The 136,517-nt window shown below is 46.2% G+C and overlaps 1 protein-coding gene and 1 pseudogene across 1 annotated transcript; both read right to left on the bottom strand.

Annotated features, from left to right (window-relative positions):
- Nucleotides 1–23,324: 23,324 nt before the first annotated feature.
- Nucleotides 23,325–95,555, bottom strand: TAPT1 (transmembrane anterior posterior transformation 1). The gene is made up of 14 exons (XM_062212651.1): nt 95,351–95,555; nt 75,316–75,446; nt 60,583–60,701; nt 48,749–48,911; nt 46,336–46,471; nt 44,737–44,834; nt 44,142–44,211; nt 38,503–38,583; nt 35,692–35,801; nt 33,931–33,990; nt 33,481–33,549; nt 31,058–31,134; nt 27,453–27,613; nt 23,325–25,478 (listed from the first exon to the last, which is right to left on the bottom strand). The coding sequence occupies exons 1-14, from the start codon at nt 95,553–95,555 to the stop codon at nt 25,249–25,251; spliced, it is 1,710 nt and encodes a 569-aa protein (XP_062068635.1). The 3' UTR covers nt 23,325–25,248.
- Nucleotides 95,556–131,405: 35,850 nt separating this feature from the next.
- The window catches only part of LOC133775105 (lipopolysaccharide-induced tumor necrosis factor-alpha factor homolog), a 5,471-nt pseudogene continuing 359 nt past the window's right edge, over nt 131,406–136,517 (bottom strand).

The following is a 136,517-nucleotide window of genomic DNA, read 5'->3' as shown; positions in this document are numbered from 1 at the left end:
GCTTGCACCAGGGAGCCAGGGGTGTATTTAAATTAGGAAGATCTTAGTGTAAATATATCTATAAATCAGAAAACATGTTTTGTCATGGGGCTGGCATCGTGGTGCAACGGGGTAAGCCACCACGCAGGACATCCATGTCCCATATTGAGGGGCCCAGCCAAGTCCTGGCTACTCTGTTTCCAAGCCGGCTCTCTGCTACTGTGCTTGGGAAGCTGGAGGTGTTGCCTCAGGGACTTGACTACGTGCTCCCCATGTGAGAGACCCGGATGGAGCCCCTGGCTGCTGGCTTCAGCCTGGCCCGGCCACAGCTCTTGCAGGCGTTCGGCTAATGAACCAGCTGATGGACACACTGACTTCCCACGTGGCTGATGCGGTGTGCTGCCGGTCCCTACCCTGCATCACACATAGTCTCTGACATAACCCCAGGGAAAACAAAGACACTTGGTCGGGCAGGACATCCCGAGTCAGCTCCCCAGTGGGAGTCAGGGTGGAAGCCACGCCTTTCCTCACACTGATCCCACCTCTCCAGCTGTCGCATCGGTTCCTGTCGCAGGAGCCTCTTCCAAGTGCAGGGCTGCCTGGACCCTCTCCGTCCCTCCTGAGGGGGGCACAGTGGAGGCTCTGACCCGTATCTCCCGAACTTGCCCGGAGTCACACAGGTTCTTCCCGTGCTCGTGGGTATCCTGGGATCTGACCCAACGTCTCTGTGCCCACCCAGCTGCCAGGGCCATAATGAGTCACTGGAAAGGTCAACACATTGAGGCCAGGGGAACTTCAAGTCAGATGTTTGGGGATCCGGATTCTCTTTGAAAAAACCCACATAAGCCAGAGTTGGTCCTCTAACCACATCCTCAGGAGAACACAGAGACAGCTTTTGTGGATAAATAAAACTTCCTGCAGTTTCACAAGTGTCCCCAAATAGCCTGCCCGTCCCTGTGTTGGGGAAGCCAGCCAGACTTCCCAGCAAACGTGGTGTAGCCAGGAGGTATTCCTACACCCTTGGAATGGAAACAAACCGTCAGTACGGGCAGCGGACATCCCCCAGCAGCTGACCTGCACCCTGACCCGGAAGTAAAAGTCCTTTGTGATGTGCGAGCCTTGTCTCCCAGCCAGGGGACAACGCCCCCCCAACCCTCTCTGCAGCTGGTCCCTTCTGCCACTGGGAGCTCTGGGAGACAGACGATTGCCAAGGTAACCATGAGGGCTGAAGGGTGAGCAGACACAGACACAGAGCAGCTGCTACTGCCGGGCATGCGGCCTGTGCTCTGCTCTGGGGGGCCCTGGGGGCCCTCTGCCAGCTGATGCCTCAGCCTGGAGAGAGCCTTCTTGGTGTTCCTGTTAGACCTTGGAAAGGCTCCCCCGGCCAGGCTGTTGTAGTAAATAATACTATTATTATTACAACAACAGAAATTCATTCTCATACAGGTCCAGAGCCCGGAAGTCCAAAACCAGCACGTCGACAGGGCTGTGCTCCCTCCAAGTTCACGGTGCAGGAGCCTCGCTGGCCTCTTGCAGCTCCTGCGGCTCCAGGGGTTCCTTGGCTGGTGGCTGCCTCATTCCAAACTCTGCCCCCCTCACCATGTGGCCTTCTCTGGGCCCCCTCCCCTTCCCGTCTCTCGCGAGGACACTAGTTGTTGGCTTTAGCACCCACCTTATTCAGGGTGACCTCAGGTCAGGATTCTTAATCACGTCCACAAAGATCCTTTTTCCCAAATCCGGTCACACACACAGGTTCTGACAGACGTATCTTTAGGGACTTGGGAGAGACCACTCAACCCACTGTGCTCACCACGTGCCAACCACACGTTTCAACAGGAAACATGCCAGACGGGGGGCCAGCGCTGGCGAGGGTCCTGTGCCAGTGGGGGAGGAGTCAGCCAACAAATCAGAATTCAATGAACTTCCAGGGAGTGAAGACAGCACTGAAGAACAGGAAGGGCAAAGGTTGACTGGGCGAGGGGTGGGTGGCTCTTTGGAAAAAGCCATCGGCAAAGCCTTCTTGGAGGATACCATTGAATAGCAGGGGGTCTGGGTCAGCTCATGTCACTCACAGATGCACAAATTCCCTTCTACCCAAGTGCAGGAGTCTGGCAGGCAACAGTACAGTGCCCTGCAAACAGCAGAAAGTTTGCTGTGTGTCTTTTATCCCGCGGGCACTGCAGAAGCACCGTGCTTCCTGGAGCCCTTGTGGCCACGAGTCGGCCGGGGGCGTGCATAAAAGGCCACGGTGCTGCAGCACCGGGACCACAGCTGTTGCCACCTGCACGTTCAAGGCTGGCACACTGAGGGCTTCCTGCGAGCCTTTTGTCCCTTAACCGGGAAGCTGAGTGGGACTTGATGCTGTGATTTCCCGAGTCCCCAGAACTGAAGACAAGTGGTTTCTCCCACACGTTCTCACACGAGGTGTCAGACATGTGTGCAAAATCCGGGCTCAGCAGCCCTGCAGAGAGGAGAGAGTCAGAGGACGGCAGTGGCAGAAGGCCAACCCTGGAAAGGGACTCACGGATCCGGGGCTGAAATGAAAAGAAGGAAGGGCGGGGAGGGAAGCCCGGGAGTGCGGCCTCATTGCTGCTGCCCTCTGAGCTGCCGAGCACCAGCAGACCAGAGCAGAGCGCAGTGGCTGGGCTGCACGGCGGCGGCACCTCCTGAACTGTGGCAGCCACAGCACTGTCACAAGTGCTGCCCACTGGCCGGTGCCACCCAGCAGGCACAGCGAGGAGGAGCCACTAGGGCAGCGCGGGGAGCAGGCTGCTGTTGAAGGCACTCCGAGAACAGAGGTGGGAGTGACGCTGCCACAAGCCAAGGAAAGCTTTGATCCACCGGGAGCTGGAAGAGGCCAGGAGGGCTCCTCCCCTAGAGGTGTCCCAGGGGGACCGGCTCTGCCAGTGCCCTGATCTGGAAGCCCTCCTGCTCCCAGAGCTGTAAGAGAACGGTTGGCCTAAGCCACCCAGTTCGTGTTGCTTCTGTAGGGCAACCCGAGCCCACTAACACAGGGACCACCATCTGGGCACCTGCCACGAGCCACGAGCCATGGCAGACTCTCCAGTGAGGGTCAGGCAAGACGGCCACATCTTCACACGTTTCCCTGCAGCTCCCTCTTTCTGCAAGCTCCAGAGGATCCAGACGCAGTGAGGTATATGGGATATGCGATAGGAAAAAAGAGAAAGAGGGGTGGGCGTGCTGTTTCCCATGCCACTTGGGACTCCTGCGTCCCCTGTTGGAGAGCCTGGGTTTGATTCCCAGCTCCATTTGTAATTCTGCTTCCTGGTGACACATACTCTGAGAAGCAGCAGGTGACGGCTCAAGTGCTTGGGCCCCGCAACCCATGTGGGAGACCCAGATTGAGTTTCCAGCTCCTGACTTTGGCCCAGCAGGAAGCCAGGAGCTTCTAACAGGTCTCCCACGTGGGTGCAGGGGCCCAAGCACTTGGGTCCTCCTCCAGTGCTTTCCCAGGCCATTAGCAGGGAGCTGGATCAGAAGAGGAACAGCCAGGACTCAAACTTGCGCCCTATGGGATGCCAGTGCCTCAGGAGGAGGCTTAGCCTACTATGCCACAGAGCCGGCCCCAGCCTTGTTGGACATTCTTACCACCTAAAATGACAGAACAAGCCCTGAGTTCTCCCAGCAGTGCGGGATGTCGCCTCAAAGAGCCAAGAGTGAGAAAGGATCCACAGGAAACAGCCAAAAGAAACATCCAACAGACGCTGACCCCGCAGTCTCCACCAAGCCCCACAGGAAGCCAGAGCAGCTCTCTGAAGATGCAGGGGGCAGGAGGGTGCTTTTTCTGTCCATCCCGTAGGTTTTTCTGTCAAAGGAGAGAAGTCTCCCTTCTAGTGACTGCAGCTGGTCCCTAAGGGAAACGATGCAGACCTCAAGGAAGTTCAAACCCCTCCCTGGAGGCTGTCCAGGGCAGCACTCTGGGTTTCCGGAAATGCTCTCACAAGAGGGGCAAACCTTTGTGACCAAAGATTGGAGTAAGATGCCGGTGCCAACAGTGCAAGACTTCCTGGCTGAGTCTGGGGGCTCAAGGTGGACAGAGCAGGTTTTTGTTCCTGGCCACCCATGCAGTCGGCTAACTTACGTTACCATCAAGGCCGCTGCAGGAAACAGGACAAGCTGGGGGGTTTTAGACGAAAAAAAGAAAAAGAAAAAGACTGAATCCAGGGTCCTGAGAGCTTCCAAGAGTCACCAGAAGGCTATGGGGACTGGGGACTCCAGACTGGGTCCCCAGGAGTGCTCAAGGGCAGCCAGGATGGTTTGCACCAGGTAAGGAGACACAGGGGAGTGACAGGAAGGGAAGGCGCGCCATGTGGAGCCACACAGAGAGGGGCCAGGCCAGGGAGGAGGAAGAGGGAGCGAGGGGAAGGTGGAGGCAGAGCCCTCACTGCAGTCTCCACAAGGACTGAGTGAGGCGGGGTGAGCGAGCTGGGGACTGGTGGACGTTCGGTTATGTCAGCGGGTTCTGGGACAGAGAAGCTGTCTCCACGTGTCTGGTCCAGGGCCCTGGGGCCATGAGGGCAGGTGGTGGGGCCCGGAGTCTGAGGCCGGCAGAAGGGCGCGGGTGGTTTGTGTAGAGCAGGCCAGACGTTTGCCGTCCCTAGGAATTAGCAAGGCCTGGGAGGGGCGGTCCCTCCAGGGCTAGCAAAGCCAGGGAGTCAAAGCGTCAAAATCCCAGAGCAGAAAGGTGTGAGTCCCACCAGGGCTGACGTTGTCATCTCTGTGGGACTGCGCTGTGCAGGCGGTGCTTCTGCCGAGCTCAGGAAAGGGAGGAAGCTGCTGCCTGCGGGGCTAAGACAATGCACGGAGAGCCCACCTGGAGAGTGGAAGGCATCCACTCCCAGCTCCCAGCAACTGCACATCCTGGGGCTTGTTTATTCCTGAGCCCCTGCTACACACACAATGAGCTTCTCATCAGGTCTGCACTTTCAAGGAAAAACAGCCCTGGGGACTGGAGCCACCCAACAATACGGAGCTGGGGTTGATGACACCGGGACCCTGGCAACGCTCTGGTGCCACCTAGAGGAAAGGGAGTGTCTGGGATAAGGGAGTGGGTCTGCTCTTTACCTCCTCACGAGGGACTGGGCCTTGCCAGCAGTGAGACTGGCTCTAACAGGAGGTCTAATAAAGTCCCAATGCCTTGTCAGCCACTTTCAGGAATATCTTCCACATGTGTGGTGCCACCTGCTACCCACCAGCCAAGGAGCACCATGAAGCAAGACCCACACCCAGGGCATCCAGCAATGGTGACTACGATGCTGCTTGGGATGCCTGCTTCCCATATTGGAGTGCCTGGGTTTCTGTCCACCCTCTGCTTCCAATCCAGCTTCCGGCTATGCTTTGGCAGCTGGTGATGGCTCAAAGTACTTGGGTTCCTGCCACCCCCATGGAAGACTCAGATGTGAGTATTTGAGGAATGAACCAGAAGATGGAAGATATCTCTGTGTCTCTGTCTTTCTCTCTGTGCTGCTTTCTTTCAAATAAAATAAACAAACATGTAACTTTATTTTAAAAAGACCCAAACCTGGGGCAGACCTCAACTCTAGCCAGGGAGGGCCAACTCCACATGGCCAGAGCAGCAGAGAGGAAGGAGGTGCAGGGAAGACAGCAGGGAACTTCCTCTCCTGAGCACCTGAGATGGCCATTTTGCATTGAACCCTTGGCAATGCTGTGAGATCAAGATTTATTTCCGCTGTGCAGGGAACGCCAAAGCTCCAAGGTTGGCAGAAGTCCGACAGCAGCACTCACATCCTGGGCTGCCTGGCTGTGAGGGGCAGGAGCTTCCCAACTACCACGCTCCACGCTGGGAACCAATGGTGTGGAAAACTCCCTGGAGAGGAGGCTGCACCTGCAGCAGGCAGCCAGCTGGGGGTGGGGAACCGTGGAGAGAGCCAGGGCCTTGGAGAACAGCCTCAGCGGCAGGCCACAAAGCCCCGCCCTCCCACTGACCCCCTCCCCCAGGTTCTCCCACTGGAGCCACATTTCTCTGCACTGTTGCTCGTGGAAATGCCACTCAAGGGTGTTTGGCTTTTATGTTCATTTTAATAACAGATCTCTTACCATTACTAAAGGAACGCACACTCACTGTAAAAGGGAGAAATGCACATCATGTGAAAGTTTATCGCTACACATAGTAGAAGGACTATCATAAAAGAGACAGAACACCAGTGTTGGTAATGACATGGAGTCATTGGAACTGTCATATGCTACAGTTTATGGTATAACTGCTTTGCTTTCGAAAGGCATAGTTACCATATGTCTCTGCAATTCCAGATACGCCCAAGAGAAATGAAAATCTGTGTCCCTACAAGAGCTTGTTCACAGATGTTCAATGCAGTGCCACAGGTGGCAGCAACTCTACCATCCATCGACTGGTCAATACAGAAATAACGGGGGCTGACACAGCAGGCTAAGCACAGCTTCTTGGGACACCCATAATCCATGTCAGAGTGCTGGTTGGAGTCCTGGCTGCTCCTTTTCTGATCCAGTTTCCTGGTAATGCATCCTAGGAGGTAGTGGATAATGGCTCGAGTGCTTGGACCCCTGCCACTCATGTGGGAGCCCTTGATGGAGTTCTGCATTTGGGGAGTGACATAGTGTTTGGAATCTTGCTCTCTCTCTCTCTCTCTCTCTCGCTCTCATATATGTGAAAATAAACATTCTACAATGTGCCATGTTCATACAATGAATATTATTCTGCAGTGACAAGGAATGTTGCATGCTAGGGCATGGCTAAACCTTGAGAAGAGTCTGCTAAGTAAAAGCAGCTGGTTGCCAAAGGTCGCAAGTGGTTTGATTGCACATAGACGACACGTCTGAACTAGGCAGGTCTTATTGATAGATGGCAGGTGACTCATTACCCAAGGCTAGGTGATGGGATGAGGACGGGCTGCCATTGAGCACAGGGTTTATTACACACACGTTTGAGTGCTAATGGTGGCGACGCCCCCAACTCCATGCATGTACTAGAAATCTTTGAGTTATACTCTTTTTTTTTTTGACAGGCAGAGTGGACAGTGAGAGAGAGACACAGAGAAAGGTCTTCCTTTTCCGTTGGTTCACCCCCCAATGGCCGCTGCGGCCGGCACACCGCACCGATCTGAAGCCAAGAGCCAGGTGCTTCTCCTGGTCTCCCAGGCTGGTGCAGGGCCCAAGGACTTTGGCCATCCTCCACTGCCCTCCTGGGCCACAGCAGAGGGCTGGCCTGGAAGAGGGGCAACCGGGACTAGAACGTGGTGTGCCGGCGCTGTAGGTGGAGGATTAGCCTATTGAGCCGCGGCACCGGCCATGAATTATATTCTTGAAATGAGTGAATTGTATGGTATGTGAGTATGTCTTACTGAAAAATCATAACAACTTATTTCTACCCTAAACCTGCACCTGAGTGTTTATAACAACTTTATTCATGAGGGCCAAAACCTAGGAGCAACCAAGACGTCGTTCAGTAGCTGAACGGGCAAATAAACTATGGTGCCTCCAGAATATGGAATATTATTCAGTGCTAAAAAAGTAAGCCTCCGAGCTACGAAAAGACAGGGAGGAACCTTAAATGCATATTACTATGGGAAAGAAGCCTGTTTGAAAAGGCTGCATACGCTACAATTCCGACTTTGAAAAGGCTGCAACTCCACAATTCTCAAAAGGAAAAACTTTACAGTGACAGTTAAAAGGTCAGCGATTGCCAGGAATGAGTGACAGAGAGGGGAGTGAGTGAAGCACACATGATTCTTAAGGCAGTGAAACTAGTCCACATGGTACTATATTGGTGGGTGCACACCTTCACGCATTTGTCAAAACCCAAAGGTTGTACAACACCAACAGTGATCATAATATAAACTATGGACTTTGGGTGATGGCAGTGTTATCAATGCTGCTTCAGTAAGAGTAACAAATACTCCACTCCGGTGAGGGATGTAGATAGTGGGGGCAGGCTGTGCACGTGTGGTTGCAGGGGGTGGATGGAATTCTCCAGACTTTATACTCAGTGATGACATGAGCCTAAAAATGGCCTACAAGATAAAACCTAGCTTTAAGTAGATCACAACAATTAAAAAAAAATCACTTGGAATCTGACCATGCACACACACACATGATCACTCAATGTGACCAGTGTTCCTGGCGTCTTTGTAAGCACCTGAGTCCGGTCTTCCCTAAGGAAACATGTTCCATCTGTCACGTGTCCCGGACTTGATCCTGGAGGAATGAAACCCTGGGCAGGCTGAGGCTTCCCCACGGAGTTGTGGCTCTGCTTGACTCCTCCAGCCACAGCGAGAGCTGGCCACGGCGCCCTCTCCCTCATCCTGCCCCAACCTGGACTTTCTTTTCTCTGGTCCTCATGCCGCCGCCCTGCAGTCTACCATAGGGGAGCAGTCTTTGGCACCTGTAAGCTGGGTTCAGGGTGCACCTCCACTTTCTGCTTGTAGGGTGTGAGGGCTTCACGTGGCCTTCCCGGACCTCAGACCCCTCGGCGATGACCCTGAGACAAGACTGTCGTCCCTGTGAGGATTAGGACAGTACATGGCAGGTACTCAGTGCACGCCGGGCAGTGTGGGCCACGCGTAGACATGGTGCCCACACCATGTGGAGGGACCTCTGGACGGGACATGTTGCCACCCTCCACTTCTCCACTGCTCTTTTCTGTTTTGGGGAGCAGACTGTGATCCAACGGGTAAACGTGGCTCGTGACACTGTGGGAAGGCTGCAGAGGGAGCAGATTGCCTGGGTTTGACTCACGCCTCTTCTACTTACCGTGTTACTGTGAACGTGCCACTTCCGTGTAAACTCAGAGTCTCGTCTATGAAGAGCTGGGTATTAGGACTGTGCCTAGGCCACAAGGTCTATGTGCAGGGTGCCTGACCTAAGGCACCTACAGTCCGTTAGCCAAATCAGAACACGGAAAACGCAGCCCACGAACAGAAACTAGCTTTGTCTGTTTTAACCTCACGGGCTGCCCTGAACACCCAATGAGATCACAGAAGCCCAAGGAAGTGGTGAGCCAGAAGCGGCTATTTAAAAACAGAAGTCTGCTGTTGATCAGCAGAGGGAAAGCGGCCCCTGGAGGAAGAAACCAGCTTCTGGAGGCTGCCTTTGTGAGGCTTAGCTGAGTTCATGGATACTTAGAAGACTCTGATCCCCCACTGGGCCACTACTTCCGAGATGAGGCACCGCCTCCGTGTTTCAAATGGGGTCAGCGACTTAGGAGGATTATTTTTGTGACCTAATTCAATAGTTGAATGTAATAGGATTTTTTGCGAAGTAGAGGAATGACAGAGATGATTACTGCTATTTCAACTTGCAGCAGCAGTAAGGTGCTAACCCAGGGAGCATCGTAGCATGAACTCGGAGCAGTAGCTTGGAGACCTGTACCCAGGGGCATCTTAGGAGTGTGTGAAGTGTGACCTAGGGCAAGACCTTGCCAAGTCTGGTTCTGGAAAATGAAGATAATTAAACTTATTTTATCTGTTAAATAAGAGAATCAGTGAGAACAGAGTCCAGAGAGGATTTGGCCCTACCACACTGCAAGGATCTATCATCCTATCTTGGTCATTTCTCTCAGCTCTCAGCAGTCCAGGGGAGCCCTACCTTACCAGAGAATGGAGGTCTTGTTCCCTTTCTCATTAGTTATCTACCACTGTTTTCCAACAAGGATCCTAGGTAACATACAAGAACATAGGTTATACCACATCATTGCAATACCCACCTTAAGGAGTTGAAGATGGTGGTGCAAGGCAGCATCAGTGAACCCCTGGGGCCCTTCCAACCTTGTATGCTGAGCCAATGAATGGGAGATAACAAGTGGGGGTTTTCTTTAACTAAGAACCCCTTCAGGCCTTAAAGAGTACAGACTTTCACAGCATCCAGATAACTTGTTAGACAATCCCTCCCTTGTCAGCACAGTCAAGTCAACAAGGGGCTCTGATCTCTTTCTATCACTAACCACCCCTTTGTGACAAAGGAAGCTCATACCAATCTGGCAGGTGCCAGTGCTAGGACTTTCATTAAAATAATCCTCAGGATGTGACTTGATCAAAGATTTGGGGCAGCCTGCCTCCAAGGCAATAGAAGATAACCACCGCTAATGAAAAAGACAGCTAATTTCTGAACCCAAGAGAGATTGAGAAAGTCCTCTTTGGTGGGGATGGGGGTGGGGGTGGGGAGAGTGGCGGCTTTTGTGTCCAACTTTGGTAGGACGGGGAGCATCTACACCCAATTGCTGTGTCCTCAGCCTATTGGGGCCACAGGGATGGAGGGAAATGAGAAAATGCTGTTTGCTGTTTCCCAGGGCTTGGGTTCAATTTGTTGTATGGTGTTATGGCTTGGGTAATAGCTTGGATGTTTCCTAAAGACCCACGGTTAAATGATTGGTCTCTAAAGTCTTATGTCAATGGATAATGGATTGTCAATGGTTGATGAATTAAGCATGGAGGCTAGATCCAATTATGACACCTGGGAGGTGAGTCCCGAGGCAGGTCCTTAGGTCATTGAGGGCATGCCCTCACAAATTAGCTCACACTAGAACGTTGATTATATAAGCTGAGTTGGGTCTGGTTACTCTCTCTTCTTCCTGGTCCACCTCGTGTTCAAAATTCTATTACACTCCATCACCAACAGCCTCTACTCTCATAAGACGTCAGACTCGTTGTGTCATCCAGCCTTGGACTGTGAACCTCCAAAATTGGGAGCCAAAATAAACCTTCTTACTTAAGTAGCTTCTTCAGGCATTTTATTTGTGGTTATGAAAAGTTGACCAATGCAAAAAATTTGGGTTATTAACTATATCTGAAAGTTTATAGGAGCTTTTGGAATTGAGAATGGGGAAAGGTTCAGAGAACCAGGCTACAGACTGGACTGTTATAAAAAGAACACTATTCTGTTCTATTCTATTCTATTCTATTCTATTCTATTCTATTCTTTTTGGTGATTCTGGTGAGGGCTTAGGAGACCAGAATGTTGATAGGATGGTAAACAGTGAAGACCTATGATGATGAGGTTGATTAAAATGAGGGTCTGTTGGGAGCTGAACTAAAGACCACACTTGATAAGCCATTGTGAAGGGCTTGGATGTATTGGGTTCATGTTCTGAGACTTTGTGGAAGGCTGAACTTGAAGATGGTGGGTCAGCTTGTTTGGCAAGAGACATCAAGGCAACAAAGCATTCAAGCTACCAGATGGGTGTTGTGGGATGGATATGAGTCTTTGGAAATCAAGATGGGTTGTTATGGTTTGGATAATAATTCAGGTGTCCCCCAAAGTCTTATGTGTTAAAGGCTTGATCTCCAGAGTCTTATGTTAATTGATAATGATTAATGCTTATGGATAATGGATTAATGTTACTGGTTGATGGGTTAAGGTGGAGACTCAATCCAATGATGATGTCTGGGAGGGGAGCCCAGAGGGAGGTCTTTAGGTCACTGGGGACTTGCCCTTGGAATGTAGTTCTCACAAGAAGGTTGGTTCAATATAAGCTGAGTGGGGCCTAGCTTCCCTCTCCTTCCTGGCTGACCTCCACACACTCCATCATTGTCAACCCCCACCCCCCATCAGAGCCAGATAAATGGGGCTACCCAATCTGCGACTGTGAACCTCCAAAACTGTAAGCTGAAACAAACTGTCGACCTTCCTCAGTAGCTTCTCTCAGGTATTTATGTTGAAGTAATGAAAAGCTGATAAATACAAATGTGCTATACACTGGCTCGAATGATGTGGGTTGCACTGAAAATGACTCATGGTGTGCATGACACAGTTGTCCAAAGCCATTTGAGGAAACATCTGGGTTTTGAGTTTGGACAGAGCCTTGGGGGTCACTGGCGATGATCATGTCCTTGAAAAGACATTAGGACAGTTTATCCAACAGGAGAAGGCAAAGTGCTAAAAAACAGAACTATGCAAGGGCCTGATGAAGAGTCCTGTGATGCAACGGCCTGTGGTCAGAGAAAGGAGCCCCGGGAAGAAAGGCTGCAGAGGTCCTGAGATCTTCTGTCCCGGGCTAACTCTCCCCAAAGGGGCTCTCTTGCAGCCCAGCAGCCAAGGCCTTGGGTAGCAGGCAGTGCCCAAGAGTGTTTCTAGCCCCTCCTCCTTCCAGATGCCCCAGAGCCTGGCTGAACTGGCCCTGGGTGCTCAGACACTTCCCCATTTCACTCTCACTGCTCCCCTTTACACAAACCTGCCCATCTTTAAAGGTTTGATGTTGGCGCCACTCTGTGCCTATTCAACGCCCACCTCCCTTAGAGTGTTTGCTCAGGGCCAGGATGCTACAGGCAGGCAATTCACCAGACTCAGTCTAAGTTAATGTTTCCCAAATTATAGGACACAATTCATCACCAGGATGTGAAAGGGATTTAGTGTGGTCTCAGTGAATTTTAAAAAAGACAAACAGAAAAATATTCAAATAAATCAGAGTAAAGTTTAGTATTGCTTTGTCAAATTTCACTTTTTGGTTAAATATGTGTGGGTACAAATATGGGTACAGTGGGTTTCAGTGTATAATGTACTTCTTGCTCTGGGTTGCAGTCAACAACCTTGAACCACGTTGACATTGGTCAATCAGGGGCTCCTTTGTCCTCATTGTGCAGCCCCTTGGGCAGCTGGGTGTGGCCACAGGACCTACTTCCAGCCTCCATAGCCAATGTTTCTGGCTGCAGGTGAAAGGGGCCTGGGAAGATATTCCCTCTTTGATTAAAGAGCTGACGTGGTGGGCACAGGTCATCTGCTTCTTCCCTGCTTTCTGTCTTTAACACAGCTTGTGATGCTTGGAAGTGCAGCTGCCATTTTGTGTCCAAAGGAAAAGATGGACTTGACAATGTCCCATCACTAACCAGTGCTGTCCAATGACCAGCTCCTGGCTTCCTGCTATGTGAGATGGACGGGCAGCCACTCGCATAGCTGCTGCAGTTGGGTTTCCTGCCACTGTGGCTGAATCTTGTCTAGCCAGGAGAAGTGCAGTTCAAATGTCTGCTTTCCCACAAAGCCGAGCATAGCCTCTCCCTCCTCTCACACTTGCTAGCACTGTTCTCTGTATACCCAGTGGTTCTTAGTATTCTTATTCTGTACTAGTGGTCTTTAGAAAGCTCATGGAGATGCACATTAAGAAGAAGCAATGCATGGTTTTCAAATTTTTTTGCAGAACAATAAGTTATTGAAACGTTATCTTTTAAATTTGTTTTCTTGGTTATTTATTGCATTTGAAGACAGAGAGAGCTAGAGACAAAGAGTCCCATCCAGTGTTCACTCCCCTAAATACTTGCAATAGCCAGGGCTGGGCCAGGTTGAAGCCTGGGGCCTGGAACTCAGTCTAAGTCTCCCACACAGGTAGTAGAGACCCAACCGCTTGAGACATCACTTGCTGCCTCTCAGGGTGTGTATTAGCAGCAATTTGGAATCCGTAGTAGAACTGGAATTCAAACCCAGACACCTGAAATGGGCTGTGCTCATCACAAGAGGAATCAAATGCCCACCCCTAAACTTATCTTTCAATTCCACTTTTCTATGAGTTTTTTTTTTAATTTATTTTTTATTTGAAAGGCAGAGAGAAGGAGAGCTCTTCCATCTGCTGGATCACTCCCCAAATGGGAGAGGCTGAAGCCAGCAGCCTGGAACGCCATCTGGTTCTCCCATGCGGGTGGCACGGACCCAAGCACTTGGCCATCTTCTATTGCCTTCCCAGGCACTTTAGCAGGGAGCTGGATTGGAAGAAGAGCAGCTGCACTCAAAATGATGCCCACAGGGATGCTGGCATTGCAGGTAGCAGCTTAACTTCCTGTGCCATAATGCTGGCTAGTCCCAATGAGCTTTTTTTCTTTTTAAAGAAAGCTTTATTTTCATTTTTTTGAAAAGGTGACAGGGAGAGAGAGAGGGAATGCTTCTATCTGCTGGTTCACTCTCCAAATGCCTGCAACAGGGGGGCCAAACCAAAGCCAGGATCCCAGGACTTCATCTTGGTCTCCCCTGTGAGTGGCAGAAACCCAAGTATGTGGGCCATCATCCCCCCAGAGTGTGCATTAGCAGGAAGCTGAATCAGAAGTGGAGGCAGGGGGCTGCCGCTGTGATGTGCTGGGTAAGGCTACCTACCACCTGCGGCACTGGCATCCCATATTGGCACAAGTTCAAGTCCCGGCTGCTCCACTTCCCATCCAGTTCCCTGCTAATGCACCTGGGAAAGCAGTGGCAGATGGCCCAAGTTCTTGGGCCCTTGCCCCCATGTGGGAGACCTGGAAGAAGCTTCTGGCTCCTGGCTTTGGTCTGACCCAGCCCCAAACCTGTGGCTACTTGGGGAGTGAACCAGGGGATGGAAGATGTCTCTCTCCCTCTAACTCTGCCTTTCAAATAAAATAAATAATCCTTAAAAAAAAAAAAAAAGACATGGAGGCAGGACTTGATCCCAGGCACTCTGATATGGAATACATGTGTCCCAGGTGGCAACTTTATTCACTTTGCCACACGGCCACGCTCTGTGAGCTTTTGTAGTACCCTCAGGGACACACTTGATTCACCTGCGTCATTGCCCTTGGTAATGCAGGTAAATGTTGGGTAAATTTGACAAAATGGCCAAAACTTGTGGCCATTTACTCCCTGACCTGGGAAGTGGGAAGAAAGGCAGCCTCTCTCGCTGAGATGCTGCACATCCATTATCTCCCTCCCACATGCAGCCACCTGCCAAGGCTCTATCACGCTGGAGGCTGAGAGAGCCCCAGGGGGCTGGATCATCTGGACTGGGGGGAGACAAGATGCCTCTTCTCAGATCCAGGTCTTCCTGACTCCAAAGCCCACATTCACTGCCCTCTGCCAGGAAAAGAGGCTGTTTTTGAGATAAGGATACTGAGCTTCCCACCATCTGGGCTGCTCCTTAGAAAACAGATGTCTGAAATTTCTGCATGGAACATGAATTAGAGGACGACTGTCCCGCAGCTCTGCACACTCAGTGTCTCTCGGGACAGAGTCCGAGAATGGTCCACAGGACCCTCAGGCACCAGGGGGTCAGCTAACCTTTGTGTTCAGGGAAGCTACAACGCCATTTCTTATTGCACCTCTTCTAAAACATCTGCCCACAGAAAGTCTTGCTTCTTTGCGTTTCTTGGCCTGACTCCTAAGACAGAAGAATGCAGGAGATACCTCAAAGGCCCCAAGTCTAGCACTTCTGCAACTGGCCAGAGAGCTTATTAAATGGAAGAGCAAGGAAAGAGCAAGTAGGGTGTATGCTACCCCAGAATGATGGCATGGGGCGCCTCGAGGTGAACGGATGCGTGAATGCGTCCAAGCATCTTCTCTTTGTAGAAGCAGAGACAGCAGAAGGGGAGGCTTCCAATACATCACAGGGGGGCTGCTCTGGGATCCAATTCTTCCGAGCCCTAACCCAGAGCCCTTGTGTGTGATTTGCTATGTTTCTATCCCTGGCAGCCTTGTCACATAGCTACGCCACATCGGTGATGTTTCATGTATCCCCCTTTGGGCTGCTTACCAAAGGCCTGCACGTGTTAAACGAAGCCAGTGTTTCCTCTCGTCCCTCCTGTTTGCTGTTCGCGAATCCCAAGAGGGAAAATTGATTTCCGAGTCCCTCTAAGGGCTTTCCCTAATTTGGGTGGGGCGAGGAATTCTCACCGTTTTTACAGATTCATTTGGATCACCTAAAAGACTGGTTGAAGCTTGATTCACTAATTTTTTTTAAATCATCAAGAAAAATATTGAAATTAAGAGAAAAATGAATATAAGCATGTCACTCAAAAAGAAATAAAAATATCTAATATATTCAAATATTTCATCATACTCCTAAAACTAGGTAGCCTTTTTTTAAAAAAAAATTACTTATTTATTTGAAAAGCAGTGAAAGAGATAGAGGGAGAGAAACAGAAAGAGAGAGACCATCCCCCCAGTGGTTCGTGCCCCAGATAGCCACAACAACCAGGTCTGGGCCAGGCCAAAGTCAGTGAGCGGCTAGCAATTCCATCTGGATCTCCCACAGGAGTGCCAGGGGCCCAACCATTTGGGCCATCCTCTGCTACTTTCCCAGGTGCATCAGCAAGGAGCTAGATTTGAAGTGGAGCACCATACTGGCATTCCACCATGGGATGCCAGTGTCTGCGGCAAGCGGTGGCTTAACTGCTGTGCCACATCGCTGGCCTCTGGTAACATTTCATAAACTCCTGTAAGGTAACCAGAGCTGGAGGACCCTCATCCCATCCAGGGCAGGTGGGGGTATGGGGCTCTGGGCACGCTCAGATATCAGGAGCCTCTGGAAGACAATTGGGCAACACATTGAAAGCCACTTGGGGACTTTGGCCAGGAAATGCCAGTTGTAGAACTGCATGCAAAGTACATAACCAGACCAATGCCCACCATAGAGGAGCTGAGCAGAGATGTCATGTGTGGCCACACATGGGAGTCTACGTCGCCAGTGAAAACAGTTCAGATTATTGACGTGGAAGAATGCTCACTACATGTAAAGGAGATGCTAGAAGCCAGCGTGCATGGTAGAGTCTTATTGAAACACGCTTACATGTGGATTCCAATATCTTCATATGTATTCCCAGAAACACTAGTAGCAGCTTTTAAAATGTCTGGTATTAACACTCTGGCCTCAGAATCAGCCCTTAAGGCATTCGGATCTGGCTGAAGAGCCCATGAGAGTACTGTAGGCATGGAAAGCCAATATACCATGGAAAAGAAAAAAAGAAGAAGACCTAAATGAAAGATCTCTGTGAGTGAGATCCCAGTGGAAAGAACGGGGCCATCAAAGAAGGAGGTACCTTTCTCTGAAGGGAGGAGAGAACTTCCACTTTGACTGTGACCCTATCGGAATAAGATCAAAGTCAGCGAACCCTAAAGGCTTCCATAGCCCTGGCAACTCATGACTAGAGCCTAGGGAGATTACTGACGCCATGAACAGGAGTGTCAAATTGTTAAGTCAGCAACAGGAGTCACTGTGTACTTACATCCCATGTGGGATCTGTCCTTAATGTGTTGTCTAATGTGCAGTGATGCTATAACTAGTACTGAAACAGTATTTTTACACTTTGTGTTTCTGCGTGGGTACAAACTGATGAGATCTTTACTAATTATATATTGAATCGATCTTCTGTATATAAAGATAATTGGAAATGAAAAAAAAAAACCCTGGTGTTAAATTGGAAATGGCATATAAAATTAATTAATTTTTAAAAAAATATTATGTAGGATCTCTGCCTTTAATGTGCTGTACACTCTTATTTAATGCTATAACTAGTACTCCAACAGTATTTTTTTTTTTCACATTGTGTTGCTATATGGGGGCAAACTGTTGAATTCGTTACCTAATTTAATCTTTTGTATATAAAGAGAATTGAAAATGAATCATGATGTGATTGGAAGGGGAGAGGCAGCGGGAAAGGGGAGGGTTGTGGGTGGAGGGAAGTTTTGGGAGGGGGAAGCCATTGTAACCCATAAGCTGTACTTTGGAAATTTATATTCATTAAATAAAAGTTTAATAAAAAAAAATGTCTGGTATTTGCCATTGTTTGAGCTGGGACAGTCACTCCCCCATGATGCATGGGGACACAGCACGAGGCACATTCTGCTACTGAACTGGATATGCCGACCTACACTACACCCAAACTTGGAAAACCAGGGTCTTGGTTTTGTGGTTGGCACCTGGATGCCACCACCCCGACTGTGCTAGCCCTTCAGGGTTGATCAGAAGTTGAGGGGAGATTATTTGAAAAGTGCCAGGCATCACATAAATCCACACTGCTGTGCTCGAACACTGTCACGGTGCTTCACGGAGAAAAACAGTGACTCAGCACTATAAGCGGGGTAACCAGAACAATCCATTCTAATCCTGTTCTACAAATAGCACGCGGCAAAGGCAGTCCATGGAGAATTAGACTCCTTTGAAATTCTGGAAAACGTGAGCCCAAAAGGCGGCAAAAGCAATGGAAAAGCTATTGACTGTGCTTGCTTTCGTTAAAACAATGCAAGAAAAGTCATGTTGCTGTTGCTAAGAGCTCTTGTGCAGGTGTGCAGACTGCACAGCGGTTACGGACTCACGCTCTGGGCTCAGATGGACCAGGGTTGACATTCTGACCTTGTCACGCCCCAGCTGAGTGACTGTTGGGAAAAGAGCCTCCTGAGCCTTGGTTTCCATGTCTGCAAAATTGGGACTTTGCTTATGCGAACTTGTGGGTCTCCTGAGCGGGGTTCTCCTCCAAGGTCAGGTCAAGTTCAGAGGGCATCTCGACCACCCAGGTTCAGGGAAGCACCAGGTGCTTATTGCACGGCTGATTACCTCTTAGCACAGCTCAGGCTCTGAAATACTCCGCCATTCACACACCTGTCATCCATGTCCTCTCCATGGAGTGTCGGCTTCCAGACGGGCCCTGCCTGCTTCTATGTCCCTGGTCCTGGAGTGGAAAATGCTCAGGGAAGAGAGAGCGATTCCCCCACCTGCTGAATTGGTGTGGAATCACATCCCTCAGTGGACAGAGTGCACTTTCCCCTTCCTCTGCTCTTGGTGACCAAAGCTCTGCAGTATCTGATTTCTGCACAGTTCATCTGAAAGGCCCTCCTGCCAGGGGATGGGACCGGAGCCCTGACGGGCAGCAGAGGCAGCAGCAGGGTTTGAGGAAGAACTAGACCCTGAACCTGGGGCCATCTGCAATGCCGGCATCCCACACGGGCACCAAGTCTGCTCCACTTCTGACCCAGCGCCCTGCTAATGCACCTGGAGACACAGCAGAGGACGGCCCAAGTACTTGGATCCCTGCCTCCCATGTGGGAGTCCTGAAGTTCCAAAGCCCTGCTTTGGCCTGGCCCAGCCTTGACATCACCACTTGGGGACTGAACCAGCAAACGGGAGATCTCTCTCTCTCCTCCCCCCCAACCCTCGGGTCACTTTGCTTTTCAAATAAAATAAATCTTTAAGATAAATGTGTAAATAGAAGCCCCTGGTCCTAACCTGCTCTGCCTCTGTGGAGCTGCTTGGCCTTGAGCGAGTGACAGCAATGAGATGTAGATTTTAGAGGACAAGTAGGCATCTGATACAGAACTTCTGGTCCCCAAATCCAAGCTTAGTCTCACTGATCTTTGCCTTGAGTAGCAAAGACAGTGTCAAGTGCTTAGACTCATCCCAGATCCCTAAGGGAGGACTCCAGGCCAGGGTTCTCATACTTGACCAGGCACCAGACTCACCTAAAGCCCTGTTCTAAGAAACAGGTGGGCCCCCTGCTGACAGGTTCTGACTCAGCAGGTGTGGACAGGGCCCGGGAATCTGCATTTCTAACCTTCTCCAGGAGGTGTGATGCAGCTGTTCTGGATACTACGCTGCAGACCACGGCTATACGCGGGGCAGCAGGCAGGGACAGACTGCGCTTGTCACTCACATGCTGACCTGAGAGGTTTGGATAGTCACACTGAGGGAGTCTCTGCTTCACACTGTCAGCGGCCCTTACTGGGCTTCTCCCTGCACAGTTCACCAACGTCTTCACTGTGAGGTCAGCACCAGCAGGGTCTGGGTTCCATGCCCAGCCTCAGCTCCCGACTCCGGCTGTGATGGCTCTAGTAATTGGGCTCCTCCTACCTCCTGCAGGAGGTCTGGATTGAATGCCTGGCTCCCAGCTCTGGCCCCAGCCCTGGCTGTTGCAGCCTTCTAAGATGCAAACCAGCTGATGTGAACTTTCTTTTTCTCCAATTAAGACAGTTTTTCTGCTTATAAACTGGAACTACTACTTCTGCTAGTTCAGAAATAGGTTAGATGTGAGAACATTGGGCATGAGTTTTGCATAGTGCTTTCACACTAAAACAACCACAGCCATGAGCTAATAATCCTAAGGCCCCTGGTCTGTCTTCTGGAATACTGATCTGATTGTAGCATTTGAGAGCTTGCAAAGCAGCTTTTTCCACGTACCTGCTTCGACAGTTACAACAAGCCAACTAACAATTCCTCTCCAGCCCCTGGCTCCCCTGCAAGATCAAGTCCAGGACTCTTGCTTGGCAAGGTGGTACAGCTCTCGGAACTCCAGCCCTGCCTCTGCCTGCAGTTTCCAACGGACGCTCCCCTCCTATTCTCTGCATGATGCTTGCATTTCATTGGCACCAGTGCGCACTTGAGACCTTGTGCTGCGACCACACTACATAGTCTTTCCTCCTGGTTCACACCTGTCTTTCCCTTCTTATTCATTTAAATCCTACCCTTTCCCAAGGCATCCCAAGTGCACACCCTCCACTATGGTTTCCATGTTTTATTTACCCAATGAGTCTTTCATTTTTTAAAGATTGTTTAAATTAGTATTCCCAGCACTGTGGCATAGTGGGTAAAGCCACTGCTTGCAGTGCTGCCACCTCATATGGATGCCAGTTCGAGGTCCAGCTGCTCCACTTCCAATTCAGTTCCCCGCTGATGGGCCTGGGAAAGTGGCAGATGATGGTCCAAGTGCTTGGATCCTGGCACCCATGTGGGAGACCCAGAAGAAGCTCCTGGCTCCTGGCTTCTGATCTGCCCAGCTCCGGCTGTTGCGGCCATTTGGGGAGTGAACCAGTGGATGGAAGATCTCCTCTGTCTGTCTCTCCCTCTCTGTAACTCTGCCTTTCAAATAAGTGAATGAATCTGTTAAAAAAAAAAGATTCATTTATTTATTTGAAAAGCTGTTATATATAGAGAGGTAGACACAGAGATAGTCTAGCCTCTGGTTCACTCCCCAGGTGACAATGGCCAGGGCTGGGCCAGGTCAAAGCCAAGATCCAGGAGTGCCTTCCAGGTCTCCCCCATGAGTGGCAGGGGCCCAAATACTTGGGCCATCTTCTGCCGCTTTCCCAAGTACATCAGCAGGGAGCTGGACTGGAAGTGGAGCAGCCGGGACACAAACCGGCACTCACATGGGATGCTGGCGTCACAGGCGGTGGTTTCATCTACTAAGCCACAGCACCAAGCCTCAATACATCCTGATTGGCCACCTCCATGTGCCAGGAAGTGTACAGGGTTTGAGGGCTGTAGCAGCAAGAGTGGCAGAACCTGGGTATGTTCTGTGCCACCAGTGCCCATGCTGATGGTGGCACACACCACACCGGGCTGTGTGCAGCCTGTTAAATAACGTCTCATAGCATATTCATACATTTTCCCATTTTGCCCATTTCACTTGCCTGGCTAAGCCTGACATTGTATGAGCAGCTACTTACGTTCTTATGTCAGTGTATCTAAAATGAAAGAATGTGCTTACTGAAAATAACTGGCGTTTCCAAGCCAACTACCCACTTTGACAGCTGCTCACCCTGCAAGAGCTTATGTGTGCAGCAGTTCCTGAACTAATCCCTTAAACAGATTCTCCTTGATTTCCCCCATGCGGAAAACAGCCGTAGGTGAGGCGCTAACTATGGGGGTACTCCACAAAGTTCGTGGGAATGGGGTTAGGAGGGAAGCTTGCTTTGGTGCACAAGTTTTTCTCATAATGGGCATTTCCATGAACTGCTGATACCCACCGTTCTTTTTCACTACTTTAAATATCAAACAACCTCAAACACCACTCTACTGTCTTACGTCAAAATGTGTCTTTTGCCAACTTGCCAAGGTTTGCTCTCCCCCTCCTGATATTTCAAACAGCAGGTCTGGTTTTGCGCAGCAACTTTCAGATCACTCAACCCCATCAGAGTGCTGACTTCTCAGGAACGTCTCCTCTCCATGTTCCCCCTCCTCCCTAATCACAGGAAACCAGCGCCAAGGCTGCCGGCGCTCCCTGAACTCCTACCCAGGGACGGTCCCGTCCCCTGCACGGCACTGTGGACTCACACGTTCTTACTACTCAATGAATTAACTCCTTTTGCTGCCACTCCTCCTCGCTCTTGACTCTCCCATTGCACACACTTTCCCCAGAGATAAGGCCCAGGAGACATCTGTTCGTGAACAAATAAGGTGTGGCTATTGATAAGCTGGTTTAAAGTCTGAAGTCGGCCCAGGGCGCAGGGAGTCGTCTTCAAAAAGAGGGAGCAGAGTAACCTTTATCTTTCCTTACAAACCATGGTAGACAGCAACCATGAGCATCCGAAGAGAGCGGCTTCAGAAGGCCTTGTTTTAGAGTTGGGTCTCAGCCCTCGCTCCGCACATCAGGATCTCTCACCAGTGCCTTTCAGATTCCCTCGTGGGCTCACCTGCATCACCTCCCAGCTTCACTGGCTCAGAGGCAAAGGCATTTCATGAGTTTATTTCCCTCCCAGGTTCAGTCTAGGCTGTTTTCCAAGTTTACCGGCGACTCTGCTCTGTAGAGGTACGTGGGGACTGAGGTTCCATCTCTTGAGGGGCTCTGTGCCTTTCTCTCTATGACTGTGCCAAGGTCACCACCTGGGCTGACTTCCAGCTGGTGGGAAGCGAACAGACAAGGTGAAAGCCATCCACCACCTGTCTTGGGCGTTTGACACAATTATGGGAAACACCTCTTTGATTTTTATGTAACTAACAGTAAGAGGGCCTGGGCAAGGCAGTCCCTGTGCAGTGGCTCCACACCCAGCTACAGCCCTCTGCTCCCAGGACACCATAGCATAGCATGAATAGCCTAGTACAAATCTTATTTCCGTTTTCTAGAGGTGCTATAAAACTGCTCTCAATTACTCCATTCAAAACCAGTCCAATAGGACATACAAATGGTAAAGAACTATGCCTGTACTTATTTTAAAATGGAAACAAACCTGGGCGGTCAGTGGGTCCCCGGGAACCTGTGGTCAGCAGACGTGAGGCACGGCCTTGTCACCTCAGCCTTCCCAGGAAGGGCAGGGGCTTGGTCTGCAGCTTGGCTGAGCCTCCAGCAGAGCAGTTCCTGACACAAGTCTTTGTTGAAAAATAAGCGGAGTGGAGGCGCTTCTAAACGCGCTGCCTTCCAACCGTTTTATGAAGTCCTCTCTTCCTCTGCTGAATTACCTGGAGTGGAGCTAGTGAGAGCAAGTGTGACTGCTGCAATGAACGCATCTGAGCCCTAGCCCTGGTCCACAGGCAGTGTGGACAAGCTCAAACGACACGGGGAATGCACACCTCGATTCCAAAGGGAAAGAAGAGGGTCCAACAGGCCCTGGGGCGTGCCTTGGATTTTTTTTCTTTTTAAACCACAACACTGCCTTGCACTTCACCCCCAGACATGAAAAGCACATTGTATGACATCCAAAACACCTGCAAAATGCAACCACCTTCACTTGCTGATGTTAAGTGATCTATGACCAAAGCCCAGCCTACATGTTTCAAAGAGATAATTAAGCATTCACCACCATCTAGGACAAAGGGAAAATTCAAATGAAAATGTAAACGAGATGTGAACTCACTACAGAGTGGGAAATGCATTCCACCAAGTACAGCACGAGGCACTGTTCAAATAAATTCAATGACCTTTTTAAAAAAGATTACAAAATTGAATTTATTGAGTTTCACACAAGATGCACTTATAAAATTAGTACTGAATGCCATTATAACAGAAGTGAACATCATCCCGATCTCCCAACAGCATTTGCGAAGGAAAGGGAACCCTCCCCAATGACCGCACACTAACGGCATCACTCGGGCCTGGAAGTGACCCGGACCCGTGCTCCAGCCCTCACCAGCGGCCTCGTTTGGCAGAGGTTTCCCCAACCACTCCGACTCACCACGGGCTTCTCTGGTGAAAGGCAGATGGAAAGCAGAACAATAATTTACGAATGGGGCCCCCGGAAACATAGGCAAAGCATTAAAGTTTCCATTTTTAACTTGAAAAATACTTTGTGGCTTCACAAAGGCATGTCGGTACGCTTTCCTCAACGCCAATCTTCAGGTCTCCTGAGTTAATGCAACGCTGAACTCGCTTTTCTAGGTCAAATGAACAAGCCAAACATGGAAGCTTGCTTTCACAGGAAGTGGTGAAACCCCTAGAGTTTGCCTCCTGTGCCTGGACACCAGTGTGAGAACTGAACTTCAACATGGCAAAGGAAGTGACAGTTACGAGAACCATTTTCTGAACAGCTGGAATTATAAGATGTTTATACAAACATGGGAAGGACGGCGAAGGTACAGTGGGGTGCAGAGTAACCCTTCCTGCGATGCGGGCCACAGACGGGTAACCGGGCGGAAATGGACACCTTGATCTTGCACAAAACCAAAAAGCACCTTTGGTTGCTGTTCCCAACATCCACACATAAACGGCTCCGCACATCCTGCCAGCCAGCCCAGGCCCCAAACAGCCCATCTCCATGCACACAGCTGCTCCCCGACATGGGCCTCCCAGCCCAGCCCAGGCAGGCCCAGCAATCACAGCCCGTCTCGGAGCCCGGCCAGGGTCACCCACAGGGCACCCAGACAGGACGGGTGCCTTTTGAAAGCCCGGGAGAGAGGCTGTTGCCCATCACACTTGGGAGATTTGTTTTACAACTCTTACTGAGAAACATCCAGTTAAAATCAACAGCTTTGAATTTTGCACACTGACAGATTTTTAACCTATCCAACACCAGATTTCTGCAGCTGTAATCATTTCTGAAATAAGCGGGTTTAAAATGAAACCAGTTAACTGTACATAAAGTTAACAGGGCTCTGCACTCCCAGTACAAAAAGTGCTTTTGTCGTCAGCAAATTTCTGTCCCATCCACTGCAGTTACACGACACACATCTCCTATTTAGTTTGAAAGAATGAACTGAAAAAGTATGGAACATTTCCTTACTAAGGCATAACCTTCATTTAAATTTTTTTCTTTTAAATAAATGAACTGCCTTAGGGTTCGTTTTTTTGTTTTCTATAAAATGCTACTATTCATTATGTCTTACTTAAGGTAGCCTTTTATTCTGATTAATTCAGATATGTCTTCGAGGATTATTCTGGTGGTAAGAACGTGTATCTTGACTTATGTTTAATAATTTTTTTAATGCTTTGGCAGATGAAGTACAGTTTGGAAACTGTTTGTGAAAACAGTGAGACTGGAAAGGTAAAAGCTTCACAGTTTCCAGGTTTTTCCTTATACTGGAGAGGCCTTGAGGCAAAATGCAACATTCTGGAAGGTCAGACTGACAAAGCCAAAGAGCCTGGGATGCTGCTTCGGCCTCTCGGGCCCAGAAGTGCTGCTGCGTGCCCGAGCAGGCTGGGTCTCCTGGAGCGCAGGCCGGGGACTGCCGCGGCTCCCTGATCCGGCCCGCGGCCAGAGCACGCCACCGGAGGAAAGACTAAGATCTGCTTGCCAGCAATAACTTAAGTTTTTAAATAAATATTTAAGTGCCATCTCAGCCTCTGTCCGAGCCGGCGGCTCAGCGTCCGCTGCCCCGGGCCCGGCATCGTCAGCACAGGGAGTCGCAGTTCAGTCGATGCGGTTTCCGCAGATCGTGAACCTGTCAATCTCTAGCAAATCTTTCTTTGAGGATCTGTGTTTCAACTCAGAACTGTCCTGCGTTATGTCCTTCTCGTCACCGTCCGGCGTTGTCAGAAACTGATCTGAACTGCTGGTCACTAGTAGTGGTATGATGTCCTCCTTCGGCCGTGTAGGCTGGCTGGTGACCGAGGCAGACAGGTTTTCTTCCGTGGAAAGGCCTGTGGGAAACAGATCCACCGCGTTAGAAGATGGTCCCGGTCCTCACCAACTGGAGATCCCGGAGAAAGCGTCCACTGTCCTCTCTTACATAACCCAAACGACAACCAAACAGAATGCGTATACGCAGCCACGATCGGCAGTGAACCTTCAGGGCTACACCGTCTCTGCTGGTTCAGCACAGTGGCACCACACTCAGTTTTGGAAAGCCCAGGACTCCTATGTTACGGCCTCTGCCTACACAACCTGGTCCTCATATGCTGTTGTTGGGCTCCTCCACTCAAGTCCGTGGTCAGCCTGCACCGGGACACTCCACCTCTTACGTGCAGTCACATTAGCATCGGCCCCTCCAGAAGCACAAACCAGAGGTAAAACCAACCAGCTCTCCGAAGTTTATTCCAGGACACAGGGATCCTGGAACCGGGCCCTGGGAACAGCCAGGCTGAGGCCTGGAGCCACCAACCTCAGTGAATACATTCACTCCTGGTAAGAACAGCTACCCTGATGCAAAATGATGTAAACTGTACTTGTCCAGGATCTGACGCACGACGCTGCCCTGAGAGTCCACTCCTCTGTTCACCTCACTGTAATCCTCACAACGGTCTCCACCCCATGGTTTCCTGGCCTGCAAGACGTCCCCCGCAGGCTCTGTCACGTGACCTGCGATCCGCCGGCCGTGGACTGCAGAATGTATGTTAAGGGTTGTGCCCCCATGAGTGGGGGCCCTCCCAACCCGTCACTAATTTCTTAGCAATCTTAATTTTTTAAAAGAACAGAGAACACACAGACCCACCATGAGCCAGTTTGCCTGACCACGTGCAATCCGCATAAAACCAGCAGTGCTTACACGCTGCTCCTCATGATGAAAAAGTCATTTGCAAGGGACTCTACGCGTTTTTATTTTACTTTACTTTAGCTCCTTGTAAGGCACATGTGAGGGGCACGGCCCTCCCGTCAGACCGGACTCTGCTGCAGCCGAGGCTCCTGTGTGCCCCTCTCCCCAGCAAGCCCTGCACTCACAGCGACACCGAGCAGCCCGCAGCTCCGGCTGGCCCCGTCCCTGGAGCGGCCTTCCAATGCTCTTCACCGGCCTTTCTTCTCCTCCTCCATGCATTTAGGCATGGTCACGTTCAGGAGCGGTGCTCTGCTGCCCACAGACCCTGCGCTGGCTCCCCTGTTGGTACGCGAGGCCCTGAAGGGCATCACCGGTATCGCCTGGCACATAGCTGTTCCATTAATTTAAAAACAGACCACTTCAACTAGAAGGAACTGCCATCTCACAGCAAACATTCAGTCAGTGGCCCAGTTCCTCCTCCAAACCGTCCACGCAACCATCTTCACTCCTCTAAACGACGCGCTCCTCCGTCAGCCCTCCAGGCAGACCTTCTAGATCTCCCCCTGCCTGCCTCGCCACTGCCCTGAGCCCTGAGCTCTGAGCCCTGAGCAGGCAGCCTCCTGGCCCGTGCCTCTGGACTCACTCTTCTGGAATTTCCCACCAAGCTGAGGAGCGATACTTAGCTGTGTCCACAACTGGTCTGTTGGAGCCACGCAGCAGTCAGGTCAGGGTGTGTGTGTGTGTGTGTGTGTGCGTGCGCTCCCCACTCCCCCAACCCGCTCTCCTTGCCTCCTGCAAGCCCGCCATGGTTTCTCCAGGGCTCACAGCCACTGCCTCAGGCGTGCGTATTTCTCTTCCCTGCTCCCCGGAGCGTGCACGCTGCCTTCACCCTCTGCTGCATCTCCTGGCCCTGCCGTGTGACAGGTGCGCAGCATCCACTGAACAAGCACTGGACACCGTGTCGTGTGCATCAGTGGTGAGATCTAAAAACAGAACCACTACAGAACTGACAACCAAGCACAGTGGAACCAAACCTCCAAAGCTCTAAATGCTGACTGAACAGGGGTTTGCACTTGGCAGAGCCGAGACAATGCAGTCTTTCAATGTGATTCAGGGAAGTCGTGGAAAGAGCCGGACCTACCTGGGGAAGCTCTGCGTTTGCTCTGAGATTTGCTGGACGGCTGGCCGGGCGCGCTGGCTGGGGGGCGGTTAAACAGCTTCTCTTCCATCCGGGCCTCCTTGACGTACTGGCACGCCTTCCCCAGGAGCACGATGCTGTTCAGGACTTTCAGGGATACCAGCCTAAAGCCAGAAACAGACAAGTAACCGGGTGGAATTCATCTTAACCACCTACTGCCCTGGCTATGGTGCTGGAGGGGCAGGGTGGGAAGGGGCGGGCCAGGAGTCAGAGTCCAGGTTGGAGGTGTACAGTTGCCAGAGCTTCGGGACTTTCACCACGAGGCACAACTTCTGGTAAATCCCTTACTTCTCATGATAAAAAATTACAGCAGCTAGAAACTTTCCTACTACTGAATAATTTAGCATTTTATGCTTCCTACAAAGCAAACACATTCAGTATATACAGATGAAAAGTAAAGTAAAATAGCACAGAGACACTGTGGCATCTGGTATCTTTACCTTATCTCTCAGTCGTCTGCATCTACGCTCACTTCTTCTCTACATAGAAATAAGGTCTACTTAGAAGGCAGAGAGGACTGGTAGGGGTAGGGGTAGGGGACAAGGCACAGACTCTGGGGTCCAGTGTCTACAGAGGCCTGTGTGGACCTGGGCAAGCCACTCAGCCAGCGAATCCAGCTGGGCAAGGTGTTTTGGATGGTGCAGAGAGTGGAGCAAATCTGTGATTTTTATTGTCTTCACTCATGTAACAATATATCACAATATATCACAGATATTTCCCAAGCCAGTTAAAGTCCCTCAGTGAAATTACTTTCAAAGATCTTAAGATATCTCACTCTATGGGTTATCATATAACAAAGCCCAAAGAAGTCATTTTGACTAGATTTTGAGATTATTTACTATATTTTGCTTCAATTAAAAAGATTTAGGCTAAGAAAACTTATATATTAAATGTGTATTTCCTAGATACTTATAATTACAGAAGTGAAACTTCTGGATCAAAAGATAAATCCAAATTTGAGCATTTCAAGTAAGCCTGGCAAAGGTCTGGAAAACAAGTCTTACACTGGTGTCTTCTCACACACATGGACCTGAAGTGACCTAGAGCCCAGGACCCAGTGCTGAGCAGGGAGGGGGAGGTGGGCTGTGTTTCCGTGCCTGAGGAGAGACCCTGGCAAGCCCATGAGATGAGAGGGAGGTTAGTTACAGGGGGGCCGGAAGTGGGACAAGCGAGAAGCAAACCAGGGCTCCGCAAGGTCCCAGCCTGCCCAGTCCACAGCTGAGACAGCAAACCTCCAAGACCCACACAGTGTGAGAGCTTGGCAGCTGCTCTCACGTGGCTGTGCCTCCCTCGTGCTCAGGACCCTGGCCTTATTCCCAGCCGCAGCTTCCCTCAGCCCCACACTCGCCCGCTCTGCTGCTTCCGCGACTCTCACTGGGGTTGTCTAATAGTCACTCCACGCCTACCAAGTCCACACCTCGGCCCATGACAGCATTCCCCACTCCTGAAACTGCTGTTCTCGCGCAGGTTTCCCCACCACAGTAAGCGGCAGTTCCATTATCCCAACGCTTTGGGACTCACACTCAATTCTTCATCCCCAGGCCTGATGTGCAATCAGCTCACCAGCCTCACCCACACTCTCACAGCTCCACCTCCACGTGACTCCCGCGGTCCCAGCGCAGGCACCTGCCTCTGGGGGCAGGCTGACGGCCTCCTCACTGGACTGACCGCAGCTTCTCCAATCTCCCCACGGCTGCACCCCTGTGCAGTGTTCCCTGCCGCGCGCTTGGAGAACTGCCTGGTGGCAGCTGCTCCTTTGGGCAGCCCTTCTGCTGGCCTTCCTGCCCAGCGCCATCTCCTCACACCACCACGTTCTTCCTGACACAGAACACCACTGCTCACCCTGGACTGGCTGTCCATCTGTCCACCCCACAGGCACTTGTCCAGCTGAGCCAGCAGCTGCTCTCTGAAGAGTGCGGACTGGACCAGGAAGGACAGCAGCCAGTGAGTCTCCCGTCACAGTGCGACAAATGCACAGCATTCGATGATAGGAGATCCAAGGGATCCTATCTGTTCTTGGATGGGAGACCATCCGGGCTGGGTGGAGTTAGTGATAAAGGAGGCTTCCTGGGCACAGCGGTTTTCAGAATTCCAGGAGAGGACGACCTGAGTGTGACCCTGCCATGAGGAGTTAGAAAGATCAGCAGAGTGGGCCATGGATGGCTGGGGGGGGACCGTCCAGTTGGAGAAGTAGTGCTTGGGGGCAGGGGACGCGTGGCCTGAACGGTAACTGATACAGATGCACAGCCCCTTGGGTGAGTCACGCACAAGCAATTACAGCCACACAAAGGCTTGCAGGTGTAGTAGTTCTGCTTGCTGATTCATGTCAAAAACAGAACATCAGGACGATCAGCTTGTTACCACCGGAACAACCACAGCAGTATCAGCTGGTAAGTGTGGCTCCGTGTTAGCACCTCAAGGGGTGAGAAGGGAATTTGTACTGGAAAAGGAGGGTCCTGTGTGTTTCTAATGTCAAAAGCCTGAAGAGTGACCTTACTCTAGTAAAGCACTTATGTTTCCTCAAATGGAAAACGGGAACTGGCCAGCGAGCTGATGGGGATTCCAGCTTGTGGGTGTCACTGCGTGGGCCGCATCACTGAAGCTCAGCTCTGCAGGGCGAGGGCCCGGGCTGAGCACTGCCGGAGCGGACAGCGGAGGATCGCTATCTCCTCACCGCTGACAAGGGGCTGCGCTGCAGCTGCTGGGGCCGAAGCTTGCTGAGCACCGGCCACGTCGGGGCCACATGGGGGCCACGTGTCGAGCTCCGAGCAGAAAACACACTCAACACACGACGCTGCAGAATCACAGGTGTCTGGAAACCAGGCCTCGTGCAGGTGACTGCACTGCAACGTCATTCCTGCGGAGCCTGTTCTCGCCCCACGGCTGCCTCTGGAGGTCTGACCCCTCTGCATCAGTCAGATCCTCCACGGCCAGGCTGGGCTACTGCCCCCTGCACCCACGAGCTGGGGAAGCCAGCAGCGGCAGCCCCACCTCACCCTGCTGCTTTCTTCACACCACTTCTTCCCAGGCCCGACCGCTTTGCCTGTGTTTGCTGTGGCCTCCTGCAGCCAGAGCGTAAACTGCAGGAGGCCGCCACGGCTGCAGGTAAGGGCCGCCAGCCACAGGCAGAGAAACTCCACTTCTGCATTGGCTGACATGACGTAGGCCCAGAGTGCATGAGGTAATTCAACGTGGCAAACAAACTAGAAGACCAAAACATTTTTAATCCTGGAAAAATGGCCGACCGCAATGGCAGTCTTGTCTTCTCAGAAGAAAGTATGACTAAAACCTAGATTTTTAGCAAAAAAAAGAGGGCTTTACAAAAGCCTTAAGAGAGTAAAATAAAAGCTAAAGTACTATTACTACCAGTACCGCCAACAAGCAGTGTATCTAACTACGATACAATTACACTCAGAAGCACACACTGGGAAGGCAACGCCCAGCACTGAGTGGGAGTAGTACGATTTGGGTGCTATTAGCTTCCCTTACACCTTGCATTTATACTTTACTGGATAAACAAAAGTATACTCAAGAACAGTTCACCTTACCCAAAATAGAAGAGTATGACACAGGCATAAGACAGGATTCCTTGCACTTTAATTGAGCTCGTGACAACTCTGATGAGCTGGCCAGAAACAAACCAAAACACACAACCACAATTATTAGTTAATATTTAAATAAAAGACCTCACCATGCTAATGTTAACACCCATCTATGGGCTGTCTAAACCTGAGACAGCAGTTCTAGTCTTACTGATTCCTGTCAAAATCTGCCCACTGCTGACACTTGTGTGGGAGCTTTGGGTTTGTTGGGTCAAATCCAGGAAGCCTGTGGTTAATACAACAGGTCAACTGTTGCTGATTCTGACATCAAACCCGGTATCTAGTACATGAATGACACATCTACTTGTACCTAATACTATGTAAATCAGCTAATGTTTAAAATGAAAAATTATTGTAGAAAGTACAAATGAATTAATCCTAACATTTTAAAGGACCTCCCCCAATACCTTGTAGGAAGCACAGAAAAAAAGAAAACTTTAAGAGGTTTATACTAGGAACTGGCATTGTGGCATAGTAGCCTAAGCCTCCGCCTGCAGCACCAGTATCCCATTTGGGCGCCGTTTCATGTCCTGGCTGCTCCTCTTTCAATCCAGCTCTCTGCTATGGCCTGGGAAAGCAGTGGAGGATGGCGCAAGAACTTGGGCCTCTGCATCCACATGGGACACCGGGAGGAAGCTCCTGGTTCTTGGCTTTGGATCAGCCAAGCTCTGGCCATTGCAGCCATTTGGGGAGTGAACCAGTGGATGGAAGATCTTTCTCTCTGTCTCTACCTCTCCCTGCAACTCTGCCTTTCAAATAAATAAAAACTTTTTTTTTTTTTTTTAAAGAGGCTTATACTCTTTGGAAAAACTGAATACTACCGAAAAAATAATTACTTAAAGGTCAGAAAATCCCGGTCTCCTCTGCATAGTTATGGTTAAAAGATCTTTGTTTAAACTTATCTCACAGAAGTGTAGGAATAGCAGCTGCATACTTGGAAGTCTGCTAAATGCACCAGTGAGATTGGCTGAGGGAAAATGTTTCCCGCTGCACCTGCTGGGTGCTCACAGCCTGGGGTCACGAGGGACAGCCAGGAGGCCATGAAGCTGCAGGAGGAGAACTGGCTGTGGCTAGTAACATCAAGCTATCAGCTGAAGAGTCTATCAAGGCGTTTTAAGTATTGTGAGAGACTTTAAAAGACATTTTGGGAGGAAGCAAGCTAATATACAGTGGCATGGCCAACAACTTCTTTATGCTTTTCTCAGTTGATCTGCACAAGACTGCTTCTATGGGAGAACATTTTTGGCAAAAAGATGGCTGCATTTGTTCTAATATGAGAATAGGTAGTAAAGAAGGAACCTGTCAAATACAGGTACAGCCAGTAAATCTGAATTAACAATATTACATCTGATGTGGCCAGGAGCCATCTGCAAGGCTGCTCTGAGAAGTTCATTAAAATATTAAAAGTTGATAATTTTTCTTTTGGTTCATTTAATTTTTTTTATAATTTATTTTTGAATGGCATAGATATTCCATCTATTGGCTCATTCCTCAAATAGCTGCAACAGCCAAGGCTGGGCCAGGCAAAAGCCAGGAAGCCCATCTGATCTCCCACGTGGGTGACAGGGACACATGTAGTTGTGCTGCTGTCTGCCACCTTCCCAGGCACATTGGCAGGAAGCTGGATGGGAAGCAGAGCAGCTGGGACTCGAGTCTGCACTCTGAAACCGGTTGCAGGCACGGCAAGTGGTGGACTAGCCTGCTGTACTATAATGCTGGTCCCCAGTGCTGTTTTTATTTTTAAAAAATACATGATATTCTGTAAGGATAATAGAATTTTTCACGGTAAAAACTTTCTGAAAAGTAGTAATTGCTGTTTACAGACTATGTCTCTATTGGGGCAATCATAATTTATTAAGCCTATTTAAAGGTTTTCCACATTTCTGCTGCTGAAACTGCCACTGCAACGCTCAGCCTTGCCCGTAGGACCCCTGTGTGCCGTCAGCAGCAACTGTTCCCTTAGGACAAATCCCTGTAACTGGAATTACTGCAGTACAGCAGCAGTAACAGTGCTGTCAAACAGCCCTCTGGAAATGCTGAATGCCTTCCCTGCCAGCACGGCTTGTTACAGCGGCTATGCCAGTGCCCACCACAGCTTTGGCCACGAGAAAAAAAATCTGCCAAATGAATAAGCCAAGGAAGTATGCTCATTTTCATGACAACCATGTACACAGTTCCTTAATGTCATGTGTCTATTGGATGGCTTGAAATTCAAAAGAATCATGCTACAATCAGAAAACAAAATTTCTCCTGTTAATTAATTTTAGATCAAGTCCTGTTGTAATAAATTCACTGACAATACATTTATTAATATTCTATAACCACGGTTATCTCATTATAAAAAAAAAAAGAATAAAGACTGGACTTACCAAGACAGCCAGAGGGAGAGGAATAAAGCCCATCCTCCGTGCTACCGAGTCGCTGTAGTCAGTGTACGCCTGGAGGAGAGGAGAGGAGAGGAGAGGAGTCAGACTCCTGGGACACCACCCTGCATTTCACAGATACTGTTACTCAGCCCCAGCAAACGTTCTAAACGGGTGAGGCTGTGTGAGAAGTAGAAAACATGACTTCCATTATGTAATTTAGTTAAACAACGTGGAAGTCTGTTTATGAGAATTTTTATATACAAGGTTGCTTAATTTCTAATGCTACAAAAAAAAAATCACACTATTTATTGTATTATTATTCGTAGCTTGTAAACATGTGGTGTTGAGAATCCAGATAAGCAGAAGTCCACGTAGTTTTCCATAACCACTATTCCTTGCTAAACCAACCACTGTTCAGGTAATTTCAGACCACGCCTTTAATAGCATGCTCACATTTTTCTGTCGGCTGCTAACAAGGTCAAACGCAAGGCTGGCTCTATATTCACTGTAGACCTGCAGGCAGACAACAAAGAAACACTGAGTTACACAGCGCAGAACATGTGGAAAGCCTGACTCCACAGACACCTAACAACTAACGTCTGAACATTAACCATGGCAAGTGTTAATACTCAAGCAGAAATCTGGATGCGGCTTCTCTACTGTTCTCCTGCAGTAAGGGCGGAACACAGCCTCAGTTCCCTGTTCTGTCAATAGACTTTTTAAAGGTTTCTCTTCAAAGAGGAATAAATACTCAAGGATTAAGAGCCCAAGAGTTTAGAATCTGGGGAGGACTGGCTATTTTACAGGGACAGTTTGAAAAGCTAATGGAACACTGTAATTGAGAGACAACATGTACTTTCCATGCAATTTCTGAAGTACTCTCATATACAATCACTTTGATATTCAAAAGCAAATGAACAGTTTAAAAATCACAATTATTAGTGCATACTTAACCATCTTAGAAACATGAATGCTAATAAACAAGATATAAACTGAGCTAAGGAACATAGTTACAAGGGCACTTAAAATTGCCATTTTCGCTAACAATTGCACTGAATACCTGAATCAAGGCTATTAATTATCACTTCAGATGTTGTAAAACGATCCCCCACAAATGAAATCATTCTGTATTGAGGAAACTGAGAGAGAAAATGCTGAAATTACTTTGTCAATGCTTAATTAGCAAGCTGTCACAGTTGGAACAGTATTCCATTTTAAATCTTTGTCTTTTAAAATAAAATAATGTGCACCAGAGTAGTCTGTTTATTAAACTCACAGCCCAGTAATATAGAAACCTGTTGACTACCAGTCATCTGGGGACTGAGACAGAAATTAGGAACGCACCAGGAAATTCCTGTTTTACAGACGCTCCTTGATCTATGAGGGCCCGTGGTTAGTTGAAAATATCTCCAGTTCAAAATGCACTTCCTAGCCCCAATCTACCAAACATCCTAGTTAGCGCACAGCACATGGCAGAGTGTGGCTCCCTCCTCTTGTGATGGCGGGGCTGGCTGGCGGCTGCAGCTCAGACACTGCCCAGCTCCATGAGGGGACTGCACTGCCCAAGAAAACCTCAAAATTCCAAGTTCAAAGTATAGTTTCTACTGAATGCCTATCACCCTCCTTCCATTGGAAAACCAACAACCATTCATCTGTATATACATTGAGCTATAGCTACATGTTTCTGGACATTCTATGGAATATTTAGTTACATTATAAAACAAATCACCCAAAGTTTCATTAACATTTTTGCCAGAAAAATGTGACTCCTAACTTCTAGAACTTATCAGAAAACTATTTACAATCACAGAAAAGAAAAATCAATGTTTAAATATAAAATATCTTAAAACTGAGCCAGAGAGAAAGGTACTGATGTTCTCAGTTTTTAAATATCATATAGAAACAATATAATACAAGACACTTTAGGTGAACAGATTATGATAGAATTAGCAGTTTACAATGATTTTTGAGTTAGTGACACTCTGAGCTCAACTACCAGCCAATGTATATTTTCATTCGGAAGCATGGAACTAGGGCTTTTTAATACTCAATAAGTATTTTCAGTAGTGCAAAAATTTTCAGAAACTTAAAATGACAATTCTAACAGTAATCTTGTATTATCTTCATAAATGCAGTAAACCCAAACTTATCATTTTACAACTTTATAACATTAAGGTAAACTCTAAGCATTGAATTGTTTATTAAAATACATACATCTGCAGTAATGTCATTGAACTTGGTGATAAAGGCATGTTTTACAATATCCACAGCAATTTCTGATGCAATCACCATACAAACATCTGGAAATAACACCCAGAGATGATCTATAAAGAATGGGGAAAAAAATAGAGATAGTTAAATCTTTTAATATGAACAGAACCTGGATCTCCACAGGGCAAAACTCTTAGTGTTCTCAGTAAACAATGAAAGAGGCAGAACTAGCAATGAATTAACAATAACTTCAGTAAAAAAAGTCATTCAAACTACAGGATAATTCATTCACAAGTATTTTCCCAGCACTTTCAAAGTGTCAAGTGCAACTTTACATGTGGGCCACAGTGGTGGCCACGGCCCGTTTCCCTGGCGTCTCGTCAGTGCGGGGGACAGGTCAAGCAGTCCCTTAGGAAAGCTTTCTCGTCCCACAGCTGCACAGGTGACAGTAAATAGTGAGATCAACTAAGCACCCTTTCCCCCTTTAATCACTGCAGCATAGATACTGATTCGCCATCCATTTCCCTATCACACAGGTGCAAAATCGTCAGTTACCGTGCTCACCCTCACAATACTGATTAAAATGGCAATTCAGTACCAAGTACCTGAGATACACCCAGAGACAGCCTCCTAAGATCGTGAAGAAGGGAACAGGAGTGGAACAGAGAAGAACAAGATGGTCAGAAATGCTGACAAGGACCTCTGGCCACTCAGGCTTCCACTTCTGGGGAGAGCGGGACAACACAGCTGGGACTGTGAGTCCTTCTGTGAGTTAGCCTCAGGTTGAGGTTTTGGAAATCATGGGACCCCTTTCAGCAGTAACCCTGCCATTCACTGCCATTTGACCTTGGACTAGCTCCTCCTCCATGGAAATAAGGGTGATAATGATAAGCACGTCTATACTCTGAGGATCAGATGAGGTAATGGTCACAGCAATGTGCCTGCAATACTAAATGGCTCATATTAATGATCCTGAGAACTTGGGGCAAGTTTTCGTAAATGGCACTTGGTTTTTAAAAACAGGAAATTGAAAAAAACTACAAAAAGTAAAAAATGATTTCAACAAAGCAAGCTTCTTTTGCCACATGGTCTACCATAGTAGTGATAAAAGAGCCTTCAAATAGTTTGTTGAAAGTCACAGTACAAACAAGAATGTGACTTTAATCACCCAGTTGTCAGGCAGCTTAGGGTTGATTGCAATTTGGGGTAGCAGCCCTGCTGTGGGACTGCTGACCCCATGTGAACTCTGTGGGAACTGGTCACACATGCCCACTTCACTGTACAGGGACATCCCATTAGCTGACTTGGTTCTAAACAAAGGTATCCCTGAGGATCAACAGAATGCAGGCGTGCGTGTGGAGAGAGGCGCTTTCCTACCACGAGTCAGGGGGCCTTGGGATCTATTCAGATGGGAACTCAAGCCACAGTAAACACGCTGAACTTTGGTCTCATGGTTTCTGTACCAAACTAACTTCTAGAAATTTATTTCCAAGATCATATGTCTTATTTTATATCTGTTTCAGATTTTTCATAGGTATCTGGAAACAAGCAATGAATTTAAAAAATTAACAATAAATTATTATATGCCTATATGATACTGGGGGTATTAAAATGCAAAACACATTTTGTCCAAGGTTGTATAAAATGTCAGACGTGGGGCAGTGCAGAGCAGTAAAGCTATCGCTCAGGACATCTGCATTCCAAATCTGAGTGCCTGGGCTCACAGCTTGCCTTTGCTTCCAATACAGCCTCCTGCTATTGTGCATTGTGTACCCTGGGAAGCAGCAGGTGACGGCCACCCATGTGGGAGACATGGATGGAGTTCCAAGCTCCTGATCTATCTTTCTCTCTCTCTGCCTTTAAAATGAAGAAAAATAAATACACAAAACTTTTTATTTAAAAAATATACATAATTACTTGCAATTAAAAACAAGCCAGACATGAAGAAAAAACCCTTGAAATTATTTAATGTGTCTGATCAGATGATCACTTCCCACCCAGGTCATTCCAGCGTTGTAATTGCTCATTTCTCCTATTAACCTGTGAGTACTACACACATCTTAGCTCTTTTTACATTTGCCACAGTGTGAAGCCTTGGTCCTGGCACAGGGAGTGTGCTGACTGTCCGGTCAATGGATGATGAAATTTCACGGAGTCTTGAAAACTTCATCAGTCTGGACTCAGAGATGCATGTAAGGAATACACTATAATGCTTTACACTGTATTCCTGAATTTATCCCTATTCAAATACTAACTAGCAGTGAATAGGCAAAGATCAATGATAGGGGAGACACACTAGGGAGGAGCAAACGTTCTAGTCACCGCCTACAGTGAGAACCATGTGACTGGACTCAGGCTGTCACAGCACACTGCTCTGTGAAACACGCAGAGGGCGGGGCGGCAGTGCACCACCACCACGCGGGCAGCTCCAGACACGCTGAGCCTCACGGGAAATGACAGGAAACACACGAGGGACTTCAAAACGGCCATGGGAAATGCAACTGAAAGTGAAGTTATTTTGGTGCAAAAAACCCTGAAATTCATGCATCCAAAATCTTCAAAAGTTGGTTATAAAAAAAATGGACCTATTGATTTTTTTTTGCCTCAAAATACATCTACTTTTTATTTCCATTTTTTCTTGGACACTGCATGTTAATACTCAATCCATTCCACTCACTCAGCTATTTCTAATACCCAACAGTGGGACAGCTAGGGTCTTCATAAGACTTCTGCAACACTCCTTTTATCCCATATGAAATAATGACTTAGCCTGAGTATAATTGCAAGATACTGTATTTGTTAAGAGCTAGTTACCTGGATTCCAAGAAAACTGTTCCATGTTTCTTAAACACACTATTAGCAAAAGCACATAATTTGTGAATCGTTCCTTAATATCTGAAAAAAAATTCCACATGTAAGTATCACAGAGCCTAAGTAATGTAACAGCAGTGCATATTTAGTTCTTTCAGTCAGAACATGGCGACATTATCTGTATGTAAGAACAAGCGTCTGTGAAATGCGGTGTGCCTTGTACCAGGGGGCTGGTTGCAGGACGCCCTGAGGATACCAAAACCCAGATGTTCAAGTGCTTATACAAAAGGGCATAGTGGTTGCAGATAACCTGTGCACAACCTACTATATATATGCCTTACATGATCTCCACATTACTTACAATAACTAATACAGAGTAAACACTATTTAAATCACTGTTAGATTGTATTGCTTAGAAAAGTCACTCTAGGGGCTGGTTCTGTAGTATAGCAGGTTAAGGCCGCCACTTGCAGTGCTGACATCCCACGTGGGCGCCAGTTTGAGTCCTGGCTGCTATACTTCCGATCCAGCTCTTTGCTGTGGCCTAAGGAAGCAGCAGTCCTTGGACCCCTGAACCTGCGAGGGAGAAGTCTCCTGGCTCCGGATCAACTCATCTCTGGCCACTGTGGCCATCTGGTGACTGAACCAGCAGATGGAAGACCTCTCTCTCTCTCTCTCTCTCTGCCTCTAACTCTGCCTTCCAAATAAATAAATAAATTTTTTTTTTAAAAAAAAGGTCACTCTAATGTCCAGTCTTCCCTAGTAACCCACTACAAGGTATTGAACCTTACACTCTGTATTTGGCAGCTCAACTTCTGTAGGAGGAGCATTAAGAGAAGCTTAATATAATATAATATAATATAATATAATATAATACAATATAATAATAAGCTTATAACAGATGCATGAGCACCCTGCAGACTGCTCTTTGTAGCACAGCTGCTACAGAAGCCATGGGAGGCAACAGGCTCACATCCGTGCCCAAAGCAGCTCCAGGAGCTTCCTCTTTCCCCTCGGCATCTGAGTACCAGCTGCCATATTACAAGATAGCCTGGGATGGTTGTTTTTCTTACTTGAGGAAAGTTTTAAAAGCCATCTTAGTTTAATCTCTTATAAAATTTAGAGGGTACAATGCAAATTATCTTGTACTATAATATGAACTATTTTACCTACAACAAAAAGTAAACAAAAAAAAAAACCTGTTGATTACTAACCATTTTGTGTCAAAATAAAATCCTCAATTTCTTGTGACACATACCTAATCAATACACATCTTTTTGTTTTCTTCTTTTTTTTTTTAAGATTTATTTATTTATATGAAAGGCGAAGTGGCAGACAGGGAGAGGGAGAGAGAGATATGACAGATTGAAATTCCATCTGTTGGCTCATTTCCTAAATGCCCACAACAGCTGGGTCTGAGCCAGGCCAAAGCCAGGAGCAAGAAACAAGAACTCTATCCTGGTCTCCCACTTGGCACTCAGGCCAACTCCTGCTGCCTTCCCAGGCACGCTAGCAGAAAGCTGGATGGGACACAGATGTGGACCGGAGCAGACTTAAACCAGCACTCTGATATTGGATGCTGGTTTCACAGTGGCCTGTTTAACCTGATGCACCATACACTGTCTGCGGAGTATTCTTAAAACTCAAATATTGAATCCCTAATATTTCTAAAAAGAGGGTGTCATCTGGAGGACCTGTATTTAAAGGAAAAAAAAATGGAAATTAATTATATTCACCTTGCTGGTTATAAGGTCAAAAACCTCTCTTCCTTACAATTTTAAGGTTCCTGTTACACAAGCAGAAAGCCCTTAAGACCCAAGCTCTCCATGTATAGCTTAAAGCTCCAAAAGAGCACCTACACCAGGGCAGGTTGTTAATACAAATCAACAACAAAACAATGCTTTCTCGAACACATGAAATTCTTATAGTTGAACCAGTATGTTCTATGGTAACTAATGAAGCTGACAAAATTCCATAATTTGGCCTCTTCCTTCCCCTTCTCTCATACTTCAGATTCACAGTGCTTGGAAGGAAACAACATGCTGAGGCCAGAAGAACTGCCTCTCAGCTTGGGGATCTAAAGGGAATCACCACCCCACAGAGTTGTCTAGACTTCACCGTTAAAACTTTTCGTTTGTTCTTTTTGATCCTTGTCTAGGTTTCAAATTTCCTATGGCTATGAACATTTGCTTGTTTTAATATATGCATATGCTATTATTCTTTCCTGTCTATCATAGAGATAAAACAGAGTGGATTAAGTACAGTTTGATGAGCTTTGATGCATGACCCATGTCACCACTTCCCTAAATAAAATGTGGAAGAGCTTCATCACCCACCAAGTTCCTCAATCTCCAAACCCAATAAGCAGCCACTCTTCTTTCTGTCAACATAAATTAATTTTGTCAGATCATAATCATTTGTTCTAGCTTTTTTTTGTTCAATATAACACTTTTGAGATCTACATGTTGGAATATATCAGTAACGTTTATGAGGGTTCTTCAAAAAATCCATAAAGATATTTTTATGAAAAGGCAATGCACGAATTTCCAGAAGTTTTTGCATAAAAACAAGCTTGCTTTTTAATTCCATTTTCCAACAACTTTTTGAAGTACCCTTGTATAAATTCTCAGGGCTGAACTACAGGGTAGGTGAATATTTAACCATAGCTGGTTGCAAGTTTTTCAGAGGAATTTTAACATTCTGCACTCATTTTGTGCCTGGACTAGTGTCAGGCCCTCACTAACGAATCTAGCACTGTCAGGTTACAGGAGCAGCCAGCCCTCTGGTGAGTGGGCAGTGGTCTCACGTGGACATTTCTCCTAATGATGCTGAACAGTTTTTGGGCTATTGGCCATTTATCTATCTTCTTTTCTTTTCTCTTCTTTTCTTCTTTTTTTTTTTTTTTTTGACAGGCAGAGTGGACAGTGAGAGAGAGAGAGACAGAGAGAAAGGTCTTCCTTTACCGTTGGTTCACCCTCCAATGGCCACTGCGGCCAGCGCACTGTGTTGATCTCCTGGTCTCCCATGCGAGTGCAGGGCCCAAGCACTTGGGCCATCCTCCACTGCACTCCCGGGCCACAGCAGAGAGCTGGCCTGGAAGAGGGGCAACCAGGACAGAATTTGGTGCCCCGACCGGGACCCAGTGTGCCGGCGCCGCAAGCTGGAGGATTAGCCTATTGAGCCACGGCACTGGCCGTATCTTCTTTTCTAAAATATCTTTTCAAGCCCTTTTCTTATTTTAACACTAGATTGTCCTTTCATTAATGATGGATGGAATTGCTTATATGTAATATAAATCTAAAAATATTTTATCAGATAAATGCATTAAGTCTTTTCTCTTAGTAATGTGGCTTACCTGTTCATTTTCCTTAATTTTTTAAATGAACATGTTTTTAGTTTTTAATTTTGAAGAAATAAATTTTTCTTTATGGTTAGTGCTTTTCATGTGGTCCCTGAAAATGTCTGCCTAGACCAAGATTGTGAATATATTCTCCTACATTTGGTTCTAGAAGTTTTATCATCAAAGCATTTATGTTTAGCACTATGGGCCACTTAGAATTATTATTTTGGCAGGGAAGGGGGAGATCAAAGTTCTTTATTAAAAACAAAAAACAAAAAACTCTTATCCAGATGTTCAAGCACTATTTGTTGAAGTCTCCACAATTGCTGGGGGATGGTGCTGTGGCACAGTAGGTTAAACCCCAGCCTGTGGCACTGATAGCCCATATGAGTGCTGGTTCTAGTCCCGGCTGCTCCTCTTCTGATCCAGCTCTCTGCTTTTGGCCTGGGAAAGCAGTGGAGGATGGCCTAAGTGCTTGGGCTCCTTTATCCACAGGGAAGACCCGAAGAAGCTCCTAGTTCCTGGCTCCTGTCTTCAGATCAGCTCAGCTCCAGCCACTGGGGAGTGAACCAGTGGATGGAAGACCTTTCTCTCTGTCTCCCCCTCTCTTTGTAACTCTACCTCTCAAATAAAATCTTTAAAAAAAAGCAAATGCAATTGCTTTTGATAAATATGTTATATAACTAATTGTTCAAAAAACTTCCTTTAATTTTATGTAGCAAACTGTGTTAGATATAACCTGCATCATGTGCTTTGGCATCAGGATAATTTTTAAGAGTATAAAAGGGTCCCAGGACTCTGAAGTGGGACAAGTGTTCGAGACAGCCGCATGTGCTCTTAACTGAGCTCAACTCCTACTGCCTGTCTAGGACCCCTCACAACTCACCCACTCCAGGACATTATTAAGTCAGGTTCCCTCAAAAGTCCCCTCTGTCCCACACCTGCCTGAATCGCCTTTTTCACTAGTTCAGTATCAACACAGTGGAAAAGACAGATCCTGTCTCCGTCTTTTGATAACAGTTCTGTATTGGAGGACTCCCTGGAAGGGGCTCAAAGCCCCTCTTGTGGGCTCTGTGGACCCCACTCTGAGAGTCCCCTCTGCTGTGCTGCTGTGATTCTCTTACTGGGTAAGACGAAGACGTCTCCAGGGATAAATGCTGCACCTTCACACGTCTTTGGACTGGAAGGCAGGCAGGAAAATGGTTTGTTGAGTCCCCCACACGGCTTTGATCCTCAGAGTCTTTGTCAATGGATTCAGCACGGAACTGAACGCAGTTAGGGGTCAGAAGGTGGGGACTTAGTGATTACAGGCTGTTGGTGGTCTTCTTAGTGATGGCAGCTTGGCTGCTTCGTAAGAAGAGAAAACACCCGGTGGAGGGTACACTAGCTTCCTGGCTTGGTAAGTGCTCCTTGCTCTGCACATACCCAACATTCACAACCCCTATCAGACACCAGACTAATGACATTGCCAAATCTTGGACTGTGAACCTCCAAACCTGTGAGTCCCAATAAACTCCTTCCTTCCTAAATAGCTCATCTTGGGTATTTGTTATGCAGTAATCAAAAGCTGAGTGATTCTAAGGTTGACAGTCATATTTCTCCTCTTAGTAGCTATGAGAGTGACTGCAGGGCCATCAAATTACTTTTTGGGTTTCAGATTCTGCTTCTATAAAATGTAGTAGTACATTCTGCTTCAGAGAAATATCTGGATTAGTGAAAAGCTTCTAAAACTATAGTATAGTAAGACACATTTAAACTTTCTTTTTATTTTTTTTTTAATTAATTTTTTTTTTGACAGGCAGAGTTGATAGAGAGAGACAGAGAGAAAGGTCTTCCTTTTGGCCGTTGGTTCACCCCCCAATGGCCGCTGCATCGCGCTGATCCGAAGCCAGGAGCCAGGTGCTTCTCCTGGTCTCCCATGCGGGTGCAGGGCCCAAGCACTTGGGCCATCCTCCACTGCCTTCCCGGGCCATAGCAGAGAGCTGGCCTGGAAGAGGGGCAACCGGGATAGAATCCGGCGCCCCAACCGGGACTAGAACCCGGTGTGCCAGCGCCGCAAGGTGGAGGATTAGCCTGTTAAGCCACGGCGCCGGCCTTAAACTTTCTTTTTATTATCTTAACCATTCTGAAATTATAACAACCAAAGATAACAAGGAAACCTCATAAAGATGTTGATACTGTTAAAAGAAAGCACAACTAAAGTAAAAAAAACTATGGCACACAGGAAATGTGAATGAGCATTTCAGAATGAACCATAAAATAATAGTGCACAGAACTACAAGCAGCATCTAATTGTACATACCACTATTTGACATCTGGAAGAGATTGTTCTTTTCAAACTTCTTGAAAACACTTCCTTTAATTTCAACAAACTGAAAGGGTAAATAGAAATACCATCTTTACTACTATTTCAATTCTATATCAGTTTTTTTTTTTTTACATTTATTTATTTATTTGAAAAGAAGAGAGGCATACAGAAAGTGAGACTTCAAGCCACTGGGTCACCCCCCAAAAGGCTACAATGACCAGGGCTGTTCCATGCCAAAACCAGGAGCCCAAAACTCCACCCAGGTCTCCTGCATGGACGGCAGGGACCCAAACACTTGGGCCATCTTCTGCTGTTTTCCCAGGCGCATAAGCAGGGAGCTGTATTGGAAGTAGAGCAGCTGGGACCCAAATTCGTGCCCTAATATGGGATGCCAGCATTGCAGGTGCCAGCCTAGCTCACCGTGCCAAAATATCAGCCCCCACGGTATTAGTTTCAAAAATGGACTTGCTACATACAAAACTTTCTGGATAACAAATAAAACATAGAATGAATATCTGCATCTCATCCAACATATTGCTGCTAAAATATCTGTACAATTTCAAAATATAAAATAAAATCTCATACTTACATTATTAGACATCATGATAGTAAGCAGGGACTTGTTGTGTGAGTTAAAAGCGACATTGAGAGTTGTTGCTTGAACCATTATGAGAATTGCATGCAAAACTAACAGCATGTCAAGGAAAAAACTTGTTTTTACATTAACAGAAAATTCCATAAAGTTCTGAAAGTCAATATGGAGAAAAAAGAATCACAGTTCCTAAACAAAGTCTTAGTAAACATTTTATTATCAGCAAAATTTCCCTATAAGTGCTAACTGATGTTTGACAAACTGAAACAAACAAAAGTAGAAATGAACCTCTGTGTATCCATTTACTTAGACCCTGAGTCCCTAGGAACAGGTCAGCTTGCTGTTTCTGTATCTCTGGCTCTAGGCACAGTGCTTGGTAAACAGGCTCCCTGCAAAAGTTTATTAAATAAATGGAATAAATTATGGTTAACACTGAAAGAAGAGGCTTAGAAATATATATTCAAAATTATTACTATTTACACTTTAAGAAAGAACAGAACACAAAATAAAAATCAGCCTGGAGTGATTTTCTTCTCTGGTTTTTCAGGAGATGTATCTGGGATGTTAAGACAACAAGAAATGTTTGGTGACCAAGGTTCTTCATAGGTCATGCAGAATTATATACAGAGGACATACGGAATAGTTAATCCATATTTTAGAATGGTAACTGTTTTACTCCATTAAAACTGGACTGAGTTTACTCTGATAGATACCTTCTCATTTAGTGCCTTAACTTCCCAAGTACTAAACGCAGTTTGTTTCAAGTGTCCCTCTTTGAGACAGTATGAGAAAAATACAGAAAATTCCTTCACTATGACACATTCCAATGAATGAGTCCTGATTCCACATGGATTTGTGTGTAAATACCAAGGGACTTCATTAAGTTAATTATGGTAAAAAAGTTGAAATCCATAGGTATTTTTTCATAGTACACATTTTCCATGAACTTTTTAAAAAGATTCCTTGTATACATGTATGGGTATACAGACAAATGTCCACACTGTTTATATAGTAAAGTATCTACTCTCCAAAACAAAAGCGTTTAAGCCAAGGTCATAGACATAGACACACACACACACACACACACACAGCTCCCACCTCCCTCCAGCCCTCTGGTCAAGTTCCCCTAACCAAGCTCACATCCTGAAACTTTGAGATGAATTCTATACATTTTAACTCCAAGATAATAGCAAACAATTCATAGATTTAAAGATAACTTCAAGAAAAAAAATCTAATATAAGTACAAAAACCTTGTATAAATCTATGTAACTACAAATGGATCTACCTAGTTACCTAGCTCTCTATAAGGGTTATATAGACCTATAAATGTCAACTATGGATAAATACACAATCTTTTCATTATAAAATCCTTCCATACAATCAACTTTCTAATAGTTCAAAGGGTTGTGCAATAGTTCAAATAGTTCTATTTTCCAGTAGTTCAAAGGGTTGTGCACACACGAGGTTCTTTAATTTACAATTACTATCACAGTCAATTTCACAACATAAAACGTATTTCACATTAATCTTTAGGACTAAGTACAATAAAGACCACACCCTGAGTGCTAGAATTCCCATGAAGTCTGAAAGGATACAGACATAGAGAACGGCCATGAAAAAGTGAGGAATCACCCCAATATGGGCTCTTTTCCTTTCTTTGGGCTCTGTCGCCGTCCAGTAGAGAGCATCTAATATGTCTTGTCCGAATGATGAAAACAGACGATCAGCCACCTAAAAGACAGACAGTACCGGAAGCTGCTTCTCCGTCTCAGCACCCCACTTCAATGTGTAAGATTCCAGGTGCACCTCAACATCGTCTCATTTCCAAATCCTAGCAGAAGGGCAGCGGGAGAAGAGCAGGAGCCTTGGTTCACTTATTCACTCCCACTGCTTTCTTCTCCGGCATACAGTGAATGTTCAAGTACTTGTGGAATCTGGACCAGACTGTCTGATCAGCTATGTTTGTGACAGGGAAAGTCTTGCGCTGGGGGCAGAAACAGCAGGGGGTAGGCACATAAATACCGTGGGTCCCGTGGTTTCAGCTGTTTATGTTTAAGCTCAGAACTCAAATCCAAGATCTTCAGGAGAAATTCATCATTTGGCCCACTCTCCTCACCCTCATGTTTCTAAGCAGCTGCTGCACCCTGTCTACGATTTTAATATGGAGCATAGCAAGCAGAGTGACTTCCTAAAGACGTGTTCAGTGAGCAGATAAAGAGGCGTATAAAAAAGAGACAAGCAGGGCACCGCATCCCTCAGGAGTCACTGACGGGGAGTGCTACACCCCAGGACTGCCCCAGCCCAGCTCCTGTGGCTCCCAGGGTCCACGGCTGCATCACCCTGCCCTTTTCCATCAGTGTTTATACTTCCTACCATCTCCCTGTTGATTGTCTCTCATGTGTAGACCACACGCTCCGTGAGAACAGGCTTGCTCCCCTCTGAGTCTTCAGGGTCTAAGGCAGGGCTTGGCAGGCAGGAGTGCCAATTCCGTATTTGCTGAATGAGTAGAAACCACCATTTGGGGAGCTCTTACCTACCACATGGCTGCCCCGTGTTAATAACCCTTTCTGTGTACTGTCTCATGTCCTCCTCACATCCGCCCCACACCTTACAATGAAAAATTGAGACTCAGAGACACTCAGCAAGCAGTGATCATGTCCGGAATAAGCAGGTCATGACGGAAGAAGCCAGGATTGGATCAGTGGCAGTTTGTTTCTAGACGAGAGTTGGGACTCTCTCGTCTACTATGCATCAGTCTACAAAGTGAAGCAGTCTTTACACCACTTTAATCAGCTGTTCATGGACCCTTCTCCTTGGCCACTCAGGAAGCACACACATGAAGTTTGAGGGCAGGAGACACCTTGTCCCCTAAGAGAGAAAGGCAGTAAAAGAGAGTGGCAGGGCACTGACATGAGAGCAACCCTACTAACTGCAGGAGCCAAGAGGGGACAAGGTCTCAGCTCATCCTCCTCTGGGAAGGGGAACACAGCAGGCTGTCCTGATTCACAAGCTTCATTCCCATCAGCCCTTGGCAACTCACCTCGCAGAGCAAAGCAGGTACAAGGGTGGCGAGTGCATGTGGGAGGCTGGGTGTGGATCTTGATTTTAGGCATAACCAGAATGGCCAGAGCTCTGTGGCTTCTCCAAGAGATGGAAAGGCTTCATCTCCCACGGCAGCACAGCCTCAGCATCCAGGCCTGCAGCCCCCACCTCCCCCATCTGCCTACTATCTAGCAAATCTCTGTCCACAGCAAAGCCAAAAGACAGACAGAGCGTGTGTGTGTCCTTAGAAAACAGGACAGGGAAACGTAATTTGAATTTCCTAGTTTACTAAATAACTTAAGAGTAGCTTACTATTTAAGAAAGTTATTAAGAATCTGCCTGTAAAGCAAAGCACTTCTTGGTAAAGTGAATGGGTAACTGTTCACTTTATTTTTTGTATAAATGCCGGCTTTCATATGCTGAGTTAAAGTGAGATATACTGTAATAAAATTAAGTACTTAAAGAAATTGGAAAGCTTTATGTAAAAATTTCAAAGCAATCTAAAATGAGTATCAGTTATAGCAAACCTAACATTTATTTCATAATCTTTACAGTTCTTGTAAGAAAAGTACAAATGGGTTTCAAATAAATTTACAAACTGTATTTCCTAAGCATCTGACAGCTACATTCACAAAGCTGCCAGGGCAGCAGGCATCTTTCCTGAATACTTGAGGAGCACGGGGCCCTGAGGACCTGCTGGCCCCAGGGCAGCCCAGGATCCTGGCAGCCCAGGCCCAGGTAGGGGTAGACTCTTTAGCTCCACCCCGATCCACTATCAGAATCTGCACTGTGACAGGAGCCTCACGTGACTGCACACATGCAAGTTCAGAAGCCCCATCACTCGCCAGTTGACCAACATTCTTGACTCTAGGTACCTTCCGTGTCAGAAGACTTGAAGCCACAAGCCATGGCCGATAGAAGCAGTGGGCTGGACTGGCCACGTGGGGTGCTGGTGCCCCTCCTTACCTCAAGCATGTTGTAGATAATGTAGAGCTTGATGACAGACTGGCCTCTTATCAGGTGGTACATCATGGAGTAGTCAACATAGTGCATCATGAAATAGCAGAGTACCAGAATGACACCCTTCAAAATGTCACAGACTTGGGCAGGCTGGAGCAAACGTCTGTCCCTAAAATATATAAGAAGTGATAAATCTAAGTTTCACACTACATGATCTCAAAATAAACAATCTTTACTGACCATACTTTGGCATACAAGAATCAGGCTGGCCTTTTAAAAACTTCAAACTAAGGGGGTCAGACACCCACCTTTTTGAGTGCCTGGGCTCAAGTCTGGCTCTGCTCCTGATTCCAGCTTCCTGCTAGCGTGTACCCTGGAAGGAAGCAGGTGATGGCTCAAGCAGTTGGGTCCCTGCCACCCACATGAGAGACCCTAGAGTCCCTGCTTTTGGCTTTGGGAGGGCCTAGCCCTGGTTGTTGTGGTCATGTGGGGAGTGAACCAGCAGATGGGAGACCTCCATCTTTTTCTCTCTGTCTGCCTTTCAAATAAATAAAAAAACCTAAACTCTGACTTGGCTACTGTCTATTAAAATTATTCATTAAAAATAAATAATTTAAAAAACCAAACTTCAATCTAGGAAAGTTACACTAAATGACTACTCAACAGTGTAAAATATTCTGCCCAAATATAGTAAAGACATCAAATCAGAATTTTCATTAGAAGTTAGCAATCTTTTTTTTTCAGGATTTATTTATTTGAAAGGCTGAGTAACAGAAGGAGGGAGGGAGATCTTTTATCTGTTCGTTCAGCCCCCCAAATGGCAACAACATTTTGTTGTCCCAGGTCTGGGACTAGCCAAAGCCAGAGCCAGGAACTCCATTCCTGGTCTCCCAAATGGGTGACAGGGTCCAAGTATTTAGGTCATCTTCTGCTGCATTCCCAGGTACATCAGCAGGAAGCTGGATTGGAAGTGGAACAGCTGGACCTGAACTGATGCTGAAATGGGATGCCAGCATTAGGAACCACGGCTTAACTCGCTGTGCACACTGGTCTCCACAGAAGCTGGCAACCTTAACAAGCAAGGGCACAGCGCAGGATCTGCTGACCAAGGAGCTTTCAGGCGCACGACACGAGCTGTAACTTAATCGTGAAGCCCTTTTTACATGATGTTAGTATTTAGTATTCCATGCACATCATGCTGCACCTTCTACTTCTTACTTAACAGTATAAGTGATTTTTCCACATTGGTTATTATAAGGAGTCCATACTATGCCAGGGTAGTGTGTCACCACGTGGACATGCCATGATTTATTTAACACACCATCCACAGACTTCCAGTCTTTGTAGCTGACAACCAGGGGTAATGCACACATCACCTCTCCAATCTGGCTGAGCATCTGTGGGGTAAATTCCTAAAACTAGAGTTTCCTAAAACTGTAAATTTCCTAAAATTATATTTGCCAGGCATTTGGATAGAAATGCCAACGTGTCCACTGCAGGGGTTTTATTCCCATATTTGCAACATTGTGAGAAAACCTGTAGCCCATATGCATCAATACAATGTTTGATCGACGTTCAAGTCTTTGCCAATCTCACAGCATCTAGTGTCGTTTAAATGTTAATTTCTCTTTAGGAGATGGCACACCTTTTTAAAAATATACTTGAGAGTCATTTGTATTTCCTGTGAATTCTCTCCTCATATCTCTTTTGTTCAGGTTTGTAGAACACCTTTTATATTTATAGAAGTTAGTCCTCTGTGACATGAATTGAGGTAATTTTTGATAATGAGAGGAATGATCATTTCTTACATGTGAGGTCAGAGCATAACAGGTTAAACCTAATTGTGAAAAGAAACAAAATTTAATAGACAACAAAAGAATAATACATTGGAAATTTATGGTTTTGTTCACTGTACATAAAATTATAGTGAACAGGGAAGGTTGAGGCTAACTCCTCAACACAGAAACGCTCAGACCCCTCTTCTGGCAGCTTTGATGTGTAATGCAATAAATAAACGGCCTGAGGATTTCCTTTAATAGCTGCAGCTTTCTGTGTCTCCACTAACCGGGAAATATCCCGAGCATCAGTCGAAGGGCAGGCTCATTTGCTCACTGGCCACTGGCTTCCTGGACCATCTCCTTATTTGTCTTCCTCGCCTACCACGCTCTGTGGAGCTCTGTCCTAAGCCTTGCCCATGTTCAGATCAGGGGCTCTTTCCTGCCAACAAGGAATCCGCAAGTCTGTCATCTGACACTTTATGAGATGACCAAAGCCAATTCTGCGAGCAGCTGTTATGGAACCTCACTCTTGTTTTCTACAATGCAAACCAGAGTTAGGTATGGATTTAGTTGATCTGTTTATGGACAGAACATGGGATACTGCGAAAGTCCTGAAGAGCAAATCCTATGAAGTCTGTGCCTAGGACAGGCTGGAAGCAGGTGGGGAGACAAAGGGCTGACCAAGAGATCCAAGCGGGAGACAGGTCAGAAAAGGTCCAGGTCAGATCTCACATCTTGAGATGGGCACAAAGAACCGAGTGAATGATGCTCAACTGCTGAAGCTAGGACTCTGGGCAAAAGAGCAAGGGCAGAATGGATCAATCTCTGCTGCTGATTCTGTTACCTGACTTCTCCAGTGCTGCTTCTTACTCCACACAGACTTGGTTCTCTTCTGGTGGAACCCAGAGCACTCTGTCTACCATACGACACCCCAGATCACGGATGTCTGCCAAAGGCTACTGATCATCAAGGTAAGTTCTACTTTTTTTGTTTTTAAAGATAGATTTACTTTACTTGAAAGGCAGACATATGGAGAGAGAAAGGGGGGGGGGAGGGGGAGAGAGAGAGGGGGAGTGGGAAAGAGAGAGAAAGAGAGAGAGAGAGATCGATCTCCTATCCACTGGTTCATTCCCCAAATGAGTAGGGAGCTGGATCAGAAGCAGAGCAGCCAGGACTTGAACCGGTATCCAAATGGGATGCTGGCACTGCAGGTGGAGGCTTAACCTTCTATGCCACAGCGCTGGGCCCTGTCAAGGTAATTTCTGTTCCTCATTTCATCTATCAAGCATTGGATCTTGATCATTTAAACACAATTCTAATTCAAACATCAAGAAGAGTATGCACTTTGAATGTTCTTGAGCTCCTGGCTTGTGTGTGGACATCTCTGCTGGGATGGCGAGAAGCAACTGTGGGGCTTCGGCGAGGAGTCTGAACACTGCCCCCTTGCAGGCCCTGCAGCGCTCAGCACGTGCTAAAAACCACCCCCCCTAGGCACTGGCCTTTATGCCCATACTTAAGAATTGAAGATCATGTTCTATGAAAATGCTAAGAACTAAAAGTAGGGTCGTATTAACCCGCATTAATTACAAAATGATTTTGACAACTAATTATAGTAGAAAACTACATATAAAGCCTTTGGTATTAGATTGTCATTTACTTAGTTCAATGATCATAATCAAAATAATTTTAGTTAACAGAAAAGGACTCTTTTGGTTACTGTCCAATTACATTTCTCTATAAACATATTCACAACAAAGGAATGATGTGTTGGCATATGTATGGAACATTATATTTAATCTAAGACATTATTAGAAACTAGATCTACCAAACATTGGAAATATAGATCAAAATGATATAATACCATACTATTTGAACTAAGACAGGTTAAAAGAGAAAAATTAAGAGTTAAAGATTTAGGGCTGGTGTTATGGCACAGCAGGTAGAGCTGCTGCCTGTGATGCCAGCATCCCACATGGGTGCTGGTTCATGTCCCTGCTACTCTGCTTCCAACCCATTAGCCCTGCTATTGGCCTGGGAAAGGCAACAGAAGATGGTCCAAGTGTTTGGGCCCCTATTACCCACATGGGAGACCCAGATGAAGCTCCTGCTTTCAGCTTGGCCCAGCACTAGCCATTGTGGCCATCATGGGAGTGAACCATTGGATGGAAGATCTCTGTCTCTCCCTCTGTAACTCTTTCAAACAAGCATCTTTAAAAAAGAGTTCATGATTTAATTTAGTTTTATTTTAGCTAGAATTACAACAGGTTGTAAACACAAAGAAAAACTGTAAAAGTACCTTAGGTGGGTAAAAGTACCTAGCATTGTGATGTAGCGGTTTAAGCTGCTGCCTACAACACAGGCATCCCATATGGGTACCAGTTTGAACCCCAGCTGCTCCACTTTCAATCTAGCTCCCTGATAATGTGCCTGGGAAAGCAATGGAAGATGGCCCAAGTCCTTGGGCTCTTTTACCCATTCAGGAAACCTGGATGAAGCTCCTGGCTTCTGCTTGGCCCAGCCCTGGCCATTGCAGCCATTTAGGGAGTGAAACAGCAGATGGAAAATCTCGCTCTGTCTCTCCTCTCTGTAATTCTGCCCTTCGAATAAATAAATAAGCTATAAAAATGCCTTATGTTAAAATGCAGTCACTCTGTGCAGCCACTCTCCTAGGCACTTCCATATGATTCACTGTGGAGCTCACTAGCCCTGGAGGGATGTCCCATCACCCCTCAGTTCCACAGATTTGGCAGGAGGTAGTCAAGTGCATGTCCGAGGCTGCACAGTGAGTTTGTTACTCCATGGGGGAGCTGGGAGCAGAAGGCCACACCCTTACAGCCACCCACATTCTAAACTGGGTGGGCATTTGAAGCAGCTGTGAAGATGGTGCTTGGGCCACCTACATCCCACACGGGAGGGAGTTCAAGGCCAGGCTCTGCTCTCCTTCCCAGCTTCCTGCTAATGCACACCCTGGGAGGCAGCAGGTGACAGCTCAACCACGTAGATCCCTTCCACCCATGTGGGAGACCTGGACCGAGTTCCTGGCTCCTGGCTTTGGCCTGACCCAGCCCAAGCTGTTAGAGCATTGGGGGAGTGACATAGTGGATAGGAGATCTGTACCTGTTTTTCTCTTTGATTCTCTTTCAAATAAATAATAATAATAAAATTTTTTAAACTTCTAAACTTACAAACTTCTAAACTTTGTACCTCTTATCTTTCAGTAAAATTTAACACTTTATAATTTATCACTTGGAAAATTATTGTGCGACAAAACAAATGTTCCTTCCAATGCATTCTTTTATTTCTAAACAGCAGGCAAAAAATGCAGGCCTCTATGTGCCCTGCTGGACCCATGGTGCCTGGGAACTCCCTGTTCTGGTGAAATCCCCAATGAAAATACCCCTACTACAGAGTGCTCCTAGACAGGGTGATGCTCCTACAGAGATGCCTGCAAAGCTTAAAAATCAAGGAATGTTACTAAAACAAAGACAAGACTCTTGTTTTCAAATAAATGTCCCTGGTAACAGAAATGCATGGTTGTAATAAAATATGGTTTCCCAGGTGGTATCTTACAAGACATCTGTACATATTATTTATAGTTTACGAGAAGATCTAACCTCACAAATTAGTTTACCTGTTTATAACAACTTGAACCAATCAGAGTACTTGTTCTTTCTCGCCAGGGTATTTTTAGATGACAATCTGATAAGCATTTCAAATTACTTAAGAAGCTTATCCATGATCCTGCCAATCGGCCTTGAATTGGCTTTTGAACAATACTTTTAGGCTGAGTTCTTTGTTGTCAATGACTGTGAAGTGGCAGTTACTGGCAATTCACTTTGCAAATGCTGCCAATCCCCTATGTAAGCACATAAACAAGTGAGACATGCTGTGTGTCATCACAAGACTAACATATTAAAAAAGATACTCAACAGAACTTGAACATTTTCAGTTAAGACATTCAACAGAATTTGCATTTTTTGAGTTTAAGCCATTCTCATAGAAACCAAATTCTACATCTTTCTAAATTTTATCTTCAATTCTTATAAATGCTTCCATTGTATTTTTACCAACTGTAAACTTAGATCACACAATTTACCAACTAACACGTCTCCAGTTGTTTGCAAGGGCTCATGGATTTATAGGAACAGAATTATAATGCAAAGATGATCACGGTAGGCATTTTCTTCTCTTCTTTAGCAGAAGATAATATGAATATGATTAAAGTAAAAACTAGGAATAGAAAGGAAGACCAAGAAGGAAGAAGCAGCAGTAAAAAGAACAAGAGAAATGGAAGAATCGCTGCATAATTAATTTCAAATCAGTGTTGACACATGCCAGGGTATCACCATGAGTTAATACACTGTAAGAATCATAGACTGAGTCTTTCTGTCTCTCAACATGTTAGTAACTGTGGTATAATTCAAAGAGAAGAAATATAATCACTACTGGCATTTCACATTTAAAAGTGTGAAATACTTCAGGGGTGGGTGTTTGGCACAGTGGTTAAGATGCTACTTGGGACCCCTGCCTCAGCTTCAGTCCAGGCTCTTGCTCCTGTTTCCAGCTTCCCAGTGATTGCACCTTGGAAGGCAGCAGGTGCTAGCTCAAGTATTTGGGTCCCTGGAGCCCACCTGGGAGCGTTATTGGCTCCTGGCTTTTGCCTGGCCCAGCCTTGGCCCACAGGCATTTGGGGGGTGAACTAGTAGATGGGAGATCTCTTTTGTCTGTATCTCTTCCTCTGTGTGTGTGTCTCTATTTTTCAAATGCATTTTTAAAAATTTAAGAAAGATATTTAATATGGTCCATAATTTCGAAAGAGAAGTTTCTTTACAATTTTAAAGTAAATTAGAATAAAGTAGTGAGATCAATATTTTCCTTAATCTTACGTGTGACTGACATACAGTAGAAAAAAACTAAGTCTTAAACTGAATGATTAAAATCTTTCTTTGAAACTATATTATGAAAAAAGCAACTAGCTTTATAAAGCTATGTTCAGTCTTTGGAAAAAATGCAAGATAAAAACTGCTCATATGGAAGCCTCCAAACTCAGCCAACTGCTGTAGTATTGGGGATGTGGAGCACAATGTCAATCAAGTCTGCACCAACACGTGCAATTAAAGATCATTCAATAGAGTGATTTCCACGTTAGGTGATGTCATGGTCAAACCCCTCATAAATAACGCGGGCAAGGCTTTAAGATAAATAAGGGCACTATTAAGAAAAAGGATAGGGAACCACATGTTCTCCAGTGTGTTTCCACCCCCAAGTGGGCCTATCTGCCTATGCTGTTTACCTTTGCATCATACTTAGCACTTGCTTGTGAAGTCAATTTGGCCAAGAGTAGAGAAGGAAAAATCAGGGTTTACTCACCACAAGGAGTCCCTGTGCCACCACATTCCATTCTATAAAGGAAGTGAAAGTGCTCCTCCCTTCGGTCTGATTTACGAAAGAGAAAGAAAGAGAGAAGTTGTAATGATGCTACGCTGCTTAGAGCGTCATGGCGAGGAAACGGGACAATTCCTGATGTTACGAGGACTTTCTAATAAAACAAAGCTATTGCTCTCAACAAATAAGCCACATAGATCAGCAGGCATCTGTGTTTCCCCAGACAGAAATACTAAGAGCTCTCCTTCCATGTGCTGTAGTGGTGGCATTAATCACTTAGGCCAAAATCAAGGCTTAACTGTGTCTAAAAAGGGGAAAAAACATAATACTCAAATATATGTGGGCAGAACTATCTTAAAAGAGGAAGACATATGGAGAAAACCCAAAAGGTTACAAAACTCTCAGGCATTCTTCTGGAGACGACTCACCTATGGAGCAAACTCTCAAAGGAAAGAGACACTCTTGCCTCTTAAACCAAGGAAAGAGTCTATAAAGCCTCAGATAAGAGTTATGCCTAAAACTGGGGTGAGGGATCAGGAAATTTGTTTGTGTGTATTTTACTTGCTCTAAAAGCAAAAGAAAATACTCTCACATTTATTACTTAAACCTATTCAACTCACTGATTACTGTCTAAGTTGTTTCAGGAAGGTTTTTTCAACAGTAACTACCAGTTTCTGGCACCAGACTATATATTTTTCTCTACCATCTCCCTTAAACTCTAACTTACATGTGACTGGGAATTCTAAAGTACAAAGTGGCCCCAATTTTTAGCAGGAAAGAAGGTTCGTGAAAATGCCAGGTAAATTAAAAGACTCATAAAGGCAGTGATTTTATTTAAATTTCTTTTCTGAGGAAATCTGGAAAAAATATTTGATACCTCATTAGAATACAGAGCAGTGTAATTTTCTGAAAAACAAAATCCTATCATTCTAAGAAACACAGATTCCTCATATAATGAGTCACAACTTAATTCTCAATTATTAAAAAGATTATCCTAATTTAGAAAGTGTCTCAAATGTTTTTCTAAAATGACATTACTCTATGTGGGAAGGAGGGAAAAAATAAATAACTGAATCTGATTTTAAGGGATCTAGATGCATGTACTCGTTTATGTTTTTGTCCACAACAAAACACTTGGGGGAAGGTTTTTCAAGAGTGTAAACTCATCAGAAAGAGACTCGCTGAGGACAGAGGCACAGGCCTCATGGAAGCAGAGCACTCCTGCGAACACTACTGCAGACTTCAGGCCATCGGCCAACAGCTCCACTCTAATGGTCACAGGCCGGGAGAACGCTCCATGGCTGAGCAAGGGTGGCAGAGGCTGCAGGTTCATCCAGGTCCTCGGCCCTGGAGGAAGGGAGCTTACCAGGTGGTTGGTGCTGGCAAAAAACCAACGCCAACACTATTGGTAAGTTTGCAGCAGATCTAGAAATAGGCTCAAAGCCTAAATTCTGAAGCAGAACACCCCAGGGTCTACCTGCTTTTACAGCTCTCTCACAAACGCTGTACCAGACAGCACTCTAAGCAGAGGAGCAAACCACTAACCTCAAACACCCAATGAAAGCGTTCACAGCACTGTCACTGGTGCAGGCTAGAGATGTGAATACCAGAGTGCTTACGAAGGCAGCATCCTGATTAGTGTGACAAATACACTTTCCCTTCCTTTTGGGGAATAATTTCAAAGAACTGAGAGATGAGGAAGAGAGTTTTTTTTTTAATGAAACAAAGACTGACAGTGAGAAAAAAGAAAATATTAGTTAAAAATAACTTCTTTGCTGGTCTCCTTAATTTCTTCTTATCCCTTTGAAAATCATAAAGTCAGACTGAAGGAAAGAACACTTCTTGTTGGCTAAAGAAGATGGAACATGATACAAGCTGTAGGCAAGACAGATCCAATCATCTTTAAGGAAGTAGAGAGCATTGGGAGCAAAGTTACAGGAATGTAGAATTTGGCTATTTCTTAATATTTTGTAAAAATAAAATGTATGTTTATCATCCTAAAACACTAGAAAGGTCTTAGACTTAATAACAGATTTAACATAACTTTCCACATTAGTTCAAGTTGTGTGACTTTAAAAATAACGCCAAAAGAGACACTGCTTTCAAAACTCGTCAAAGAAAATAAAAATCGACACCCACATTATCATGAGTACAAACGCCTCAGCTCTGATGGTGCCCACTTAAGCTGTTAAGGACAGCAAGGCAGCACTTCGTATCCTGTGTAACCTGGCCTACCCTCCATGGAGCACTGAACGTTGCTGAGGTCCCGCTATACAATTTTAACTGCACTTCTTGCTTCATGTAGTATATAAATATTTATTAGTGACAGCATGAACCTAACTTCTCAGGATAACAAATTGTACAAGTAGTGGAGTTTTAAGTATATAGTCACAGGCTGCCCTCTAGTGTCCACTTAGCTATAAAACCTTGCAAACAGAAAGCACTTCATTTTTAAATGTTATTCAGATTAGTTTAAATTGAAAAGTATTTCAAACTAACAAAAAAGAAATCATTGTTTTGTGCTAAACCATTTTGAAATGCTTGAAAAAGGCTGGGTCTAAGGACTATCAAGTGCTCACAGGGAAGCAAATGAGAACACAGGGCAGAAGGCGGCCCAGGTCCCTGTAGCTCCTCCTACTTCAGAACGCACACTGGCAGGCTGCCCTAGTGCTGCTGAGGAGCCGGGCCTCCCCACAGGCACAGGAGCCTGTAGAGGACCCAGCAACATGGGTCTTTAAATAAGACCCAAGCAAAGAGACCTTCAGGGACACTGGTGAATCACTGCTGCCAATCAGTGGGTGTCATCCGTGTGCTAAACACAGCCAAGAAGGAAGAGAGTCCCTGGGCTCTGTGTCCTCTCAGTGCTTCGTCTCCTCATGCCAAGTTAACACAGAACACGACTGTCTTCAAAAGCCATTCCATAGAGGCACTGCTCGTCAAAGAATAATCAGAGAGCAGCTGAGCTCCTGATGCAGATGTGCCAGGCCCTACATGCTGCACGTTATTTCACATCAGGGAGTTTCATCTCATTTTGTCTCGCATTCCATGTGTCCATCCTCTTTATGCAGTCACACATGAAGACTTACATTTAGTAACATTTCCCTACGTTGTATTTTGGCCTTCTGAGGAGGTAACTAAGATGCCACACCTTTCCTGAGTTCTCAATGAAAGAGCATACTGAGGGGAGGTTCTGTTAATAAGGCACTGCATTACAAAGGTTTTTTTTTTTTTTTAAAGATTTGCTAATATGAATAAGACCTTTCTAAACATTTTCCTAAAGGAATAAAGACAGACTTGAAATGTCTTGATGCAAATCAATCAGATCGTCCATCTGACTAGCCTGTAATTAATAAAATAGTAACATATCACTCTCATTCTGTAAGACGAGTGAGGTTACAGGATGTCAACCATAACTGTTTTACTCCATGCAATCTTGCAAAGAACATTTACTCCCTTTTCACTGTAATCATCATGATCAGTAAATTATTTCCCTATACAGGGGAAGGATTTCTTCCTTAACAAAACTGAGTCAGGCTCCTTTTTGGTCTAATGGGTTACTAGATATTAAGTATATGCTCATTTGGTACTTTAGAATAAATCATTTCATGACCTTGTCTTTAGAAAACATCAACAGGTAATTCTGAATGTGAACCAAGAATTGTCTAACTCAACTTTAATGGTTAAATTATCTTATTAATTATATGCCATGGGATATTCACTAGAGTTAAAAGAAATTTTATGAATTATTGTCCATTTCAGCAATGTTTAACTTTTTCAGAATGAAATGTATTTAGAAGTGGCTCACTCAGAAATGCAGCTTGAACGGCTATGTTAAGAATGAATTAACGTCATACGGGGTGACGACACAGAGTGGGAGACAGGCTGACATTAGAGAGGAGCATCCTTCTAACCTTACGCCAGCTTGGCATTTCCACCGTACTCACCCTAGTTTAGCAGAGAAAGGGAGGAAGCAGCTCTCTGTCCTGATGCACTCAAAACAGGCCCTGTGCTGAGTAAGTTCTCACAGCCCCAGTGTTGGTGATGAAAGAGCTCCCAACGGCCCCTTTCTGCTGATGGGGAAACATGTGCAGAAGTCAGGGCGCCACCCACACCTCCCCAGCTCAGCTGAGCTGGCCGTGCTGAGCTTGCCACTGTCACTTGACAGAGGGAGTCTCAGCTGCTGGCGGTAAGGAAGGCTCCGCAGCCACTACGACAGTGCCTCTCAAATGAAACAGGAGAGGGACACTGATCAAAGCTCTGGAGGGGATGCTGGTACCACCCACCTCCCACCTCGCCAGCCTGGAGCCCCAGCCTCCTCTGCAGATGACTGCTGGGAGGCCCAGGGACTCGGAGAGAAGAAAGGCCCCATGAGCTGAAGGCTGAGGAGGTCTGTGGCTCTCAGCCCTCGCCCTTTCTTCTCTGTGACAGCCTCCTGCATTGATGTCATGTTACTAGCGGGAGCAAAGTCCTGGTTCTACACTATTCTAGAAGAAAAACGTGCACAAAAAAGTATATTCTATAAATACAAACCATCCGTTACAAAGAGAAACAGAATTTATGTCTTATGGGCTAGAATGTGAAGGAAACTGTGTATACTATCTTTAATCTGCAAAATACAAGCAGTATAAAGAATGAAATAACCGAAGCATTTAAAATCGTGAATGGTCGTAAACGTACCTCAAGCCGTAGCAAGGCAGAGCGAGCAGCCTGCAGAGCGCCAGGCAGACGCGCAGTGGCAGCAGGGTGAGCACATACAGGAAGGCGTCCAGGCACAGGAAGATCCCAAACACCATGAGCTGTGTGTGCAGGAGAGAAGAGAAGGGAAAACGGCCTTTCAATAATTAAGCGTGAAATTTCAAGCAATCAGAGAATTTCTGAATTTTATGGGAATTCTAACTTAGCTCTGAAAATAAAGAAGTAACAGTTCTACATTTGTATTTCAACCATACTTTAACGAAAACTCGTTTTCAAAGAGTAAGTTTGCACCTCTTCCAGGGTCTCTGGTTTACCACCTACTGTCAATTACTCCAACGCCGAGCCGCGGTTGGCCACAGCTGTGACCCATCTGATGTGGCTTTCCAGAGACTTCCTCAAACTTTAAACATGTTATAAAAAAAAACCTTTCAGTTAGAACCTTTTACCTCTAATCTTCCTCCTTGTAATTTTGCTATTTCCTGTTTACCAGGGTGCTTCGTTGATGGGAAAGCGTGGAATCTACTGAGTTATATACTGTGTAAATTAAAAGCATATAAACCTATGACTCATTTTAACACAACCTCACATCCACTGAAAACTGCCCTACTCTTAGCTCCGGCCTCTGTCTCCCCACTCCTGTGTACCTGCCATGCCCCTTCTCTCCTGTAACACTACATCTTTTTACCTGCTAAATTTGGAACTGTATTTCACAGGAAGGTGGAGTGTTTTGATGCCTTGGGTAAGTAGCCACGCCCAGGCAACCAAACACTGCTATTGTGAGAGAGATTTCTGTGTGTCTGACACACAAGCACTGGGAGACAATGTCCTCGTCACAACACTCCAAGTCCCAAACTCGCATGGCTACAGGCTGGACTTATCCCCTAATCAAATCCATATGCTGTAGTTTTAACTAATTTCAGTGCCACAGACTGACTGTATTTGAATACAGTTATCTTTAAAGATGATTTAAGTTAAAATGGGGTCATTAGGTGGTCCTAATGCAGCGTGACTGCGACCGATCACTGCAAGACAGGAAATCTGATCAGAGATACAGAGGAAGGCTGACTTGCAGACACAAGAAGGCAGCACCCAGAAGCCACGGGGAAAGGCTTTGGAAGAAGAATGAAAACGCCCCAGCTAACTCCCTGGTGCAGCTTCCAGCCTGGCGGGGCCTCCCTGCTGCCTCAACTGCCCCAGGTGAGAGGCTGGCTACAGCAGCCCTACCGAACTCATTCACACATTTTATTAATCAGAAATACAGTCCATATATATGCCACAATTCTTTTTTTAGAAAACTTTTATTTAATAAATATAAATTTAGAAAGTACAACTTTTGGATTATAGCAATTTTCCTCCCATAACCTCCCTCCCACCCACAAACTGTCCCACCTCCTACTCCCTCTCCTATCCCATTCTTCATTAAGATTCATTTTCAATTATCTTTATATACAGAAGATCAACTTAGTATATGCTAAGTAAAGATTTGAACAAATTGCACCCACACAGACACACAAAGTATAAAGTATTGTTTGAATACTAGTTTTATCGTTAATTCGCATAGTACAACACATTAAGGACAGAGATCCTACATGGGGAATAAGTGCACAGTGACTCCTGTTGTTGATTTAACAATTGACACTCTTATTTATGACGTCAGTAATCACCCGAGGCTCTTGTCATGAGCTGCCAAGGCTATGGAAGCCTCTTGAGTTCACAAACTCTGACCTTATTTAGACAAGGCCATAACCAAAGTGGAAGTTCTCTCCTTCATTCAGAGAAAGGTAACCTGCTACTTTGACGGCCCATTCTTTCCACTGGGATCTCATTCCCAGAGATCTTTCATTTAGGTAATTTTCTGCCACATGCTTTCCAGGCCTGAGAAACTCTCATGGGCTTTTTAGCCAGACCAGAATGCCTTAAGGGCTGATTCTGAGGCCAGAGTGCTGTTTAGGGCATTTGCCATTCTATGAGTCTGCTGTGTATCCCACTTGCCATGTTGGGTTGTTCTCTCTTTTTTAATTGTATCAATTATTATTTGACACTTAATCCTATCTTTATGATCAATCATGAACTTAAACTGATTAGTTTAACTAATAAGATGGCATTGGTACATGCAAACTTAATGGGATTTGGAGTCCCCTAGCATGTTTCTAGCTCTACCATTAGGGGTAAGTCCGAGTGAGCATGTATATGTCACAATTCTTATTTCAAATATACAGACCCTTGTAGTCTGCTTTGTTTTCAACAATTAAGACCCATCATGAATGAGTATGTAATGTAAATTACTGTCATATGCTACAGACCATACATAACTTTCTTATTTTTTAAAAAATATATTTATTTGAAAGACAGAGTGAGGGGGGTGGAGTCAGAGACAGATAGACCTTCTATCTACTGGTTCACTCCCCAAATGGCTGGTGCTGGGCCAGGCTGAAGCCAGGAGCCAGGAGCTTCTTCTAGGTCTCTTACGTGGGTACAGGGGCCCAAGCACTTGGGCTGACCTCTGCTGTTTTTCCAGGCACATTAGCAAGGAGCTAGATCAGAAGTAGAGCAGTCAGGTCTCGAACCAGTACCCATATGGGATGCTGGCATCACAAGAGGTGGCTTTTTGTGTTATGCCATAACATGGGCTCTAGTGTGTAACTTAAAGTCTTCTCTCCACTACAGTCAGAGTCAGTTATCCTGTTTCTACTGTCAGTTGGTCTTGGTTTTGCACCTGTTTTCTTGTTTTATAAACAAAGGAGTGTGGTTGAATACAGAGCCAGTTCCACCTCGGTTAATGGTCCTTACTCATCGCTCTGTCACCCACAGGCCTTCTCTACTGCTGGTGGCTGGCTGGCTGAGAACCGAGGATAGAATCAGGCGGACCTGGCAGTGTTGGCGCACGTATAAGGATATGGGAGCTAGGCAGGAGTGTGTGACGGTCTTTCTCACGAGCTTACACTGAGGATTAAGGCACTACTCACTCAGCCAACACCTATGAAGCTGCCAATAAGGGCCAAGAAACATGCTCAGCCCAGTGGCCACCAAGACAAACAGGACACTGGGGTGTGGTTCCTGTCCTCCATGAGCTTATTCACAGGTCACAGGGCACAGCAAAGTGAGCAGGGATCAGGCGGGAGGCGCTGCCCGTCTCTGTGATGAGTGCTTTGGCCATACAGAGCGCGTGGGCTGGGCAGAGGGGGCAGGGCACAGCAGGGGTGTTTTCCAGAAGGTCAAAGCTTGAGCAGGACTTCAGAGCTGCAAAGTGACAATGAGAACTAGAACTTTCTCTTAGCACAAAGATACAAAGTCCCGTTCCTCTGACCTACAGGAATCTGTGTTACATTTCAGCATCCCTTATCTGAAATACTGGAACCATAGGTGTTTTGGATTTCAGATTTTTTTGGATTTTGGAGTATCTGTATGTACATGGTGACATGTTTTGGGACAGAACCCAAGTTTAAAAACAAAATATATTTGTTTCATATACACCTTATATACACAGCCTGAGGGTAATTTATACAATACTTTTTATAATTTTCCACTTGTGGCAGCATCTGGCACTCAAACAGTGTTGGAGTTTAGACTCTTCTGGATTTCAGATTTTCAGACTGGATCAGACAGGACAGTGCACGTACCTGCCCCTCATTTAATTTCCATGGTGAGCAGCACCCTGGAGGACTGTGCACAGGTCGTGCCCTTTGCCTGCGGCGTCCCAGACATGAAGCGAGGTGCTTACTACTGAATCTGCTTCACTACTACTGAATCTGCACTACTTCTCACCCTGCTTGACACCCCAGGAAACCACAGCTGAACGCTTGCCCCAGGACATGGGTCAGAGCAAGAACTGCCTTCAGACCCTGCTCTGTCTGACCCAAGGCCCTACATTTTCCCTCGGAAGAAGTCTCAGCAAAGCTAAAAGCTCTTGCTCACTGTTTGTACAAGGCATGGGGGTTAAGGCAGTTTTCTTCCGACCAGCTGGTCTTGCCAATTTGCCTAAATAAATAACAGGCATTCAACAAATCAAACTTACAAAAGTCATAAAATTTTCACATATTTAGATTTGCTACTGGCTTTGAAAACATATCAGTAAGAATAAAAATCTTTGAGTACCTATTATTAATGAAAATAACCTGTACTTACACACCCTCTGTTAATTTGTATGGCACATGACAAAACATATTAATACTATTTCCTTTTTATTTGGACCAAATAACCATAAAGTATCCCACATCCTAAGTAACGACTAGCAAAAGTTGCTCCATACACACACAAGTTTGACTATAAAGTCATGAAATCAGTGCTGTGTATATGCCACCGTTTCCTTTCTGAGAAACAGAAATCTCCTGCCTTCCTTTAAATGTCACCTGAAATTTCAAATACAACGTTGTGGCTACAACGAAAGCAGCCCAGTGATTCTGAAATACGCCTCTTTCAGTAGCAGTGACACTGTCCCGTTAGCTGACAGCCACAGGCCTTGTGCATCAGATCCTTGTCACGCTGTCTGCCGCAGCCCCGTTCCTGCCTCATCCGCTGGTGCTGCCCCTGAAGTCTTACCCATGTGCCTTACCTGGTTTACAGACTGTGGCGTGTTAACTAGCTGTCTCTCACTTCCACTGGGAAGGCCTTATAATGACTAAGTCATCTCCTTGGACTGGCACACATACACAACAGCAAGCAGAAAACCACAAAAAGGCAAAGACCCCAAACACAGTGAAAACACTTCAATGGGAACTCATCCACTGCCGCTCTGGGTGGCTACAGCTTGGCCATTCTGTGCACACGCGCACTTTCCCGGGGGTGGACGTGACACCGCAGGAGGCCCGGCCGTTCTGCGATTTGCTCCCCAGCTCTCCTTAATCAGGCACCTGTGGAGGCAGAGGCTGCGACAGCCGCATCCACTCTGTGAGGAGGCCGAGGCTTTGCTCAGGGGCTGCCTGCCGAGGATGAGGGTTCAGACCTCAGTCTGCTTCGACTGCAGTCCACACACTCAGAGACGCCAAGAAACACGGCAAAAATAGCACCTATTCTCTATGACACACAGGCCGAAATCTCGCCAGTGCTGCATGACCCACCCGCAGGTGGTAAGTCCAGTCTGAGTCAGGTCCCTGGACAGGGAGCCAGGCTGAAGTTCTGTCCCCTTCCTGGGCAGCTGCCACAGGCAGCGAAGACCAAACTGGCCTGGGGGAGCGGAGGAGATGTGAAGAGCACCCTGGACAGATCTTCCCACACAAATGAATTACACACTGAGTTACAAGTTCCAGACATTCAATTTAAAAAATATTCTCTGAAAATTCATTCTCAGATCAGAGATTTTATCAAAATGCACATGAAAAACATAATTAATCTTTTGTTTAGTTAATGGAACAGTTCTCTCAATTCCTCTTCAGAATATTAACTCCAGATGAAAACAAAGAACAGAAATGTTCACCAGCCTCTTGGTCCTCTTGGACCGTGTCTGGAGGGTCTGAGAAGCCTTCCACAGGCTTGGGTGATGTAGGCAGAACTGGCCAGCTGCCCTGTGTGGGGCCTGCATGCCCGGCCTCATCCATCTTCACCTTCTCTCTGGCAGGCAAGCAGCACCAGCCCTGCTTCCAGTGCGACTTAGGGGCTCACTCAGGTTCCCAGCTCAGGGGCAGGGTCAGGGCCAGGGCTACAGTCTGCAGAAAACCCCAGCGCTATTTCCACTAATGACACCTGTCACTGAGCCCTCCACTCTCAGTGTCACCACTGGATTTGCTGTTAGAGATGTTTTTTTAAGTTTTTAACATCGGCTTTTCACAAATTGAACTTCAGTGTTAAGAAAATTACAAAATGGAAATGATGCTGTGACCTTGTACATCAACATTATCTAGTTATGAAAATCTGGGGCCGGCGCTGTGGCACAGTGGGTTAACGCCCTGGCCTGAAGTGCCGGCATCCCACATGGATGCCGGTTCTAGTCTTGGCTGCTCCTCTTCCAGTCCAGCTCTCTGCTACGGCCTGGGAAAACAGCAGAAGATGGCCCAATTCCTTAGGCCCCTGCACCCACATGGGAGACCCAGAAGAAGCTCCTGGCTCCTGACTTCGGATTGGCTCAGCTCTGGCCATTGTAGCCATCTGGGGAGTGAACTAGCAGATGGAAGACCTCTCTCTCTCTCTCTCTCTACCTCTCTCTGTAACTCTTTCAAATAAATAAATTTAAAAAAAAAAGAAAATATACAGTTTGCTTTTTTTCTTAAAAAAAGATTTAGTTATTTATTTGAGAGGCAGAGTTACAAAGAGACAAAGGGAGAGAGGTCTTCCATCTGCTGGATCACTCATTTAAATGGCTGCAACATCCGGAGCTGGGCCAGTCCAAAGCCAGGAGTTTCTTCCAGGTCTCCCACATGGGTACAGGGGCCCAAGCACTTGGGCCATCTTCTACTGTTTTCCCAGGCCATCATCAGGGAGCTGGATCAGAAGCGGAGCAGCCGGGACTGAAACTGGTGCCCTCACGGGATGCTAGCACTGCAGGCAGAGGCCTAACCTACTAAGCCACAGTGCCAGCCACTACCATTTGCTTTTGACTACATTTACCTTACCATTTATCTATTACCATTGCTCTTATCCACTTGAAAAATGCATTAAAAGGAATATATGAAAATTTCAGGCTCTCTCTGGGGCACACAACAGTGTTTCTTAATATTTTTTAAAAAACCCGTTTCTTTTTTGACAAAAATCTTCCACCCTCTTAAATGCCACTGGAAATTTCAAAATAAATACACATTGTAGCTAAAATGAAAAGCAGTCAGAGCCTGGGGATACAGGCCTCAGGACTGCACACATTGTCTGCTCAAGCGCTAAGTGCTGTCTCCTCTACCACCACCAAATACATATGTTTGTTGGGGATCACTTGTCGGCAGTGGAGAAACCAGAGCTCCCCTTTCCACAGAGCTGCAGGTGTACTCCTGCAAGAGCAAGACAGATCTTGCTCAGTGTGACACTGGGGGAATCAAGGCCCATTAGGAAAAACCCCTCCTATCCTATCCCAAGGAACCAAAGCCCCGTGAGCTGAGCACACTCAGTGCAGCGAGTAGTAGACACAGGAGGTGCTCAGCACACACTGGTGAAGAGATGTGTGTGTGTGTGTGTGTGTGTGTGTAGCAAGAGTCAATAAGGATCTCGCACAGGAGACAACATGCACATGCGATTTTGCCAGGCACAGGGAAGAGGAAGAGAAGCAGAGAGGACGCACAGGTGCACTGGGAGGCTCGGAGACCACCATTACGTAAGAGGGATAAACATGAGCTTTCAGTTAACTGCCAGAAGAGCTCAGGTTTTTATCCTGGTCCAGCAGTTCTCCACAAAGCCACATGCAGGGATCCACTGTCAGAAGAACTGCAAGGGGGGCTGGCTATCAATAAGAAAGTCTACAAAGGACTGAAAACAGTTACTGTAGATCCAAGATCATGCCATATAAGATCATTTTTATTCACCTGAATTCAAAAACTCATGCCCCAGAGAGTCTACACTCCAGGAAACGGCCAAAAAAGGGATTACCATGAGGCAGGTTCTTTCACGATAGACAAAGTTCTGTCACAAAGATCACCAGGGAAACAAAGCAATTTTGACAAATGGCTCCATAATTACATTCTACACCTGACATACATTTACCACAAGGGATATTCATAAAAGTAAATAAAAAAAAAATCCTCTGATGATTTCATCTGGGGAAAGACTACACACACGGAAGGACCTTGAGCTCTTCCTGCTTCTCTCCTTTCTAACCCCTACGGAATACCGCTATCTTCCACGCACTCGACTCCCTGGAACTTACTTAACTCTCGCAACAGCTCATGAAGCAGCCACTATTACTCGATGTTCTGCACGACATCCACACGGCTGTGTAGCTCCTGCCAAGAAGCTGGAATGATGGGCGGGTGGGTGTGCCCCTGGGGCTCCTGGCAGGGTGGGTGTCACTCAAGGACACGGGCCTCAGCACTGCTGCAGTGGATAGAAGGGACTGCTGCAGGCTCAGATCTGTGACTGCCGGTGAGATCTGCATGTTCCCGTGGATGGTGGGCCGAGGACAGCTAAGACAGACACTCTGAGGCACAGACTTGCAATGTCACAAAGGTTGACAAGGACAATGCGGGGATGCAGGAGAGAAATGTAAGCTCACGTGACAGAAACAAGCTACTGAAGAAAAAAGACATGCACAGCCTCACAGTGCCAAGTTTCCAAACTATCTTTTGATAGATCAGGGAGGCTGGTGCAGCAGGTTAGGTCATTATTTGGGACCCCTACATCCCATACTGGAGTGCTGGCTGGAGTCCCACTTACTCTGCTTCCAATCAGCTGGCGGCTGATGCACCTGGAAGGCAGTGACTGGTGGCTTAGGTACTTGAGTTCCCACATGGGAGACAGGGATGGAGTTCCAGGCTCCCGCTGTTGTGGCCATTTGGGAGAGTAAACCAGCAGATGGAAGATACTACTTTCTCTCTTTCTAACTCTACATTTCAAATAAAGAAAATAAATCTTATAAAACTAAACAAAAAAGATGGGGGCCGGCACTGTGGCGTGACAGGTTAAAGCCGCCACCTGCAGTGCCTGCATCCCATGTGGGCGCCAGTTTGAATTCCAGCTGCTCCATTTCTGATCCAGCTCTCTGCTATGGCCTGGGAAAGCAGTAAAAGATGGTCCAAGTCCTTGGGCCCCTACACCGGTGTGGGAAACATGGAAGAAGCTCCCAGCTTTAGATTGGCCCAGCTCTGGCCAGTGCAGCCATCTGGGGAGTGAACCAACAGATGGAAGACCTCTCTCTGCCTCTGCCTCTCTATAACTCTTTCAAAGGTAGAGTATAGTTACAGACAGTGAGAGGGAGAGACAGAGAGAAAGGTCTTCCATCTGCTGGTTCACTCCCCAAATGACTTCAATGCGTGGAGCTGCATCAATCTGAAGCCAGGAGCCAGGAGCTTCTTCTGGGTCTCCCACGCACTTGGGCCATCCTCTACTGCTTTGCTAGGTCATATCAAAGAGCTGGATTGGAAGAGGAGCAGCCAGGACTAGAACTGGCACTCATATGGGATGTGGTGCCATAGGCGGAGAATTAACCTATTGCACCACAGCACCGGCCCCAATAAATAGATTTTTACAAAAAAAAAAAAAAAAAAAAAAAGATTTATGGGAACAGCATTGTGGCGCTAACAGGTGAAATGGCAGCCTGTGACACTGGCATCTCATATGGGCAATAATTTGTGTTCCAGCTGCTCCCCTTCCAAACTAGCTCCCTACTACCAATGGCCTGGGAAAAGCAGCAGCAGATTGCCCATGTGCTTGGGCCCCTGCCACTCACGTGGGAGACTCAAATGAAGCTCTAACCATTGCAGCCAGCTCGGGAGTGAACCAGCAGACAGAAAACCTTTCTCTCTCTCTGTTTCTCCTTTTCTCTCTGTAACTCTTTCAAACAAATAAATAAATCTTAAAAAAAAAAAAAAGACTTATAAAAATTTGCTGCACTCTTCAGTTTCATTTAAGACCAACCGGTTGAATTCAATTTTTAGAAAAATGTATTTATTAGCTGTAAGTTACAAAAGCATGTAAACATAATGGGAAAAGCCACCAACGCAATGCAGGCATCCCAGATGGGTGCTGATTCACGTCTTAGCTGCTTCAGGCCCGACTGCTCCAGCTCCTTGTTAATGGCCTGGGAAAAGCAGTGGAAGATGGCCCAAGTGTTTGGGCCCCTGCCACCTAAGTGGGGGACACAGATGAAACTCCTGGCTTCAGCCTGGCCTAACCTTGGCCACTGCAGCCAACTGGGGAGTAAATCAGCAGATGGAAGATTCTCTCTCTGACTTTCAAATAAATAAATAAAATCTTAAAAAAAAAAAAAAAAAAAAAAGCAAAAGCAAAAGAACGCTCTGCACCGTCCTGTCCTGGTCCCACTTGTAGCTGGGGACAGACGTAACCCAGTGCAGCCAATAAAGACAGAAATGGAAGCATTCTGGGAAAGCTGTCGATTCCTTGTAAAAGGGACAGAAAGGTGGCCCTGCTCAGCCCACTTCCTTCCGATCAGAATGTAGGCAGCAGGCCTGAGACTGCAGCTGTCATCTATTAAAGGCAGCAGGCAAGAGGACCAAAAGCCAATTTTCCAAGGACAGAAAAACAGAAAGCTAAGGGGCCTGGTACATGCTGGCTTCATTCATTTACAGAACAACCAAGACCTCCTTCCTCTAGATTTGCCTTAAAAAAATAAAAAATACACAACTTCCTATCTGTTTAATCCACCATTAGCTAGGTTTTCTGCAACAAACAGCTAAAGGCACTCCTAACAAATTCATCCTTAAGACTCTCCTCTCAAAGCCTAGATCCTAAACTCTTCACATGATCTGGGCCTAGTCCGTCTTTCCACAGGGAATAGGTGTTTTCTTGTCCATACCCAACAATTTCCCACCTCTTGATCTTCTGAGCACACCCACTGCACCCTGGGTGCATGCACACACTGACAGTGACTGAACAGAATCCCTCATTCTCTTCACAAACCCTTTCCTGGTCCCTTCTTCAGGCCTGTTGTCCATGCAAACTTTTCCCTTTCTAAATTCATTTTTTTAAAGACTTATTTTTATTTATTTGAAAGAGTTAGAGAGGTAGAGACACAGAGAGAGGTCCATCCACTCGTTCACTTCCCAAATGGCCACAACAGCTGGAGCTGAGCAGATCTCTAGCCAAGAGCCAGAAGCTTCTCCCAGGTCTCCCGCACGGGTGCAGGGGCCTAAGGATTTGAGTCATCTTCTACTGCTTTCCCAGGCCATTAGCAGAGTGGGATGGGAAGAGGAGCAGCCGGGACTAGAACTGACGCCCATATGGGATGCCGGCTCTTCGGGCTGGGGCTTTAACTCACTGCGCCACAGCGTCGGCCCCTCTAAATTCATTTTATTGACACTATTTAATGGTATTTATCACCTTGTATGTTCTATTACAATTACCTATGCATCTGATATCTCTTACTTAGCTAAGATCTGAATCTTAATTAAGCTAATGTCTGTACTCTCACACTACAGAGGTGCCTGGAATATACTGAGTGCTCAAAACATAGATGGAGCAAATTAGCAAGTAAGTGAGTTAGTGGTCTCTCTTCATTAGCATTTACATTTATGAAGGAATTTTAGAAAACACTATGACGAGCAGTCCTTTCCAATTTGCTGCAGCTGGGAATTTATACGGATAAAAAAATGAATCCCTGGACACAAGACAACTGTGTCTCTGCAGATGCTGCAGTGTTGGGGCCGGCGCCGTGGCGCAGCAGGTTAATCCTTCACCTGCAGTGCTGGCATCCCATACGGGCACCGGTTCTAGTCTCGGCTGCTCCTCTTCCAATCCAGCTCTCTGTTGTGGCCTGGGAAAGCAGTAGAAGATGGCCCAAGTCCCTGGGCCCCTGCACCCACATGGGAGACCGGGAAGAAGCACCTGGATCCTGGCTTCGGATCGCCACAGCTCCAGGTGTGTGGCCATCTGGGGAGTGAACCAACAGACAGAAGACCTTTCTGTTTCTCCCCTTCACTGTCTGACTCTACTTCTCAAATAAATAATAATAATAATAATAATAATAATAAATGATGCTGCAGTCTTCCATGGGGTCACCATGCTGCACAAAGGCTAGCTCGTGCTCCCAACACCATAGGGGCTAACGGTGAGATCTGTCCCCAAGTCCACACAGGCCTGCCACAAAACGGAAGGTGCGAGAAATGGAACATTAACAAGCCATGTATCTCACGAGGTTGTTGAGGGGATTTAACAGGAACACATTTAAAGTGCTCAAGTCAGTGCATAGCCCCCAAATCTCATTTGACACATGCTGTTTCATTATTCACGCAGAAAATGGACACTGTGGTGGGACATAACTGGCCGAGTTCAAACAGGGCGTGCAGTGGGAAACGTCTGACCAGGAAGCTCCTCTCTAGGAAAGCAGTGCTCCCCGCCCCAAGTTCCCGGACAGCCTCTGCCCTAATCATAGGCTCCGTCAGTGCTCTGAGGCCAGACTCCAGAGGGCAGAAAATGACAGGGTGCGTTATCTCGGCACCAGCATGAGAGAGGTAAGCGTTATTCCATGAAAGCCTGGCTCAAAAAGCAGGCGGACGGCACAAGAACAGCTTTCCCTAGAGGCTCTTTCTGACTGCAGTCGGCAGCCCAAGCAGGCTGAGAGTCAAGGAAGTCCTGTTTAATGGCGAGCAGAGCAGGAAGGTTAAAAGTACGCTGTGAGAGGAAAGCCGGGCACGGGACCTTGGGAATCAGCTTTCCTCAGCCCTGCTGGGCGTGGCTCATCAGTGAGAGACATCGCTGCAGCACAACCCAGACCAGAACCTTCCAAACCCCCTCTCCTATTAAAGACTTAGAAACACTTGAAGAGGGTTTAGCAGGCAATCAGGATACAGATGAGCAGAGGAGATGGCTCAGATTCAAAGCCAGGCATCCATTCAACACTCCACTTCCAGTCCAGCTCTCGGCTATGGCCTGGGAAAGCAGTGGAAGATGGCCAACAGCGTGGGTCCTGCACCTGCATGGGATACTCAGAAGAAGCTTCTGGCTCCTGGCTCTGGATAGGCCCAGCTCTGGTTGCTGCGGCCATTTGGGGAATGAACCAACAGATACAAGATTCTCTCTCTGCCTCCCCTTCTCTTTAACTCACTTTCAAATAAACAAATAAATCTTAAAAAAAAAAAAAAAAAAAAGCTTTATGTGAAACCACACATGTACAGAGTAAAGGCCTTAAAGGTATCAGAGTAAATTCATGCTGTTATGAGATATTTACACCTGGGGTTAACCCAAAACCTAACTCTGCTTTCCTCTGTTTCACTTGGTCTTAGAAGTTAAGAAGAAATCACTCTAAACTGAAAAATAAGACACCCTTTTGTCCATTTAAGCTATACTGCTTCTTGAAGCATTGATCTAAGAGACTAAATCAACATTTCCTAAATAGCCCTATGGCCACCAGCCTGTTTCAGGGAAAACAGTGTGAAGTCAACTTTTCTGACATCACCCATTTTACATTCACATGAATGAAACCAAAGTTTCCCAGAACACTGCTTACTCCTAACGCAGGCAACACCCCTTGATGCTCTTCTATCCTTGTCTGTAAGAAAACTCCAGATGGGAACTTACTGTTTGGATTATTTGATCCATCAGTGGTCTTGCCATGGACCAGTTTTAAAACACTGGTTCCCACTTCAGTCTTCTTAACAACCGTGGGCATTTTCCCCAGAAGACAATTTATACTCACAACAACAAACAAGCGAGGCTGACGAGCTTGGTAAGACTGCTCCCCAGCAAGGCTGCCTGTCATCTGAAAGCCACTGTTAACCCACAGCACAGGCTGTGTTCCCCAAACCCGCCCCTGATGAGCTAAAAGGACTTCCAGTGGGTGGTGGGGGTGTCAGGCAGGCAGCGCCCTACTCTGAAGCAGCCCCCAGTCATGCTCATACCATCTGGCTGTGGGTTGCAGGTGAATCCCCCGTCCTCTGCCAGGGAAAATGGGAGTCTAGAAGGGCTCTGACAGGGTGGAGGCTCAGGCCAGGGAGCAAAAGCTGCACGTACTGGCTCTGCCCTCTGTGTAACACAGCCCCACTAACTGCCTCTGCCCTACGTCCTTACGCGTATCACTGTGAGAAGACAGGGAGCTCTGAGAAGCAATCTAGAAGGTTCTTAAGACCCAAGAGTTGGTTTTATCCTATTTTTTTTTGCAAGCAGAAAACCACCCCCATCTCAGACAAACTCTTAGACAAATCCTGATGTATAAAACAGAGCTGTTGTCCCCCCCAGGGCAGGAGAGCTGCAGGAACACAGTCCTCCTGGGGACACCAGTCCTCCCTAGCAAGGCAGCAAGAATTAGGGAACATACTTGATGCTTCTCATCGAAGACAATCAACCACTGGCCACCTGCCCTGTTCCCCAGCACAGCTGGTTGCCCAGTTTGTCAGAGCTCACCCTCACACAGAGCTCCCAAGATTCCAGCCAGCCACACTCCATCACGTAGAGCACCGACATAAAGCAACAGCTCGGAAACTGCCACGTGGCTCTGCTGCGACCAAGCTGACGGATGCATGATCAGAAGTAGAAGACCACCAGATCCTGCCTTCTCACGGCTCCCCACACCCCTGGTTACGGCGCCCTGAGAGAGCAAACCAAGCAGACGGTCCCGACAGCCACGGCCTGCCCTGCTTGGTTCTGGGAAGCTGAGACACAGTCAAGAAAACAAGGTCTGCAAAGAGTCGGTGCTGCTGTCACACACGGTGCTCATCTACGATGTGACGCTTTCTGGGACGAGAACGAACGAAATCCGCTTTTCCTTTGAGAGAACGTCATTCACGTTTTTAAATATGTGGGCTTTCTGAGAAACCGCAACCTTCAGAAAAGGCCGAAATGAAATCATTTATCATGCTGAGAGGCAAACACAGCTGAAGAGAACTGAAAGAATACAAAAGCAGGGATCACTTCCTGGGAAGAAGTTACGGGGAAGCGGCACACAGGGAAACAGAACCAGTAAAGCTAGTATCTTTATAAACCTGCACACATACTAACACGAGTTCTTACACTGAGTGTGTCATTTCTTAAAGCCTCTTCACTTAAGGGACTTCCTATTCCTTCAATATATTTAATTACTTACCACATTATTTCCAGTATTTTAAAAACTCAACTCACCATGTGTTTTTTTTTCATAATTAACACTTTGACACAACTTTCAAAATGATGTCTGATAATGAAAAAAAATAGTACCTTTTCCAATTCTCTCGGTATTCGCATGCAAGTGTACACTCTTTCTCTTCGTTCTGTGTACTTGGCCTCATTATGTTCAAGGAAGTACCCTCTTGTTAGTTCAGCACTGAGGAACCTCAACAATGAAAGTTCTACAGAAAAAGAAAACGACACAAAACAAAAAGAACAGTATTTATCAAGGAACTCACATGCAGCTGGGGCCGTAGGTAAAACCCACATAAAACAAAAAGAGAACAAAACAAAGCAATCTATGATCCTGCGGCTGGAACGGAACAGTTTCACACCAACGGGCGGCAAACACTGTGTGGCTTCGAGGGACACAAACTAAAAACGCGCAGGGATATGGAAGGGAACAACCACAAGAGTCAGAATGGTCAGAAAAGTCTTTGAGAGCCCAATCCTGGGTCTTACAGTGACCCAGGGCTTGGACTGACGAGGATGGAGAAGAGAGGAGCTGTCCTGAATATGTCCGATGGACGCGACGGTTGGAAGGGGCTGAAGCACCTTGCAGGTGTTGCTGGGAGGCCAGGGCAGGGTAGTGCAGCTGCGTTTTTCTGGGCTCAGTCCAAGAGGTACTGCAGGAGCGTCTCCACAGTGCCACCGCCCGTGTGAAGGCTCCCAGGGTCACGACAGTCACGACTGCGGTGCCAACAGACCTCTCTGCAAGAGCTCAAAAGCCTTGCTCCTTGGATCCTTCCATCTGCCTGCAGCCCCTTTGTTCCTTGGAAGCAAGTCCGCCCACAGCTGTCTTCCTCAGATGAGGAGAGCAAGGCCAAAGGAGGCTAAACACGCCCCCTTCCACTGCCACTGGGGACTGCAGGGAGAAGCCAGTCTGTGGAGGCTTGTTCCCAGCCCTTCCCACAGGTCAGCCTGCCTGATGAGAGCTATCACCTGCCCAGGGACCCCTCAGCACTCTGCACCTCCCTACATTTGTCCTGGGGCCAAACTCTCGCAGAACTCAGGATTCCAAAGGTTTAGAATGGTTCTTCTGGCCCTGAGCTGGCCGTGCGAGCTCTCTACCAAAGGTGGTAAAGGTGGTATTGAAGTTCCCTCCCAGGAGTTAACAGAGAGGGAAGGCTGACCTCACTAGTGTCCATCTACTTAGGGGTGGCATCTTCTGCGAGCGTTAGGATCTGAAGTCTGCACACAGGGGAAAGAGTTTTCAGCAAAAATCCTCTTCAAGAGCCCTTGGAAGACTTACAAGCAGACTTAGCCATGCGTCTAAATCCGCTTCCTTCTTCCAGCGCTGGCACAGCGCACAGCCCTTGTTCTTGAAGCATCATGTCAAATGGCTTGTCTGCTTTTGTCTAGGCTTTACATTATAACTGCGCGCACGCACACGCACAGCACACACACACACAATACCAGGTTCATAATCCGTTTGGAGGGTCAATGACACACTGAGATAGCTGCGGTCGGAACAGCAGGGGAAGCAGACTCCCGCCAGCCCCAGCGCAGCAGGTGGAAGCAGCAAGCGCACTCGTGTCACCCTTCCCTTGGCCATTCCGCACACTGCCAGCTGCAGTCCTGGGCGTGAAAGAACACAAGCTGTGACCTCCACTGCGTCTGTTAACAGAAGTTCCGATCTGAAGGCCTCCGTATAACCAAATCCAGGTAGAGTAAAACTCTCGGTTTATCTTCTGAAACGTTCTAGACTGGCTAGACAAAGAACAAGATCCACGCTTTGAGGAGGAGAAAAAGCAAGCCTTGTGAGCTGTGAACAAGAACCTCCAAGATGGGTGAAACTTCAGAATCTGTGCTCATACTCTGTTTCCAGTTAGAAAGAAAGGTGTACTTTGACTGGTCAGTGTCCACAAGCATCAGCTGTTCCATGTAAAAACCGAGAAGCAACAGGACATTCAGGAAAGAGGAAGCTTCCCAGTATACGACTTTCCACTGACCCGTGAACTCCCAATCTGGAACTAATGGTCACTTCATCATCATCTTGGAGTGGCAGCTGCCCCTGCGGCTTCCCCATCACCTCTCCCTGCTAGTCCAAACCCTGACCACCAACCGTGGCACTTCTCTCTCAAATGGCCACCTTCTCTGACCTAACTCTCTTTGGTGCCGTCTCCTCCTCTCCATGACCCCCACGCATTACCAGGTTTGGTACTCTATCCACTACATCCTAACAAAATGCTAGTTACAGGAAAACATCAGCCTTCCTTTAACACTGGTGTTCTCCAATGTGTCTTTGGTCAACTTTGTTTCCTGTGTGCACTCTCCACGGACAGTCTGAAGCTAAAACCATCATCTAAATCCTACAGTCCCTGTGTCTTCATGTCTGATTACTGAGCCATATTCCAGCTGCTTCCTGGGCAACGTCACCTGGGTATTTCAGAGATACCTTGTCACCCAGACAACCAAACCCAGGATCTTCCTCATGAATTCTGTTGCTCTCCTGCAGTCCTGACTTTAGTTGGGATATCACCAGCATAGTTATGCTAGAAGCCCAGGGTCAATGGTGATAATCTCCTCTCACCAAGCCCTATGGATCCTTCTCTGAAACATTTACAAACATTTTCTTCTTCCTTCACTCCACCCAAGTCCGGTCCTCATGATTTCTCGCCAGGCTGTTCCAACAGCCTGACTCTGTGCTCTTCCTGCGATCTCCCTTCCCTTCAATCCCATCCTGACCTGCAGTCAGCATGCTCACATAGCATGGATGTGCTCAGCTGAGACCCTGAGATCCTGCAGTGGCCCCCTCACCGCAGCGTAAAGTCCTGGCCCCGTGCTGGTGCTGCAGGATCCCCACCACCTGGCTCAAGTCTGTCTTCTCAGGCATCTCCACGCCTGCCACCCCTGCTCCTAGGCCCAAGGGTTTCCTTCTGGTCTCAGATGCTACCCTCTATGAAGACTTCCCCAGGTCTCCCAGGAGCATCCTCCCGTTCCCCCACTCTGCTCCCACAGCTCTGCACTTGCTTCTTGGCAACAATGACACTCATTTTCTTATCTGCTTTTCTCATTCACCTTTGCGTCCTTAGGGCCCAGCACATAGTAGGTGCTCAACGAATGCTTACTAAAAGAATATATGGAGCAGAGAAGGAAAAAAAAAAATCAGAGACAAGAACATGGCAAGACATAGAACAAAAACAAAAACAAAATCAGAAAGTGAAAGATGATGGGAAATGGAGATGAGTGGAATGAGGAAAAATTATAAAGATGTCATAAGACAGAGTAGCCAGTTATAGTCTCCTCGGGAGGCAGGTGGCAAAGACAACCAGAACTGCTGAGGAGAAGTGACTGCAAAAGGCAAACTGGGTGACTTGCTCCTTCTGATATTAATTTCTGGTATTTCCCCATTTTCTTCTAACTCTGAATTGCTCCATGTAAAGATAATCTACACAAATACAAAAAGTGAAATTAACCAAAATGTTCAATGTTAGTGGCACTGCTTAAAAATTACATATATCAATAAGAAACAAAAACCTGGATCAGAAGTGACCAAAGAAGAGAATATAGAGGGTTCTCCAAAAAAGAAGAGAACTCAAGACTGGCATGGTTCTGAGAATGAAGGAGTCAGCAGGGAAGAGTGAAAAGCCACTAATGCCTCACTCAGTGCCAGCCATGGAGGATCCAGGAGCCTCGACTCCAAATGTGGAGCCGGGAAAGGGTGACCCAACAGGGCCTGAACCTCAACTCCCAAGAACAGGGTGCCAAGATGTAGTCACAGCCACGGAGTGCTTGCGCTCTAGGCTGGGGAGAGTCTCACTGCCCACAGTAAGTGCAAGGGGAGAGCCTGTGCAGCCCACAGGATGTCATCTGCGTTAAAGAGATAGAGACAGGTTATCACACAGTAAGAGTTAATTTAAAAACGCAAATCAAATTAAAAAGTATAGGAAGGGGCCAGGCTGTGGCATAGCAGGTAAAACCACTGCCAGCTGCTCCATTTTTGGTCGAGCTCTCTTCTGTGGCCTGGGAAAGCAGTAGAAGATGGCCCAAATCTTTGCGCCCCTGCACCTGTGTGGGAGATCTGGAAGACATTCCTGGCTCCAGGCTTCGGACTGGCACAGCTCCGGCCATTTCCATCTGGGGAGTGAACCAGCAAATGGAAGATTCTCTCTCTCTCCTCTTCCTCTCCCTCCTTCTCCTTCTCCCTCTCCCCTCTTTCTCTCTCTCTGCCTCTGTCTCTCTGTTACTCTGCCTTTCAAATAAAATAAATAAATCTTTAAAAATAAAAAGCATAGAAAGTCACATCCCTGTTTATTTAGAAAATTATGCTTCACAGTGGTGTCTTCTCCAGAAACAGCAGAGGCCAGTTTCACCACAGTAACAGTTTTGTTTTGTTATGACCCTCAAGAAGAGTATGGGGTATCGGGTTAGCTATCGGAAAAAGGGGATTCCAGCACCAGCTCTCACACGTAAACCCTGTGACACTGGTCAAATTGCAGCTCTCAATTTCACAGAAGACAAAACTGAAGTTCTGTTTTGTGTGTGAAGATTTTAGTTATCTATTTGAGAGGCAAAGTTACAAAGAGAGGGAGAGACAGAGAGAAAGGTCTTCCAGCTGCCGGTTCACTCCCTAAATGGCTGCCATGGCCAGAGCTGGGCCGATCTGAAGCGAGGAGCCAGGAGCCTCTTCCGGGTCTTCCACATGGGTGCAGGGGCTCAAACACTCAGGCCATCTTCCACTGCTTTCCCAGGCCATTAGCAGAGAGCTGGATTGGAAGGGGAACAGCCAGGACTAGAACTGTGCCTATATGGGACAGTGGCACCCACTATGCCACAGCACTGGTCCCAGGAAACAGAAGCTTGTAGATTTATAACACCTGTGACCTGCTTACCTTTCACACAGCGTCACTGAGGACTAATAGCGTATTTGTATAAAAGCTTACAAAAGCTGCAAAGCAGGACACAATGTCTTAAACTACTTACTATTAATTTTGTAAGTTCTCTAGTTCTAAAAGTTCTGGTTTGGTGGTTACCTGATGTTTATTGATGCTGTTTCTACAATCCTGGTTCTATGGTTACAAAGTAATATGACAAATACAGTTACAGAATATATAATCTAAGTAACTAATTTTCAGTAAACAAGTTATCACGTGACAAATATATGAAAGTGTTTTAACTCTATTATAAATACAAAATGTGCCAGAATTTGACCTCTAGAAATTGAAGAATTTTAGGTATAAACACCAATTTAGATTCCACAATGGAGAGTTTTAAAAACCAAATGACAAAAACAACATAAGATCTCACAACTATGAAGCAGTTTCTATTTTATGCCCATTTTGCAGATGAAGAAACCAAGGTACAGAGAAGCTATGTCAGTTCCCAAGGTCAAAGAGAAAGCAAGCAGTACTGCCAAAATTCAAAGTTAAGCAGCCTCCTGCTAAAGCTGTGCTTTTCACCACTGGACTAGTTTGCCTATCATTATCTCAAGTGCTTTTGTAAACAGCCCAGTGTGTTCTTTCTGGAAAACTAGAATCCTGTTCTCCATGCTCTTACAGCACCAGAGCTGGACTCCCATGAGACTACACTGTTAGCAGTCAGCTCCCTTACAAGACCATGAACTTTTTAAGAGCAGGTGCATATCAAGCTTTGATATGTTTGCATATCAAACATGATATGCAGGATTTGGGGCAAGATGGCGGAATAGGAAGGGAGCACACTGATAGTCCGGGAAGAGACATTTTAATAAAAGTGGAGATACTGCAGGTTCAGGAAAGAGTAGGGGAAGAAACAGCAGAGGAAACTCTTCTGGAACTAGTGATTCACAGTGGACCTGCGTGGAGAGCATGGGAGCCCAAGTTCGGACACCAGCGGCAGACTCAACACACCAGCGCTGGAACATGAGGTGAGCCGAACCTCCATAGCCCGAGACACCAGCGGGCAAGCAGAAAGAGGAGACTAGAGGGAACGAGGCTTGAAACTCCGTGGGGAAAAGTTCACCAGGCTAACTAGAAGAGAGAGAGGAAAAAAAAAAAAAAAAAGTGACCGATACGGACACGAGTTTCTCTCTCTCCGCTCAGCCCTCAAAGGCGAGCAAGACAAAGAGCAGGCGCCATTTTGGACATACGTCATAAGCAGGGCGACCTCAGGTCTGCACCGGCCCTGAGCCTAGCAGAAACACCTGACTCTGGGGGGAGGGGTGAAATAACAGGAGATTAGCATCTAACTTGGCAACCCAGTGGGAGACTGCAGGAGAATTAGAGCCCACACCTAGGGCAGCAGAGATTCCCTGTGTGGTCCTTGGGAAAGAGCTTCCAATCTCTGGCTCCTGTGGGTATATCATTCGCCTGCTAACTACCTCCAATTCCATTCAGCTGTGTGGAATTACCTCCCTTTTGAATAAAAAAAAAAAAGAATGAAAGAGAGATTTACCACGCCTAACCTGGGAGTGTCACCTTTGACACACCCTCAACCCTGAGGAACCCAACAGAGCTCTCAGGCCACACTCATCTCAAGCCTCTAAGGCTCCACTGAAAGCAGACAGTCCACTTAATATAGAGCCATAGTGTAACAAGAAAAAAACACCACAGTGAAGAAACCAAATATCTCCAACATGCCAAACAACAAATGCAAAAACCGAGGTAACAAGAACAAGGAAGACACTATGACGCCCCCAAATGAAAAAGACACCCCAATTCAAGATTATGAAGATGATGAGATCGAAGAAATGCAAGAAGCAGATCTCAAAAAATTGATAAGAACATTAAGAAGTTCTCAAAAACAAATTCTTGAACTACAGAAATCCTTAATGGACAAGATAGAAAATCTATCTCGTGAAAATGAAATATTAAGGAGGAATCAAAATGAAATGAAACAACTAGTAGAACAAGAAACTGTGATAGTGACGAGAAATCATAATGAAATGAAGAATTAAATAGGTCAAATGACAAACACATTAGACAGCCTTAAAAACAGAATGGGTGAAGCGGAAGAGAGAATATCGGACTTAGAAGACAGAGAATAGGAAAGGAAACAGGCAAACCAAAGAAAAGAAGAGGAAATTAGAAATCTAAAAAATATTGTCGGGAATCTACAGGATACTATTAAAAAACCCAACATTCACGTTCTAGGAGTTCCTGAAGGCATGGAGAGGGAGAAAGGATTAGAAGGCATTTTCAGTGAGATACTAGCAGAAAATTTCCCAGGTTTGGAGAAGGACAGAGGCATCTTAGTACAGGAAGTTTATAGTTCCCCCAATAAACATGACCAAAAGAGATCCTCACCACGACACATTGTAATCAAACTCACCACAGTGAAACATAAAGAAAAAATTCTAAAATGTGCAAGAGAGACACGTCAGATTACTCCCAGAGGATCTCCAATTAGACTCACAGCAGACTTCTCATCAGAAACCCTACCAGCTAGAAGGGAATGGCGAGACATAGCCCAGGTACTAAGAGAGAAAAACTGCCAGCCCAGAATATTATATCCTGCAAAGCTCTCATTTGTGAATGAAGGTGAAATTAAGACTTTTCATAGCAAACAGAAACTGAAAGAATTTGTCGTCACTCATCCTGCCCTGCAAAAGATGCTTAAAGATGTGTTACACACAGAAACACAGAAACATGGTCATCAATATGAAAGAAGGTAAAGGAAGGAAACCTCACAGCAAAAGATCACAGGAAGCTCAATTTCTCTTTGACATAGAATTAAACTCTGATGCTCTGTTAAAGCAATGTGTTAAAGTAATCTATTATGTTCTCTTGATGTCTGTTAAATTCTAATTGTTCAAAAACAGCTGAATTTTTATTAAGAGCTATGGGTTATTTAAATATGTGCTATTTTCAAAGATTTGAATAATCACCTTGTAACAATGATCAAATTTGGTCTATGTTATGTCATGATTTTAAGTAATCTTATTTCAACTAGATATTTTGGATTTTGAGCCTTCTTGGCATTCTTGACAGGCATTCAAAAAGTCAAAGTTTCAATCTGAACTCTAAAATTTCCAGTAAATCTTGGACTTTGGTTTTTCCAGTTTGGGCCCAACTGAAAAAATCGAAGGGCCTATGTCTCTCATCTTATAGAGACACCAACTAATCAGGCTATTTGGATTATATTAGAAGTACTGTCAAGATGTTACGTGGTACTAAATTTTAAGTTTCTATATTGGAAAATGCTATTAATACAAATGTTTGAGAATTAAAAAGTCTAATGATCTTGTGTTACTAGACATGATAGTTATCTTAATGAGAAAGCCCCAGAGGCCTAAAGGGTTAAATACTTGTAAAATCCTACAGGTGCTTTCAAAAATACTGTGAAGTAAGCGAGTGCCTCTTGTTGGTTGATGAGTTTATAATTTTAAACATGGCAACTTAAAGTCTTTTGTCATCCACAGTTATATATGATTTGCTGCTCATAAAACTAAAGTGTTGTTGGTTCTGTGTTTAGCTGTCCTCCTATAGGTTCCTATGGACTTTTTCCAGCCACTTCTATGGTATTCAGTACTTTGGGATGGCTCTGAAAACAGATGAAGCCAATAATGTATTAACAGTACCAGCTGAGAGAAAGTATGGTTAACTGAGGTTACTAAAAACAAAAAGCAATTCAAATCAATTGGCAATCTACAAAAAGAGTTAAAGATTTTAAAAGCTATTATTAAAATTGCTATATTGGTCTATTATGTTATATTTGTGTACATATTGTATGTCCACATAGGAAAATTTTATTCAGAGTTTTATTTTAATTGGCTTATAGATAAGATTGTCCATAAATTTAAGCTGCTAAAATTAATCAAAGATACATTTTAATTCGTGTGACCTGAATCTCTGCATCATATGTTTTATACTTGTTGGTAGAAAGAAACTAAAAACATTTTATATGGTTGTGCTTAAGTTTACTGGTTAAACAAACTACACCATGTTAGATATTTAAGAGGTGTTTTCAAATACATGATTCTTAAAATTTATAGAAGGCATTGGACCTTCTGGTAAATGTTTTCTTAAGTTGTTATCTAATGGTTGAAACTATTTGCTAAGTATTCATGTGATATTGCTATTGTCAGCAAGCGATCTAGGACTTGCTCCCTCATTTCTCTATTCTAAGCCCAACTTGTTCTTTCATTTCTCTATTCTCCTCAAGGTAGGAAACTAATTCTACTATAAAGGAATCTGTAGGACGCACAATTTAATCTTTAGACCTTATAAAAGAGATGGCTAACATTTTTCTGTAATAGCAGAGCCAAAATAAGAACTTAAATAATAATCTCATAGCTAGATTCACTTCGCCATCAGCAAAGTATACAGTAAGTAGAAAAAACCTCCCTTTCAGACCAAAGGGAAAGAAAGTTTTAAAGTGAGAATATAATTTTCCTCATAGGCATTGTCTACCTTAGAAAAACTACTACAGAACATGCCTGTGACTATAGACTTGTAGTTCAGGCCACCAAAGATTAGAGATGGGAAACGGGCACTCCCTTGACTTGCATCCTCTGGTCTGCTTCAACAAAAACCAGGAGGAAAAGAAAGCTAGGCATCAGAAGCAATGGATGGCAGGCCTATTAATGGCTGATCTGTACAGTGATCTGCCCTCAAAGAGACCCAACAGGCCAGTCCACGGCAGTGGCTTTCAATGTGGTAAGCCTGGGCTTCAGCAGAAGTCAGCTTGTGAAGAGCCCTGGCAGCTCTGCCAAGAGTTGGATCACTGGAAATGGACCTGCCTTGGAGTCGAAGGATGCCCAGGTCAGAGCCACAGATCTTATTGGCTCTAAGCTGAAAAGCCCTTCACTCAGCCCAACTTCCAAAGTGACCACTGCAGCTGAGGGGACGGCCAAGTAGGGTCAGCAACATTGTAGGCAGAACTGTAAATTTCTTGTTAGAGATGCCACCTGCCTTTATCTGGCCAGCCAAGTAATGAAAGTCAACAGAGTGCCTTCCCCTAGGAGGTTCACACCTCCCTTAGGATGTGCCCCATGTGAAGAGATAGATAGGTCTGGGCCTCTTAACTTACAAGGCCTAAAGCCCACCAGATTATTATCAAGCCCCTTCTGTCAGGTTCTATTTGCCTCTCAATCAGAAAACTTAATTGTAGCTTAGACAGCACCTTTCTTAGCTCCTCTAATAATGACTCTGTCCTTTGTTCTAGACCCTGTCTAGCGCACTTGGGCCTCATTCCTTTGTAATCATAACCTCTACTCTACCTCCAATGGCTCTACTCCCAACCTGTGTGTACTGATGGTCCTCTTCCCCACTTAATGCTGTATAATTGTTCAGACCTGGTTAATGCCACTCTTAGGATCATTGGTTACTATCCTCAACCTGTCTTTTATGACCTTGTCTAAATATGAGCAGAGTTGGCGAACTTGGAAGGCTTTCATAGCCTTGGCAACTCATGATGACAGCCTAGGGTGGTTACTGGCACCATAAACTAGAGTGTCAATTTGTTGGGTCAACAACAGGAGTCACTGTGCACTTGCTCCTCATGTGGGATCTCTGTCCTTAATGTGTTGTTCATTGTGATTTAATGCTATAACTAGTACTCAAACAGTATGTTTCACTTTGTGTTTCCGTGTGGGTGCAAACTGTTGAAATCTTTACTTAATGTATACTAAATTGATCTTCTGCATATAAAGAGAATTGAAAATGAATCTTGATGTGAATGGAAGGGGAGAGGGAGTAGGAGAGGGGAGGATTGTGGGTGGGAGGGAAGTTATGGGAGGGGGAAGCCATTGTAATCCATAAGCTGTACATTGGAAATTTATATTCATTAAATAAAAGTTTAAAAAAGAAAACATGATATGCAAAGTTTCTAGCACACAATATCCCCATATTCCCAATGTCTATCATCTAGTGAGTTTCCTTTTCCAAAGATTTATTTTACTTATTTGAAAGGCAAGTCACAAACACACACACACACACACACAGAGAGAGAGAGAGAGAGAGAGAGAGAGAGAATCAATCTTCCATTTGATAGTTCACTGCTCCAATGGCAATGGTCAGGGATGCGTCAGATTAAAGGCAGGTCCCAGAAACTCCATCCATATGGTTGCAGGGGTCCAAGTACTTGGGCCAACTTCTGCAACTTTCCCAGGCACATCAGCAAGAAGCTGGATGAGAAGGAGAGCAGCCAAGTCTCAAACCGGCATTCCAACATGGGATGCTGGCAGCAGAGGATGGTTTTAAAAGCGACCTTAGGGGGTGTTTAATCTAGCAGGTAAACACCTGCTGGTCTGCTGGGTTCACCTGGAGGACTCCAGCTTCCTGATGATGCAGACCCTGGGAGGCAGTGGGGACAGCTCAACTAATCAAGACCCTGCCAGTGGGACAGAGTTCCTGGCTCCCAGCTGGCCTCAGCCCAGCCCTGGCCATTGTGGGCATTTGGAGAATTAAACCAGCAGATCTGAGTTCGTTCTCTGTAAAGATACATTAAAGCAATGCTAACGTAATTACTCCAAGCCTTGTAGTGTTACATACCTGGAAAGCTTTATTTTACTTTCTTCTCACCCCCTCCTGGAGAAGCAGCCCTACTTACTCTTACCTTTCGGATCCTTGTGCTCCATGACATGCAGTGGTGAGGTCTTGCATGCACTACTTCATATAATTCTCAATCATCAGGAGAATTAAAAAAAAACCCATGAAACGGCATTTGCATTTCACAAAGGAAGAATCTGAGGCTCATAGAGGTTGTTTGTTTATTTTTTGGACAGGCAGAGTGGACAGTGAGAGAGAGAGACAGAGAGAAAGGTCTTCCTTTTGCCGTTGGTTCACCCTCCAATGGCTGCTGTGGCAGGCGCACCACGCCGATCTGAAGCCAGGAGCCAGGTGCTTCTCCTGGTCTCCCATGCGGGTGCAGGGCCCAAGCACTTGGGCCATCCTCCACTGCACTCCCTGGCCACAGCAGAGAGCTGGCCTGAAAGAGGGGCAACCGGGATAGAATCCGGCACCCTGACCGGGACTAGAACCTGGTGTGCCGGTGCCGCAAGGCGGAGGATTAGCCTATTTTGAGGCTCATAGAGGTTGAAATTCTTGTCAAAGTCACTGAAAAGTTACGAGTGATCTGGGACTAGAATCTGCACTTTAGAACTACAAACCCAGCATGCTCTTTCCCTACACCTATCCAACATGCGAAGTGAGAGCAAACGACCTAGCCCCAACCTAGCATAGAGTTCCAGGCTCCTGGCTTTGGCCTGACCCAGTCCTGGCCACTGCAACCATTTGTGGAGTGAACCAGCAGATAAAGATCTCTGTTTCTCTTTCTGTAACTCTACCTTTCAAATAAATAAATAAATCTTAAACACATACACACAACAAGCCTCCTTTTCCCAAACAAAATATTCCAAATACATATTTTCTTCTTCTTTTTTTTTTATTTGACAGAGTTAGACAGTGAGAGAGACAGAGATAAAGGTCTTCCTTCTGTTGGTTCAGTCCCTAGATGGCCACAATGGCCGGCGCTGCGCCAATCCGAAGCCAGGAGCCAGGTGCTTCCTCCTGGTCTCCCATGCGGGTGCAGGGGCCCAAGCACTTGGGCCATCTTCCACTGCCCTCCCAGGCCACAGCAGAGAGCTGGACTGGAAGAGGAGCAACCGGGACTAGAACCCGGCACCCATATGGGATGTCGGCGCCACAGGTGGAGGATTAACCAAGTGAGCCACGGCGCCAGCCCCCAAATACGTATTTTCTGAATAATGACTTTTTTAGAGGTCAATGAATTTCAGTTTATTTCTGCTGATCTTACCAAGAAGAAATGTCATTCAGTATGTCTTTAAAAATTTATGTACATTACTATGTAGTTAGAACATAAGTGCTTCTATACCATGAGAACCAAATTTTGCCAATTGTGAAGATTTAATATAAGGAAAATACTGATCATAAATCTGGATCGATTTCTTTAGCATATTTTCAATCAGTATTCATCTCCTATCACAGAACTGCTCTTTGATGCACTACCTTGAGGAAAAATGTAGTATTATTTGCTTCTCCTTTGTCCCTAAAAGAAGAAATGGTATGTTGAATTATCTTCTGAGAGAGCTTATTTTAGAAATAACAACCTAGGATGAAAAGTATTAAATACAACTATAAATACATTTGTGATTACTCATTAGAAGTAATGAGTAATCATAAATATATTTGTATGTTCAGTAATATGTCTAAATATATCTTTCTTAAAATAGGATTGAGCATTTAAAAATGTAGAGAGTAATACTGGCCAACACTTAGGAAAAATATGGAACAGTCAAATCTTTTATGTTGTTTCAAATTTCTTAAGCAACATAAAACTTTAATCAGCTTTACTAAGGCTACAATAAAATGTGAAATATAAGTTTACTATACAAATATAGAGACACATTCTTGTACAACTAGGACTCAGCTTTTTAGGGAATCAATACACAAGCAATTTTATACTCCTAAGTCAAAATACAAGTAGGGGAACCATTTTATACAGTATACTGAAGTTTTTAAAACCTTCAAAAAATTGTGTACAGAGTTTCATTTGGGGAAGTAAAAGGTAGGTAATTCACAAATCTACAGATGGAAAATGGGTACAAAAGGGCAGTGACTTTTCCCAAGGTCACGGGGCTAAAAAGTAAAGGATTAGGGGTGGTGTTGTGGCACCGCAGGTTAAGGCATTGTTGGTCTGAGGTCTGCTGCTCTGCTTCTGATCTGGCTTCCTGTTGATGCACCTGGGAAACCAGCAGATACTTGGGCCCCTGCCACCCATGTGGGAGCCCAAGACAAAGTTCCTGGCTGCTGGCTTTGGTCTGGTCATCATAGGCATTTGGCAAATGAACGAGCAGATGGAAGATCTGTTTGTACCCCTCTCCCGACACTCTGCCTTTCAAATAAACAAATAGATGTTTTTTAAACAAATAAAATATTAAAAAGAACAGGGAGCAGGTGTTTAGCCTAGTGGTTCCGATGCCCACGCTCCATAACAGAGTGCCTGATTTCAATTCCAATTCAGATCTTGGGAGGCAGTGCTGATGGCTCAAGTAATTGTGTTCCTGCCATCCATGTGGGAGATGGAGATTCAGTTCCTGGCTCCCCCACCCCAGCTCCGCCTGTTACAGGCATTCGGGGCATGCACCAGCAGATGAACACTCTGTCAGTCTTTTTATCTCGCTCTCTCTCAAATAATATATTTTTAAATATTTTATTTACTTATTTGAGAGTCACAGACAGAGAGAGGGAGAGAAGGGGGGGTGGAGAGAGAGAGAGGGAGATATTCCATCCGCTGGTTCACTCCCCAAATGGCCCATGCAAAACCAGGAGCTAAGAGCTTCTTCTGGGTCTCTGACGCTGGTGCAGGGGTCCAAACACTTGGACCACCTTCTACTGCTTTCTCAGGCCACAGCAAAGAGCTGGATTGGAAGTGGAGCAGCCAGGACTCAAATTGGTGTCCAAATGGGGTGCCAGTGCTGCAGGTGGAGGCTTAGCCTACTATGTCACACTGCTGGCCTCAATCTCCCAAATAAGATTTTTTAAAACATTTTTTTTTTAAAGATGAGAACAGAATTATCAGTTGATGGACTGTCAGTGCCATATAGTTTAGTTGACAAGCGTACAGGGCTGGAACTGTGATGTAGAAGTTAAGCTTCTGCCTGCAGCGCCAGCATCCCATGTGAGCATCAGTTCAAGTCCTGACTGCTCCATTTCCAATCCAGCTCTCTGCTAATGCGCCTGGGAAAGCAGTGAAAGATGGTCCCAGTGCTTGGGCTCCAGCATCTACACGGGAGACCTGGAAGAAGCTCCTGGCTTCAGATAGGCCTAGCTCTGGCCATTGTGGCCATTTGAGGAGTGAACCAGCAGATGGAAGATCTCTCTCCCCTCTCTCTCTCTGTAGTTCTGACTTTCAAATATATAAATCTTTAAAAAAAAAAAAACTTAAAAGAGTACTTTAAAAAATCTGTGGACAAATGGAATTAAAAGAGGAATTAGGGGTAGACACTGAGACACAGTATCAGAGTGCTAGTTCAAGTCCCAGCTGTACCACTTCCAATCCAGTTTCCTGTCAGTGAGCCTGGGAAGGAAGGGATGACAGCTCAGGTGCTTCGGCCACTGCCACCCACACCAGAGACCTGAATGGAGTCCCTGGCCCCTGGGCTTGGCAGTTGGGGAGTTACTCAACAGAAGGAAGATCTCTTTCTGTCATTCTGTCTTTTAAATATATGAAAATAAACTGTCTTTTATTCTTGAAAAAAAAAAAGAGGTAAGTAAATGTGGGGACAAAACAAATCTTGAAATCCTTCACAATTCTTTCATAATACATATTTCTGATTAACTTTTTTTTAAAGATTTATTTATTTGAAAGAGTTACATAGAGAGAGAAAAAAAGGCAGAGAAAGAAAGGTCTTCCATCTGCTGGTTCACTCCCCAATTGGCCGCAATGGCTGGAACTGCGCTGATCTGAAGCTAGGAGCCAGGAGCCTCTTCCGGGTCTCCCACACAGGTGCAGGGGCCCAAGCACTTGGGCCATCTTCTGTTTTCCCAGGCCACAGCAGAGAGCGGGATCAGAAGTGGAGCAGCTGGGATTTATTGGCACCCATATGGAATGCTGGCACTGCAGGTGGCAGCTTTAACCCACTATGCCACAGCACTGGACCCTCTGATCAACTTTTTTAAGATTCATTTATTTGGAAGCCAGAGCACTGGAGAGGAAGAAGAGACAAAGACAGAGACAGAGACACAGAAAGAAAGATTTTCCATCTGCTGGTTCACTCCCCATTTGCCCACAACAGTAGGGCTGTGCCAGGCCAAAGCCAGGAGCCAGGAGCTCCATCCAGGTCTCCTATGTGGGTGGCAGGAGCTGAAGCATTGAGCCATCTTCCACTGAATTCCCAGGCACATTAGCAGGACACTGGATCAGAAGTAGTATAGCTGGGAATGGAACCAGCACTCTTAGTAGGGATGTTGGCATCTCAAGTGGTCATTTAATCCTCTGTGCCACAATGCTGGCCCCTCCCATGAGCTTTCTGAAGACCCTTCACATATATACTAATCAAGTAAAGCCAGCAAGAATTTTAAAAGTAGAGTAACAGGTTGTCAGATGAGAAGGAGCTAATTTTGCTTTACCAGTTCAGGATCAGTTTTTAATAATCTATCAAGAGAGCTTGGGGCCAGAGAAGTAACTGTGATATATTCTATGGAAGGTGACGACTGAGTAAAGGAAAACACATTTGAAAAAAAAAAAAGTATTTGTAAGAAGGATGTAACAGGGGCCAGCGCTGTGGTGTAGTAGGTTAAGCATCTGCTTGCAGCGCCAGCAACCCATACGGTCACTGGTTCAAGTCCTGGCTGCTGCTCTTCTGATCCCGCTCCCTGCTAACGTGCTGGGAAAGCAGTGGAAGGTGGCCCAAGTGCTTGGGCCCCTGCACCTGCCTGGGAGATCCAGAGAAGCTCCTGGCCCCTGGTTTCGGATCGGCTCAGCTCCAGCCATTGCAACCATCTGGGGAGTGAATGAACGGATGGAAGACCTCTCTCTCTCTCTCTATAACTCTGCCTCTCATGTAAATAAATAAATCTTTAAACAGAAAAAAAAAAAGAAGAATGTAACACATTTTCAATTACACAAATACTAGGACAAACAGAATAGGACTAGTTAAAATCTGTGCCCAAAGGCCGGCTGTGGCAAAATGGGTAAAGCTGCCGCCTGTAGGGCCAGCATCCCACATGGGCCCGGTTTGAGTCCTGGCTGCTCCACTTCCGATCCAGCTCTCTTCATGGCCTGGGAAAGCAGTAGAAGATGGCCAAGTCCTGGGGTCCCTGCACCTGTGTGGGGGACCCAGAAGAAGCTCCTGGCTCCTGGCTTCAGATCGGCATAGCTCCAGCCATTGCGGCCAACTAGGGGAGTGAACCAGCAGATGGAAGGCCTCTCTCTCTCTCTACCTCTCCTTCTCTCTCTTTGTAACTCTTTCAAATAAAATATCTTAAAAAAACAAACAAACAAACAAAACTTTGCTTCACTCAAAATCTTCTGTGAGAACTGTTAAAATGGTGATCAGGTGGCGTGCATGGTTTCAGTCATCCTTCCTGCCCTTGTTCAGTCTCTCATGGAGGTAAAGCAAGTGGCCTAGCAACAGGTAAAGGCAGAGAAGAGAAGCAAACGGATGAATAACAGGTTTAAGCTCTAGGACTCCAGAATTCATTAAAAAAGGGGAAAAATACAGTCACCATTAGACACAGTATTCTTCACCTTGACCTTACTTCGGCTCTTGGTTCACATGCAATACCTTCCCCTAGGCACCTCCAAGCCTGCATTATCCAGGTATTGTTTCATCCTCAGCCACAGGTGTCGGACTGACTTTACCCAAGCCTTCCCTGTGACCAGAACTAACCTCGATACCTCAGATTCCAAACTCTTTGGTAGTGGTGTTATGAAACAGAGCCAAGTGGATTGGGCAAGCAGTCTCAGACTCTTCAAAGCACTTTAACAACCGAGCCAAGCCAAGCACACAGATTGCCTAATTCTTAGTTCAAAGTTGACCTGCTGGACCCAGAGCCCTGAGTGGGAATATGGCTGTACAGAAAGCCCTCCACCTAGGGCTTGTGCAGGTGCATCAAAAAGGGGAACAAGCACAGAAACACAGTAACATGGAGCATTAATGATCCAGTCTTATGCCAAAAAGGACAACAGAAATTGCAAGCATTTTAAGAGTAGGAAAAAAAGAGAGGTGAATCTACAGCTACTGATAACCACTGCACCCAGGGTTCAAGGCCAGGGAGCACACAGGGAACAGTGGAATACACAATGTCCATCCTGAAAGAAAGAAAATCGGAATGATGAGTAGAATATCCATCCTTTTCTAATCACGTCAAGTGTAGGTACTTGTACTCTGGGCAAGTTTCAGCCACTGCTGGGCACCAGTCGGGAAGGAAGTTCTGAGAACTATGTGATAAAAGAGTTCAAAAGAAACAAAGATACTGTGATGCAGCTACACGTGTATGGTATACACAGCTGTACACACTCAAGCTAATATATGCATATATTTCAGAGGGAAAACGAGGATAAACACATAGTCTGTACAGTCACGTAGGAATTGTAGGCTGTCAGGGCGGACCAGCACATGTGTTATTTATAGAAGCCCTCAATTCTGTGGGAGAAATGATAAAGGGGACTATGGAATTAACTGATGGTCAGGTCACTAAGATTATGACTGTCAAAAAAGAAAGCCAAAGTGGCCCTAACCTGTGCACAGGGGGAACTAGAGCTCCGGGCAGGGCTGCTACAGCATCAGAGCTACCACCTGGACAGGAGCACCGGACAGCAACCCTTACGCCAGTATTGCAAGACTAGTTTGGGGCAGGTAGAAATTTTGCTGTGACATTAGGTGGTGCCACCCTACAGCCCTCAGGGCCAGGCCTACCCTTAGCATATAGTTTTTAAATTCTAGAAAAAAAGGCAAGGAGGAAAGTTTACAAAGCAATGGGAGGCAGCAGTGGAAAAACAGCACAAATAATTCTATAACCTCTGGTTGGGGGAGCTTCCGCTGAAGGCTTCAGAGCTACAGGTGCACTGGCGGGGCCAAGAGCTCTGAGACCTATGGGCAGAGTCACCTTGGGGGACAGAAGGCTGGGTGAGGCAACACTGCCACAAGGTTCCTGGGGTGCTCACCGGGGTCCTGACCCCAAGACCTGTGTGCAGTGGCCAAACAAGGATGACCACTGCCATCTCTTCACATAAAACTGACGTAACAGGGGACACTAGGACGACCCCAACTGTTACAGCTGGAAGAGTCTTTCCACAGCCATGGGTTAAAAGTTCCGTCTGAACCTCGCTAAGGGAAGCACACTCGGAGAACCATGCTGGTGAAGAATGGGCACAAGTCCAGGTATCCATACCCATCCCGGGACAGCCAGGGAAGGAGAGCTGGCTCGGACTCCAAGAGCTCATCAAAGACTCTCAACAACAAAAAAAGCTTCAAAAATGTTGGCTTTTCTGAAATTCAGACATACTTTTAAGAAATGATAGTGAAACCTGGCCACATCTGTTTCTATGCGCACTAGAGTGCTTTCAATACAGAAGGCAAGCAAACAGGCAGCTAGGGACTTAATACTTTGTCTTAACTTACAGCCTGCCAATTCAGAAAGTAAATACTCTTGCAAACAGTGACAATGAAACCAAATAAAGGGAACTCTTAAGGGGGAAGGAAAAAGACTGAACAAGGAACAGTTGGTACTCAATATTTCAAAGATATGCACCTCTTCAAAAATCTAACCGGCACCTGGGTTTGTGAATTAGCAAAACAATTAAGGCCTGAAGTGATTAGCCATTGTCTTTAAAAATACTCCTAGCATTTCAACACCCAAGTCCAATCAAAGAAGCAGTAAGCCTCAGCAGCTAAACATTTATTAGCATGAACTGCAGGAAGGCTAATACATCGTAAGGAACGTAATGGAGCTGCTGTCCAAAACTTAGAATTACGGAAAAATGAAAACATCATCACCAGTGTAGTCAACGAGCCGTACGCGTCAAAATCTTATAGAACTGAATTCCAAATAATTCTTTAAACCACAGTCGGAGCCCACAACTGACAGGAATCGCAATACCGTTAAGGATCTGCTCACAACCGGGGGCTGATTCAGTAGGACTGGGAAGCGGTAGCTATTTTTTTTTTTTTCCATGTGGCACGTTCAGTTCAGGAAAAGTTCACGCGTAAGATCCTAAGAGAGCGCTGAATATTTCTGTTCTGGGCAAAACTATACTGAACTTCACGGTCATCGCCACGCAGTCAGCTGCGTCCGGGAGGAACCTATCTGGAGGGCAAGTTAACAGGCGTCTAAGGCTCAAGTTCTCTTGTAACACAGCGCGCACACTCACACACACGCACATACACAAGTCACCTTGGCACGGACATCAGAAATCGGCGTGCGCTCCTCCCTGCGGCGCTCGCCAGGACGCGGGCGATGCCTGTCCACCAGGCGACCGGACCGGGACACAACTTCCCCGGCGGCGCCGCGCCCGCCACGGCACAGCTCGCCCGGCGTCGGCCCCGGGGGCCTCGCAGCCGCGCGCGGCGGCCGCCCGACGAGCTGTCAGCGGCCGCGGCGCCTGCGGGGCCCCGCGCGCCCCCGGCCCCGGCGGCGCCCCCGGCCCCTGGCAGCCCCCGGCGCCCCGGCCGCGGCCTAGGGCCGCCCGCCCGCCTCACCTGCGCGGCCGCGGCGCCTCTCCCGCCGCGGGTCGCTCTCGTAGAAGCCCAGCGTCTCCGTGTGCTGAGGCGCCGGCGCGGGCCCCTGGCCGCCGCCGCTGCCGCCGCCCGGCTGCTCCGCCTCGCCGCGGCGGTCTCGCTCCGGGCCGTCCGCGCCGCCACCGCCGCCTTCTCCCGGGGCGGCAGCGTCGCCGACGCCCGCCATGTTCCGAGCACAACAAATCGTCCCCGCCGCCTCCCTCCAGCCTCCGGCCCGGCCTCCGCCTCCGGCCAGCCCCCTCGCCGCCTCGCCCCGCCCCTCGCCGGAGCCCGGGCCGCCGCCGCCGCCGCCATCCGCAGCCCGCCGGCCGGCGCGCGCCATTGGCGTCAGAGGCGCGTGCGAGGCCGCGGCCGCCGCCGCCGCCGCCACGGCCGCCGCCATTTTCTTCCTGCCCTCGCCGTGGCGGGAGGTGGCGTCCCTCGCCGCGGAGGCCTCGGCTGGCCGGGGCGCGCTGCCGGGCTCCATGAAGTCGGACCGCGCTGCCGGGGACAGCGAGCGCCTCCGGGGCTCCGGGCGCAGTCCCGGCGGGATCGGGCTTGGCGCGGCGCCGGCCGCGCCGGCCGCGGCGCCTCGGGGTGGCGGCGGCTGCATCGGCCGCTGCCCGCCGTCTGCGAGGTGTTCGGCCGCCCGCCCGGGGCCCCTTTTGCAGGCTCGGGGTCCGGAGTGCGCCGGCGCCGCCGGGCCGGCCTTGGCAGCCCTGGCGCCGCGGCCGGGGCCCGGCTCCAGCTGCGCGACACCTGCGAGCGCCGGCCCCGAGTGTGCGCTGTCTTGGCTCCATTTCTTCTGCATATTTATGGCCCTCCGTCACATTCCCTGGCCTCTGGGTGTCCGTTCGACAGTTTCCCAAGTCCTTGGGCCAGAGAGAGCTCAGGGGGAGCTTCCCAACAGGTGGGGGCGCGGAGGGGAGCGGCTGGCCTGGGGACAGCGCGCAGGTCAGGACGCTTTAAGCGTCTAAGCGCCCTTGGACATTGCAGACTGCCTTTGGGGATTAGGGTTAGCAGGCCGCCACAGTGTCCGCCCTTCGACACTGGGGCCACTGCTTTACGTGGGGCTGGGCCTGCCCTCCGGACTCTGGCGTGCGGCCCGGCACCGAGCGAGCGTGGCATTGAGACCACCTGCTGCCGGGGTCGTGGAAGGGAGAGGGCCCTGGGCACGGGGACACTTGCCACCCGCAGCCCATGTGACTGCTGCCTCTCCAGGAGGGGGACAGTGACACATGCCAGCTTTGCAGATTACCTGTGTCCTTGCAGCCTTTTGATGAGCAAAAGCAAAAAGAGATCTCCGCCAACGCTCAGCAGTCGGTGCTTAGAACTACACTGGAAAGCCAGATAGAACCAAGCCTGCTGGGGCAGGATTTGTCAGAGAGAACTGAAGGTTCTCTGGTCCCTTGCAAGTTGCCTGATTGCAAACTCGGGGCAAGTTTACCGCAGAGTGACCTAGGTGTGGTAGCACATGGGGGACAGCTTGACAGCAGCTCTGGGGGTAGGGGTCGGGCTGGGGTAGGAGGGGTAGGTGAGGGAGAGAGAGACATTGGAAAAGGTCAGCAGGTGGGAACTTGATTGCAGTGCCCACCCTCCATGGAAGTCTCTGTTTTGGCCCTATTTGGCCAAAACTGAGCCTGACTACACCAATTAGAAACAAATGCCCTGGTGAATCTTTGTATTCACTTGTTAGGAAGATCAAGGGGTAGCGAAATTTTCATGGTCTCTAAGGTTCCTTGCAGCTCAGATTCTATTTGTGATCTTTCGTAGGGTAGAATGCCCATTCTATTATGTACTGAATGTCAAGAAGGAAGGGGTTTTTGTTTATCAATTCCCATTAACTGTCACCATGTTTATTGGCTTATTGCCACTGCCTGTAACTCAGGAGCTGGAAAGGAAAGGAATCCTATTTTTTTTTTATGTTTATTGATTTATTTTCATCTACTAGAAAGGCAGAATGACAGAGAGACCGAGAGAACTTCCGTCTGCTAGTTCACTCCCAAATGTCTGCAACAGCCAGAACTGGTCTAGACTGAAGCAAGGAGCAAGGAAACCCACCTGGGTCTCCCATGTGGGTGGCAGGGACCGGAGCACTTGGCCGTCACCTGCTGCCTCCCAGGAGCTTCAGCAGGAAGCCAGATGAGAAGTGGAGTAGCTGGGACTAAGATTGGCACTTTGGTATGGGTAGGCGGGTGCAGGCATCCCAGCTCGGGGCTTAGCCTTCTGTGCTGCAGTGCCTGCCCTCCAAGCTATTTCTTAAGGCAGTTACTTACAGGAATGGATTTCTGCCATCCTGTACGTCAGGGAAAGACATTGTGTTCCAAAGACTGAGCTCAACCTTCTGAGTAGGGATGAGTAGCCCTTTTGAGGCTGGGCACTGCGGGTGTAGTGGCAAGCAACAGAAGCAAAGTGGAAATGTCCACAGGTTGAGGAATTGGAAACTTCTCTGGCAACTGGGTCTTTTCACCCGATCTATGCTATTTTATCTGACGTATTTTGAAACTGCACAGTTTCAGACAAACCCATGTTGAAGTCAACATACTAAGATGCATTTTCAAAACATATAATTTCTTTAATACAATTCTTCCCTTATATAAGAATTGATAATTAGATCATAAGATAGCATTATATACGGAAAGTTCCTTTCTTTGAATTAATTTGAACCTAGTGCAACTTGGGGCTGGCATTTGGCCTGGCAGTTAAGCACCTGAGTCTCCATTGAATGCCTGAGTTCCCTATTTGCCCCTAGCTCTTGTCTCCAGTTTCCTGCTAATACAGACCCTGGGAGGCAGCAGTGAGGGCTCAGATAATTGGGGTCTTGCCACCCTATGTTGAGTTCCTGAGCTGAGTTCCTGGCTTCAGCCTTGGCCAGGCCCAGCCCATCACTGTGGGCATCTGGGGAGTGAAGCAGTAGATGGATGCTCTCTGTCTCAATTATTCTACTAAGAATCCAGGAAAGATTATTTTCACATATGTATTCTGGGGCCAGCATTGTGGCATAGTGGGTTAAGCCACTTCTGCCACTCAGGCGTCCCATATGGGTGCTGGTTTGAGTTCTGGCTACTCCTGCTTTCAACCCAGCTCCCTGCTTAGGGCCTGGGAAAAGCAGCAGAACATGGTCCAAGTGTTTGGGCCCCTGCACCCACATGGGGGACCTGGAGGAAGCTCCTGGCTCCTGGCTTCAGCCTGGCCCAGATGTGGCTGTTGGCAGCCATTTGGGGAGTGAACCAGTGGAGGGAAGAGTGCTCTGTGTCCATCCCCTACCTCCACCCTGCTGTCTGTAACTCTGCCTTTCAAATAAATAAAATCTTTAAAAATATATGTATTGTAAAATCTCAAAATACTAAGACACAAATAATATTAAGGTAAATAATTTACACAGCACGGAAAGAGCCAGCAGTCTCTGAGAAAGAAAAATGACTAAAATATAATATTCTTTATAGCAATTGTAAAAAGACAAATGCAGAGATAAAGTACCACCTAGAACACAAATTATTTAAAAAACCTAGCAATCCTCTCCGTTAAAGAGACATCAAATCACATCCTGAGTTTCGAGATAAAGCTAGGATTTAGATGATGAGCCCCAATAATTCAATTTAAATGTTAATTCCACAAATTACCAGGTGGTGTGCCATAGAATGGCATTGTCAGTGGGGGCTTGTGAGAGAAGTGCTCCACTGGTGGGGAACAATCTTAGATTGGATAAGAGTTCAGAAATAAGGAGCCGAGTATATTCACTGTGTGGCTACTGCATTTTGAAAATTGCAAAACACAAAATATTGTGAAAAAAGGAATGGAAATCTGGCGAGTGCAATGCAGAATTTTCAAACGTAAATTGCCCAATATCCTGTTTCAGTGAGGATTTAACAATTGTGATTTTGTGAGCCCCAGAGAACCATGTCAATGAAGCCTGCAAACTCTCATTGCTCGATGTCCAGTCCAAACCATAGCTGTCCACACTTCCATGCAGTAACCAGCGTTTTGAAATGAAGGATGCTTTTCTCTTTCTGCATGGGCATTTCTTCCCGGGAACAGCACTGCACAATACAAAGAACGTTGGGCCTGCCTTGAGAAAGATTCTGTCTTGGGCACATGTTTAGCTGTGTGACCCTGCGAAGACAGCCACTCTAACCCTCAGTGTCTTTGGTTAGTGGGAACAATATCTCTTCCATAGCAGGAACTGAAAACTATGTCCCTGTTTCTTTTTCCTTGAGGTTAACTTTGCTTCTTTTCCTTGAATTTTCACTTTTTAGCTAAGAAGTTTATTTCTTCATAGCCCTTCTAGTATATTGCTCCTCGCTTGTTTGAAGTGAGTTCCATACACTTTTCCCAAGTGACAAAAGCATCAACTACTTCGATGACTTGAAAGGACCCTGATCGTGAGAAGGCTTGGGTTCTGATGGACACAGATTATCTCACTGGCTGCTTCCTCCTCCTCCTCCTCCTCCTCCTCCTCCTCCTCTTCCTTCTTCTTTTCTTAAAGATTCTTTTAAAATTTATTTATTTGAAGGGCAGAGTTACAGAGAGGCAGAGGCAGAAAGAGAGATCTTCCATCTGCTGGTTCACTCCCCAGATGGTCGCAACGGCCGGAGCTGCGCCGATCCAAAGCCAGGAGTCAGGAGCTTCTTCCAGGTCTCCTACGCAGATGTAGGGGTCCAAGGACTTGGGCCATCTTCTACTGCTTTCCCAGGCCATAGCAGAGAGCTGGATCGGGAGTGGAGCGCTGGGACTCAAGCAGGCACCCATAGGGGATGTCAGCACAGCAGGCAGCGGCTTTACCCGCTATGCCCCAGCGCTGGCCCCTTCCTTTTTCTAACTGCAGAGAATCAGATTATCTGACTCTGATGCCTCTGCTAGCTCCAAAATTTTGGCCTAAAACCCATGCAAACCCCTTTTTAGAGTCTTGGTTAAAAGTAGCTAGATTGGCCCATACGGTCAAGATCTGTGGAAAAGCATGAAATCTTTCACCAGCAAGTCACTTTGTAATTGAGTCTAAAATGTGAATGTAGGGAATTTAGAGGCACAAGTGTAGCGGATCACATCACAGGTGCATCGCTCTTTACATTCTGGGCGTCAGTTCTTAATCTGATGACGTGAGGGGGCATTGATGGGTTCTCATTGACCTCTGGTATCTAAGTCTGTGCTTCCCACCCCACCCAGGCCTTGGGATTTCTGCATTGTGAATAGGCTTCCCATATCGATCCCATGCACACTGTTCTAAGGTGACATTTAACCGCGTCTGAAATGGTATTGGAGGTGACTACTGTTGTGCAGCTCGTTTCGGTAGTGCAGCTCCAAGCACTGCATAGCATACAGTTTTAATCACATCTGTATTTCTCAGTTGAAAATGTATTTCAGCAGTATATCACTTCTGTTTCCTGAACCACAAGTGCCACGTGTCTGATTCACAAACTAGTCCTGAATTTAATTCATTCACCATTTTCCCTTCAAAGAAAAAAATAAGAGCTGAAGTGTTTTAAAGATCTGAACAGCATTGTAAGTGATGTTCTAAAGAAATAAAATACACTGCTGGGTCCTGATCAAGCCTTTGCAGTAAGTTTATGACTTTACTGAGTCTCTGGGCTTCTGTAGTAATATTTTCTATCTTTGGCAATCACTTTTAGAATGATAACTCATCATGTTTTATTCTCTCTGGGCTTTATTCCATGGATTTCTAAAGGACATCAGCTCAGCTTGTTTCTGGAAGATGTAACACAAATCGAATCACATCCTTTTGGTTCTAATGTACCTGTCACAACTTAACTAAAACTGTCTTGAGCAAAATCTTATTTCTAAAAGCATTTCTCTGGCATGAGAATATATGACTGTACTCATTGTAAATAGGACTGATTTAAAACTATATTAAAAAGAATGTTTTATAAAAGACATGCTGTTCTAAGGACCTAAGAGTAGGTTTTGTTTATGTAATAAAAGTGTATAAACCATAAGTCCATACTCTTTACTGGCTAAAAGAACCTTCTGTTTGTGATCCCATATAAGGTTTATTTTGTATTGGATTTTAAGTTTAGGAAAGTTCCAAAATACTGATGAAAGGGACCTTGGTGATAACTTAGCAGGCTTTCCATTATGGTTTCTTTCTCTTTAGAGAACCTAGTTCATTTCTCATCATGATTTAAAAACAAACAAACAAAATGCTGGGGTTAGAAGTGTTTTGATTATTGAATTCAGTTCACTAGTAAGAGCCTATTTGAGAATAAATCGGACCTTCCAGTTGATTTATTGATAGCTGTCAGAAACCCTTCTTCCTAATCCCAGCTGGCAAAGGTGTTTCAGAAATCAGGGAGCAGAGCAGATTTTGTCCACTAGCCAGTTCGTTTGCCAGCCACTTTGGATCCTGCCTTTCAGAATTGTTTTAGTTTCCTGTTTTCATCATTCTCCAGTGGAAAGTTATCTATGGCTTCTTTTGGTAATTTGCCAAATAGTAGTTGGTAATCAGGAGACTTTTATGTGACATTTATGAAAAATACTTACTTTTTTGTAGTGTTTGTAGTTGAACTCACCAATTGAAATGACTGCATAATTTTTCTTTTTCTTTCTGTGCCCTGTAAGTTATTTTGGGCTGTGGCCCTGTGTTTGTAATTAGCTTTCACTGTGCTCATTAATCAGCGTTTCCCTTCTAATAGTCTTCCTATTTCCTATCCTTGTTTCTGAGATACTGAAAAGTGAATGTATCCTCTGGATCAAAGATTGATTATTCGTCCATTTTCTCTTCTTATGCAAACACAAGTATTTATCTCACTTTTGGCTTGATTATTAAAATTATTGCAAATGCATAATAGATTTTTAGATTCTGAAAATAATCCTCTACTCACAGTTTTACTTCCCATGGTTTAAAAATTTATCTGATTTCCAAGTCTTAGATTTTCAAATTGTTCTTTCATATGTATCTATTCTATTCCTCTCTTCAATTCTAACGTTGTGTTTATATGGAAAATGTTCCCATTGTTTCTGACATTTTTCAGTTTAGTATCAAATTCAAATAATGAACAGATTTTACCTGCTTATATTCCATGTGGATGCTTACTAAATACTACGACTTAGAGGTATGCTTTCATGAAGGAGAACAGGGCCGTGATTAATGTTCCAAAGTAGCAGTAAAAAGAAAACAAGTACTATGGCTTTTAACAGGCATTATTTTCTTGGGACAGTTTTATGCTCCTAATTATGCTTTGCCTAGCTGATAGTAACATGAATTCAAGCTCCCCTGAGCATATACGTACTGGTGACAGATATATCTAGGGTTAAATTTTCGGCATGCATAATTCACACATAAATATTTGATTGCTAAGAAAACTGAGGCTAACTCAGACTCTGATCATTATTTATTATCTTCTAACTTTCACTGTGACCTTTCATCCCTGCGCTTACTATGTAATAACACCGATTGCATAAGGAAAAGTTCATTTCTAGTGCTGTAAACCATTTACTTATTTTTAAGATTTATTTATTTATTTGAAAGACAGACTGACAGAACAGAGAGAGAGAGGGAGAGAGAGAGAGAGAGAGTGAGCTGGGGCTGGACCAGGCTGAAGCCAAGAGCCAGAAACTCCATCTGGGTTTCCCGAGTGCTTGTACCATTGTCTGCTGCCTCTCGAGTGCATTATCAGGAAGCTGTAGTAGAAGCAAGGACTCCAACCTTGCACTCGGGTATGGGTTATCCTCATTCCAAACCTCAGCCTAACCCACCGCAACACAATGCTGACTCCTGTGAAACATTTTTAAATATTTAATTTTACTATTTGTTATAGTGCTAATATTTAGGCTCTGGCATGGTTGACCAGATGATCTTTTCTGACCAATAAGTTTCATGCAATTTGATTTTATTTTTACAAGCTTGATTAACCCTTACATAGTGTCTAGTTTAATATAAACTATAAAATAATCTCATATTAAATAATCAAAGTATAAAACTAAGTTGATTCCATAGATTTGGACAACTTAATGTCCACTTCAAGTTTGCCTTTTTGTCCCCACTCACATTTCAATAATACTCCCTACAGAGTCTAAATGGTGTGATCAGTTGGTATTTTATGGGTCATGTTCTGCTTTATGGAGCCTATGATTGGCTTCTCTCGGCAAGCAAGCAATTTTCTTTGTGTTAGGACTTTCTTTCTTTCTTTCTTTCTTTCTTTCTTTCTTTCTTTCTTTCTTTCTTTCTTTCTTTCTTTCTTTCTTTTTAGAGATTTTACCCATTTACCTGAGAGGTAGTTACAGACAGTGAGAGGGGGAGACAGAGAGAAAGGCCTTCCATCCACTGGTTCACTCCCCAAATGGCCACAATGGCTGGAGCTACACTGATCTGAAGCCAGGAGCCAGGAGCTTCTTCCAGGTCTCCCATGCAGGTGCAGGGGCCCAAGGACTTGGGCCATCCTCCATTGCCTTCCCAGGCCACAGCAGAGAGCTGGATCGGAAGAGGAGCAGCTGGGACCAGACCCAGTGCCCACATAGGATGCCAGCGCTGCAGGCAGAGGATTAACCTACTGCGCTATGGCACTGGCCCCTGGAGTGTTTTTTCTTTCTTTCTTCCTTCCTTCTTTCCTTCCTTCCTTCCTTCCTTCCTTCCTTCCTTCCTTCCTTCCTTCCTTCCTGTCTTTCTTTTGACAGGCAGAGTGGGCAGTGAGAGAGAGAGACAGAGAGAAAGGTCTTCCTTTAACCGTTGGCTCACCCCCTAATGGCCGCTGTGGCCGGCGCACCACGCTGATCCGAAGCCAGGAGCCAGGTGCTTCTCCTGGTCTCCCATGCGGGTGCAGGGCCCAAGGACTTGGGCCATCCTCCACTGCCTTCCCGGGCCACAGCAGAGAGCTGGACAGGAAGAGGAGTGATCGGGACAGAATCCAGCGCCCTGATCGGGACTAGAACCCGGTGTGCCGGTGTCGCAGGTGGAGGATTAGCCTATTGAGCTGCGGCACCGGCCGGAGTGTTTTCAAAAACCTTATCAAGCGAGGGTTTTTTCCTCCCGAGTACAGTATGTATTTTTTTAAACTAAATTTTCAAGTTGGCAACATTCGTTCACCTTACAGAGATCTGTATAAACATGCAGGTGGATTCACCCATGCAAACATTGGTTTTTAGCTAACAGATGGGTTTCTCAAAACAATCTATTCTTTTACTTCTGTGCCGAAGTGGGTAAAACGTTTGCTTGGCACTAGACAATAGAATATTATCTAGAAAGGTCCTTTAGAGAGGTATCCAAGGATAATTATAAACGCTGTGAACTTGGAGTCAGGAGGCCTGGGCTAGGAGGCCTGCCCCTTACTGGTCATGAGACCTCGGAGGCACCCTGGGCCATGTGGCAGAGGGCAAACCTCTGTTATCTTGAAGCAGTTTTCCAGCTCTAGAATTTTGAGACTGTTAAGTACCTGGGGTTATTTTTGGCGGGCATGAAATGTTGACTTGGCAATCTGGGATAATATGACTTTTCTTCTGATGAACTTCTAGTACTGTATTCTAAACCATAATGTTTTTCTTAAATTGCTTACCTTCAATCAACAGATTTAGGCTTCTTTTTCAGAAAACATTTTTTAAATCCTCTTTTTTGTGCTGGGGACTCTACAAAACCCCAGAGTAACACAGATCAATGAGACATGTTTCCTGTCCACAAGCAGTCACATTGCAGTGTAGGAAGTACCACAATAGAGGCATGAATGAAGTGCCACTAGGGTTCAAAGGAGAATTCATTAATTCTGCTTTGGGGTATCCTGCTTAGAAGGAAGCGGCATTTGACGAATTCTGGAAGAATGTGTTTGCCAGATGGACAATAGGGCTGAAGGAGGCAGCTGAAAATCTTAGAGGAGGGAGTTGCAACATGTGCAGATTGAGAGGTAAGGATGATGCCAGCATTTGAGTAGAACTTCAAGACTGATTTTGGGGCCAGGGCTGTGGTGTAGCAGATGAAGCCGCCCCCTGCAGTGCCGGCATCCCATATGGGCGCCAGTTCGAGTCCCAGCTGCTCCACTATTGATGGAGCTATCTTTTGTGGCCTGGGAAAGCAGTACAAGATGACCCAAGTTCTTGGGCCCCTGCACCTGCATGGGAGACCCTGAAGAAGCTCCTGGCTCCTGGCTTTGGATCGGCTCAGCTTCAGCTGTTGTGGTCAATTGGGGAGTGAACCAGACGATGGAAGATCGATCTCTCTCTCTCTCTCTCTGCTTCTCCTTCTCTGTGTAACTATGACTTTCAAGTAAATACATAAATCTTAAAAAAAAAAAAGACATTTTGTGGGCTAAATCAAAGGAAACAGCATTGACTGGATAGAAGAATAGGAAAGAATGGTCTGGAAATAGAATGAGGAATTAGAGGTTAAAATGTTGCCAATGCTACCTCTCAACCTTCTTCATAAATGGAAAAATAATTTATAGTGTTTTTTGAGCTAACATATATTGAGATTTTCTTGCACATCTACCCATAATTGTTGGGTACGACAAATAGAACATTAATCTCTGTTTTTTGAGTATGTACTGTGTATTAAATCTTATTCTTCATGTCCAAGTCCACTATCTAGTTAAGAAATTTTACCAGCATCTTTTTTTTTTTTTCTGAAGTTAGCATCACATTTGCAGAACAAAGTTTTTGTTTTCTGTGTTGTTTGGCTATGAGACAATGAAACATGCAGAGAGGGGATTAACTTTTCTTGAAAGGGATTCACAAATGCATTTTAATAATAGATGGTATGTTCTTCATGTACATAATATCACATTTAACCTCCAAATCCCTAATCAAACCATTTCAGCTTGTTGAAAGAGTTCAAGGGAATGACTTGAAAGTTTTGGATTACTTTGAATCAAGAACTTATTAAATATAAGAAGGATACATAATTTATTAAACTTTGTCTCCGAGCCTCAGCTTTCTCCTTGGACAACTGTGCGGCGGGGCAAAAACTGCGCGTCAACTTGGAGTCAGAGTTTCTGTTTTGAGCCATCTCATTTGGACACTTATTATTCTAATGTAAGCGTTTTTGCTTTCATTTTGGCAATCTGCATGCAATCTTCATTAGCACTTGGCACACGGAAGAATATGTTGATGAAGCCCAAGACATGAAGAAATCCGTTCATAATGGCCTGCCCGAGGACTCTGGCCGCATCCAAGAAAGACGCTGTCTGTGTAATGTTCAGTGCTTCTGAGAAATCATCCTTGCTGGCACGTATACTCTTGTTCATTTAATCATTTTGGTGTCTTGAAATGTCAAAATATTGGCACTAGCAGCTTCGTCATCTATAGTACACTCAGAATATTAATTTCTGAAACTTGTTCTGATGTGTAAGAAAACACAACTGATTTTAGGCATCTGCCTAGGATTCCCCTCCAACCTTGCTGACCAAGCTCTGAGCTACTCTTCATACCATGGCTCTGGCAGCCCTCACGGCCTCCTCAATCTCCCTTCCCCTCATGAAATACACCCACTGTATGTGGCCGTGCAGTTACACCTGCAAACTACATTGGTTTACAATTATTTTCGATTGCATTTCTCTCCCCTGCTGACACTCAGCACCATATCTGTAGGCACTGTGTTCCCATATCTGCATTCTGGTTACATCCAATTGAAAGGCACTACCTGGTGGAATGGCTTAACTGCATAGTTAAATTGGCCTGAGTTAAATGCCATTACTTTTCTCTGGTGACGAGGGCCAGTTAAATTTAAGTTCTTTGAATTTTTAAAAATAATCATCATAATACCTTCTATGCAGGATGGAAAGAATAAAATAGTTCTATTCATCAGTTCAACAGATATGTAGAGAGGTCCTTTTACCTATCTGTAATTACAAGCATAACTGTACTCTCTGCCAAGACTCTAAAGGTCCATAAGACATGACTGTACTCTGAGAATGTTATAACTTAGTGGAAGAGACAGATCCGGAAAGAGACAACCACAGTGTAATTCTCAGTGGGTGGACAGAATTCATTAACACAGGGGTTATATGGGTTAAGGTGAAGGCAGTGGGATTTGAGGTAGAAGTGTGTGCAGTGCCTCTGAGCCTGAGAGAGGGTAAAAAGTCCATGACAAAGAGGGGGGCAGCCTAGGGCCATGACTGGTGGGACTATGCTGCAGATCTAAGTATCACGAGGAGCCTTGTAAGACTGTGAAGAGTAGAGGATCAGATGTCATTGTGGGATGGTCTCTTCCCTTTGCAGTGTGGGCAGTGGGTTGGGAGAGCCAAGGGAATCACATCAGTGAAGAGGCTGTGGCTAAGAGTAACCACGGCGTAAGCAGCAGGAGCTGGGGAGGGAACAGGACCAAGAGAATCATCGAGAGAGACTGAGAAGCCAGACAAGGCAGGAGGGGGTCAGACTGGACGTGGACAAACAGGTGGTGAGCACGGCAGGGAAGATTTCAGGGGAAATGCACAGAATTTCAACTTGGGCTGATGGTGCCCCTGGCTGAGCCAGGAAACGGAAGAGAAGCACCTAGGGTATTGGGGGGTGCTAGGGTTTGAATGTCCTCTCCCAAACTCATGTTGAAATGTAACTGCCACTATAATGTTACTAAGAAGTGAGATGGACAATGAGGGTCCTGTCCTCAGGAATGCATTGTTGCTGTTATCATGGGAGTGGGTCAGTTCCTGAGAGAGCGTGGCCCTTCTCTCCTCCCCCTTCCTCCCTCTCTTGCACGTGCACATGTGTGCACTCTCACCATGTGACACCTTCCACCAGTATGAAGGCCCCCATCTTGGGCTTCCAGCCCCCAGAACCATGAGGCTGTGGCATTCTGGTATAGCCATGGGGAGTAGGAAGTGAGTCTGGTTTGGAAGTGGTGGGGTTGGAGGTACCCACGTGGAGTACAGGGCATTTGCACTTCAGCGTGTTGAGCTCTTGTCTGTTTTGACCTTGCTGGGTCTTTTTGGTCTTGAATACGAGCATTTCATCAGGATGATAGCAACAATGATGGATTTTGTGGCAAAGATTTATTCTAGCGTGAACTCCGTTGAGCCAATTTAATTTCTTGATTCATTTTCTTTATGGCACATTTACATTTTTTCCAATTGTTTCCACTTGCATTTTTATTTTACCAGCATTATTTCCATCAGGAGAAAACTTTTCCCATATACATTTTAAAATGATGACTTGATTTATCAACTTCTTTTTTTCCCCTTTGTTATTTTATGGATTATAGCTTTTTCCATGCTGAGTTTCCTTTTAGCTTCACTATACTTACCATGTCAAGTTTACTATGTTGGGGAGGGTAGTGCTACGGTATAGTGTGTAAAGCTGCTGCCTGTGGTGCCGGCATCCCCTGTGAGTTCTGGTTTGAGACCTGGATACTCCACTTCCAATCCAGCTCCCTGCTAATGGGCCTGGGAAAGCAGTAGAAGATGGCCCAAGTCCTTGGGTCCCTGTATCCATGTGGGAGACCTGGAAGAAACTCCTGGCTCCTGGCTGTTCTGGCCATCTAGGGAGTGAACTAGCAGATGGAAGGTTTCTCTGTCTCTCCCCCTCACTGTAATTCTGCCTCTCAAACAAATAAATACATCTTTAAAAAAAATCCCAGTCCCTTTCAGACATCTGGTGAGCATCCTGCCTGTGGCCTGAATCCCCGTGTCCTGTGGTTCCTCAGCAGCCACGTGCCCAACAGGGTGTCACCATCCTCCACCTGTCCCAGCGAATTCAGCCCCTGCTATGGTTTCCCAGTGAATCCTCCGATTTCTCACTGGTGCCTGCACAGTGCTTTTTTTGAACTGCCATGACTTGCTTAGTACTCAACAAAGTCCCCAGTCAAGAGGATCTTATCTCCTGACCTTATTCTCTTGGCACTGTCACCTGCTCAACCCTCGGATGCTACTGCTTGGAGAAAGTCTCTCGCTGTCCAGCTGTGAGGTGGGGCTTACCCCACCTGCTGAATGCCAGCACCCACAGGTCCCATCAAACCAAACCAGACACTCTGCTGTGACCATGCTCCTCCTGTCTGTCCTGAGATGGCACACGTTACGGCAAAGCTGGGGTGCCTCACAGAAAGGGGGCTTGTGGTCGACACACATAGCCCTGGTCTTGAGCCCTCGAAGGCTCACCTGACATCCACCACACTCTCCAGCATGTCCTGGAGACAGGCTCCCTGGGAGACAAGGAAGGCTAAAACGTGAAGAGACACAGCCCCAGACCTCAGGGACACCCAGGCCAGCAGATGAGTGAGTTGTTGCTGCAACACTGTGTGAAAGGTGGGCACAGTGAAGAACAGGGAATTCAGGTAAACAGAGGCAGGCAGACGGTCTCGATTTTTTTTTTTTTCCTGTAGAATCAGTAGCAATCTTGCCAGGTCAATTGAGCCTATGAAATGCCCTCTTCTTATCCTCATGTCATTGTGCCATCTGCCAGTACACACAGCTCCAAAGGTTAACTTTGTTTTATGAGGCTGGGCAGGTTGCAAGCCTGCAGTTTACCTTAAAGAAAACTTGTCTGCTTGTGTCACTGCCAAGATCAGCCACCAGATCTCCAGGACATTGAAGACAGGGCATTGTGTCCCAATCCCTTTATATTTTTAGCTAGCATTCCTTTCCACCCTGTTCTGTCTTTTTTTTTTTTTTTTTTCCTTGCAGGACAAAGTGCAGGAGAGTTGCATTGGCTGCTCTTGAGTCCAGGGTGTTTGCTTGACCTCTGCAGGACTGAATTCTGGGCATATGACTAAAATAAAGGGAGGCTGAGCAGTCGTCGTCTGCGGCTTCCCCGACATGTTCTCCAAGCCCCCGTGCTTGCTCGCTGGGCTGTTTCTTGATTCCTCTGATGTCTGTTGTCTATGAGTTCCACAGTGGCGCCCTGTGGCATAGGCACCATGGTGGAGAGAGGTGGGCAGGGGTCTGGGAGAGCCAGGGGCAAGCCAGAGCCAGGGACAAGCCAGAGACACGTCTGTCGCGGTTCCCTTGCATTGAAGCTCTGTCTCCCTTTGAGCAGGAGGTTGTGAAAGAAGCAGAGTTACTGGGCCTGAATCTCACCCTGCAGACAGAAGTGTGCAATGGATCCTACCACGGAAATGCTCCACAAATATCAACCAGGTTGAGTTGCAACCGTGTGCTTCTGGATAAAGGAAAGGGCAAGAATCTTGCACTCCTGTTCTGTGCTCTCTGTCTCCTTCTGTGGCCCATGGTTCTGCCATCTTGTCCCGTGCCAGAGTGGGCGGGACATTCCTAGTCGTGGTTCGAAGTCTCCAGCCCCCGCCCCCACAGGTCCCTGTGGGCACAGCCCTTTCCTACGCCCGTTTTCCTTCTGCCTTTGTTTCTCTCCCGGCTTGTTGCCTGATGCCTCTGTGTGGAGGGTGTGAGTGGGCTCCTCTCTTGAGGAAGGCTGGACACACCAGGTGGCCTTGCGCCTCTGCCTCTCCCTTCCCAAGGGTAGGACCGGGAGGAGCAGTACAGGTTACACAGGCAGGTGGTTATGTTCCACTTCCCACAGCCTCTCCTGAGGCGGTGAGCACACAGGTGCCCGCGTGCCGCGTGCTCGAATGGGGCACAGGGAGCAGGGCAAGGAGGGACCCCGGTCAGTGTCTGCAGGTGGACCCCTGTCATGTGGGCGCGAGCGAGTAAAGAGGGTCACCCCGAAATGACTAGAACCGTCAGGACAAATATTTCCAAGACGTTTTAAAAAGATCTAGAACATTTCTAAGTTATTTTAAAAACCAGCACTGGCTAATGAAAAGGTTCCTGACAAGCTTGAGGCAGAAGGCTCTGAAGCCTGGAGGAGGCACGGGCTGGGGGTGCGGGGGTGCTCTGGGCAGCTGCTCATGCCCTAGTCTCTCGGCACTTGCTCCAAGTCACTCTTCTTGCACACATTGCCTCCCTGTTCTCTCCTCCGTTCTCTGTCCTTTCCCTGTCATTGTCCTTCACTCCTGCCCTCGCTCATCTTTGGAAAGCTGTTCAGAGGTGGCGTAGGCGGGCGTAGGCCACCCTGCGGTGGGGGCTTAGTCAGAGGCCCATACACCACGGGCATGCCTGCGTTTGACTTCTCCCTGCGCGTTTGCTGGTGTAAAAATACCACCTCTTAGTTGCTGCGCGAGATGATTCCATTGCTTTTTCAAATTTAATTTCATGGGGCTGGCATTGTGGTGCAGCTGGTTAAGCTTCTGCCTGTGATGCCGATCTGAGTCCTGGCTGGTTCTCTTCCAATCCAGCTGTCTCCTAATGTGCCCGGGGGGAAAGCACTGGATGATGGCCCAAGTGTCTGGGCCCCTGCCACCCACGTGGGAAACCCGGATGGAGTTCCTGGCTCCTGGCTTTAGCTACAGTCATGTGTGGAGTGAATCACCAGATAGAAGTTCTTTTTTTCTCTCTGTCTCTCCCCCTCTCTCCATGTCATTCTGTCTTGCAAATAGACAGATACAATCTTTAAAATATTTAATTTTACTTTTGACTCTGATAACATTGTGATTCTTTTTTTTTAAAAAAGATTTATTTATTAGATAAGCAGAGTTACAGAGAGGCAGACAGAGAGAGAGAGAGAGAGAGAGAGAGAGAGGTCTTCCATCTGCTAGTTCACTCCCCAGATGGCCACATGGCTGGAGCTGGGCCAATCCGAAGCCAGGAGCTGGGAACTTCTTCCAAGTCTCCCATGTGGGTACAGGGGCCCAAGGCATTGGGCCATCTTCTACTGCTTTCCCAGGCCATAGCAGAGAGCTGGATCAAAAGTGGAGCAGCTGGAACTCTAACCAGCGTTCATATGGGATGCCAGCACTGCAAGTGGTGGCCTCGCTCGCTACACCACAATGCCGGCTCCAGCATTGTGTGATTCTAAAGTCAAAATTATATGATTATGCCCAGGATCCTCTTGCTTTCAGCCTTGTGCCCCGAATTCTGCCCACCTCAGCTGTCTGTACGTGACTAATTTGATTCCGCTTTATTCTTCCAGTATTTTTGGAAAAACAAAAACATATATAAGTATATAGTTATGTGTGCACTATATACATATGTGTCTATGTGTAAGTGTTCTTCCAGTTTTTCTTTTTGCAAATATGTGCATTAAAAGGCAGAGAAGGCTCTGATCTTAGTGCCCTTGATCTCAGGAAATTATTTGTTAGGTCACCTGCAAAATAGCACTACTATTGAGCAGAGATATAAAGCTTTAAGGTAGATGTGGATGTTTATAGTGAGTTGAATGCTATGTAAATTAAAATTTGTGTGTAATAGTGTGCCTGATGAGGAGAGATTTTATTTAGAAGTGATCATAGCAAGTCATATTGGAGCAGCATCCTTTATAATAAAGAACTGAGGCGTGTCTTGTGTTTGGAAAATGGTGTGTACAATTAACTTTTTTTAATCCTGTGGTTCATCAAAGTCTTCAGAAGTTTGAGGAGGGAGTAGCTATAGTTGTGTAAGGATCCTGAGAGTCTTTGTGAAGAGGAAGAAGGGAGGCATTAGCTCCTTCTGCCAAATGTGAAAACCAAGAAAGCCTGCTGCAGTGGAGAATGGTGGTCTTGCCCAGGGGGAAATAGCTGCAGAGGCGTCTGGCAGTGCTCTGAGCTCTGGGGCACTGCAGCCGAGGACCCAAAGGGACGAGGCGTCTGGCAGCGCTCTGAGCTCTGGGGCACTGCAGCCGAGGACCCAAAGGGACGAGGCATCTGGCAGCGCTCTGAGCTCTGCACAGCAGCCCTGGGCACTGTGGGTGTGAGTTCAGAAGATGCCCAGGTTGGAGCCAGCATGCTGCAAGAGGACTGAGTTATCCCATGATGCTGGAAGGCCGCGGAAGGACTTTAAGCAAGGCAATGGCTTGGTTTTTGTGTTAGAGAACACGTTTTGGTGACGAGTAGGGTAGATTAAAAAAAAAAAAAACTAGAATAAGGCTTAGGGGCTGTTGCCTGGTCTGTAGGAGAGGACAAGAGGCCCTGAATGAATCAGAGATGAAGGAACAAATGAAGTATAAGAGGTAAAGTTGTCCTAACTTGACAATTGGCTGGGGGAGAGTAGTGGTTAATTTGTTCTATATTTGTGCTGTTTATTACTATTATAAATAGCAGAGATTAGACTAAGTGGCCAATTAGTTTTTTCTTGATTCCACTTGTTTCAGCTGCTGGTCTCTAAAAAGAAAATTATGAAGATGGAGCTTTGATTAGCTTCAGTTACTTTCATCATGACTGGGGTTATCATTCCCAGTTTATTGAGTGGAATCATTGTTTTAATTTGCATAAGTGGCTTTTGGATATGCAAAGATCAATTTCATTAAAAGCAAGATATCAATTGATTTGGAGAACAATCCTCTGGATATGGCTTGACATGAAAAAGAACAAACATCTGAGGCAAGAGTTTGCCAACATTTCCATCGAGCTAATTCTGGCAAAGAACTATGTCACGAGGACATAAAGGGAGGAAGAAGAACTACAGGTGATCTGAGCCAAATGGCGCCTCTAAGATTAGAAGAATAGAGACAGATCTTTTGTCTTGTTTTGTTTTAAACCAAGTTGTTTAGAAAGATTAGAAAATCAACACTTTATATGTTGTAATACAACAATCACTTAGAACAATGAAATGGTGTCTATGGTAAAGATGAAACCATTTCCCACTATAGCCTCTTACTTGCCAGAACTCTGTGGGATAACCTCTGTTAACAGATTGGCTATTGGCAGGGTGGGGATGGTGGGTGGTTGGGGGTGGGTTTCTTACAGTCAAGGGAGTTCTTAAAGCTGATTCTATTCATTGTACAGAATCTGTTATGGCACATGCTGATCAAGGCAATCTTTCATGGCTTTCTTTATCCAATAACAACTACTTGATGGTTCAGTTCATAGCTTGCTAGTTGGCTGAATGCTAGAATTGTTGCTGCCAAGAGATGCCATCACATTGGGACAACAGAGAGAGGGAAAGAGAGAGACACAACAGAAAACAGGGATAACACGTCAGATCAAGGTTTCGTACATAAGTCAGATGCCAGGCAAGAAATGGGATGGATTGAGAATGAAGGCTTGGAAGTACACTCCTCTGCTTTCCTGCTTTCTCGGGCCAACCCTGGTCCCTGGAATGCCTTGCTGCTGACTTTTATCTTCTGCCTTCTCCTAAGTAAATTTCCCAAAGAGCTCTAAGGGACCACTCGGTTGTGACTTTTTTTTTTTTTTAAAGATTTTATTTATTTATTTGAGAGGTAGAGTTACAGACAGTGAAAGGGAGAGACAGAGAGAAAGGTCTTCCCTCTGCTGGTCCATTCCCCAAATGGCTGCAAAGGCTAGCGCTGTGCCAATCAAAGCCAAGGGCCAGGAGCCAAGAGCCTCCTCCAGGTCTCCCACGTGGGTGCGGGGGCCCAAGGACTTGGGCCATCTTCTACTACTTTCCCAGGCCATAGCAGAGAGCTGGATTGGAAGAGGAGCAGCCGGGACTTGAACTGGCGCCCATGTGGGAGGTTGGTGCCGCAGGTGGAGGATTAACCTACTGCACCACAGTGCCAGTCCCTGGTCGTGACATGTAATGACCCCTCCATTTCACCCTCCTTTACCTCTCTCAGGTTTGACGTTGCAGAATTGCTCTTCCCTTGGCTATGGTGACAACATGCTGTTCTACTTAAATGTCCCTGACATTCTTTCCCTGAGTTCCATCCTTGCTCCTCCTCTTCTGGTTTTCTAATGGTCGACATTGCCCCAATTTTTGTGTCTCACTCCTCTTCTCTCTGCATTTTCAATTTCTTGTCTATTTAGATCACTTCAAGGGCTTCAATGATGATCTCTATGACAGAGGCTCTGAAATACTACAGATACAGATGTTAGTAAAAGTGTAATTGTTCCCTGAGCATCTCTGGAGTTCTGATCTTTCATCTCCTGTTACCTTCTAGAGATGTCCCATTTGTATATGGAACTCAGCATTTGTAAAACTAAACTTGACTTCTTCCCTGCCAAGTTCTTTAATATGAACTAGAGATCCTCTTGCTGTGTCCCCGCCCTTGTCTCACAAGCAACCTCTTCTATAGTGTTATCTAAATAACTGCAGTTGGATGAACCGCTGTTGCATGCTTTTATCGTACTGAAAACTGTGGTCTTCTCCTTGGGTCTGGATATTATCTCTCCACCAGCCCTTCAACCTTCAAAACTTTTCTGGGCTATCACATTCATTAGGGAGGCTTCCTTGAACTCCTGGACCCAGTGCCCCTCTAGGATTTCTAGAACTCCTCATCACCCTGGAAACTTCTGTTATGGAATTCTTTTTTTTTTTTTAATTTATTTGACAGGTAGAGTTAGACAGTGAGAGAGAGGCAGAGAGAAAGGTCTTCCTTCTGTTGGTTCACTCCCCAAATGGCCACCATGACCGGCGCTGCGTCAATCCAAAGCCAAGAGCCAGGTGCTTCTTTCTGGTCTCCCATGCGGGTGCAGGGCCCAAGCACTTGGGCCATCCTCCACTGCCCTCCTGGGCCACAGCGGAGAGCTGGACTGGAAGAGGAGCAACTGGAACCAGAACCCGGCACCCATATGGGATGCGGGCGCTGCAGGTGGAGGATTAACATAGTGAGCCATGGCACCGGCCCCCTCTGTTATGGAATTCATCACATAGTCGGTCAAGTGTTTATTTGCGTGACGGTATTCCCATCTGAACTGTGAGTCCTTTGAAGGGAAGGACAATGTTGCTGATCCTGGCACTGTCAAAATCTAGAAAAATGATTAGCAGAGATTTAACAAGCCTGAGTAAGTATATGAACTGCTTCTCTCTTTGGCTTGTCTATTTCTGATGATGGTGAAGTCATCTCAAATGTACACCTCTAACACTGACTTCTTCCCCTAACCCCAGAGCTACAGCCTTCTGTGCAACACTTCCACTTAATGTTCCACATTATCAAATACAGGTTAACAGGTTCTAAGCAAAGATCTCGATTCCTTTGCCCACTCTCACCCAACTCAGTAAGGGACCCACCATTTACCCCGCAGCTCGGGGCACACATTGTGGAAACATTTTTAATTTCCCTTTTTCTTCCATTCTTCTTCAAATCCAATTTTAAAAAAATCCTATGAGCTGTACCTTACCACGTGTCTGAACCTGGCCCTTCTCCACCTTATGGAATAATTCCACAATAGTCTAAGCACCATGGGCCCTTGCCTGCACTCCTGAGGTGCCTTCTCTTTACAAACGATTCCTATACAAAAGGCCAGGGCTCCTCACCCTGACTTACAAGACCCTTCAGGATTTAGCCTTAGGCTGCCTTTCTGAACTCATGTTCTACCCCTCCCCTTGGGCTCTGCACTGCCCATGTAGCCTTCCTTCCTTGCTGCTTTCTGAACACCAGATGGGCACCCCTCCACAGCTTTTCCCCTGCTCTTCCCTTCCACAACTTCCTGTGACTCACTCCTCACTTCCTCTGGTCTCTGCTCAGCAGTCACTTGCAGAGGGAGGGCTCCTCTGACCACATTCTCTGAAATGGCCCATCCAGGATCCTTTATTCTCTTATCCTCACTTATTTGTTCCTTTACCCTCCAATAACTTATATTTTTAGAGATGTCTTGATCCTTTCTTCTTCTTAGCGTACAAGTCCCCTAAGAATGAGGTCTGTTATGTTCTTTGCTGCAGCCTCAGCACCTGGAACAGTTCCCAGTGTATATATAGTAAGAGCTCAATAATTGAGGAAAAAAATATAAAATTGTGGAAAATTGAATTAAAAGGTACATTTATTTTGGAGCAAATTTTTTTTAAGAAATGACTTTTTAAAAAGAGATTTAGTTATTTATTTGAAAGGCAGAGTTACAGAGAGGCAGAGGCAGAGAAAGAGTTCTTCCATCCGCTTGTTCACTCCCTGGATGGCTGCAACAGCTGGAGTTTCGCTGATCTGAAGCCAGAAATCAGGAGCTTCCTCTGGGTCTCCCAAACGGGTGCAAAGGCCCAAGGACTTGGGCCATTTTCTATTGCTTTCCCAGGCCATAGCAGAGAGCTGGTTCAGAAGAGGAGCAGCTGGGTCTTGAACCAGCTCCCATATGGGATGCCAGCACTGCAGGCAGTGGCTTTACCTGCTATGCCATAGCACCTTCCCCACAAATCATTTTGAAATACAAGTCTACTACTGATGAGTAAATGAAAGATTCTGGTTACTGAAGTCTCTGAGTCACCTTTGACTTCCCACTTGCGTTCCTCCTTGTGTATAGTCACCAAGTCCATTAGAGTAGCCCTTGTGTTTATTCAATTACCATTTATTGACTGCAAACTGTCTCCATTGTGTTTATCATTGAGCTACTCACTTCCCCCAAGCACTGTATCAAATGAGGTAATTAATATGTCACAAACTTTGTAAACTCTAAAGCACTACCCAAATGTCATCTGCCTTCCAGTCCTGCTGTGATGACACTAATTAATGTATCTTCCACTTCCAACTCATAGAGGAGCTAGCTAACTAATCTTCCTGCTTCCAAACTCTCCCCTGATAAATATTCTGCTGCCCACTTAATCTTCTTAAAGCATTGCCATAAATGTGTGCCTTCCCTACTCAAAAACTTTGACTGCCTTCCAATTCTTGACTAAATAATATACAAATTCCTTGGGTTAGAACCAAGACCCTCCCCAACCTGGCTCCAGGCTGTGCCTTCACTGTTTTTCCATCAAAACCTTTGATTTTTCAAGTCACAGTGGCCCAGTCACCATTCCAGGACACACTTTCTTCTTCCTTTCTGTACTTTGCTCCCACTTTCCCTGTGAGTGGGACATTTCCTGCACACTTTCTGCTTAGGACAACCATACCTCGAAGACTCAGAGCAAATTAGCACCCACAGGTGCCGCCTCTCCTGGGTTTTTCCACTTCTAGATGATCTTTCCTGTCTATTTTTCCAGCACTTCATACCTCCTATAGAGGCAATACTCACGCACCCCACCCCATCCTTCCTCCTTTCCTTAGAAGGGGAAAGAAGGGAAAAGATGCAAGTGACATTTCTAGCATTGGTCTCTTTTACTTTGCTGGTTTGGAAGGAGGGAAAGCCATAACTTTGTTCAAGTTTCCCTCATATTTTGTCCCTCTCTTCAAGGAGTCTGTATGTCTCTGAGATCTGGCTGTAAACAATCTGTACGCACTCATGACTTCCACCTCTCTGTTGGAGAGGTATGAGGACAGGTGCAAATCCTGCTGACCATGGAGGCTGCCTATCTGACATGGTCATGGGGAGAAGTAGTGGGAGGCTTACATCTTCTATGGGATAAGCCACAATCCCCAACCTACCCTTTCCAATTATAAGGCTGATGTTTTGATCTTCGTGCATCTGACTCTGATTCATAGTTCATTTTGAGCTCTGAAGAGCAGGAGTGGTTAATTCTCACCCTTCTTAAAACTCAGACATCACCCAAATGACCCTTTTAGCAATCTTCTTAATACAGATTTTTATGTCTTATTTGTATTTGTGATTCAATATCATAAACATATGAAAAGAAGCAGCAAAATTCTACTTCTCTACTGTCATTTATTCTAAATTTATTTAGACTTTAGGTTCATGGGCCAGTTTGTATTTGTATGGAAGGCGTTGTGGGCTAATTAATTTGACACTAAAAAATTAAAGATAAAATATATATGATGGGAAACGGGGCATGTCTTGCTTCTGGGAATTTTGACTGAAGCCCAAGTTGGCTGCAATGTACGACAAATTGCCTACATTACTGAGAACGCACCGGATGCATTTTTGCAGGACTGACTGATGACCAGCAGAACCGTTGTCGCCTCTGTCAACCACCCACAACTACATAAGGAGGGTGCACTGAAGCCAATTGCTAGTAAGAACATCATGGCTTGTTCTGATTCCCTTCTCTGTAGGATGAAAAGAGGGTTTGTTCCCTTATGCCAAATGAGGGACATTCTCAAAGTGAGCCCAGAGGATCATGTGTGCCAAGAGGGGCTGTTGGCATTTCACTCTGTGAGACTGGTGTCTTCCTCTTGCCTGGAGAATCGGGAGGGTTTCAGGCAGCCTGGAGCTGCATCCGAGGCCTGGTGAGGACACAGGACAGCAGGAACCAGCCAGTACTTCCCAAGTTTGATGGGGCAAGCTTGTCTGAGTGGACCCCATGGAAGTTACACAGGCATTGGTTGTCTGAAAACAGTCATACTCAGAGTGAATGTGAAGGCCATTGTAAGAGAAAATATAAACTGGTTATGGACTATTTCACAGGTACTGGTGTACATTTGCTATTTTATTAAATCTCACAATCAACCTAAAAGGCAGTAATTCCACCCTTATTTTACAGTTGAGAAAATGGAGGCAGGAAGAGGTTATTTGATCAAGATCTTAGCCTTTGCAAGGCTCATAACTTGTACTTAAAGGAGCTGATCCTTGTATATATTAGCTTGATTTTGATACCTTCTACCTGTTGTTGATACTCAAATTGACTGCTTCTATCTCTCATCTCTTTCTCTCCTGAACTCAAGACTTGTATATCCTACTTGATGTTGCCATGGCAATGAAAAACTAATATACAGAACATAGAAGTTCTTGGTTGCAACCTTCTCCTACCTCACTCCTCTTGTCTCATTTGCCTAAGTGAATCTTCTTCCTCACCAGCCCTTATCTAATACAGCCAGCTCCTGTAGAAACCAAATCCATCAATTTCTCTCCATTTCTACTGCTGCCTTATTAAGCCAAGCCATTAACACTCTCTGCCTTTCTAATTAATTACAGAAACACACACAGACACACCAGACACACACACACAGAGAAAGAGAGAGATAGAGAGAGAGAGAGAGAGAGAGAGAGAGGTCTTCCATCTGTTGGTTCACTCTCCAAATGGCTCTAATGGTAGGGGCTGGACCAGGCGGAAGCCAGGAACCAATATGGGTCTCCCATGTGGGTGCAGGGTCCCAAGCGCTTGGGCCATTTTCCATTGCTTTCTTGGGTGAATTAGCAGGGATCTGGAGAGAAACTGGAACAGCTGGGTCTTGAACTGGTGCTTACATGGATCGCTAGTGCTGCAGGCACAGCTTAAGCCGGCCCCACCCTCTGTTTTTACTCTTCCCTCAGCCCACTCCCCACAGTAGGGGGAAATTCTTCCCATTCCTCTTCTTTGGCCTCTTTCCCTTGCTGTGTACCACCAAGCCCTGTGAGGCACGACTTCTCTCTCCTCTCTGCCTTTCACCAGTGCTCACAGGCCGGGCCTTCCATTCCTCAGGAGCCCTGGCATTTGCATCTGCTCCTCTCTCTCTGTTACATGGCTGCATAACCCCAATTCTGTGGCCCCCAACTTGAAGGTCACTTTCTCATCAGTACTTCCCGTGACTCCATCTTTCACAGGTGTGTTTTCAGCACAGCTCTTCATATACTTGGTAATTAGTTTTTGGTGTGTTTATTGGATACCCCCACCTAGAATCCAAGCTCTCTGAGGAGGTGACTTTGCGTATCTTCTTGTTCATCACTATTCCCAAGACCTAGAATATAACAGGTGTATAACAGATAATTAGCCACTCTTTGTTAAAAAAATGAATGAGTGTTTCAGGTGGAGTTTGTTGTACAAAGAATAAAGAAAGCTCCAAGTACCAGATGCCATGCACTGGGTATGATGAATCTTGAACCTGGTGGGAGCAGAATGTATGTTGTAGTTAGAGCACAGACTTATCACGCTTAGAACAGTTGTATCTTTTGGAGACATTTGAAAAGCAGCAGCTCCCGCCGATGCATATTTCTGTATTCTAATAATAGTTATAGTTTTGTTATGATGTAGGTACATGGTGTGTGGCTAGCAAAACAATGAAATAGTCACAGTCCCTGTCTTCCAAGCTTAATGCCTAGCATTCTCCACTGCACAAGAGTAGGAAAAACAGGGAGAGGCAGGATGAGAGCAAGTCCCTGTCTGCTCTATAAAATCTCTAGGCAGCAGAAGTCTCTGTCTTTAAATCTTGAACAAAATCATTAAGAGAAACACAGTAAGGGACCCTTTAGGATAGCAAAACACTTGTCCTTTAAAGGTAAGAATTACCAAGGAGAAACTGGGGCATAACTTCTAGAAGCCAGTGGATTTGGGGTATGAATTCGTCACTATTCTAATTTTAGTGAAAAAGAGGCAATGCTAACACTAACACTGAAAGCCAGAGCTCAAGTATCTTTATCCATTTAGAAATTACAATAGCCTAATTATTCAGAATTCCTGCCAATATCAGCTTCTGCTTCAAGGGAGTGAGGAGCAAGGGCGAAAGCAGTGGAAAAATCAGAACTGGAAAGCCTAGAGGAGAAGCCTTACTCTTTTCCTTGGTCTTGAGGATGTGGCTAAACCTTTTCCAGTCCCAGTTGACTTACCTATCTATTTGAGATGAACAAAGCATTTATTTCATAACATTATTGTTGATTGAAGTGCTTGGCATGGTATCTGCTATCCAACATACAGAACATCAGCTCAAATCAATGTGAGTTTTAGTCAGAAGGGTTATAGTGTCACAGGAGTCACAGGTTGTCTTGAGGAACAGATGATAAGTGCTATGGTTTGAATGGTGGTGACTGATCCAAAATTCATATTGAAACTTAATCCCCAATGACAGCATTAGGGGGTGTGGCTGGATGGTGATGAAGTCACAAGGCTCCACCCTCACGAATGAGATCAGCATCCTTCTATGGTGGCTCTAGGTTGAAGGGTACCCTCCCTCACCATTTGTCCTTTCTTCCAACACAGCATTTGTCCCCCCCAGAGCATGCAGCAACAAAGTGCTACCCTGGAAGCAGAGAGAAGCCCTCAACAGATACCAGCCCTGCTAGGACCACAAGAAAGAAGCTTCTGTGGTGTATTTTGTTATAGCATCACAAATGGATGAAGACACAAAGTGTGTGTGTGTGTGTGTGTAAACAATAATCCCAGTGCTTGGAACATGGTAGGGCTCAATAAATAGTTGCTGAACAGGCTAACACATTGGACAAATTAAAATGCTCCCTTCCAGCCACATATGAGATTTAGAACATGTAGCAATCAGTAGGGCATAGATGCTAACAGAGCCGGATGGACACTAGCAGGATTTCCAGGGTAGGTTTCCAAAATAAATTCATATGTTTAATTTCACTTTTCCACGAGCTTTTCTGAAGTACTCTCATATACTATTCTCCAATCCATTTCTCACCTTAAACACACAAATGAGTGTTACTTGGCTTCAAAGTAAACAACCAGGACAAAGAGGAGGCCTTGGAAGCTCAGCGTGAGGAGAAGGGTGCTAGTATTGTATCACAGATCTATAAAAGGTGGGCTGTTTTTGGAAATATGTGGGTGAGATGCCAGTTACATCAGCCTTAGCCGTTACTGCTCTTAGGCATTCAGTATTAGTCATTTTTATTTCCAGCAAAATCCTCATTATTCTCACGGGACAGGATGTTGAATTCCAAATCTACATTGACAGTGATCTTCATAATTGGCAAGTTGTGAATCCTGCACTATGAATTAATGAATTAACCATAAATTCAAGCCATGTGTCTGAAGACCAAGGGGAAAATGGCAGAATAAACAAGCTCTTGGTCACTAGTTATGCTTCTAAATGCTGCTACTGAGTTGAGACTTAACAGTCCTTTGTGTAGTTGTTTTAAGATCTCTGTTGATCTCTTGGATATCACAAAATTTTGGTGACCTCTATTGGGGTTTAGAATTGGGAAATTACAGTGGGTGAAGAGAAGGAATAGTGCTTATGTGGGTCATTTTCCAAAAAGGCTGTAGGAGCTGATTAGCCTCAATGGCTTCTGTGATCCATCAACTGTTTAATTATGTAAAAATCACTTTTTATAAGGTGCATGTCTTAGTCTGTTGTGTGCTGCTTTAACGGAATGTCTGAAACTAGCCAATTTGTAATGAGCAGCAACTGACTCACAGTTCTGATGGCTGGGAAGTCCAAGACCAAGTGGCCAGCTTCTGACAGGGGCCATCTTGCTGCATCTTCACGTGGAGGGCCAGTGCACAGGAGAGTGAACCTTCTCCTCCAAGCCCTTTTCAAAACTGGCAGTAATTTATCCATAAGGGCATGGCCTTTGTGACATATACACCTCTTTTTTAGCGCTTCCTCCTAACACTGTTGCACTAGGAAAAAGTTTCCAACCCATGAGTTCTGGGGGACACATTCAAACCATCGCAGTATATTAGAGAATTAGAACCAACAGGATTGTACATCTGTATCTATAGGTGTCTGTGTCTCTTTGTCTATGCCTATGCCTACATCTACATGACATCTGTCTATTGTATCTATCATATCTATCATTTTTCTAACTATCCATCTATCTGTTGTCTGTCTATCTACCTATCTACCTATCTATCTATCTATCTATCTATCTATCATCTATTTTTACTTTGAGGAATTGGCTTACATATCTCTGTAGGCTTGCAAGTCTAAAAATCTGTCAGTATATATAGGCCAGCAGCTTGGGGATCCATGAAAGAGTTGAGTTGCAGTTCAAGTTCAAGGGCCATCTCTTGGCAGAATCCCCTCTGTGACCCTCAGTGAAAGTCGGTCTTTGTTCTAACCCAGACTTCAACAGTTTGGATAAGGCTCAACCACACTATGGTGGGCAATCTGTTTACCTAAAGTCCAATCTACAAAAAAGCTCATCAAAAGTCCATCTACAGAAACATCCAGAATAATGTTTGCAAAATATCTGGGCATTGTGGCCCAGCCAAAGGGACACATAAAATTAAGTATCACGTAAGATGATGTGGAGAACTATTCATTTTTTTCCTTATTTATCTCTGTCCAAGAGAAAGCTGCCAAGGTGGCCAAAGGACTGCTCCTAGAGGAACGGCTGTCGGTGGAGTTCGGGAAAGGAGACTTTGACAAATGCAGTCACACAGACATAGTAACACCTCCTGCTCTTACCACCCTGCACTGACGAATGTAATACACAAGGTTACAAGAGCACTTCAGAAAGTTCATGGAAAAATAGAATCAAAGGATGTTTGGGGCTGGGGCTGTGGTGTAGCAGATTAAACTACTGCCTGCAGTGCCAGCACCCCATAAAAGTGCCCGTTCGAGTCCTTGCTGCTCCACTTCAGATCCAGCTCCCTGCTAATGGCCTGGGAAAGCAGCAGCAGATGGCCCAAGTGTTTGGGCCCCTGCTACATACATGGGAGATCCAGGTGAATCTCCTGGCTTCAGCCTGGCTCAGGCCTGATCTTGTTGGCTATTTGGGGAGTGAACCAGCACATGGAAGATTCTCTCTCTCTCTCTCTCTCTGCGTCTCCTTCCCTCCAACCCTCCCGTAATTCTGCCTTTCAAATAATCTTTTTTTTTTGAAATTTAAAAAGTAATATTTATTAGAGCCAAAGACCTCCAGCCAGAGTGGCAATGGAGGGGGACATTTTTTTATTTTTTAAAAGATGATTGTTTTTGAAATCCTTGCATAGTTTTTTCATAATACACATTTTCCATGAACTTTCTGAAGACTGTGCATGTGTGTGTTTTCTGCAATTTCAAACCCCTCAAATGCCTACATGGGAAAGACAGAGAGCAGAAGTGAGACTTTTAGAGGAGACGCATTCTGACTCCAGACGGCTTGGCACCGTCATCGCTGGATGACTTCTGAGAAGACCCGGCTCCGCTCTTTGGAGTGAGCTGGTCTCCAGGTCACTCATAGTGGCTGTCACTGCCTTTCCTCATGTCCCTCACCCCTCGGGCCCACCCTGTCCCCTTTGTCTCCTGTCCTGCGGAGACAAAAGGCCGCCGACGCTGTAGCACCTTCTGCAAACACTGCCACTGGCCCCCTTGTCTCCCTACGTCAGTGAACAGAGTTTCTGTCTGTGTGTGCCTGACCCTGTTCTTTCCACCTTCGCCAGGATTGTGTTTATTGGGTGAAAATATATCTCCTTAGAAATAAAAAAAAAAAGTCATGGTCTTTTGATTTTTATGACGATTACACTTTCTGGTCCCAGCATATGTTCCCATAGGCTGATGGCTGACAGGACTTTTGTGTAAGCTGGCTGAGATACGGACAAGTACGTTTACTACATTGGCATGCTCGGACTGCCACAGCAGTGAGGGTGGCAGAGAGAAAAGCGTATGTACAGAGATGCAGAGCAGTGGACGACCACGCGAACAGCGCAGGTGGAGGGCCTGAAAAGTCTTTGCTATTTGTACTGAATTCTTAATGCGTTCTGACTTGGAAAGCATGAGACATGGCAACCAGAATCGTGCATCAAAGGCAAGTTGTAGACAATAGTTACGTGAATGCAATTACTAGCTTGTGTCTCTCTATATCCTCCCTACCCCCACTGCTGGGCGCACCAACTTGGGTATCGGTATAATTTTCATGAAGTGATCCCCACTCCCGGGCTAATGCACACAATGCATTCCCCAGCACAATCAGGACTACTTTGAGTCCACCTCTCCCGCAGGTTCTCTCCTGGCCCTCTGCATTCTATGTCTGCTGCTCCCATTCTTGGTGGGGTTTCTCCTAGCGTAGACTCATTTCCAGAAGTACACAGTGGTGTGGACTCTATACTGTGGTACAGTGCGTGCTCTCGGACCTGTATTCTTTTCCTCAACATAGTGTTTTCGCGATTCATCCATGTTGTTGCATGAGTCAGAGGTTTGTTCCTTTATCTTCTTGAGATTTACTCCACTGTGTAAACAAATTTTACGTTTCTCTGCATTGTATGCACATAATAAACAAACTGTTTACCATCATCTGGGTCCCCGAGCACCACACATGTGGGTTGATTTCAATGCTCAACTATTGAGAACAAAGCTGCACATGACTTACATTGTTATTGGGTGCGCACTAAGGAGTGGGGTGCTGGGTATGCGATGAAATTTATTGCCAAACAGTTTTCCACCAGCATTGTCCTTCACAACTTTCCAGTTGTATTGTCACCCTATTTAATTTTATCCAGCCTAATAGATGTGGAGCTGTGGTTCACTTGGGTTTTAAATTTCCATTATACTAATGACTAATGATGTTTATGCCTTTTCATGTGTTTATTGGTTACTCATACAGCTTATTTTGCTGATTTGGTTGTTATTTCTTTTTAAAATTATTTTTTACTTTATTTTTTCATGTTAATCTGATAGTAAAACAAAGAATAGATTCAATGTAGTGCACAGATAGAATTCTAAGAATATGATGATACCCCCTTCCTCCCTCCTCCTGCAATTGGTATCTCTGCCCACTTGTTGTTAGGTGTGTGTTTATACTCTTATTACTGAGTTCTAAGAATTATTTATGTATTCAGAAAGTAAGTACTTTCTCAGATATGCATATTGCTAATATTTCCCCCCAATTCATGGCTTGTTTTTGCATTTTCTTACTACTCTCTTTTGAAGAGGACCCATTTTGGATTTAGATAAAATAAGATTTATCAATTTTTTTATGGTAAGTTGTTTTGTGTTCTGCCTAAAAAAATCTGTCAGTCTCCAAGATTTTGAAGGTTTTCTTTTGTGCTTTCTTCTAGAAACTGTTTTGCACCTTATAGAAATTCATGGTGGTCCGGCACCATGGCTCACTTGGTTAATCCTGCGCCTGCGGTGCCGACATCCCATATGGGTGCCGGTTCTAGTTCCGGTTGCTCCTCTTCCAGTCCAGCTCTCTGCTGTGGCCCGGGAAAGCAGAGGAGGATGGCCCAAGTACTTGGGCCCCTGCACCCACATGGGAGACCAGGAAAAAGCACCTGGCTTCTGGCTTCAGATCGGTGTAGTGCCGGCCGTAGTGGCCATTTTGGGAGTGAACCAATGGAAGGAAGACCTTTCTCTCTCTTTCTCTCTCTCTCACTGTCTATAACTCTACCTGCCAAATTAAAAAAAAAAAAGAATTTTTTCTTTAGTTTTTTTTTTTTTTTGACATGCAGAGTTAGACAGTAAGAAAGAGAGAGAGAGAGAGAGAGAGAGAGAGAAGTCTTCCTTTTCCGTTGGTTCACCCCCCAAATGGCCGCTATGGCCTGCGTACTGCGTCGATCTGAAGCCAGGAGCCAGGTGCTTCTTCCTGGTCTCCCATGTGAGTTCAGGTGCCCAAGCACTTGGGCCATCCTCCTCTGCTTTCCCGGGCCACAGCAGAGAGCTGGACTGGAAGAGGAGCAACTGGGACAGAATCCGGTGCCCCAACCATGACTAAAACCTGGGGTGCCGGTGCCGGAGGCGGAGGATTAGCCTAGAAGCGCCGGCCTAAGAAAGAAATTTATGGTCAGGGCTGGCGTTGTCGCGTAGTGGGTAAAGCCGCTGCCTGCAGTGCCGGCATCCCATATGGGCACCAGTTCAAGTCCCGGCTGCTCCACTTCTGATCCAGCTCTCTGCTATGGCCTGGGAAAGCAGCAGAAGATGGCCCAAGTGCTAGGGCCCCTGCACCCTTGTGGGAGACCTGGAAGAAGCTCCTGGCTCCTGGCTTTGGCCTGTCCCAGCCCTACCCTTTGCAGCCATTTGGGGAGTGAACCAGTGAATGGAAGATCTCTGCCTCTCTGTCTCCCTCTCTCTCTGTAGCTGTTTCAAATAAATAAAATAAGTCTTTAAAAAATAAGAGGAAAAAAAGAAGTTCATGGTTGTAGCTTTATGCTTGGGTCTCATCCATTTGGAGTTAATTTTGATATATAGCGTGAGTTAGGAATTGAGGTTAATTTTTTTCCATGTGGATAGTCAAATGTCTAGCACTACACACTAAAAAGACTATTCTCATAGATTTATCTTGCCATTTTCAACAAAAATCAATGAACCATATATGTTTGCAACCTATTTCTAAATTCACTCTCTTTCCACTGATTCATACATGCATTTGCACCAACATCACAGCACTTGGTTATTGCAGCTTTAGAGTGAGTTTTGAAGCCAAGTAGTGTAAATCACTGAACTTCATTCTTTTTTTTAAATAGGCAAATCTATGTCATTTGAATTTGCAAATTCATAGTAGAATCAGACTGTTAACCTTGGTAGAAATGCCTGCTGCGATTTTGATTGGGTGGACTAGACATCTTAATAATATTGAGTCTTTCAGTCTATCATGTGATAGATAATCTATGTCTTCTTTAGCGTCTCATTTTAAAAGCAAACTTGTTAGACTCTGAATATGAGCAATTTTTAACACACACACACACACACACTGTTTATGCCAACCAAAACATCCATGCCGTGAACTTGTATACATAGCCAGTTTGCTATTTACGGTCTTCAGATATTTCAGTTGCATTGGCATGTAACTCCTAGAGCTAAAATATTGGTTTATTTTCTAGAGCATTAACTGCCAAATGACTGTATTAGTCAGGGTTCTCTAGAGATACAGAATTGATAGGATAAGTATCTAATTATATGAAGGAAAATTTATTAAGGGGTTTGGTTCATGCAATTGTGGCAGCTGAGAATTCCCACAGCAGGTCATGTGCAGGCTGGAGAGCTGGGGATGGTGGTAGCATGGCTCAGTCCAAGTCTAAGTCCAAGCCCAAGTCTAGGTCCAAGGCAAGAAGTAAGGCCAAAGATGAGAAGCCTGAGGGGGAGTGCAGGTGTAGTCCAAAGGCCAGTGAGTGATAACTGAGCCAGGAATGTAGTGTGTCCCTGCTCTCTCCCCATGAAAGCCCCAAACCATCTTCCCACTTAGTTTCTCTGACCCCCAGCCCATTGGTGATGGGTGCCCACATGGTCCACGTTGGAGGCCAGGTCTTCCCACCTAGTGCACCCATATTCACATGCTCCTCTTATTTGGAAACACCCTCAGAGACACACGCAACACAAAGTTTTTCCAGGTTCCTAGGTATTCCGTAACCCAGGCAATTAACACCATCAAATGAGCCATCACACTGACCTTGCCAACTTACATGTGACCTAGAGAAAGGCTTAATTATAACTGGTTGTTGGTAGCTATTAAAACCTCTCTTTACTTAGCGGTGCGTTTATTTCCTTAGCTATATGCTAATGAAGGAAAATGTCTCCGAGAATCCAATCCTGCTGTCATTTATGCTTTAGTCTCAAGGATTTTTACTTAAAATAGAATGTGTGAATGTATCAGCTCCTAATAGATCTGCTGTTCTTTAAAGGTAAGCTGGGAAAACACTACAGCTCTTTGGATTGGTGTAGAATCTTGGTTTGGCTGACATTTGCTGCTAAAGCAGCCTTCCAATGTTATAATTCATGACTGTGATATCATTATTTGTTATTCCATGCTGCCATCTAGTGAAATTCATAGGCCTCACAATAAGGAGGGAAGAGAACTGTGCTGATTTTAGGCTCCTACTTTTCATATCTCAAACTTGGTAAGCATTATAATGCTCCCAAACGATCTAACACCTTACGGTGAGGGAGGATAAGCTAGAAGATAGGAAGTCTCCATGAAACTTGTGTTTCATAAAATAGTGAACTTCCAGCGTGTAGCTGCTACTGCTCATCGGTCACTCTTCACCTATCGATGGTGATCACAATTATTATTAGGGCTGAGCTAGGAATCACACTGCAGAGGAGAGATTACAAATACTTGCTAGAGAGTGACATCAGCAATGAACACTGTGTGACCAACAATGTGGAAATAGTTCATTAAAGCCTACAGAAAAACACAAAGTACTGAAAATAATTCAAGAGGATATAAAGAATCTGAATTAGGCCCAAAAATACACATTCACACATCTTTACTCATTCAGCTAGATCTGACAATTTTCTTTTTTGACAAGGATGCCCATTTAAAAAAATGTATTTATAGGAAAGGCAGAGTTCCAGAGAGAAAGAGAGACAGAGAGATATTTTCCATCCACTGCTTCACTCCCCAAGTGGCTGTGACATCTGGCTGGGCCAGATCAAAGCCCAGGAACCTGGAACTGCATCCAAGTCTCCCATGTCAGTAGCAGGGGCTCAAGTGCTCAGGCACGCTTACAGGGAGCTGAATCAGAAACAGAACAGCTAGAACTCCAGCTGGCGCTCTGATGTGGGATGTGCCACAGCACCGGCTTCTCAAGAGTATCAGACTGTGAAGGAAGAATCCCCTAGCTTATGTGAACTGTCCCAGTGATGAAGAAAGACAGAAAACTCGGAGGGATGAAAAGATAGACTGATCTTCCTTACAATATCTCTTTCTTTATTTTTTTTAAAGATTTATTTATTTATTTGAAAGTCAGAATTACATACAGAGAGAAGGAGAGGCAGAGAGAGAGAGAGAGAGGTCTCCCATCCGCTGGTTCACTCCCCAGTTGGCCGCAACGTCCAGAGCTTTGCTGATTTGAAGCCAGGATCCAGGAGCTTCTTCTGGGTCTCCCACGCGGGTGCAGGGGCCCAAGGACTTGAGGCATCTTCTACTGCTTTTCCAGGCCACAGCAGAGAGCTGGATCAGAAGTGGAGCAGCCAGGACTTGAATCGGTGCTCATATGGGATGCCGGCACTGCAGGTGGCAGCTTTACCCACTATGCCACAGTGCTGGCCCCCAAAAATATTTATTTTAAAAATTCAAAATAAGATAGTAATACTTATAATCAGCAATTTATATTTGTGACAAGATTTAATAGTAAAGGAAGAAGAAAGTATAAAAAGTGGGAAAATAATAAATATCAAATTGCTACTTGATATTCAGATTTTAATTCTGTTAGTTTTTCCTTTTTGCATCTCTGCAGTTTCATTTTTGATTTTTAAAAAATTGCATTAAAATACAAGACCCCCAAATGCAGACAAACCAAACCAATATTGCAAGGATGTAACCACTGAATCTAAACTGTTTTATGTTCTTCCTCTCCTCTTGCTTCTTTTGGGAAACTTTTTATTCATAACTTTTATTTACCTATAATCATAATTAATTTCCTCCCTCCCCCCCCCCCTCCTTTCCTTCCTGGGATAGAGAGACGGACAGAGAGAGATGAAGTCCATTCTCCTCTGTTGGTTTACTCCCCAAATGCTTGTAGTAGCTGGGGCTGGTCTGGGGCTGAAGCCAGGAGCTGAAAACTCAATCCAGGCCTCCGCGTGGGGCTCTCACATGGGTACCAACTCTGCTGCCACCCAGGGAAAGTAGTCAGTAGCTGGACCTGGCTATTAAACTCAGGTACTCCAATATCAGAGGGCTAAACACCTGCCCCTGTTCATAACCTTTCAAGATCCTGAGTTTATCTCCTCCACTTTACTCTCACAGAAGATGAACCTTTTATTTAGTCATCAGTCAGCATGACTTTCCCCCTAAGTGCCAGTCACTGTGCTAGCCCCGTCTTCTCCACCTGCTCAGATCTACTCATTCTTCAAGATTCAACACAATCTCAAAGTTTATCAGAACTGAAGTGGATCACCGGTGAGCACGACACATCATTTTCTTCCCATGAACTTGTGAGTACTTGGTGTTGGGTTTCAGCACGTTAGGCCTTGAAGAGACAGAGAGATGACCAGTTGAGGCACATTAGACTACGTCTTCGGAGGGACAGAATAGGTAGGTAAGGAGAGTGGGGGTTCAGCCTGCCTGGACAGAGGGCAGGGTTTGAAGTCAGGCTTCATCCCACTTGGGCAGTGAGTAGAGGCCTTGCTGGGGGAGGTCTTGTGGATGTCCAGAGCACCACGCGGACCCTGACGAGGTGGATGGGGGATGTGCATAAGGGCTCCTTGGTAAAATTTACAGACAATTCTCTGGGCAATTTGGAATGTCCCGGGAGAGGGGCTTTGCCAGGCAATAAATATTCCACTGGCCTTTAGATGATCCATCTGCACCCAGTTTCAGAGGGTTTGGGGTTAACTGTGGGTGCCCCAGTGGCCTAACAGGCCCTAACAGTTGGAGGGGAGAGGGAGACAAGACAAAAGTTTAAGATATTACAGTAAAAAAGAAAGTAAAACCCTCTGTAAAAGAAATACAGACAATACTTGAGGCCTGGCAGAAGTTTCCATTTTTGTGCATTTCTGTATTGCTCCCTTTCAGTATTTTTTGTACTATTTAAAAATGCAAAACCCCAAAAAGCAGGGAGTAGAAAACCAAGACAACCAAGTCAAAGTGTAGCATGAGGATTTGGTGATGAGAAGACATAGGGAAAGACTGGGTCTTGGTCTTGTTTAGCTGGGATTTTTAAGCTGGATGCAATGGAGATGACCTGAAGACCACGTTGGAGTCCGGAGCCCTGATTACCACTGAACACAGTGAAATCTATTTTCTGCAGCGTTCACGCAACACTTCCCCATGTTCTAACTCCATGTTTTCACCCCATAAATAGATTAGGAAAACAATTAGAAAAGAGATCATGACTGTCATCTTGTTTCGGCTTAGCCTGAGACTCACAGGACGGAAGGAAAATGATAGGTTCACATGCCGCCAAGGCTCAATTTTCTCTTCTTCCAACCTTGCATTAGTCTCTTGCCCAGCCCCAGCCTACCTGTGGGTGGGGGAGGGGTGGCGGTGCTCACCCCGGAGAGAGGTGATGGATCCACTCATCTAGCAGTGCCTGGAGCACCATTGTCTGCTTAGCTGCTTAGTACCTTTTGGCAAGATGGGGTTGCCTGCCCAGTGCTAAAACTGGCGGGACACCCACAGGAAGCTGTTACCTCCAAGACCCACGGAGCCCTGCCTCCTCTGTGTTGCAGGTGCCTCTGCAGAGCTTCTGACCGGGGGTCACTGACCCAGAGGGCCCTGTCATCAGGTCTCCTCCACTGTTTTCCACCTCTTTTTCAGGCACTGCTTCCCTGAAACCAGCGCCTCCCACGGGACAGCCCCAATCAAGGCCCTGTTTCTGAACAGCCTGGCGTTCCCGTCTGTTCCTGTGTCTCCTCTCATTCAGCGAGCTACACCTGGGACCCTTGGCCCCTACTGTTCTCCCTAGGGTATGCATCTCAACAACTCTCACCTAAGTCCAGCTACCCCGGAAGCCGATCGCAACAGTGGTGCTCACTGTTGGTGTTCACTGTTGGACTTGGTGACTTGGACCTCCTTTTGGGATCAGAACATGAACTCAGCAAGCCTAGCAACTACTCAGCTACCAGTTTCTCTGCATGACACGTGCAATGAAGTAGACCTGTGCGTGATTAGAGTCACTATCATACCTCAACCTGGACATCTGTAGGCACTAGCAAGCCCTGGGAGGGAGATCTGTGGAGTTTTTGATTTTCTGCTCTTATTGGTGGCTGGGAACTTAAGCATCTCCTCAGAGTACTGATGGTGGCCTTGTCTTCCAATCTTGAAAGCTGTAGAGGGTTAGACATTAGCAAAGCACCGGATGGCAGTTGAGGAGTGAGAGGTGGGTGGGTGATATGCCCCACGGCTTCTGCTTCTGGGAACAGAGGGGCAGTTCCCATGCACCAGAGGCTCTTGTACATGGGCAGATGCCACCTCCGGAGAGCCTGTCCCGGCCTTGGTGAATGACCAAGAACTCCTAGGAGAAGGGAGACGGGAGGGGGAGGGGAAGGACTATCTCCTGGGACTGCAGCTTCCTTGGCAGGCTTCTGTGAGCCTGTTAGGGCCATGAGGAGATGCAGGCTGTTGAGCTTGGGACTGTCCTGCCAGGCCAGCACATGGGGCTGCTCCACAGGACTTGGGGCCCGGGAAAGGAAAGAGCCACAGTTCCTCACCTCTGTGTTTCCTAGCAACGCCGATTTTTTGGCAAGGTGTGGGTGTCCAGAAGGAAGAATGGCCACATACCCCTACATACCTGAGTTGTTATTTTCTTGTGGTGTTCTAGCCAAAACCCTTTTGAGCTGGAATAGCGGCAATCAGCCTAGGGAAGACGTGCTCTTGCTAGAGGGTGGGGGACTTCTTTTTTCCAAGAGCCATGGGTTTGTCATTCAAGGGCCATACAAAATTATCAACTTAACAATTAGCCTGGAAGGGACTGGCGCCACGGTGTAGCTGGTAAAGCTGCTGCCTACAGTGCCAGCATCCAATAGGGCTGCTGGTTCGAGTCCCAGCTGCTCCACTTCCGATCCAGCTCTCTGCTATGGCCTGGGAAAGCAGCAGAAGATAGCCTAAGTCCTTGGGCCCCTGCTTCCATGTGGGAGACCCGGGAGAAGCTCCAGGCTCCTGGCTTCTGATTGGCCCAGCTCCAACCATTGTGGCCATCTGGGGAGTGAACCAGCAGATGGAAGATCTCTCTCTGAGCCTCTGCCTCTCTGTAACTCAGCCTTTCAATAAATAAATAAAACTTTTTAAAAAATTAGCCTGCTATAGATCTAATGAATTGCTTTTTTATTTTTAATAGAAAACCCAACACTTTATTTGTTAAAAGCAGGTAACACCGAAATACTATGTGGTATCCATAATTTGTAGCAAAAATAATTACTGACTTTTTCAAAGCGAAAGCTGAATCAAGGGTTACCACCATTGTTTCCAAGCCAATCTACAGATATTCGCTGGAGGTCAGGCCTATTAATTACATGAGTTCGCTGTGCTGTGCTGGTTTAGTATTACTATGGGGGTCTCTGGAAAGGCACACCTGGGTTTACTATCTTGATTATAGATGACAGAGCCGCAGACCCAGCGCCCACACCAGCAAACTGTGTCTCTGAGACAGGAAATTGGTCTTTGGGTGCCTCGGAGGAGGTTCCGGTTCAGCACCGTGGCACCCAGACAAGCAAGCGGCTCTCCCTAGTCTCACCCCTTTTGAGAGGGGTTTAGGAACCACACTCCCCCCAAGTGAAGGCAACAGGGAAATCTCTCCAGCTGTTACTAAAGAAAGGGAGTGTATACGGGCAAAGGAAACTCACCATTCGGTGAAGGAAAATGATTCAAAATTAAGTTCAAAGGTGCTGACAGCCAAAACAGGGGTCACAGAAATCGCAGCCGCAAGGACCACCAAGCATGCGGTGGGGGTGGGGGTGAAGGAGGATAGGGGCTGGGCGGTGGGGGCGGCCCCTGCCCTGCCTCCTTCCCTTCCCATTGATGACCTCATGTGTGTGTGTCGGGCAGGTGCTGCTGGCCCCTCCTCATACTTCAGAAAAGAACGAGAAAATTAAAGTGAGTTTTTGTGCTAATGAAGTCTGCTGTTACAGAACCTAAGAGCCAACCCCAGCATGTCTATAAGGCAAGATTTTTGTCATGGGGCAGGGGCAGATGGGAGGCACTGAAGGCTGGTTCAGTCAAGTTCAGGGCAGAACAGTCTCAAAAAATAAAGCAGGGGCCGACGCTGTGACATAGCGGGTTAAGCCACTGCTTGCAGTGCTGGAATCCCATATGGGCGCTGGTTCGAGTCCCAGCTGCTCCACTTCCGATCCAGCTCTCTGCTGTGGCCTGGGAAAGCAGTAGAAGATGGCCCAAGATGCACCCATGTGGAGACTGGAAGAAACTCCTGGCACCTGGCTTCAGATCAGTGCAGCTCCACCCTGTTGAACCAGAATTGTCCGATTCCCACAAATTAAGACCACCAGGAGCTGGGGCTGATGCAAGTGCAAGAGTTATTTCAAACTCGAGTTTGGGCACCAGGCACAGCTGGGCTGGATTGGTGGCCCCTGGAGTAAGGTCGTTAGGGTTTTTAGACAGTTGAACAAACAAGTTCGGCGATACAGCATCTGATAGGCTCATGTTTTAAATTTATATTTGTCGTTCTATGATTGGCTAAAAGCACAGGGTCGGAGCTGCTAGGGTGTTCATGCCAAACTGCAGGTTTCGGGATGTTATCAATCACCTTAACTGCCTGATAAGACACCTGGAATTTTAGATATTTCCCTGCTATTTGCTAATTGACTGTTGCTAGGGGACTTTATCGCAAGGGGAGCTTATTATTTTCTTTTAGGAGCTTTTGGCTTAGAGTTCAGGGCCCGATCAGGCCTGAGTTACAAGATGGAGGCTTAGTCTAAAATAGCTGTGCCTTGATCCAGGCTCAGGTCTCTCACACCCGTTGTTGCCAATTGGGGAGTGAACCAGTGGAAGGAAGACCCCTCTTTCTCTCTGCCTCTCCCTCTCTCTGACTCTGCCTTTCAAATAAATAAACAAATCTTAAACAAAAAATAAGGCAACCTGTGGCTTCTCTGTTTGAGGCCACCTCGCAGAAAGGCCCCCCAAGGAGGAAAAGGAGGCAGCCAGTGGGGAATCAACTGGACACTCAGATGGGAAAGTCACAGGAGAACCCTAGAACCAGCGCTCAAGGTCAGTGTCTCCGCTTGTCTCCTACATGACTACAAGCAGCAGTGTCTGGGATTTGGAGGTGTGTGACTTTTGAGATATTTTCCTGCCAAAAGAAGACACGCATTTCACACACACACACACACCCCCACGAGATCACGGGAGGAATGCCTGTGCTGGGATGGGCTGGGCGAGAGTCAGGTCGTCCCGCAGCCCGCGGCTCCCTCCTCGGCAGGCTGAGTCCTACAAGGTGCTTGTAGGTGCCCATGAGTGCCTTGCAGGTGGGGCAGTAGGGGTCCCCATCCTGCAGGGCAACCACTCACAAGGGATGAGGCAGCAAGCCGCGATGCACCCCAGCAGGCACAGGCT

This window comes from Lepus europaeus, chromosome 16 (assembly GCF_033115175.1).
Source record: "Lepus europaeus isolate LE1 chromosome 16, mLepTim1.pri, whole genome shotgun sequence".
NCBI lineage: Eukaryota > Metazoa > Chordata > Mammalia > Lagomorpha > Leporidae > Lepus > Lepus europaeus.
This window is presented reverse-complemented; position numbering and strand designations above follow the sequence as displayed.

Bases quoted from the DNA above. Each gene is read 5' to 3' on its own strand.
- TAPT1 (XM_062212651.1), bottom strand. From the start codon at position 95,555: ATGGCGGGCGTCGGCGACGCTGCCGCCCCGGGAGAAGGCGGCGGTGGC. The intron at 46,472-48,748 runs GTAAGGAGGGGC...TCTGTCTTTTAG, and splicing joins TTATCTACAACATGCTTGAG to GTGGCTGATCGTCTGTTTTC. The intron at 35,802-38,502 runs GTAACTAGCTCT...CATTCTTTATAG, and splicing joins ACAGTTTTCTTGGAATCCAG to ATCATCTCTGGGTGTTATTT.